Raw genomic sequence first — 123,667 nt, 5'->3', positions numbered from 1 at the left:
GTCATTCCATCATAGAAGGCCATCAGATTGGTCAAGCAGGATTTCCCCTTGGTGAATCCATGCTGGCTACTCCTGATCACCTTCTTTTCCTCCATRTGYCTGGAGATGACATCCAGAATGAGCTGTTCCATCACCTTTGCAGGGATGGAAGTGAGGCTGACCGGCCTATAGTTGCCTGGGTCCTCCTTCTTGCCCTTCTTCAAGACTGGAGTGACACTAGCCTGCCCAGAAGGTCTCTAATCCTTTCCTCCTCAACCAAAGGAAAGTCTTCCCTTCTCTGGACTTTCTCCCTCACATCCAGGCTCTGGGCTTCCTGGGGGCTGCCCTTAGCAGTGAAGACTGACGCAAMGRAGGCATTCAGTAATTCTGCCTTCTCYGTATCCCTTGTCACCAGGGCCCCCACCCCATTCAGTAGCGGGCCCACATTTTCCCTAGTCCTCCTCTTGCTGCTGATGTATTTGAAGAAGCCYTTCCTGTTGTCCTTGACATCCCTTGCCAGACTCAATTCCAGCTGGGCCTTAGCCTTCCTCGCCGCATCTCTACATACTCTGGCTGCATTCCTGTAATTCTCCCAGGTAGCCTGTCCCCTCTTCCACATTCTKTGTAATTTTTTTCTCCTGTCTGAATTTGGCCAAGAGCTCCTTGCTCACCCACACAAGTCTCCTGCCCCTTTTGCTGCACTTCTTACTCATAGGGACGCACCACTCTTGAGCTTGGAGGAAGTAATATTTGCATACTAGCCAGCTCTCCTGGACCCCCCTTCCTTCTAGGGCCTTAACCCATGGGATTCCTACAATTAGGTCTCTGCAGAGCCCAAAGTCCGCTCTCCTGAAGTCCAGGGTTGCAATCCTGCTTGTTGCCTTGGTTCGTTCATGCTGGATGCATGTTCAAGTGCTCAAGATCTTATGTAGTTTTGGCTCTAATTTGCAATAATTTTATACCTGTCAGGAGCTGAAATATGATCTTAATTGTTTAATGTATAGAGCATAACTAATTTATTTTGTTGTTGATATAGGCTGTGGCACTTATGGGAACGTAGCACAGTTACTTGATAGAASAGATGGGAACCGATAATACTACATATTAACACCAAATGAAGTCCTATCTCTTTCCRTAATCCTGCAAACGTGTGTTAAGGTTTGTTTGTGAGTTTTCAGCCTTTGACTACCGCTTGGTTTTACCAGTTATTCTGACTGAAAAAACTCAATCTCTATACTGTTTTTAGTATCATATACCCATTGTATACAAGAACTAGTGTTACTGCATCAACCACTTCCCCTTCTTCCCTGTCCTTTTTTTTTTTTTTTTTTTTTTTAATTTAAAGAAGCCATTTTTTAACTAAAGCACGTGATAGTCAGAAAACAGCAGTGGGAGAATTCAGTCTTTGGCCAGAAGTAGACAAAACAAGGAAAGGCTTTGGAAAGAACAGTGACAAGTATTGTGATGCAAGCCTTAGGCTACCASACTTTATTTTTTATTTATTTTTTATTTTTGACAGAGGGAACTTTTCATATTAGTCACTAACAAAACCCAAACATCCAAGACTGGAAAATAATATTTTGAGTTTGAACCAAGTTAGGAAAGATCTAAGCTTCTTCAGGGTAACTTAGCGCTAAAGATRGAAATGTCAGACCTATTTTATAGCAACAATGCCAGATGCCTTGATAGATCCATTATAAATTCTACTTATATTATTCTAAGCAAAGATTGCTATCCAGTTACTGTTCTTCGGCTACATTATTTCTTTCCTTATCTCACTGATTCTTTTTGTAGCATACAGTAAGGAATTTATTAGTAATGTATCAGATTTCCTGGTAAGAGATGGTCCAACAAAAGCTGTTATTACATTTTTCTTCTTTTTTCTGTATAACCTTTCTCTTTTATGACTCTGACAGTCCCTAATGTATGGGTGCCTTCCCTGAAGCAGTGCTAACTTCAGTTATCTAAAATAGCATATATTACAGAAAATTAGATTGGAACAGCTTGGTATTTCATTGCGGTGTAACTGACTAGGGCAAGCCTTTTTTGTGGTGCATTTTATTTGTTTTTCATTTCCTTTAGAGTCATTTGAAAAAGTTAATTTTTTTTCCCTCATATATCTTTAGCTTTGGTAAAAAAAGGTAATAGTGTATTGAGAGAACAATAGAGGGAAAGCACAAAAGGAAAAAAAAGGAATGAGAAAACAGAAAGATAATAAAAATCTTATCAATGTATAAATAACCTGAGACTGTTTTTGAAAACAATTTAGAATCCACTCATGGAAAATGCATAGTGCTTGTGAGTGTTCCCAGCTGTCCTCCAACTAAGCAGGAGCTTGTGGATGATCTTCAGCCCGATGCTGAGCTGAGAACTTGCCTTACTGTCCCCAGCCTCTTCCCACCACGACTGCTTGGTGGAGATTGTTTCCCCCAGACCGTCTGGGCTAACCTCTTGTGCAATCTCTAAGTAATTCAACACTGCCAAAATGACCCATCTTATTTTAAGGTTTAATTATAATATGCCTTTTATAAGCAATATCATTTTGAGTTGGATTAAACCAAAAATACAAGTTTTGCAGGAATTCCACAGGCAGCCATTATCCAACAAAACATTTATTTCCCCACAAGGTTGTTCACACACTTCAAATAATACAGACACTTTAGCACAGCATCTCGTAGAGGCTATGCATCCTTCTTTTTAGTGGAGACAGCTAGGCATGTGCCGCTCCTCATTATAGCTGTGGAACTGCTACCTGTACTTTTTTACACTTTAATTTTGTGTTTTCTGTAAAAATGTTGCTAGTCTCTGTGGCTTGAGATATCAGCTGCAACCAGGCTGGAAGGCTGATGGTAAAACTTCTCTTTATTGCATAATTTGTTGGAAGCAACATCTCCAACACAGAAGAGGTTATGAAACACAAAGTAATGTAACTTACAGCAACTTATAGCTGCCAAGAGAGACATTTCCAGTTTGCATTAAAAGAAGAAGGATCTGATGAATCTGTGCACTGGGCAGTCACTTTGTGATATCAGCTGGACATTCAATCAGGGCTCCATAGAGAAACCTCAATACTTCATTTTCCTAGGACCAAGTCAGGACATTTATGTGGCCTTAAATGACATTTATTCAACTGAGAATTCTTAAACTGCTTTCCTGGGACTGTTGTTAGGAAGTYTGCCTTTGCCTCTTCCCCAGTTCATCTTACAGAGCTGTTTCTTTAAAGCAAGAATCAAGTTTGTGTTCTCATAGTGATTCCAACATATCATACAAAGATTAACTTCAGCTACCAGTATCAGACACAAGCTTTACCCAAGCTCTGCAGTGTTTGGATCCAGAGTTTTCACTGGGGCCCATCAGAAGTGAATTTCTGTAATCCTGATTCACTCTGAGAACGATTTACTCATAGCTGTTGTATTGCTGGCTCCAGACGCACTACTCATCCCATGGAGTTCTGCTCCCTGTGAGTAATGATGCACTGTCATTATTTCATTTCCTCTGATATTTAGAAAAGAAAATTTAATTGTCTTATTTTAATCTAAAGCTCTAGTGTAGCAGCAAAACAGAAACACTAATTAAAATCATGACTCAAAAACGAAAGCACAAATATTTACAAATGCTAATCTTTGTTTCTTTCCTAGCTCTCTGGACCCCAAACACAAGGAAGTACTCTCAGTTGCTAGCTGGCCGTCTTTAGATAGAAGCAGGAAAATCAGAATAGCAAATGATTTAAATTCAGCAGTGTTCACAGCTATAGATTCTGCTTGTTCTTATAGCACACAGATGTGTCACAAAAGGAAACAACCTTAAAATACTGCCTTATCAAACTTGTGTTAATCACAGTATCATATCAGTCCAAATGCATTAAGAAAATTTCAGAACAGATCTTGAGTAAAGACATTTTTAGTGGTTTCTATGTGCAAGCAAATTTTGCCAGTCATTCTGCAGCGATTAAAAAGAAAAGTGGGAAAAGAGGCCAGAAATGCACTGATTCTGGAAGCATCCTCATTTTTTTAGGGTATGCAGATGGATCTCTACCACACCAGCAGGCAGAGAGGTGAAGAGAAGAAGAGCAGGCGTTGTGATACTGTTGTTCAGAACCCTAAGCTGTGATACGGTCCTGCCAGTAAGCACTCAGTTGCTGCTGTTTTACAGTGGTTGCTACTGAACATTTTTGTCAGGCTAGTCCAGAGGCCAGGCAGCCCCTGCAGCTTTGTCAGCRTGAGAAAATATTCTGCCAACACATCCTTGTGTTGAAGTTTGTGATATCTTGACCATGGCAGCAAACCCAGCTACCCCAGGCCTTCAGGATCCACCCTGGTCTTGGGGACATGGTTCATCGCTGTACTGATTCAGCTGTTGAGTGTGTGCTGTAAATAGGTCATTATTCTGCTTTGAAGGAATTGTCCAAAAAGAGTAGTGACAGTGATAAAACTGAGAGGTGTCCCTGCAATATATGGGTTGGGAATGACTATCTAAGGATTGTTATGAGCATGCTGTTATCATCGACGGCAGCTTCTCTTGGAGCTTGGGTACATGAAATGTTAGGATACTTTTTCAGCTACAGTGCTCATTTCTGCACTGTCTGTATGTAATTTACAGGTGTGTTCAGCTCTTGAGGAGCTCTGAGACAAAGAGTGCTGGTGCCAGTCACTGCCAAGATCCTGATTTCCTTTCCTGGGAAATGAACATGACGGGGAGCCCATCTGAAGTATCTGCACTGTGCATGCAGCACAGGGAACTAACACGAAGAATTAAAGGTTAGAGGTTTGTTTGCAATTGCAGGACTACAACCTCACTGGGATTACAGAGATGCAGTGGGAGGGCTCACATGACTGGAATGTTGCCATGGATGTATGCAAGCTTTTAAGACAGGCAGGCAGGGAAGTAGAAGAGAGGGAATTGCCCCTGGTGTGAGAAAGCAGCAAGAATGCGTGTAGCTGCCTTGGGACAGATGAGCCAGTTGAGAGCTTATGCGTAAGGATCAGAGAGCAGAGCGACATAGACAACGCTGTGACAACGTTCACTACCTATCACCTGACCAAGAAAAAAATGAGCCTTTCTGCAGATAACTAGAAGAAGCCTCACTTTTGCAGGCCCTAGTCCTGACGGATGACTTTAACCACCATAATATCTGCTGAAAGGGCAACATAGCAGGGCAAAAGCAATCCTGGAGGCTTTTGGAGTTCATAGATGGTAACTTTCTGGCACAGGTGACCAAGGAGCTGATGAAGGGAGGTGCTGTGCTGGACCTTGTACAAGGAAGAACTGGTTGGGGATGTGAAGGTCAGAAGCAGCCTTGGCTACAGTGACTGTGAAATGGTGGAGTTCAGGATCCTGAGATGAGGGAACAAGGCAAAAAGCAGGATCACAAACCCGGATTTCAGGAGAGCAGACTTTGGCCTGTTCATAGACCTGCTTGGAAGAATTACATGGGAGACAATGGGGGAAAGAAGAGAGGCCTAGGAGAGCTGATTGATTTTAAAGGATTGCTAAACTCAAGAATGGTCCATTCTAACAAAGAGAAAATCAAACAAAGAGGACAGGAAGCCTGTATGGTGGCCAACGGCATTGAGAAGACTGAGGAACGCAATGCATTCTTTGCCCTAGTCTTTACTGGTAAGACTGGCCTTCAGCAATTCCAGGCCTTTGAGACCAGTGGGAAAATCTGGAGCAAGGAAGACTTGTTCTTGCTGTTGGAAAATCAGGATAAGGAACATTTAAACAAACTGGACATATACAAGTTTGCAGGACTGGAGGGGATGAACCCATGAGTGCTGTGGGAACTGGCTGATGCCACTGCAAGGCCACTTTCAATTCTCTTTGAAATGTCGTAGTGGGAAAGATTCATGAGAACTGGAAGAAAGTCAATATTACCTCTGTCTTCAAGAAGGGCAAAGAAGAAGGATCTGGGGAACTACAGGCTGGTCAGCCTCACCTCGATCCTTGGGAAGGAGACAGAGCAAATCCTCCTGGAAACCATTTCCAAACATATGAAGGCTGAGAAGGGGACTGGGAGTAGTTATCATGGATTTAAGAAGGGTAACTCATGMTTGATCAACCTGAATGCCTTCCCCAGTGAGCTGACTGGCACAGTGGATAAGGAGAGGGCAGTGGATGTTGGTTATCCTGACTGTAGTAAGGCTTTGGACACTGTCTTCCAAAACATCCTCATAGACAACTAATGAGGCATGGGCTATATAAATGGACAGTCAGGTGAACTAAAAATTAGCTGAACTCTTGGGCCRAAAGAGCTGTGGTCAATGGCACAAAGTTCAGCAGTAGGCCATTCACTAGTTGTGTACACTAGTGGTCAATAATGCAGTCAATACCATTCACCACTTTCAATAATGACCTAGAAAGTTGATAGTTTATACAAAGCTGTGAAGAGTGGCTGAAACAAAAGAGGGTTTTGCTGCTGCACAAAAGGACCTCAACACGGTGGAGTAATGAGCCAAGAGGAATCTCATGAAGTTCAACAAAAGAATGCAAAGTTATGCACCTGGGCAGGAATAACCCATGAACCAGTATAGGCTAGGTGTCGATAGGGTGGAAAGCAGCTATGCAGAGAAGGACCTGGAGCTTCTTGTGGACAACAGTTAGGTCATGAGCTAGCAATGTGTCTTTGTGCAGAGACCACTGTTATTCTGGGCTACATTAAGCGGAGTGTGGACAACATGTTGAGGGAGGTGATCCTTCCCCTCTTCTCAGCATCTGCAGTGCTATGTCCAGTGCTGGGCTTCCTAGTGCAAGGCAGGCATCGATATATTGTAGCAAATCCAACAAAGGGCCACAAAAATTAATAAGGCACCACTCACCATCTCCCATGTGAAGAGAGGCTGAGAGAGCTGAGACTATTTAACCYGGAGAAGAGAAGGCTCAGGGGGATCTTATCAGTGTGTATAAATATCTAGCAGGCATAAGTGAAGGAGAGACAGTCAGGCTCTTCTCAGTGGTGCCTAGTGACAAGAGAAAGGGAAAAGGCACATATTGAAATACAAGAAATTCTACCTAAACATTAGAAGAAACTTTTCTACTGTGAGCATGGTCAAATACTGGAATATTTTTCCCGTGAAGGTTGTGGAGTCTCTGTCCTTAGAGATATTCAAAACTTGACTGGACACAGTCCTGAGCAACTTATTCATGTTTGCCCTACTTTGAGGTGGCAAAGTTGGACTAAATGATCTCAATAGGTCCCTTCAAACTTCAGTGACTCTGTGATTCTGTAAAACCACTGTTATAGGCCTTTGAAGAGGCAGAGATGCTGGGCTAGGTGGACACTTGGTCAGACTTAATGTGCACTTGCTGGGGTCACTTTACTGAATTTTCCCCCATATAATACTATGAAAGATATACTCTGCTTAAAGGATCATTTCATTCATTCTTCCTATAATGAACAGAAACTTCCTCCAGTTTTAGATGGTACTTCCTGCACTATATCTAATTATACCCTTACATCATGCATAATTCAGTGGCTGTGCCATTTTCATTGTGCTGCCTGCCTGCTTCCTGAGCTAAATTAGTAGCTGCTATTGAAACAGCAAAGATATGACTACTCTGTGGACAGGAAACTTGGTCTTATGGTGAGCCACTGTGTCCTGCTACTTCAGTGCTATCAGTACCTGCTGCAAAATCAGCTGTCAAAAAATACATATAGGGCCATTCAACGAAGGATAATGTTCATGTCTGCACTTCTGTAATTACTGATTGGACTGGACTCTACAGTCAACAAATAGACTGAGGACAGAACTGAGCCTGATCCACAGACATGGATCTTTGAAATCAGAAGCTAAAAGAGAGTTAATCTCCAATACAGAATTCCTTAGCCATCGTAGGTAGTATCTCTGCAATGGCCCACACCACCGATAACATTTCTAAGGAAAGCAATGAGTATGTTTTATTCAAAAAAATARATTTGAATGTTTAAACATAAACATTAAAATCATACACAGAATCACACAGAACGGTTGACGTTGGAAGGGACTTCTGGAGATCGTCTAGTCCAACCTCCCTGCTCAGCAGGGTCACCTACAGCATGTTAGAAAAGGTTGCATCCAGGTGGGCCTTGAGGCAGGCCTTCTCCTCCAGAGAAGGAGACTCCACAACCTCTCTGGGCAACCTGGTCCAGTGCTCCGTCACTCTCGCAGCGAAGAAATTCCCCCTCACGGTCAGGCGGAACTTCCTGTGCTTCAGTTTCTGCCCATTGCCTCTTGTCCTGTCACACGGGACAACTGAAAAGAGTTTGTCCCCGTTCCCTTGACACCCTCCCTTCAGGTACTTGTACACATTGATCAGATCCCCCCTCAGTCTTCTCTTCCCCAGGCTGAACAGGCCCAGCTCTCACAGCCGTTCCTCATAGGGCACATGCTCCAGCCCTCTGATCATCTTTGTAGCCCTGCGCTGGGCTCCCTCCAGTAGCTCCATATCTCTCTTGTAGTGGGGAGCCCAGAACTGGACACAGTATTCAAGATGTGACCTCACCGGGGCTGAGTAGAGGGGCAGGATCACCTTGACCTGCTGCCAACACTCTTCCTAATGCACCCCAGGAGACCACTGGCTTTCTTGGCCACAAGGGCACATTGCTGGCTCATGGTCAACTTGTCATCCACCAGCACTCCCAGGTCCTTCTCTGCAGAGCTGCTCTCCAGCAGGTCAGCCCCTGCTTGTMCTGGTGCCTAGGGTTATTTTTCCTTAGGGGCAGGACTCTGCACTCACCCTTGTTGAACCTCAGGAGATTCCTCTCCGCCCAGCTCTCCAGCCTGGCCAGGTCTCTCTGAATGGCAGCACAGCCCTCTGGTGTGTCAGCCACTCCTCCCAGCTTGGTATCATCAGCAAACTTGCTGAGGAGGCACTTTGTCCCTTCATCCAGGTTGCTGATGAATAATTGTAAGSTAGTTGTGAAAGTGGATGTAAGAGACAATGTATGGAGGATGTAACTGGAAAGGTATTAGAAGACTGTGTATAAACCCCTCTTACTATTACTGTTGGTGTTGTTCCTTAGAAACAAATAAGTCTGACTTCTTATCGAATAAAGAAACCAGACATTTTCGGTATGTTGGAGATGTGGGCCAGATTTTGTTCTCTTATCCTTCTTGGGACATCTGCAAATAAATTAAAAAAAAGCCAAACAAACAAAGAAACAAAAAACACTCTCTCTCCCCCAAATTTGACAATCATTAAGTGACTGGTGAGCTCATGATGACCACTGCTCATCATGCAATGTTTTCTTGTCAGACATAAACTAGGACTGAAACACTTTCTCACTTGTAAGCTTTACAGTACCTGTCTCTCTTCAGGAAAGTCTCAAAGGCCTGCTACAATGCAAATAATAAATATTCATAACAGGATGAAGACTGTTTCATACAGGCTGCAAAAAGTGCTTGCTGAAATAGGAGTGTCATGAGAATTAGTAAATATCTGTAGATGATTTTGAAAGTGTAAGTGTCATGTCAATGCCTGGTGCCATTCTGTCTCTCATTAAGGAATACTTACATACRAATCTAAAACCATGTATAAGAGGCATATTTTAGAGACCACCCTATTCTACAGCCTACATAGTTTGAGCTTCTTTGTTGGACATTTAATGTGAGTAGCATTCTAAGGGCCAGATTCTGACACATTTTCTACCAAAATATTCACACAGATCTCAGCAAGAACATTTGTAGAGTAAAAAGAAGTAGAGTTTGAAAGTTTTTTGAGCACCAAATTACCACCAGGTTAAATGAGAAGCACCAAAATAGCTTAGATGTTCCAGACCTAAGGCATTATTCAACATAAATTTAAGTCATTGAAATCTGGGCCCAGAATTCATTTGCGTATATCTATTACTGTCAGGAAAAAGGTGGAAAGTGGCACTTGCAAATTATAAACTATTTTGGTCTTAGGCTTAAGTTACTTCCACATTAATCTTTGTCAAGACCAGAATAATTTCAGAATTGTGGTGTGCCTGACTCACTGAGGGAGGGCAGGGGGAAAAATGACTCATATGAAGTTTTTTAGCAGTGCCAKTCTCTGCTCTTCACCAAAACCAAGAGACACAGCGATGTGAAGATCACGTGCTTTACAGGAGAGCCCGTAAGTAACACTTTAGGGTTAATATCAAGTAACTGTTAATAGCAGTCATGGACTGATTTAGCTATTCTAAGTCACATTATTACACTGGCAAAAAGAAATTGCTTTAAGAACTAATTCCTTTATAACCATAGTAAATTATGATAGTTCTGCTGCAGTTGAGTTAATTTTTGTCACATTACTAACTGGAGTACTAAACTAACTTACTAAAGTTCATGCAGCTATTTAGTCCTAGGCTGTTCCAAACCTATGTGTATTGATATTACATGCAGGAGAAAGGACTAGGTAACCTTACTTCCCTAATCCAGGAATTTTCTATGCTTTATAGAATTGCTTTTGTCAACAAACAAACTATCTTTTGGGTTTCCCAAGTTGTTCCTCCATTCCTGCCAGTGCTTTAAGTGAAGCACATGTGTGTGTGTCTGCAGCATCAGAGCCTCCAAATGTAATACTGCTGATAGCACGAGTTCCATTTTCTTTCTATAACTGCACAAACTCTACAGCTGCCCCTGATGCATTTATTGTGTCCTTTTCTGAGAGCTGAGATCAGTCAAATATTATCTGTGCTTACAGCGGAGAAACATAAAGTCCATCTTGTTTAACTTTGGATAGCTCTATCTGAGTAATCCAGACTCTTTATTGTCAACATAGAGAAAAAAAACTTCCATACGATATAATCTATCTCAGTCTAAGGTGGACTTCTAAAATAGGTCAGGAGTATAGCCCTGAGCAGCCGCCTTTTTCTCAYTGACACAAAGACAGGTAACTCAGGTGTAGGCATTGATCTGTAGACATCTGAAATTAGATGACGTGACACGAACTCATAGAATCCTGAAGACTCAATAGTATCTTCTACTGTTTAGAATTTTCCTAAGCCTTGTATTTAAAAAAGAAAAAGGGATCTTGATCTGTTGAAGTTTTTGTTTGGGATTTTTTTGGAGCAGGGTTGTATGAATTGATATTTTATTTGCATTGCTGCATTTTTTTGGTATTTCAAGTTCCTATCGGCACACRTTTGATTATATATTGCAGTCCTCCCTTGTACTTACTGTATTTATACCATTCTTCCCCAGTTAAAAACAAAATCTGTGAACACAAGAAATGACAAGGGTCTCAGGGAAGCCCTGAGGATCATTACATTAATGTTGCTGGATTTTATGTTGCTTTTCAGTTTCTGTGCTGAATGCCGTGCAATGACCAAGGGAAATAATGTGGAACTTCTCTCCCTTATTTTTATCTCTTACTAAAACATAGTTCAGTATTGTATTTTTCTGATGATATCCAAAAAAGGGAAGTAATTCTCTTACACTTCAATGTAACCGATCCAGACTGGGAAAGAAGGCTGTTGAAATTGCCAAAAAAGGAAGTATTTGTTTTTATATTTTTATTGTGTGCTTTCTTTTCTGCAATTCTTGTACAAAATCCAAATAGGATTTATGAGGCAAAAGTCACTGTGTAGCTGAAGCTTTAGAATCAATGGGATATAAGTTTCGTGTGAAACCTATTGCTGCTCTAGGTTTGTAATGACACTTGGGCTTTGTATGAAGATCCTGTGCACTGTGTAGGACGTAGGCCTGCCGAATTAGTCATGATCCTYGTGAGCTCTGCTCAAATAACAGGACTACACAAAGGCTATACCTGGCTTTACACGAGAGTGTACGAATTTGGTGCTACTAATCAGTTCTTAATGGGAATTGCAGGCCCTGGTGTTTGCCTACGTTAGGTCTGTGTCAGAAAAGAAGCCTTAATGATGTGACTCTGTCCTGGCTTGCCAAATCAGCTGTGTCCTTACTGTCTGCTTGCACTTAAAATTTATATCAGCTATCCTTAATATTTAATGGAAGCTAATTATTTTGTAAATTCTCTTAGTTTTTGCCTGACACATTTTTATGAGATCGCTGCTTCTTCCCTTTAGTTGAGAAGAGGCAAAGAATTYGGATGGGTGGCTCCCATATGCTACAAACATAGGTCTGGTCTAAGCAACGAGGTATCTGGGAAGAGACAATTCCAGAAGAAGAGGGCCATAATGCTTGGGAGATAACTTGGAGGAGTGTCCATAACAAACAGGGGAAGAAATCATACACGATGTGAATGTGTATGGTATAAAAATTGCAGAACTCTAGCAGAGGGCTTGTGGCTGAGCTGGAAAGACATTTTTCACTTGTCCTATACTTACTGAAAAWCTGCAGCCAGCATCTGAAATAGCACAAGCAGGATCTAAAATCTCTTTAAATATTTCATTTTTTATCTTTAACTGCAACTAGAACAATATCTTTTGCTTACATTGTATTAATCTTAGACTTYTAAGCACATCATAAGCCTTAAGAGATATGGACCAAACTCCTTGCTTGAGAAGCCCCTTCTGAGAATTTGTCCTCATAATTAATCCTGCCAGCAGGCAGYGTGGTAGACAAATATCGCTCTTCGAGATATGAGCAAGTACTTCCTAGAGAGGGAAACAAAGGCACAGACAGGTTCTCTTGATGTCCTACAGAAAAGACAGGTTCAAAGGTAGAGTTAGAGYTTGAGAGGTCCAGCTCCCCTCTGTGGCTTGGATCATTAAAAAATATAGTTGAAAGAAATTGGCACTTAAGGGCAAAAAAGTGTTCTCTAAGAATAATTCTTTCCATATGCTACACACATAAYGGTAGCAGTCCCCACACTGGTGCATGTTATGGGACAGAGGAGGAAAACATTGTGCATCAGATCACAGTTGGAAGAAAGGTTTGTTCCTGCCACCCTCCTGTTAGAATTCGTATCTGCTCCTAACAGCCTCAGGAGAGCTTTTGTGTTTTGTATTTTCAGGAGGCATCATTCCAGAAAGCTCTCAARGTTTACTATTTCTTTAAGGACTGAACTAGTCTCTTTAGCTGAGCCAAAGATTTATTTCTAGCTCTGAGCCAGGGTGTTGTTTTTCCCTCCAAGCTTTCGCAGCTGTTTAGGAGCTCGCTGATACTGGAATTTTTGGCCTCCTCATTTTTTTTAGGCTACARTTTTCGTCCTTTGGGTGATTCTCCTACACTGATTATCTGTGTCTGTTAATGGCGTCTCATGCGGAAAAATGGGAGCATGAAAAAACCCACAGAGACGTACGCCCAGGTTGGGCCTCCTGCAGTGGCTGCGCTCCAGGGAAGGGCTCAGCAGGGAACGGCAAATGCTGCCCTTGCCGGCGGAGACCGCACAGTCTCACCTGAGCACCTCTAGGGGAGGCTCCAAAAGTCAGTGGCTCCTCTCCTGCCTTAAAACTCTGTGTTCACACAGATTAGGGACAAACCTGCTCTGTGTTTGCTGAGTAGTGCAGCAATTCCTCATGCAAGCCCACAGCAACTGTATGTCTCTCCAGAAAAGGAGACTTTCTGATTATTTTCTGCTTCTACCTATGTTTTACAAGTCTCAATCTTCTGTCCCAGAAGTCGGGTTTTTGTTAATTCAGTAGCTTCATTCCTGACTCTCTCCAGTTCTTAAATTCAGTCAGTCTTGCATGCAAACCATCCCAAACTCTCAGGCACGTTCTGCAACCTGTATACTCTATGCTTGCAAACACTAGCAGGAATGCACTATATGTGTGCATACAAAGGCCATGTAGAAACTACGCTTGAGCACAAAAACCAATGATGCAAAGAAAAACTCTGTGATTTTTTCACACAGACTTTTTTGCATAATGTTGTGTAAATGCTAGATTTTTTTACATTTGATTTTTCTGACTTTTAAGTGAAAAACTCTTAATCCATTGACAGCATAGGATAATTTTCTTTAAATCTGTAGTGAAGATGTGACAGCATATGCTGTTAAGGATCCGATCTATGAAGTTCAGACTTTGCTGGCAGTGTTTGTTAGTAGTTCTTAGGTCAGGCTCTGACTGACTCAAGGCTGATGAATGTCTCCTCTCTAATAATGTTTCCTTAAAATGGCTAATTAATTTCTGCTTAGATAAGAACAGGGGAAAGGAGACAATTCATATAAGCAGAGGATAGCTCTGCTAACCGTAAAGCTTGAGTCCAAAGTCTTGTATGCTGCCTCTCCCAGTTTTGCTTGTACCACTTACCCAAACACATCATGACTTCTAGCAACAGCTCCCTGAATGTTTTGCTGATGTTAATCGTCACTCCTGTGAAAGAACTGCTAGTTGCTGCTACACTGAATTTACTCAGTGAACTGGAGGTTTCCTAAGCCTTGCCAAGTGGTGTGACAGTGCAAGGGGTTCAGCCCAACCTGAGAGTTATTGCCCACCTTTAATCCCTGCTGAAGTTATTAAGCACCAAAACCACTCCAGCAGTTGAAAGGGTCAGGCACAAGTGAGGCCAAGAAAAATAGCTCCCAGAGCACAACGAGGCCAAGAAGGGCCCAACTGGAATCAGACGGGTGCTCTGATCACGTTCTGCTCCTGTTATATGCAAAAGTGGTAATGACAAACCTCATAAATAACAGTAAAGAGAGGAAGGGAAAACATTAAAGTGAATGCTAACGGTGTTCATAAAGTCAAATGCCATTAAAATACAGTATGTACAYGAAATAGTAGTTTTATTCCTGGCTACCTGCTGTGTTCAAGCTAAACAAAGGACAAAATAATACGTTCAGGATGTATTTGTGAAGACAACTGTTCCCTATTATAAGATAAAATTGAAACAGTTTATTTTATTTAATTAGGTTCTTATTTGTTCTAGTATGTTTAAAGTGTAATATACATACAAATTAGTTGTGTATCTTTGGACCAATTGCACAACAAATACTATGTTGTAAAAGAAGAAGGAAAGACATGAACAGAGGGTGTGTACTGTTTGCCATCAAACAGGAACTGCTTTAATCTCATAAAAGCACTCTGTAATTTACAGTACAGGCATGCTGCTCGGCAGGAAAGATGGTAACAGTGTAATTAGGGTTAACKGGATATACGGGTCAGTCTGTAGCTGTGCCGTCCCAGGAGAGACCCAAAGAGAGCACGGTGCCTCTGAGGCACACGTCCTTGCCGCTGCACTGACCTCGCGCCGGCAGAAAGAGGGGCAGCGCGCTCCCCGCTGCCGGGCAGCGTGCATGCGCTGCTCCCCCTGCTCCTCCCGCCCCGGCCGCCGCTCTTCCCAGCAAAGCTACCATCCCACGGGAAGCACCAAGTGGTGTGGTGGGCTTGCTGACCTCACCTTCTCTTCCCATACATATATGTGTGTGTGTGTGCATGCACATATATATATATATATATGTATTTTTTTTATGTACACTTACATCTGTATACCAAATGAGAAACCAAAGCGTACAGAAAGTAAAACGATGCAAATATTTTGAAAGAAAAAAAAGAAAGACAAAATACATTTCAGAATAGTCTCTTCGGTGTTCGTATATGTAACATTTGAGACTAAGCGGCCAGGCAAACCTATGGCATTTTTTCCCTGTGCTTTCTAAATTGGAGGGATTTCCAGTTTTCTTTTCTCTCAGCTCCATGGTCTACCTGAGCCTCACCTGGGGCAGTTCAGTCAGAGTCAGACTCTGATGGTTTTTGCAGTGTGAAGAAGAGTTGATCAGTCAAGTAAAATCATATTATTGTCAATAATGTGACCCTACAACTAATAGAATTTTCTTTCTCCTTTCTTTTTAGTTTGAGTCAACAGCAATCAGAAGAAAATGCGAATATTTGTCTCAATAGCCCRGAAAGGCTGGCAAATTTTTATATCCGAAAGGAAGCCTGGCTGGAAGTATCTGATGCAGCTTTTTGCAGTTTGTTCTACAGTTGGCTTCCTCTCAAGCGTACTCTTCTTTCTTGGCATAAATTTCTCCCTTGCACATCAGCCTTTGGATCCCTTACTGATTTCTGGGTTCATCTGGATCACGTTTTCTGTTGCACTCTGCTATTTCAAGCACCTGCGCTGTTTTAGCATTCTGTTCATTCTTTCCTGTGGACTGCGAGAAGGCAGAAATGCTCTTATTACTGCTGGTACAGGTGTTGTGGTAGCTGGCAACATCCAAAGCATTTTTCACAACCTGAAGGTTCTGGCAGACAGTATAACCTGTCATTTAGAGGTTGAGCAGTTTGCCTTGATAAAACATTACGTTGAGGCAATAAAATGGATTTACCAGAAGGCCAAATTTTCCAATGAACTAACTAAAGACATAGTGTCATTAAGTCATGAATTCACACCATCTTATTCGATTTCAGATGATGCATTGAAACAAGAGCTAAATAACACAAAACAAGAAATTCAGGCAGTTGCTAACCAGATATCTTTTATGCTGACTATACTGCCCTATATAGGACAGAGAGTATTGCCTATAATGGGGATTTTTCTAGTTTCTTTAGGCACAGGCCTCTTTATCAAAAAATTTGTGGGATCTCACAGTGCAAAGTTTAAAAATATTTATATCACAAAACAGTTTGTTGCATTTGATGAACATCAAAAACAACAACAAAAACCCTGCATTCTGCCACTTAACAGACATGAAAGAAAAGATTATGTGACAATCCCATCTTTCCGCCTCACGTGGAAAGATGGAAAAAGCATGCAGCGTTTTCTGCTCCCTGTAATTGTTCATCTTTGCATCTGGCTTCTGTTTGCAGCAATAGATTACTTGCTTTATTGGTTAATTATTTCTGTGAATAAGCATCTCCAAGAATTGCCAGATCTAGAGATTGGACTCAGCCTCTTTCAGCAAGTAAGTACTTCTCAGAACTTTATATTTATTAGTTTAGTGTAGAAGAATTTCCTTTCCTCTTGAACAGCTGCAGGAGCATCTGCTCTTGCAGCCAAGGAGCTGTCCATTCTTTCAAGGCAATATACATTTGTGACAAAAAAGGTCATTATATTTATCAGATATATATGTTGGATGGARCCAGACAATTCTCTGATCTTTCCAAAAGGTGTCATTATATTTCTCAAGAGTAATAATCATGAGAGGTAGGACTTTCATCCCCTCATTTATATATGCGGAGAAGATCAGAAGCTTAAACATGAAATCTCATGGTGATACTGTCTGTGAAGCACCATTTTTATGGCTATGACTGAAACTGMTGTAAGAGATGGCTATCTTTCTTCAGTTCAATAATGTGAAGAGCTCATTATTAAAAAAAATGGCTGTATACACACAAAATAATAGTATATTGCCAAAATCTGAAGGTTCTTCTAGTAGGAACAGCATTGATAYAGAATCACCAAATAATTTAGGTTGGAAAGGACCTCTGGATGTCATCTAGATCAACCTCCTGCACAGAATAGGGCTAACTTCAAAGGTACATGAGGTTGCTCATGGTCTGGTCTGATCAATTTTGAATACCACCAAGGYTGGAGATTCCACAGCATTGCTGGGAATGCACTGCTGTTCCAGTGTTTAGTCGCCCTCATGGTGACAAACTGCTTGTATATTGGGATGAGAACTTCAGTTCCATCTTGAGTGAAAAAGACTCCTTGTTTTAATTTTTCTCAGGTATTTATAATAAAGTCCTGCCTGCAATTTGGAAAAGCCCAAAGTAGGACTCTCCAGCATGGCTGTAAAATAAATTGCAGTCTCTATAGAGAATTCACACAAAAAGGTTCCCTTTCACGAATTACGATCTTTACCAAATTACGATCTGAGTCTTCAAGAACTGCTTGGCACCAGGTTACTTGTAGCTTATTTATGACTTTGTCTGTAGTTCTTGAATTTGTGCCATTGCTGAAGAAAAATGTCTTAGAGAATATATTGTCATCACAAAATATTTCARAAAGGACTAGTACAAAGGCATGAAGATGGATACCCTGGCTTTTTTCAGGAAAGGTAATATTACACTCAGGAAGCAACTTGTCTTTCTCAGTTAGAGATCTGATTCTCAGTTCATCTTTATGAGGACTTGATTTTTTTCATAATGTGCAAGATTTCTTGCTTTCTTTGTTAATATGGGCCATTTGTAACTATACTGTAGTTTGTTTTACCTATAAGAGCATTATTGCCAGAATAGAAATAAGATTTCCCACTTTCAGCATCTTGTACTAAGTAGACTGTTGTATAAAAGATGGGGGCCAACATCACCGACAGCAAGGTTGTTCTGACTCCTGCGCAAGCATAGGGTGTTTTGTATTGTTCTCCATATGTTAAGTAACCTTGGAGCACACCCCCTTGGCTGCATTTTCCCCTAAACAACCCTGCTGCTAAGATGTGTACTTTGTGGACTTCAAACACACTTATTCAGGAGCTATACACTGAGTTCACTTATTCAGTCAAGATTGCTGAATTTCTGGACAGGAACAGTTGCACAATATTAGACATTTAACATTTCCTGGTGAAAATGTAGGCCACTCTGGTCATAGTCTGACAGTCACTCAGCACCTTACTCAGGCCTTGAAGACATCTGGATCTAATAAGGTGATTTAGAAGGCCAAAAGYAGGCCATGAGGCTATCTGTATGTTCATAGGAGAGAGCAAGGCATGTGAAGGTCTTTGGGGAGTCATTCAGAAAGCTAAAACAGGGCTCTCCTTTCTCTTTCTTGTCTTTACTGAAAATTTCAGTACCTCTACAAGAACACTGTCCCTGAGCTACTGGGACATTGTTGAAGCAATTGTCTCCTCGAGCAGGCAGCTTTCAGGCCTGTACAGCGCACAAGCATCCCCTCTAGATATGAAAAGAAGAGMCCTCTCTCAAGCATAGCAAAGAATGTGGGTGGAAGTACAATTCTTGCATAAATACCTTGAGTAGCTAAGAGCGCTGGCTCTGAGTTTCACTCCCTGGAATGGTTACTGCTCCCTGTAGATGAGTTATTCTTCACTCCTCATCTTCCAGCTAGGCCATGATGAAGCCAGGAGTGCAAAGTAGAGAATCTGGAAGGAGGAGTGTAAAGACAATACARCCTAATAGGACATCCCCTTGGAAATGAGGCCTCCCAGCTTCTAGCCCCTAGTCCAAGGACAATTTCTGAATTATCATTTAGGAGAAAATGTGTAAGCAGCTGCTGGAGCAGGTGGCAAGGGGGGCAGACATTACATCTCGATGCACATTTGATGCCTACTTCATTACTGTGTGATGCTACACAGGCACAGGAAAGCTGTCCACTTTGATAGCTTGCAGGAACAGGCTTATGACATTTGCCCAAAGCATATTATCCTTTAATACTTTCAAAATAAAAGCATTTAAAAGGGATGCTTGACTCTTAGTACAATGTGATACAAATACTTTCTTCTGTCAGTGCTTCCTTACGCAATATTTTCTATTACTTCCTCTTAAAGCTGATCACACTGCAGATTCATTCCCTTTTCTCACCACCCTCCAAAGCTCACCTCACCAAAAGTGACTTCAGAGACTAAGATTCTTAAGGTGAGCGATGCAATAAGTGCTTTGCTCAAAATTACAAGTAAGCAGAATAGGACATACAATCTTTGACAGAGAGATTTCCATTCTGACTTTTGCATACGACATATTGCCCCTCTGAGCTGATCTCCTCAGCCAGACCACACTTCCAGTGACACACTATTAAACTGTTGCAGGTTCTGTTTAGACAGTGCTGTGGCAGTCTGGTGGTCCTAGTGTGTCATGAAAGTTCATCTGTTTGGGATTGAGCCATGAGGAGGAAAGAAGCCTTAGGGCACAGCATGCTTGAGACATGAGAGCACCACAGGCAAGTACAGCCTCACACCGAAATGAAAAGTCAGACCATCAGTCAAATTCCATCATTCTTCAGATGATGATATTTTTTGTATCATATATCAAAATATCAAACATTTCCACAGGATAAAAATTGAATTTTTAACTAGTTCTTTCTTAACAAATAGTGGAGAAATTCAGGATCTGTATGGCACACATAAGCCAAAAGTTCCCAGTTCTTGTTAAGAGGTAAGAGTTTTGTTAAGTCCTCTCTTGCTGAAGAACTCATTTTCACCTAGAGAATACAGGCTGCCAAGTGTAGATTATTACCCAAACTTTCTTTTAAAAAGCTGTTGGATCTGCTGTACCTGTGTGAATTAGTAGCAAGTCAGAATCATCTTGGAGAGGTCAGATTCCTTTGCAAAAGCAGAGACGCTGCCATCACCTGTTCAGTCAATTTAATGCGAGATATGTTGCAGTGGCAGATTGCCACACATGCTTTACCCCTCATGTTAGCTCTTACTTTAGAGTGTACTCTAGAGTTCCTGCCTTTCCCCATAGAATCATAGAATTGGTAAGGTTGGAAGGGACCTCTGGAGATCATCTAGTCCAATCCTCAAATGAGTGGTCCATACAGAAATCAAAACCACAACTTGGCATTATTAGCACCACACTCTTCCAAGCTCAAGAACAGTCCATCCCAACAAACAGAGAATCAAACAAGGGCAACAGAAACCCAAGAACTCTACTCAGCCCTGGTGAGACACATCTGCASTGCTGGGTTCAGTACTAGGCTTCTCAGCACAAGAGAGAGAGGGACATACTGGWGCAATTCCAGCAAAGGGCTATAAAGATGATTAAGAGATGTGGGCCTCTGTCATATGAGGAGAGGCTGAGAGAGCTGGGACTCTTCAGTCTGGAGAAGACGGGACTTGGGAGATCTTATCGATGTAAATATGTAAATATTTCATGGAATGAAGTGAGAGAGATGGAGCCAGGCTCTTCTCATTAATGCCCAGTCACAGGAGAAGAGGGAAAGGGCACAGGTTGAAATACAAGAAATTCCCCCTAAACTTCTCTACTGTGAACCTAGTCAAGCACTGGAGCAGGTTGCCCAGAGAAAACACTGGAACGGTTTTTCCAGAGGGGTTGTGGAGACTGTCCTTGGAGAAATTTAAAACTTGACTGGACCTGATCCTGAGCAACCTGCTTAACCTACTCCCTGCTGATTGAGCTGAGGGGATTGGACTAGATGATCTTTAGAAGTCCCTTCCAACCTTAGCCATTCTCTATGTGATTCTRTCTGACTTTTTACATGTATTCCTGCCCTTCTTACCTTGAGGACAGCCCCTCATCATGATCTGCCTTGGTTGTGACCCAAGTCAGTTCAAGAAAAGAGCTTAGTCACATCATCCACTAACCTGAGCTTGAGCCTGCCTGTCTGATTCACGGCCTCTACATTTTGGATTTGTTCTGTTTATGTGCAGTGCTCAATTCTCTGGAGAGCTGATAGACTCTCTCTAAAAACAGAAAACTTAGCAAGGTCCCCAATGAAAGCTAATCATACAAAAATATAAAATTTAATCTTAACAATTTTGTCATAACAAACCTCTGTGTTGCTGATCTCAGAAAAAGAGACTGAAAGTAGAACAGACCCAGCAACCTCTTGAGGTGTTTATTCTTGGCATGAACAGTTAAGATCTGCATGCCTTTTCTTACCTGTGTTTCATACTGAGTTTCTAATGAAAGTTTTCCTTGTTTCTACATCAGTTCAGTATGTGGTAACAATGGACTGAGGTAGATTGGAACAGGATAATGTTAAGAAAAGGGTTAATGGGAAATGTTAAGAAGAGAGAGAACAGGTTGAAGAGGAATGGCATATTTTGGAAACTTGACTTATCTAATGAGCAATTAACAGAAGTGCCTGATCTCTGTAAGGTGGTTGAAGAGCCAGAGGGAAGAGCCACATATTTCCCGGACAGGATGGGATGAGAATAAAAGAAAAGAGAGCTGGRTGATTCAGTGTTCCTACAAGCTGAGCAGAAAGTTTCTTGCTAGTCGGAAATACTGACCCTAACAGCATACCTAATTTGGATCCTGTCGTTCAGCGTCTCAGTCCACAAACAGTGCAAGCCATCAGCTCTTCTGAGAGGAGGCACCTATTAGAGGAGGAGAGGTAGCTTTGTTTTGCCCAATAACCTTGTGGTCATAGCACCGGCCTAGGTGGAGACGTGGAAGCTCTGCTSAGTACCCCTTGAACCACAAATGAAGAGACTGACACGTTCTGCTCTGCGGTTTTATTCTGAAGGGAGGACCCTCTAACAGAAGACCTGGGCAGATTCAGGGGAGTGGGAACACATGATGCCACCACAGCCAGATTCRCTAAATGGTTGTATGTCAGAGTCACTAAGCAGCTAATTTTCTAGCAGTTCAAGCTGTAGGACAGTCTCCCTATAGAAATGGTGAAAATGCAATCTGACACATCTTAAAGACAGTTAATAAATAAATAGTTGTAAGCAGCCTTTTGAAGACAGGATGGACAGATGATTTATAGTCCATTGTAAAACTGAATATCCAATGGGGAAAATACTTAAAAAGGGGCCAATCAGTACTATAATCAACTCTCTCTTTCCCCCTTTCTTGTGCAGAGAAATGAGAACAACTTTATCATTGGTAACAGAGAACTTACTGTAAAGAATGATCTTTTCAAGATCTCTTTGTTCAAGCATGACTGCATCCCAAAGCCAGAACTATATCTGTCCATGACGTGGATCCAGCTTGGAATTATCATCTTTTTCTTAATAATTTTGGGATTATTCTCTGGTGTTCTCACCCAACTTAAAATACTCGTATCAGCGTCATTTTATCCTGACACTGAGATGAAACGGATATATTATCTGCATGCAAAATTACTCAAGAAAAGAGCAAAGAAGCAACAGAAAACTGTGAAGAAGAATGCATTTGCTAGAACGGTAAGCCATCAGCAGCATGGAAAAACAAATCTCCTTGTCTCAGGGTAGTAGCCAGATTCACATTCAGAAAATATTTAAACATTTTTTAACTTTAAACTCAGTTATGTGTTAATAGGTTTCCCGAATAGGGAATACTTAAATGCTTTCCTGAAGTGGGCCTGGAGACAAGTTGCCTTTCAAGGTTAGATCATATTACCATATTGCTCTGTTCCTCAACACACATGCATCTAACAGAACGTGGGTACAGCCAAATGACCCAAATGACTACGTGCTGGCAAGAAATTATTCCTGAAACCTACAGCTCTCCAGAAATGTGGTTTTCATGGATGTRTGAAAAGCACATCCAGCACAAAAAGTAATCTTGCAATCTAGACACCAAATGTTAGGCATTTCTGAGCAGAGCTATTCAATTGATATTTAGAAAAATGGAAGATAATATATTTTTATTTTAAAAGAATAGACAGAAGGCAGCTGCAAAGAGCATTAGGGAGCAGAACTTTTTGCCAACATTTGCTGTAAATGTTTGTATATGAGTATATTCATGTATGTATGTATACATATGTATATATATGTGTGTGTGTGTGTGCGTGTAATGTTTGCATAAATATATATAAGTATAGATATTAAGGGAAATATAAACATAAACATATATTTATGGTAARTCCAGATAACTACAGAAATACAAAAATACATACAAAAGTTTTTATAAGAAATCACTTTCAATATTGACTGTATGAGATGTTAGYGTCTAGGTGGTCTGTAACTCAGTAATACTATGATCTTAGCATCGTCTTTCTGTCTTTTCAGGTTAACTTTTGGTTTCCAATACTCAAGGCAAGAGCGGCAGTGAGGAAGAAAGAAAAGAATGTGCTAAAAGACAACAGTATAGAAGAGGCCAAGTGAATCTTTGGATAAGGTTGAGATTCTCTGGCTCCACAAGAYCCTATGTATTGCATCCATCTTTCTAGAATGTATTTTCCTATGGTATTTCAATTTTAAAATGCAAAAGTGGGGTCAAAGGTCTGCAGTGTTTTGGAAAAGCTGGTATTTATCAGGAAGCAACAGGAGATATGCTCTTCTCCACAGAGAGCTCCTWGTTGCACTAATATTCATTAATGTTTTAACTTGGAATCTGCATTGTTTTGCACTTTAAATGGTCGTGGAAGGTCTGTTCTTTTGGGTGGAAGGAATCAAACAGCTTGGAGCCTTTTCGACTACTGCACCTACCTCCTTCAGTTGAGCTAGCAGAGGACATGATAGTAGTAATAGTTTTATCACCTTTGTGCTTGTCAGGAATTAATTTAGAAGACACAGCAGAGGTTGTCCATTGGCTTCTRGGTAGGCCAAAAACCTGATGTCGTGGGCCTAGGTGTTTCTAGACATTTCTATTAGGCTTGATGCTCAACTGGCCCAAACCCTTCATTTTTTTTTTTTTTTTCCCATCGTTGGCTTCTTACACCTTCCTGCTCCTGCCTCTGTAGCTGTCTATTCCCTATGGTAAGAGGGAGCCTTCTCTCCAGACCTCTATTCCCTCTCATTCTTCTAGCCCAGCCAAACTCTCCCTCCCTCTCACTTTAGCTCCCTCACTTATTTTGTCTGATTCATCTCTCAGAAGTTTCTAATCCTAGTCTCCCATCCCGGCACCCTCACTCAGTTTTGATCTCCCACTTCCACGTGTCTGTAGACCATATCATTAGTGCACCTTGTCCCATAACTTCRATGGTCACGAGAGAGGTAAAGTAGCAAGTAAAGAAGAGGGAGTGCTCATGAGAACTAGAATACCATGGAATAAAATGCTGTGGGTGCCAAGGACCTGATTTTGAAGTGTAAGGGCATACAAGCAGGTATGAACAGTRCTTCAAATCTTGTAATCTGAGGGAKCTTGCAGACATGGCAAAAATTGGCTGAATTATGGTATTAATGCTACTAGTAATAGAATGAACAGATTTAAGCCAATGCTGAGTGCTTCATCTATCCAACTAACATCAGGGATGYGACCTTCATATGACATTGTAAACAAATGCTAAAAGCACAGAGATATAAGAATGGTTTGACTGAAGTGGCACTAGAGGTTTAATGTATAGCTAAAAATGAAGCCCACAACATCCAGTGTACTCTTCCTTTTCAGCCACAGCCAGCTTCCTTCTCTGGCATGCATAAAAATAACAACTCTTCTCTGTTCCTTTATAATATGTGCATGGTCTCAGGTCAGCTATTTACAGAAGCCTCTGTTATCTGAATGAATAAAGACTTATTTAAAACTTTCTAGTAGCGAGTGTCAGAAGTTATTTTCCACCTGAAACACTTACACAAGCTGCAACCGTTGCAGGGAGATATGACCTTCCTCTGATTAGTGTTTCCACACAGAAGTGTCTTAATTAATGTGGGATATCAATGCTATGCTGCCCAGTTCCTTCTCTTTTCCTAATCCCCTCTCCAAAGCACACATGGTGAGTTAGTATAAATACGCAGCACAAAGACATATAGATAATTAAATCTCATCAGAATTAGTAATCTTCAGCTATTCAAGAAAAAATACTGATGTTCAACACTGCTGAACTTCTTCCTAGGGCATGCCTAGAGGTYGCACTTCAAATTTATCGCCCCTTTAAAGACATTATAGCTAAGAGCCATCAAGATACTAGATCTCTTTTTGCTTTAAACAAGCAGAGCTCTAAGCAGCAAGCCTTTTGCCTTCATTTGGGCCGCAGCTCTGCCCTCTCCCTCCACAAAGCCATGCTCCTCCATGCACATGGGTGCTACAGGCAGTTGGGGTGTTGCTTCCTCCTCTCTAGGAACTGAGGTGCTAGATTAGCACCATATATTATTAAGGGTTGTGCTGAAGGAAATCACTCTCCGAGTGGCCCAGTCCTGACTTCTTTTGTTAATGTGGGGTTGCTCTGGATGGCAGCAGAATATTTTCATCCCAGGTACCGCTGTCAAGGAATGGACCAGTAACAAAAAGCATCATGGKGAAAAGGGGGAAAAATTAAGTGTGTCAGGAGAGTGAAGGGTGTTCTGAATTTGCTTGCACAAAACAGATTAACTGTCTACGTATATTGACAAAAGCAGATGTTCCTTTGCCCTCCTTATCACTGCAGACAAAAGAGAAAAGTTAAATGTCAAGTAAGAGCTGAGTATTTTTGGTTGAGTTCTGAAAAATTCAGTGCAGGTATGAGTCAGATGTGCTTCCTTGAGTCCTGAAGGACAGTAGGGTGCTTTGAGCTTYCATCGATGAGATAGCGGTGGCAGGATTGACTAGCACCAGTACCACAAAGATGAGACTTCTGTTTCGTCCAGTCTCAGGGATGCAAAATTTGTCTTGGACTTTCCTGCCTTTCCTGTTTGATTGCTGTCTAGCCGTCCAACATACCTTTTCTCTCTTTTGCTCTGCAAGTAGTAAGAGAAAATTTTGTGGCACACTGGAATAGTTCCTCTGAAAAACTCAGAAGAGGACGGAGGGTTGGACTAGATACCTAAAGTATCTAATATCTGTGTTAGGATTTTGAATTTGTGAATGCACTGTCAGGACTATACCRTGTCTGCATACCGTGTCTGCACTCCATATTTATTTGAGAAACTTAAGCATAGTGGGTCTGACAGATTACAAAAAAAGATCCTATTAGTAGTCTATGGTAGGGTGGCAAAGACCTGGGGTTGAAGAACAGTGTCATCTTGGAACGCTCTGTAGCAAATAGCATATTGGGYAGCTTGCTTACTCATACGGGCAAGATCCATGGCAATGATAAAAGACTTTTCCAGGTCCCTTCTGATTTCAACTATTCTGTGATTCTGCGGCTGTGCAGAAAGCATTGCAGAAAATGTGCTAGAAATGCAGGGCAGGAGCTTGGGTTATTTTGTGCTGTGCTTGTGCCAGCACAAGGATGCCATCCTGCAAATGTTGTTGCTGTTACACTCATGTTGGACACACACACTTGAGTGGACTAATGGACAATTTGCTTATATGACTATACCTACGCATAGCCRTGTGTTGAAAATGAGCTGAATGGTAGGTAAAGGAGATGACTCTGGTGATCCCTACTTCCCTAAACCTACGTCATCTGGGGAAAACGGCATATTTGGCACATTCTTTTGAATTCTGAAATAAAGTCAGACTCACTGGAATTCATCTGAGTTACAGTTCTTACCCTGATTTACAGTTTTAGGTCTTTGCTTCAGTTTCCCTTGGGTAGAGAAGAAAGGAGAAGAAACGCCCACGAACGGAAATACCCATTAAGACCCGGAAGTTCTCTTTATAGTTGCACAGATGAAAAAAAGGATGGCCTGTCTTTCTCCTGGCATYGCGCAGAGACGTAACTCTCAGTCTCCACAGACCTTGCTAGGTTTCTGTTTCTTCTGTTTGGGGTTTTCTTTATCCTCAGCTCTCTGCTGTGTCTGTTGCCAAGCGATTTTTCATTTGTCCTGTCTGTTTACTATAACCTTCAACTCTGTGGTTACATCATTGTTGTTTTCTTCTTACTAATTAAAAAAAAAAATCTATCTGCAAGTTCCAATAAAAAAAGCGTTTTCCATAATTTCTGTTCCTCTTCTTGCCTACCTTCTCCTCACATTTCCTATATTTTAWTTTGGCTCTTTCCCCTGCTCTTCCTCATTTAGTGTCTTTACGCTTTTGATATAGTTTCTTCTGCTCTTATAGAACATTTTTCCACATAGATAAAAGCATATATATTTTTTTCTTTCTGCTARCCTAAATTAACTACCAGCACATTTGAAATTAAGGGTTTTATTTATTCATATGGCTTAATTGGAATGTTCAGCACCTCCTCCCTTTACTGGACTTCGTCTGTAACAGCTTCTCTAGGGCTTGCCAGAAACAATTCATATATCACCAGCACTCAGAACAAGAGTCTGAGGAGAAGTTTGGAYGTGGCCATTTATCCTTTCCTTCCCTGAACTCACAGCAGAGCTCAACTTCCTTTTTATCGTCCTTCAATAGTGTAGAGGTTGTTTTATTGACTGTGAAAAATCCCCTGATTGGATTATATCTGGTTTGCAAAATTAATGAAAGGTTGACCTGATTGCCTTGTGAAGATAATTCAGAGAGACATGCTAGCACTCCTGACCTTCCTGATGTACRATGCAAACGGGGCCGTTTACCATCAACAGCTGTTCACAGAACTCTCCTAATTACTAGCTCATGCACCAAACTTGGGCTTGCTTCATGCTAAGCTAAAGGCTTTCCTTTTCCTCCTGTGCTAGCTTTGCTATGGCATTTTGCACGGGCAGTATGCTAAATCAGAAGTTGCCAGGTTTACAACTGYTTTTACTCTAATCCCTGCTCTGTCAAAAAAAAAGAAAAAAAGAAAAGAGAATGGACAAGTTCCTCTGGTTCTGTTTTGTGCTGCAAAAGTGGAAAATAAGGATCAATTAATCTCTATTTGATGCTGATGAAATAAAGTCCATCAATAAGGCTGTTATTGTGAACTTCATGAGCACAGGCCCCAAAATACATGAACATGCTTCATGGGTGTTGCTGTGCCTAACAGCACCTTCCTTCTCATGCTATTCTTGATACATACCAGTCCTGCCCTCCAGTGGCCCAGAAAAGCTACATACATGAGTACTGCTGTCTAAAGAGATCCCCTTGCCGTCTGGCTGGTAGAGAAAACCACTGCAGATAGAGGTGGTTGCACCACAGCAGAAAGCTCTTCACAAGCAGTGAAYGATAGTCAAGAGAGAGTAAACACGTGCTGGCCATGCCAGAATTTCTCTGGCAAATATGGGAATGAAAGCTATGTTATACAACTAGAAAATAAAATACCAGGATCAGATGTCCATAGCTCTTTCTCTGCTCCTGCCCCTCACCAGAGGGTACTGGTCACTATAGACCCCAGATTTCTGAATGGCTAGGGAGAGTGATACAAATACGGCTAGCAGAGACAGTTCCTTATCATTATAATGCATTTGAATCTTCACTTTCCCACACAAGAACAGAGAGGAAACCAGTARTATTCCAATGAGAAATGCTAAGCAGGGAAAGGTTGCTCTGTGTTTTAKCCCTGACAAAATAGATTATCTGCTCCTCTATATCTGCTCCTCTATGCTGAGACCTGTTGTTTCAGAGAAAAGGKTTTAATGCAGCAAGGCTACCTCCCAAAGTAATCAGCTATATACTTTGGCTGACTGACCAAAGCACTGAAAATCAAAAAAAAAAAAAAAAGATTTTTCACAGTAAGGGCTGCAGCAGCCTGAGGAATGTGGCTGAATGAGGCAGGCTACAAATATCTGTGGAAAMGTAGTTTTTGTCTTACTTCCCTGTGAAAAGCCCAAGGAAATTGTGTGGCTGCAGAAGTCATCTCTAGGCCAGCTTTGCTACCCACTGTGCTGCAGYTGTTTTAGGACAACAGTTATAGCACAGCCCAGCAACAAGTCTTTAATAAGCAAGCAATACCTAAGATCAGGTTGCAGGATGAATTTAGAAGACTAGCCAGGGACTAGAAACTGAGGCGGGAGTAAAAGGTGGTCCAGTGCTCCTTCTAGTGCTCCAGGGCAGACATATATGCATTTTATAATCCCATTTCATTCCAGATTAACTATACGCCTATTAGAAAAGCTCTCCTACTATACTTGGCTCAGCTGTCACTTACTACTGGTGTTTTGGAATAGGGATCTGGACAGTTCCAAAACTATGCCTCTATAAAGATCCCATCATTAAAGTGTGCCCTACTTATCCAGGGAAAGAGCAAAGACCGCGTGGATTTGGAGCATGACAGCCTCAACTGTCAGGCTCCAATAGGATCCAGTGCCTGAACAGCAGAGCTGAAATATTTCCATGACACATAGTTTCCCAAGGGCTATCAGTTGGCACCTTGCAGCTGATAAAGGTGGGATTTGTGTTCTACATGCCACAAGAAAATAAATACTTATCAACATCRTAAATCTGATAGCTTTCAATACTTTATTGCACTAAAGGTTGCAAAAATACAACAGACACTTTGGTGTAAATCCCAGTGCATAATATGCAGATGAATTTTTCCATGAAATCTGCAAACTAGTTATGAGTTATTGCAATTAAAAGTATAAATCTGTTATGAACAAAAAGCAAAGTTTTCCTTCTATGAATAGTATAAGCCATGATAAAGACCAGAAAATACCAATAGAGAAATGAGGAGCTCTTTGCCAATGGTATATGGAGGAGCTTCCTAATTTCTACTCTTAAWAAAATTGTGTAGGATGATTAAAAAGATGACATATTTTTTTCACAGATAATATACTTCCATGGTTTAGGGGGCTCAGTTTACATAACYGGTGTTTATGTAACTCATAATCAGTTATTGCAGTTATTACACTGTGGAAACATCTATTTTTAGAAAAATCACAAACTTTACTCCTTTGGGCTTTAATGATCTGCAGTATTTCGTGTCACTTTGATCACAGTAGGGGTTCCAATAAAATTCCTGAATCCAAAGAATATTTGAAAGTCCTGGACACATCCTCAGTATCCAAAGCACTGAGAACCTTTACTTCTGGCTCCTCACTTCTGTGAGGCCTTGAGCTAGTCATTTTGGCCAACACTGGATGTTGAACATCAGGCAACTATCTCTATATTTAGTCASTTGTTTGATTTCAGAGCTTTGAACATCCATAGGTCTGAACTGTTCAATTACTGTAATTACATTTGTCTCACAGGTATATCATGTGATTGCAATGTTCTAATAATTGTTAAATACTGAAGCCCTCAGATGAAAGACCACATGAATGTGCAAATTACTATTACAAATAAAAATATATCTTTTCTCCTCCTTGCTTTCTCCCCTTTTCCTGAATTTTTGCTCTTCTGCCAATGTAGCAAAAGGTTAATTGAAAAGAGTCAGTCCTTGGGTGACATGCACTCTTGACACGATAAAATATAAGAAAAACAGGCACCGTTCATACTGGAAAGTTCCAGTTCTCAGAGGTAAAGATGAACTGGGTGGAAGGTGGCTGCCAAGCAGACATCTACACCAGAGTTAGTTGCGCTCTGCTCTCTTCGTAGTCAACAGAGACAACCTGGCACTGCAAGAACACCCCTCATCTCATCCCAAAGTAGAATGACCCTGGTCAGGTACATCTAACCCGTTTTAGATCTTGATGATGAAATGAACAGTGTCCCAGAAGCACCTGTTTCTCTATGTTGATTATAGAGAGATACTAGACAACAAACTCAGAGGTAGACCTCTGTGGTGAAGAAGTCTACATTGAATAGCGAATCCCATTCTCTTGTAGCAGTCGTCACAATAGTGCTCAGTGCCCGGTTCTGCTATTCTGCCACCCAAAATCTGGCCTGAGAAACAGGAATCCTGAATACTGCCATAASTGTTCTCTGTCACCTTATGAAGAAAAGTCTCCTTTGCTATTTAGAAACAGAAGAACTACTGATCAGCTAGGAGATTCTTTCTTATACAAGCTCATAACTCATTGTATGCCTATATGCATATAGCAGGAGCTACAAATCTACCTTCCACTGTCTAATTAAAAATGACAGTAATTGACATATTCTTTCTGTGTCTATCTTATCATGCAGTGGGCATGTGTGTTTTCCTGTGCCTGTTTGGCCCCTTGGTTTCATAGAAGGTTGGATTATACTGCTTCTACTTATAGGATCAATAAACTCCCTGTACAGGTGTGGTGGGTTTTTTGGGGGGTATTTTGTCATTTTTCTTTCAAATATTGCCTAGTGACAGTTGCTTAAAAAGAAAGGCTATTGCATGTGAAAATGAAATTTTAAACAATGTTCTAGATTTCTACAGCAAAACTTGTCTAGGCATGGTAACATCATCACACTTCAAAGAATATACTTGCCCCTCAAAGAGGAAACAGGATAAATTTGGCAAATGAGAAGTTTCTCATAAAAAATCCTATCCTACCAAAGCAGAGTATTATTTACATGGGGAAAAAAMCCCCACATTTTCATTCAAAAAAGTTTTTTGAATTTGCAGTATTATTCTCTGACCCTAGGAACTCATAAGCTGTGGATGAATGTCCCTACATAAAGACAGAACACAATGCAGAACAATATTGTAGGTGAATTCATCAGTATGGTTGTCATAGTTTAGTCTAGGGTAAAAAAAATAGTCACTTGACCAGACTGATAAACACCTGGCTATGCAAATAGAATGGTTTAAATGTATGAACTCCTTTAAAGCCAGGGACAGAGAGATGTAGCAGCAACTTTTCAATCAGTAATASTTCCCATGAATCAGGATCTTGCTACACCTGGTATCTCCATCCAGGAAGGGAAAAAAAAACAAAAAACAAAAATCAAATTCAGCTATCTGTTGTCAGAATTCTCTGAATCCCTGAATGTAACAGAGATCTTCCTAACCATGAAATAATAGAGTATATTAGGGCTTATCTAATGTCATCTAACAGAGGAAGAATACAGAATACATTTAACCCTTGCTGAAAACTCATTACTTTTACTTTATAGATTAGCTGATATCTTCTAAAGAAAAATGTGAAGAAATACAACCTCCAAGCTTCTACTTCCAAGAACATACAGACCTGCTACTACATTATAATTCTAATTATTATTTCACTATTACTCCATTTGCTTAAAATAATTTTACAATTCTAATAAAAAATTCATTTTAAGCAGAAATGTCTATGACAACTTTCAGCAGGAGGCCCCATATAATGTTTATTGGTTACTGTTGTTTCACGTTGGCTCTTGAAAAGTTGATTGTGGATTGACAGCATGCATGGCTTCAGGAGGGAGAGCAGATCACTTCATTGGCTTTTATCTACACAGAAGAGAAAGACAGTATGATATAATCTTTCAGAAGAAAATCTTTACCTTCCAATTGGTAACCCAGAGAGGCAATAATGAGGGAAGAGTGCTAAGAGCTAGAAAAAATGATTATTGCTCCCTCACTCTATTGCAGCTTTAGCCTTTAGTTGTTTCTATTACAAAAACTTTCTCCCTTATGACAGAGCAAAACAGCATGCTGCACTCTGAAAGCTCCCTCACAGTGAACCTTATCCAGACCATCAACAGCAGTTACAAAGAACAACACAACGAATTSTAGAAAAGCTAACTTCACTTGCTCGCCTTTGGAGTTTTGTTCTTTTCCTTCTACTAATTAGTACAAAGAATAGCCCCATTTTATGTGAGGTGAAAACTGGAGCTTCACATCTGTCTATTGGGAAACCATTTCTACACGTGCACCCTGAAACTTAGCCTGGATTTTGTCATGCTTACTGATGCCTGCTGACYAGTCTGGCCCATATAATCAATCCCTTTGATGTAGTAGACAAATACTTTGGTTGCAGTTGGCATACAGCAGCAGCATGTCTCAGTTATGCTTGCATATGTCTTACCTACTTCTTTTATTTTTTTTTCTGAAGCATTTCTCTCTCCTGTTTGTTAAAGAGTTAAAAAGTGAAGTGCTGCTCTTCTCCCCAGTCATCTTACCCCGCCCCTATGTTGCACTGCACTGATGCTTGCTGAGTTCTTCTGAGAGACAATCCAACTCATTAACCCAACAGAAAACTAACCCAGAGAAAGGGAAGTTGATTACTTTCAGCCGAGTCAGCAAAACTCTGGAAACACTCAAGAAGAGAAAAGAGGAGCTGCTAGTGTTTCATTTCCCTTTTAACAGCACAGAGTCTTACAGAACCTCAGCCATCTATCAGACCACAACTGGAATCAACTGTAGCACCTTGACTGCATGAAGACAACAGTTTTCCTTGCAATACAGATCTATGTGCGTAACTCAAACAGCACAACTTGTGGAGAGTTATTGCTCATAAGACAGGGACATAGTGAATTTAATTATTTTTACATCAAGTAGTTTGGTTTGGTAATTTTACAGGAAAATCAAACCCACTTACATTTCGTTTGTACTCCTGGTCCTGGAAAAGAGGTGTACTAACTGAGTTCAGCTTTTCCACGGGTCCTCATATTCATGTCTTAYTCTAGCAGTTAAACTTCATTTGCTTCTCTCAGTAGAACTTTTTAAATGGGGTTTCATCAGAAAAAGGCCCTCCATACCTGGGCTGCTGCACATTTTCATTAAATTTAAAGATACTGAGACAACTCACTATCAGAGAGGGCTCATTTCAGATAAGCCTGTCACACACTATAAGGCCTGTTGCACTTTTGTTTTCTTGTAGTTTCAGAAAAGCATTAAATGAAGCAGCTTTCACTAATCAAAAGAGACAGTTACCTGCAAGAGCCAAACCTTGGGAACGAGCCTATTACTGTGGTGTGATGGGAGTTGCTGAGACTGCGTCTGTATATGGTGCTCTCTTAACAGGAACAGGCTGGCAGACCTGCAATAAAGTATTTCAAGTTTTTCACTGACACTCCTCTTCCATTTGCACTTGCTAAATGTACATCACGAGAATAGCAGCCCTAATACATCCCAGCTCTGTATTTTAGGCTTCACAACATTTTCATCAGCTCTCTCTTGAAAATATCCCTTACACTGGGATTAAATTATTCAGTTCTCAGCTTTCATAAGGAGTTGAGTAGCTTAATCAATCAGCACTGTAACAAAGCAATTCTAAAATCAAATTTTCAGAAGCGACTGACCATGCTCTGCCTCATGTTATTGCTGCTTCTCACTTTCTTAGCCTAAACAGAGCACAGAGAGTCAAGAAAATTCTAGAGAATATGGCACAAAAATTAGGACACATTGAAACAAGAGCATAGATCAGCTAATCTGCAGTATTTGATTGCTTCTTTGTACGTTTTTAACCTTGGCTACCCCAGGATATGCCAGGGGAGAACAGATACTGAGAACATGAACCTGAGCAGCTCCCCTGAATAGCTGACTCACTATACACTTGTGCTGTAAGACTGCCCTTTGCTAAGGTGCTCACATTTTCCAGTGATGCTCTTAAAACAGGCAAAGAGAGGTGAATGAACAGCAGTGAAACAAAGCGAATCCCRCCTTATGCCCATCATCCCAGCTGCTGGCTACAGGAGGCTGAGCTAGTTAAAAAATCACATAAAAAAATCATATGTTCTGAAGTACATCAAGTACGTACTTGATGTTTTGGTTCAGGGAAAATTYTTCCTAGCTCTGATTGGGATTGCAAACTGCCACAGTCACAAAGTTATTTAGAATTCTATGACAGCCAAGTTTCTCTTATATTTTTCTTTAATTTTAGGACCCAGCTTCTTCCCACTTGGAATTTAATGCTTTAGTGGAGATGCTAGGATCTGGATGCACTAAAACTCAGCTATGCTGAGAAAGTACCTAGTCATCCTTTAATAACCACAGCGTTTTCTCTCACACATAAAGAAATGACCAAGTTTTTCCTGGTGTAACCTCACTATAAATCTGTTGTCAATACCTAGTTTCTACTACCATTACATGGCATTTATTTAACCTTAAAAGTCAAAGGGATCAACACTGCACAACAAATAAGGTGCAATAATAATAACCAGCTCTTATTTACAAAGTACCATATACCTTCAATGTGCAGTGGATTAAATAGATTCACAGGCATGTAGCACTTTGCGCATGATACATAACACACTGAAGATAGGTACAGAGGACTGATTTCTAAGAGGTACTCTGCAAAGAAAATCTATCTAAATTAGAAAAACAGAATGAGGCCAGTGTAGATGAACAGTTCTTACTTTTTGGCCTGTGAAACAACATCTGCAGCTGTCATGGAACTGTATGGCCTATGGGGCAATTGTTTCAATTCAATTAAATTTTCATGATCAGGGAACATGCTTTCTTCCTGCCAAAATCACAGGTTGGGCCACTGGTCCACTCATTCAATAGCTCTGGGAATTTCTGGCACAGTAAGGACTTTTCTCCCCTCCTCAACAAGCATTAACCTTCACTCATGTTGAGAACATAGATACAATATCTAAGAAGTGTGCAGAGGTTTAAATGAAGGCTCTATTTTCAAAATAGGAGTCAAAGTTTAGTCAGTATAGTCAGATGCTGACATAATGCAAATGAAAATAGCTCCAGTTTACCTAATTTACACTGCCTTGTACTCATGCACAAAGTGTGTTCCCTTTTGCTTGGAAAACCAAATTAAAAAGAAAATAGTTCTTACACAGATGYTGGTCTGATTCAACTTCTAGGTCTTGCAATGAATCTTACTGATTCAGGTTCCAATTTTTAAAAATACTTAAACAGGCTGGCTGCCTATGGTGAAAATCCCATGCACGATAAGCAATGCTAAGGCATCAAAAACATTTTTCATGAGCACTGCATGGTAAGCATTGAAAATTCAGTCTGCATGTGTTTTGCAAAGTGCCTCTCTAATAAAACACAGAATACAAACTTGAAGAGAGCTCTCTCCCTTGTTTCAGTAATGAACTATGCACATGTTCAGCTTTTAACGCTTTCTTGCTGAAACAGACTCGTGTTCAACATTTTGCATGGCTTAGCCCCAAACAGCTGATTCATGAAAGAGTTAGAAAATTGTTGCTGCAAGATCTCTTCCTAAGTATGATGGGATTGCCTCTGTGATTTCCCAGTAAAATCAGTAGGGAAATGTAGCAGAGATTCAGATCACCCATGAGCAAAAGAGTTTGTCTACTCTTACTGGAAGTAGTACCAGTTTGCACCAGACTTGGTCTATAAGTTACACAGACTTCCCTAAGAGTAGGAATTATGATATTTTTCTGTGAGATGAAGAACAACAAAAATTCAGCCCTTAGATTCATTTCCTCTCATCCTGGCACATTTTGGTTAGGAAAGGAWATTACCACTGAATCTCCAAACCTCTCTTCCCAAGAGCTAGCTATCCTCATATTCTACAAAACATTATAGAGATTTATTAGTTTAATTAACCTGATCCCGCTGCCTGACTCGTCTATAGACGTATGGAGGGAACGGTGGACGGGAGACATATCTGCCTTCTCCTGCTGTGACATTGAAAGTTCCGCCTTCATAAACCACTTTGCCTCTTGAAATTGTTGCAACCGGGACTCCGTGGCAAACCATTCCTTCAAATATATTGAAGTTGTTGGCCTGATGATGGGTCTTTGCAGATATTGTCCTGTGTTTACAAAACAAAACAGAATCCAAAATTTACTATCACCCCTGAATTTACTTCATTATAAAAATTTGAGAAATGGATAGTGGAAGAAAATTTAGTAGCATTATTAAAATATAACATTGTATAGTACATCATAGAACAGCTGTAAAAATAGAATAGAGCATTAACATTTCATTGAACAGTAATTGCATTTGAAAAGAATGAAAAAGGAGTCAAAAGGACAGAACTTTGCAGTCTTGAAATACAAAATCTTCCACTAGAAAAAGAYGAGTGAAAAAAATCAATTTGCAATATTTTATTTGGATTACCTGATTGTGTTCTGCCTTGTCAAGCAAATATCTGTGCACAATAAGGTGAGACAAGATCTCTGACCTTTTAGCTAGAATGACTTGAAATTTCAAGTTTTATGGCTGGAATATTTCAAAGATTGAGAAATACAAATAATACAAAAACTATTCCACTGGAGATGGTAATCAATTTGGGTAAATCATAATGTGAGCTGGACTGAACCAGTGACTGAGAGCTCAAATACCTGCATGTTGTCTGTATGACAACATCATACTCCTATATATCTTTCTTCCAAGATTATTAAGCAAATTATAATATTAGATCTCAACAGTAGTAATCCGAGCTGCAGGATTACTGTGTCCAGTAGACAGACCTCAGTCTTTATGTTCACTGGTTTTTGCAAATAAGTCTGATAGCCAGTTTCTCCAGATTATTAAAATCTGTAATTGATAACCTTTTTAAAATGAGAAAACCACAAAAAAAATCCATACCTTTTTTTGAGAATAATTGTCTTCAAAGATATTTATATATAGGTACATATCATATACACATATTTATGCACAGGTACTTCAAACGATTACTTACACACACAGAAGAAAAAAAGAATTCTTGGAAGGATACATTGTTTTCCTTCAATATTGTTCTGTTGAATGAAGAGTAATTGGTTCTACTAAGTGCTATATTTAAGTCTCAGTGGCAACTGACTTTTTCAATACTGTATATAGAAAAATATTCTCAATGGCCAGTCTGTCCACAGAAAAAACCCTCTTCATTATTTAGCAAACCTTGGACAGAAACATGCATGTTTATCACTGTCAGCATCATCTCATAGAGTCACAGTGGAAAGAGCAAGCCATAGAAGTCAGACCCTCTTGTAGTCACCAGTCTACAAACTTGTTCCACCACAGAACAAATCTATCCATCCCATCTACCCATCCAGGGTATAATAACCCTACAAAGAATTTGCAAATATATTCTTCTAGTTTATTGCATTATCCTTATGGGTCCAATTGGTACAATAGTAAGTAATAGCAACCATAACACAATTATCTTTAGCATTCTCTGGGTTACATATCATATCTATTTGCCCACTAGCACTGAGACATAAAGAGAAAAATGAAAAAAGTACTTTTAGTAAACAGAAAAATAAGCAGGATCCTTCAGCTCAGCATGACAGCTGTTTAAGTCTCCTGGAGCTGCAGCACTGGAGGTGAACATGCCTCACATACAAACATGTCCTTCATAAAAAGACACATAATTAATGAAAATTAACACATTTAAAAGACTAATCCACTTGTACAGATAAACCTTACAATATAGAATCACAGAATCAGYAAGGTTAGAAGGGACCTCTGGAGATCATCTAGTCCAACCTCCCTGCTCAGCAGGGTCACCTGTTAGGCAGGGTTGCCTCCAGGCAGGCCTTGAGTATCTCCAGAGAAGGAGACTCCACAACCTCTCTGGGCAACCTGSTCCAGTGCTCYGTCACTCTCACRGGGAAGAAATTCCCCCTCATGGTCAGGCAGAACTTCCTGTGCTTCAGTTTCTGCCTATTGCCTCTTGTCCTGTCACAYGGGACAACTGGAAAGAGTTTGTCCCATGATACCTTCGTCCCCTTGACACCCTCCCTTCAGGTACTTGTACACATTGATAAGATCTGCCCTCAGTCTTCTCTTCTCCAAGCTAAAGAGGCCAAGTTCTCGCAGCYGTTCCTCATAGGGCAGGTGCTGCAGCCCTGGCAAAATAAATTTCCTAGAGCTTGTCTAAAAAACAGTCTTGTACCAAACTCATTTATAACCCTTCTGTTGAAACAAGCCTTAGATTATGCTGTCCTTGGTGGTGCTTTGGTGCAGCTGTCTTGATGGCTCTTGCTAAAATACTTCTGTAATTAGGCTTAACCCTTCAACATTATCAATGTCAGCTAAAACTTCAGGTAACATGTGAACAACCAGTTAAAACATAACCAGATAGTATATTTGGATCTGGCACTCTCAGTTCAGCAACTTTACACAATGGACTGCTATCAACAGCAAGTCCATCAGTCATTTCGGTATGGGCACTACTGCTGGGAAGCTTAAGGAAATTCCAATGTTTGCTTTGAGTGTTTGAACRCTATTGATCACAGCTCATGGCAAGAACACCTACAGCCAATTTATAATCCAGCAAACCAAGAYTGCCACCCTTACTGAAACAGAACATAACAGTTGTCTTCAACATCTTAAGTGATATCTGACATAAGGGATTATTCAACGTGAGAAATCAGATTCTGACTCCTTGCTTCAAAGACTTGAATGGGAATCTTTTGATAAAAGTAGTAAAATTCTCTAATCCTGGTTATAAATTACAGAGGCTCTTGTTCCAAATAACCCTTCCTCAAATGGAGACTGAGGTCAGAATGATTACTTCAAGATTTCAAAAAACATTTTCCTCCACAAAGAGGATATTGCAAAGACCTATTTTGCTGCTAGTAATATCTGTGTCTTAATATACTTCAGTTCAGCTGATTTTGATACATCTTTCTTGCAATGAGATTTTAGACTATCAATATAAAAAATATTGATATTTCTCTAGTACCAAAGAGGAAGACATGTTTCTAAAGTTGTCTTTTTTCAATCCAGTGCTTCTATCCAACCAATTTATAGTCTATTAGCAATTATTTTAAAGTCTAAGTGAAATTATCAGATTTCCTCYGTATATGTGAAGATTCAGTGACAGGTAATTCTGTATTTATTTATGCACTATGTAAGGAAGTGCTTTATAGCCACTCTAGAATATTATACCTAATTGAACTACAAACTGAAATTTAAGACTGTACAGGTGGCCAGTTCAAAGCTTATGCCCTCAGTAAGCCCTGAAGTTTTGTAAAGAATTAAGGATGCTAGATTTAATTTCAGGTCAAAGACAATCCAGGATTGTCATAAACACTTGTACCCTCTATTATTCTGGCCCCAGCCAGAGCCTGAAATACTAAAGAACAAGTTACAGATATGCAGGAAGGGAAGTTGGATGAAGGGAAACTAGCTTTATATGTTAAGAATAATCCTCTACTCTTCATAATACACAAGAAATAAAGCAACACTAGCCCAGTGAAGCTGGATCTGTCAGGCTAGAGTGAACTGTAGGACCTCCACTTCCACTGCTGTAAGGATTAACACTGTAATTTTCAGCACTGGGAACACACAACAAGGACATAAGAAAACAAAGAACTTAGTTAATTACTTTCAATGAAAACTGAATGCATAACTCTTACAGTTTTCTTTAAATATTCCAGGTACAGAAATATGAAGGAATTCTGTAGTCAATATCCCTAAGGCAAGGGTAGTGGTTTAACATCTCAGGAAGGGGAAGACAAAGATTTTATAATTACTTGATTAAGTGAAAACATAATAAGAACGGCTAAAATGACCTGAGTCCATAGCTCAAGAGAAAACATTTGCTTTGTTGACAACTATAGAAAACCAACTTGAGTAAGAATGAGAATCGGAGTTGTAAGCAATTTCTCTCACTGCTTACATTTCAGTATCTTTAAGCTGGAGGTAGGAGAGAGATGACAGTTTATCAAAGTTGCAATCAGCCTTTGTAAGTAGCCCCTTCACATTACTGTCTACTGCCCTTGCACTATCCATATTGTTAACCTGCTTTTCTAAAATCTAGAGGAAAAATATATCTCTGGTTTACCTTCCTGTGCTGTCCTGAGCTCTCTCACTTATTTAGAGACAGTTAAGTTGGGTTTTGTTAATGTTAAAGAGACAGTTTTATAAAAAGAATACCAAAAGAGGAGAAAAAAAGAGAGGAAAAAGAAGAAAGAAAAAAACAAAGTCCACATGCARATATTCTAGCTATAAGACTATAAAGTGGATTACAACATCTGCATTCCATTCTATATTAAGGAATTGCTATAACTGCACATCCATAGGCAGGTACATATTGGTAAAGTTTTATTCCTATGTTTATTCCTAAAGAAATATCCTTAAAGCATTGTCTTCAAGTGGCCATATGATGTGAGGGGATTTGTGGATAAAATAACAGAGGAAAGAAGAGGCAGAAAGTTGATGTTTGGGAGCTCTGTGTCTGAGCTCTGTGTCAGAGTGAATCTGAGGGAACATCTTTATTTTATGCAATCATATCTCCTTAGATTCATCATTTTAAGATGGATGTTTTTCTGATTAAGCTAAGTAACCCATTTGTTAACAATATCATCAGTTTACTCCTATCAATCACTCCAAACTGATAAGGGCTGGAAGGGGAAACTGTTAGACTACACAATGAGCAGTGGGGGAACAGTTATCAGAAATTAAGCTTGCAGAAATGACAGAAGAAAGAAATGCAAATGAGTGCCTTCAATGACTAAAGAAGATCTGGAAGTGATAACAGGGGAAAAGATACAAGATTATATAAGGAGAAGACAAGAAAAGATTATTTTTGTGGTTATATTTCTAAGATTCAGCTTTCYAAAGAGAGCAGCTGACATTTTGTGAGACAGCAAGTAACTAGGGAAACGCGCATCATGCTCTCTCATAGAGATTTATTTTGTTACAGAACATAGAACCACAGAGTCATCGGGGTTGGAAGGGTCCTCTAGAGAGTGTCTAGTCCAACCCATGCTCAAAGCTGAGTCAACTAGAGCAGGTTGCCCCAGAATCATATCCAGTTGGGTTTTGAATATCTCCAAGGATGGGGACTCCACAACCTCTCTGTGCAACCAGTTCCTGTGCTTGACCACCCTCACAGTAAAAAAGTTCCTTCTTACGTTTAAAAGAAATTTTTTGTATTTTAATTTGTGCCCATCGTTCTTTCTTTCTTTGATTTCCCTCTATTTGAAATAACAGGCCTTTGGAAGAAAATCTATGATTCATGTGAGTGAGTGTACATGCATGCAAAGGCCTGCACTTGTGTAAAAAATATGGAGCTATTGAAAATGCCAGAACATACTTGTCCTATGCATACATATTTGTCTGTCACGTTTTTTTTTTTCATTTTGCCTCATGCTGTCCAGAGCAGTTGTCCATATACTAAGTATTCAAAATTATGCTCATTCATCAAAAGAGTAACACAATCACAGCATTACTCAGTCCAATCGGCTGCTAGAATGTTTTTTTTTTTTTTTTTTTTTACCTCTTTCACATTATGAAAAATTAGAAATAGTTGCTTGGCAAAGAGTCATTAAATGTGACTTTTCCCCACTTAAGCCCCTGATGCTAAAGACAGATGAGAGAGACACTGGACGGATTTTGGTTCTAAAAAATGCAAAAGATTTATCCAGCAACATCAAACAGACACACACAAAGGGCATTTGGGGAATATAGGCCAGTGGACTGTGGCATCTTGATTTCTTTCTGATTTGTGGCTAGTAGATTTTTCTTCTAAAACACACAAACAACTCTGGAAACAGGGACTAGAAACCATATCTTTCCTAGTCATGTCAGAGCTAGCAGGTCACTAAGTAAAAGGTCYCTCTTTCTGGAGCTGTGGCTCTCAGCACTGCGCTCAGCAGTGAACCCAGCTCCATCTGCAAGCGTGGGGCAAGGGCTAGGCATTCCAAGGCGATCTGCTCCAGGGGGCCCAAGGAGCATGAGCGCAGAGACTGTTGCCTTAATAGCCAGCTCTGCCTCAGCATTCAAAAGCACCTAAATAACTTTTAGGTTATCCTTGATAAGTGGAAAAAAATGGTAGGAAGCCTTCCCAGGTGGTGTGGTTGTTGTAATGTACTGCTTTGACCATTTAGATGGATTTAGATGGATTTAGATGTGTAAATTCCATCCAAGTCAGGTTTTTTATTCCTATGGGTATTTTCATTTTGTTCTGACCTTGCCTTTAAACCTGATCTCATGCTTGTTGGTAAGGTTCTGACAGGCTCCAGTTTGTTTCTTAAGGTCTGATATTTGCAAGGAGCTGAATATCTCTTAGGATAATGTTTAGCACTGTCTGCCCCCTAYTTTACAGGGGATGCTCAGCTCTTTCCAAGGTCTGGATTGGCTGCTGCAGGATTTAGATTCCTTGCTGAATGTTCCAGAAACAAGCGCTAGAGAATTTGTACTCTTACTTGCTTTCAAATAGCCAAAGGCACCAGCTATAAAGGACACTGACTTGCTGACAGGTGACATTCACTTTTGCTTGCCCACTGTGCCCTCTCCTCAATCTTTTCAGTTGCTTTTGTTTCACAGACTTGAGGATGTTGTATTACTTTTGTGCAGCTGGGAGAAGTCAGTGAATATTCATCAAAGCATAGATTAAAAATAAGATGGTACAGTAAGTACACATATGCTGCCTACATGCAATTTCCAAGGAGTTCTCACAAAATAATCCTGTGYGCACAGGCTGTACTTGGGTGCTGTGGGTGTTGAGGTCTGCAAGATCATGTTTGGGAACACATGACCAGTGTAAAACAACAGGTTCCTTTAGTGTTTTTGTGTTCTTTATAGAATACATAATGAGTTTAGGAAACTAAGAAATAGGTCTAATCTGCCAGAGGAAAAGTTATACTGCTGTTTCACTGGCTTTCAGTTAACTCACAACTTGTCTTTTCTAATGCAGTTTCTAATGAATGTATACATTAACATGTTTCTTCCCAATACTGCTTGTTTTCATGCAGACCTACTAGAACTAGTATTTGGAAGTCCTTAAATACAATAATAAATCTGATAATTGCTCATGAAATATTTTCTGCAGGAATCACCAGTTAGTCCTATGGGAATCGGTTAGTCAGTGAAGCTGACCCTTAAAACAGAAGCGTCAGCTAAAGTGGAGAGCGCTGGAAGTGGATCCTTGATTTGCAATTGCTCCTGGCTTGCAGAGCTGTCATGCTGAATTTGCTAGGTTTTTGCAACTAGAAAGGGAAAACGCTGGATGCCAAGATAGCACCCATCACATTGCTATTGTGCAACGATACAGGAGGGGAGAATGCAGCCAATTTTGTAGGGATTTAGGTTTTTGTATTTTAAAGAGCCTCACTATTTTTCTGAATGATTTCAGTATCTTCCCTGGAGATTTCCCCTACCAGRCTATAATAATCACAGTTCCTCACAGTGATACTTCAGCATTAGTGTAAGTCTTCAGGTTGATATCATCCATCATTTAAAAAAAAAGTCATGCTCAAAAGAGGAAGAAAGAATTTGCAGAAAAGAGGAACAAGCCTATTGTGAAATTGCAAATTGCTCACCAGATACCAAAAGCACAGGAGGCTGGGCCTTGTATAATATTTTAAATTGTTGAAGTCTGTTAGCTAGAGTCTTTCTTCTGCTGGGCTGTTTGTGCCCTCTTCAGGATTTGTAGTGAAATGAATAAAGAAGGACTATGGAGGTTTATTTACACCTACTCATGTATTCCACACAATTGTACCTGCACAGTGGCTTGTTCCCAGGAAAGCCAAAGGGATAAACAACAAAAACATTGCTCAGATCAAAAAAGAAAGTATTGGCTGGACTTAAAACAMAGTAAGAGAATACAGTTTAATGTCTGAAAAAATATTTAAAGAAAAACTGCACCTTCACAGATGGAACAGGCAAAAGGCAATGAGAACACTCAGGACAGAGAGAAGGGAAGCAGAAGCTTGGGAGGCAAAATAGTTTCAGGAGAAGATGAAGTACCTTGAGAACAATGTCAGAACTCTGCTGTCTTTCTAGCTTCATTTCTGCCCTGGCAGCGCAGAAGTGAGCTCAGAAAACAATCCTTTAGTTTTTCARTGAGAGTTCCTAGCTCCACTGTCCTGAAATAGCTCATAGCCAGTATCTCAAAATATGCTTGCTCAACATACCAGAGGGCATAATGAACATGAACCACTCAATACCCAGCAGCCAAACCTCTCTGATCTGGTGGTGGTAGGCTTCTATGTTTATTGAGGTTGACACTGCTGAAACTATTTTTTGCTGGTGCTGTCAGTTTTATTGTGGGACTTCTGAATAGCAACCTCCATGTCCTCACGCTTTGCAACTTAACCCACAGAACACTTTCCCTRTCACTCTTATATGCTTTTGCTTTGGTTACTCTTTAATATACTGAAGTGACTGAAAATTGCATTATCAAAAATTCAGAAACCAGAAGATTAGTAAGAAAGATTTATTTAAGACACATTTAGGATTAGCACCCCCTCCCCTTTGGTTCCTGAATTTCAGATTTGCTCAGTCATGTTTCCAAGCTTTTCTCTTCAGTCAGGGGAATTAGCAACTGTTTTTTTAAAAGCAAAGACTGAAAATCTAGTATCATCTAAGAGTTAGTTAACATTCAGGCTTTAGGAACACTAAACACTCTCACACCTTTGTGAGAGCTGGTTATGCAGTCATCAGCTCCAACACCCCACAAAGCTTAGCTAGGGTCAGTGACTGCTTTCTTAAATGTCTTTACCCACTGTTTAGGTGACACTGATGAAAGGATTTCAACAGGGAGTGTCAGCATATCCCTTCAGGATGGTGGTATCCTCATATTGCTTGCTAGAGTTGAGCCTGAGACCAAGCACCTGCCCTGCAGGCCTCCTGCAGTGGAAGAGCACTTCCATAGTCCATAGTCATCTCAGCAGAGAAAGACAACTCCCCAAGGTAAGCTGGCTCTCTGACAGCCTGCCTCTGGAGGATTTACAGGCAATTTAGACAAAACCAGGATGGGATCTGGAGCCAGGGGGAGACCCAAGAGGTTTAATCCTTGAGATGTTCATCAGGGTCTGAGTACGGAGCTGGCTGTTATGTGAATATATCTGAAGGCAGAAATTAGCTGTAATGTGCAGCATATGCTGCRTGAGTTGAGGCTCCCAGAGAGACACTGCATGCTTTCTGTAGTATTAAATGGATCATGGCATCAAGTCATTCAGGGAATGAGATCAGCAAACCTTTCCTGCATCTGTTGTTTGTGTGACAAGCTCTAGTCTAGCAAATTCACTGGGCACAAGATCAGAAAGCTGTTAAATAAAAGCATAAACATGTAGAGCTGGAGCTGCAGAGCTAAGGTCAGTCCTGGCTCTACCACTATGCCTGCTCTACCAGCTATCGAGGGACAAGAAGAGGTCAGCACTCCTCCTGACCACCCTGGAATGGGTACCTGTCTGAAGTAGCCTTAAGCTCAAAACACAGGCTTGCAAATGGTGTCTCTGTAGGAACATGGGCTCCTCTCCCTACTCTTTGCAGTGGGAGGAAGCTAAACATACTCTTGCGATTAACAGAGTTAATCTGAAGTCTCAAAGTGGTTATTTTTACYCTTAAGATACCAAGCTCTGGTAGTGTAATGTACAAACCTTGTTATTTTTGCACTCAGTCAGCAATCTAGGAGAATTTTTTAAAGTCCATCTAGAGATCAAAGATCTCTGCTTATGTACACTATTGTAAGAGCCAAATAACCTGTAAATAATTCACATGAAGTACTGAGAAAAAATGCCATAACCTCACCCTTGTTGCTGTACAAATGCTTTGAGTTTCTTTTTTCTACAGAGAAGCTACTTGGAAGAAATTAATTACCCAGACTTACCTTGTAGCTTTGGGATCCCAAATTACGATATCAGCATCAGAACCCACAGCAATTCTCCCCTTCTTTGGGTAAAGGTTAAAGATTTTTGCTGCATTTGTGCTGGTAACAGCTACAAATCTGTTTTCATCCATTTTTCCACTGTACTGCAGAAGAGTACAAAAGCAAAGTCATTATTTTTTTAAACAAAGAATGAAAAAAATGTTTCTGTTGTTAAAAAGGCTAGGATAAGTGATGGAGTCCTCTGCCAATATCATGTTTTTTTTTGGGGGGGGGGGAATGTCATACTGAGGAGTTTAAAATACAAAAAATAACTATTTGTCTCTGATGCACATACTACAACATACTTTCACTGAATATGACAACTTCCTCTTACTTGTTTATAGCAAAAAGAAAAAAAATACRTACTTTAAAGCCAAATGCTTCATAGAACCAGACCAAATCAACTGAAATCAATATACTTGGCTGGCTTTGGGTCTGTAATAAGTACATGATAACGTGATGTGATAAAAGATTAAGGAGATATGAATATCAAACTGACTATCATAACCTGAACATGAAACTCTAGAAGATCATAAGGGAAAGGCAAGGCACTATGTATGATACAGGAATGGTGATTTGCAAATCCCTTTAGCAATAATGCAGAGGATAGTACTGTTCAGTAAACGTTTGAGATCATGTAGTAAAAAAACAGGTTTGTGAGTCAGGCACATCAGTGAAATGGCAAACAATAACAGATAAAGTGTCTTGGGACTATCTACTACTATCTAACAAATTTAATCCAGTCTCCATGAGTGTTGTTTGGTCAGAAAGCCAGAAGGAATGTTATGCGTAGGTGAGTCTAAAACCAGAGTGCCAACATGCAAATAYGTTTATATGGTGGTCTGTGAGCAGTCATCTGAGAAGAAAAGCAGAAAGAAGGTGATCAACATTTCTGTACTAAATAATGGTGTGTGAGAAGAGACGGGAGCTTTATGGACAAACTGTCACAGCTGTATAATATTTTACAAGTAAGAAAAAGAGAGAATATTACTGACTGAAGAACCTTTTGAAGAATTACTTTGTCCGAGATGCTACACYGTTTAAAAGCAGTACTGATGTGCATATTTATGTCTCATTTTCACACTAAGCACAGGCTAAATTATATCCTGGTTTACACCCTAAGCAATCACACTAGTAATACTATGCCAAAGGTGAATTTTGGCAGAAGTCTGCTTCCTACATACAAACTGGAGCTGCATCCCAAGTAGGGATAAACAAGCAAAATGCTGAATTACATCCTTACCAAGCCAACCTGTGTGATGTAGATAATTTTACAGTGACAAAGTAGAATATAATGCATTTCCAGCAAGATTTCACTATCGTAATAATAACAAAGTATAACTAGGGTCTCCAGAACTTAACAGTATTGAATTGGTCAGAGCTCATGACACCCAGTAGGTAACAAATCATGAGTGCCCTCCCCCCCACCAGGCTACCCTTGTGAGAAAAGACTAGCCACTAACTTTCACGTTTATACTTGTTTAGAGCCTGAAGGGCATTGTCCTGAGCAGCACTGACCATTCTCATGATGGCAGTGAGAATTTAAAGTCAATGGGGCTTGAAGGTGCTCATCATATCACAAGTGAGTCAGAGAAGCATTTCATTTCTCTAGTATATTTCCTCCACTTAAAACACAAAGCAGAAGTTGACAGCCACACACTCAGGGTGGAAGCTCCTCCAACAGAGTTCAAGAGAGAACAGGGAGGAGAAAACAGTGCAGAAAAAGGCAGAACTGTAGGCAGCTCCCTCCTTTTACTTTTCTTTCATCTTGTGACAAAAATGCTGCAAGCAAATGTATTTTTCACCACTACTAAAACAATACCAATCCTTTGCTAGTAGGCAAGGGAAGATTCTGTAGTGCTATTTTCTAAGCACTGAGAATCCTCTTCTATTTCCCAGCACCATAAAGTGTGTGTTAGTGAGGAATCTTTTCTGGTCTTTGATCAAAGAAATTATACTATGATAAATACGCTTGATAAAACTGAAGAGCTGATACTTTTGAGAGATTATATTTCGTTGAAACTATCTATTACTTTCACGTTCACACATCTGATATACAATAATATACTTACAACGCCCTTTTCCCATACAACTGACATTCTGTCTTCTACACCATTCACTCCATTAGGGATTTTGGTGAAGTCATCCTTCCCCAGAGCTTTCTGGCATGTGTCAAAGGTGCAATTGTCAGTCCCTGTCACAGATAGGTCATCACTATGGAGAAACAAAATTCATTATGAAACTGAGCAGATGCTATTACCATATAGGAAAATCTATTAGCACGCTGGTCAGATCCAGCCATCCTTCCTGCAAAAAAGAGCTGATATGCGCTTCCAGATGCTCTTCAGTCCCTTCCYCCAAGAAGAATAACTTTGTAGAGACAGTCATTTCCTTGTGAAGCACTTTTCTCTTCAAACCCCCACCGCCGAAGAGACCAAATCCCCAAAATAACTCATTTACTTTGGATAYGACAAAGATGTCTCACAAATGAGGGACTGTCACACATTGCCCAGAGCAAAGGGCTGGGTTCCATCCTCACAGCAATTTTAGACTGTGTCACTCCACACACCCAATGAAATTACTCCTGATTTGCACAACTGTCAGTCAGACAGTTCAGGTATACCTTCACAGACTTTCAGGTCAAATTCTACCTTTTGGTTGCATTACCTGCCTTCAAGAGTCAGCATACTTAGTTTTTATGTAGCATCCACATTTCAAGTTAACAAGGGAGTTGAGAGCAAAACCCAGAATCTCTAGCTATGGCCACATTTTTAATAGATTTCCCACTGAAATGCAACCTCACTGGTCCTGTTTCAAATTTTGCTGCAATATTAGCAAGGCAAGCCTTACTGATGAAAATCAAATAGAGACAGAAGGACATAAGAGTTCAGAGAAACAAAATCTGAACAGATTCTGGCTTCTGTAACAAAAAATGTTTTCCATCTATGCTTTCACCTTCCATTTCTCCTTCCGGATAATGTAACATTCTGTACTTTGAAAATCTCCAGGGCATCAACCTGTTATTATATAATCCAAATAGAATTCACTGCTTTTTTTKGGGCACCAGCTGTCATTGTCTGTTCATCTGCTTACTTGGCCAATAAGTTCATGAGAAAGTCAGGAGTAGAAGGATCTGGTCTCAGTGGAGGTCCCATGACATGTCCTGCAGCATGTGCCCAGTCTTTATTCCAGTAGTTCGTACCATCAGTGCCAAGACTAGCAGCAATAGGCTCCCCATAAACCACCTTTCCTGAGAAATGCAGAGCAACATTATCATAATCAARTAACATAAAAATTCTTATTTTGTATTTTCTCTGTTCCTGATTTTTTTGGTTGCAATGATTTCAAATTTGAATGCCGTGCTTCAAATTAAACATCAACATATGGAAGACTACAATAAACTAAGCTCTAATATAGCACCTCTATTTGAGTATTTTGCTGTTGATTTTCCAATGTATTTTTTTCAGAATAACATTATTTGGGAAAGTTTTTTAATTAAATTGTTGACAGACATATTATAATGGATTTACATATTGTTTGCTAGGCATGTGATTTAGATTTCAAAGGAAACACAGTCTTCAGTTGCATTAATTATGTTCAAGATCTGTATATTGCTTGGTATCACCTATTTGATGCTCTGAAATTACTGATTACATAACAATGTAAGTTTATATATACAGCACACAGACAGTGGAAGGTGGTATTTTTAACTGTCAGGCTATAATTGCAGGCACGTTCACCAGGAAGAACAGTATTGCAGCAGACATAAATTTCAAGACTGTAAAAACATTCCAAAAGTAAAAAGCTGTAAACATCTTGAGTATTCTTTTCAAATTTTTAACCTTTAATTCTTCGCTGCACAGTACTCCAGATTTATTAGAAGAGGACCCCAATGCAGACCAGCTATTAGCCTTTAGTTAGAGCTAACAGGTTTTAACTATTTCATCCTCCTAGAAAACATGGATTTGAAAATCCTCRGACCAAGCTGGGAGATGAAACAAGATGTCTCACTCACTAAGGAGGTGGTCCAGCTGCTTTGCTGATCTGTAAGCAACAGGCTTACACCACTCTCTTGACGGTCACCAAGAAAACAGAGCAAGCTGGCACTCCATACACTCGCTYATTGGACTCTTGGTGCAGGTTGATCTTGCTGGATCTTAGTATGAGGTTTCAATATCCTCTGCCCTCTACAGACAGTGGGTATCTCCCTACAGATCCCACATTTCACTTCACAAGCCAAGGACAATTTTATTAGAACAATCTCTGAATTCCCCTAGCAAGAGCTCAGCCTGYTATTGCTCAGTGCTACCACCACTGAGAAGAATTTTTCAGTACTATTAGCACTGTTCATGGGACTAGACTTTGACCTTTTTCTGGCTTTCTGAATAGACATTCACATGTACTGTCAGAAAACAACAAAGCAAATCAGGTTTTCTCTTTGTACACTAGAGTATAGTATTTCTATGAGCTTTTTGATTATGACTGCTGTATTTGAGTAGGTAATTTCTGAGGAGCTAAATTCTTTTCAAATTTTTTTCCAATTGCAATAGTGTCATTCCTTAAATTTCTGTGGGAGGCCTCATGTACCACAGCTCATGACAGCATTTCTGCAGTTAGAATTTGACCTGAGCCACTCCCCTTGCTCCCATGAGTGGGAAGGATACAAGTCATTTCCTAGAGTGGCTTTGACTCTGAGCACTGCAGCTTCAACAGACTACATTTGGACACTTCTGCTGATTTTGCAATTTTTGCATTTGATTTGGACCATGACTCACCAGACTGAATAGTGTATGGATGATATTAAGTTTCTGCTTCATTAAGGCTCTTTTGTGCCTATAGGYGTAAAACTAGAGTAATGCAGTAATAAATCAGGTCTTCCCATTTGTTATGTTTTTCTGCATTCCAAAAAAATAGTAAGTAGAAAGTGTTCTGTTGCCTGAAAACAGCCAACTGAGATGATGGTTGGTATTGCTGGAGAYCACAGAAGACATAGATAGCTGATTTTGGCATGAAGGTAAGGGGAAGGAAAGAAGGTCACCTGCATTTCCCCTGAAATTTTCTTATTCTAGTATAAGAATTAGTATCTGTTTATTGTCCATACATCTGTGCTTTAGCCTTTAAGGTCTGAGGCAAAGTTCACTGCAGCCAAAAAAAATGTGCTTACTGACTTCAGCAAACTCTGGATCAGGCCTTCAGTCTCTAGCTATACTATGATTGTTTACCTTCTACAGCTAAATGAGGGATGAAGCAGCACTGGGCTCTGACTTAAATTTTTGACAAGAAAAATCACCATCTCACACAATTCTAGAAGCAGTGCTTCAACTCTGATGGCATACTATGACCCAGAAAATAGAGACTTTTGCCCTCAGTGATAGAATGCAAACGGAGATCAATTTTCTTCTGACACAGGCAGGCAGGAAGAGGCATCCACACACTGTGGACGCACCCACACATTCCATGCTAAGTGCTTGGGAAGGAACATGGAAATTCAGAATTGCAAATACCAAGAAACGAGCATCAAAAGACAGAAAAATAATCTTGAATAAAAATGAATAAATTATATTAGAGTGAATACTGAAAAAACTTGAGAGTCTTACTGTAATTTTTTTTCTATTCTGTATTTTTAAAAAGCTTTCATATTAGAGTAGCTTTAACCTGTTTGAATGAGTATCTTTTAGTAAAATGTTTGGATTTATGTATGTCATTCATGCAATACTTTGAGAATTTTTTTTTTTGTCTGGAAGTATGCCTACTTTTAAGTGAAGAATGGAAAACAATTTTTACAGAAACTAAACGCAGTAAATTTTAATTGCTAGAATTTATGCAGTCAGTCTCATTAAAAATTAATACGATCAGTCTCATTAAAAATCATAACTGTTGTWCCTATCTTTGCAGTATATTAGCTATTGTTGGAAATTCCTTAATCAGACTTTGATTTTTGTTTCCTGAAAAGTATACAAATGGCAACTGAGATATTATATTTTCTAGTATGTAAAGTCAAGAATTGATTATTCTGATTGCATGAGTCTTGGAGGCTATAAAATTCAATTTGAATCACAGTAAGATGTGCCAAATTTTTTCTTTATATACATTGAAGAAGCACACTTTTATCAAGTTATTTATCATATTGGCACAGCATACTATTCATATAACATATGCCTAACAATATTTTACAGTATTTACTATCAGCATAGATTTTTGTACTAGTATAGTGCATTGCAAAATATACTCTGCTATCTTAGACCTTTTATATTTACAGTTAGTGTTTCACCTTCAATCTGGGTATTTTAACTGTTATTATAGCTTCTCATAGCTGATGCTGACACTTCACCCCTGAATGTAAAAGTGTACCCTGATGGATATAATCCACATTACCAGCAGCAGTGTCATCTAGTGGAGAAAACTAAAACAGCACAGTACCAAAAAATCTGCTACTAAACAGCAAAAGATTCCTCTACAAACTTGAATCAAGAAAGAGTCATATTAGAAATCAAAGCCAATACATTTTTCCAGGTAAAATCCATCTATATTAGTACAATGATATCATGCTGGTTTTGACATCACTTTAATGCAAGCTCTCAAATTCTGCATTGATACCAGTAATCAAGGCTCTCAGTGTAAACATTATCTAAATTTGAGAGATAAAGAAATTGATATCCCTGTGATAGTCATGCCGGATCAGATAAATGCAAGCTGAGATGAGAAAAGATAACAAGGACAAATAATTCATTAAGAATCAGGAACCAGATCATAGGCCCTGTTTCCTGTTCCTTCTACCAATAGAAGTCCTGTTTCTTCTACCCATATAATATCCACTTACAGTGCTGTTGCTCCAAGTGCAGCTCTGGGTCAATTTACAGATGAGGATGTAAATCATCCTCAATCCCTATAGCCTGCAGACTTCTTTAAATCTGGCCAGCAGATGGTCCTAGGGCTAGGCTCCCTGGGCAGGCCAGAACCACTTATGAGTCCTGCAGTGCAAAATCCTCTCCTGTAGGGAATCTGGGTTTTTGTATGCTTTCATCATCACCACGATTTGTAAGTGTGCAGTAACTAGGAGTCCTGGTCATGGTACCATGTCTGTAAAAACATGGAATGGTCGCTGTGACAACCTTTCTCATCTAAATAACTGGTAAAGGCCTACAGATGGTAATTTGAATTAGGGGAATAGCAGAGCACATGTTGTCTCGGACTAGTCACATTATTTCTAATGCAGAAATGCTATCCTGGCCATTACTCTGACCTTGGAAGTACAGTATGAAGGAGAAAAGGTTGCTCTGGGGAGAAGGGAAAGTCTCAACACCAGTTGCTGTTCTTTCACATTGTTTAGCTTCCCTCAAGCCCCCAAAACACACACACGTGCTTTAGACATCCCATTCCAAAAAATATTCTAACCCATACTGTAAGGGTTACGGCACTAGGCAGAGTAGGACACTATCTTATGTTTGTTTTTCCTTTCCTCCCATGCCAGGGCACAAGCTTGAAAGAAGTTATTACCTTCTGTTCGTGCATTAGTTATCACCYTTGCTGCAGATTTACTCATTACGTGCACTACAAAAAGGGGGCAGTTGGTAACATTTGCTATGGTGATTGCTCTCTGTGTAGCTTCGGCTTCCACTTCTTCAGGACGACACAGCTCATGCCCTTCAGGGCCAGTTATTCCCATGGCCAGCATCTTCTTTGCACCCTAGACACCACAGAAATACATGTTATAGTTGGTTAAAGTGCAGCATGGTATACAGGATGTGCAGCCAGCCAGGTGGGTCCTAAACCAGYCATTGTAGCTGTACTGAGTAAGAGCAAGTCAGATATGGTGTTTTTCTCCAGAGAATTTATCTTACAATAAATCCAGGTCTCAGAATGCCTAAGTGACTTCAGAGAAGATGTTCCACTGGCTTTCAAGGATAAATTGCTGCTTTTGAAAAACCTACCTTCTCTTAATATATACARTTGAAAGATCTCAGTCAGTAACTGAGATGACAACATTACACTCTCCTTGGGAAGATGGAATGATCCTTACTAAGTCAAAGACACATCCTTAGAGCCGCTGAATGAATCTCTGAGGTTTTAAGATGTGTAAGATTTTGTCCCTGCTATGTTCCAGGAACTAGCGCTCTGCTGATCTTAGATTACTGAGCAGTAAATTCACTTCTTTTCACTGTGGTAGAGTGAAAGTGTCTTGGACTCGAACAGTTGAAAAAACTCAAAGACACCAGGAATGTAGTCTGTACTCCAAGTCTCACCATATAGCACTAAGATGGCAATACTGAGGAGTAGAATGAACTGAGGCTAGACACGCATAGAGGGACGTGGAGACTTTTGCTCCTAGTCAGTGAAATTTCCTCCATGCTTCTGGCTTCACTCCTGATAGACAAGCTGATGACATTTGAAGAGACCTAGGGTTAGGCACCATATATCTGATGTGTAAGCACTTGACCAAGTCTTCCCCATTTGACCTGACCCATGGTCAATCTCTAATTGAAGCTTTCTTTATCAGCAGTATAACAATATCATTTGCCTCCTGTCTATCTTGAGCTCAGGACTCCAGGTTACAATTTTCTGGCCTATCCTTTATGATCCTGGACATTTCTCCTCAGCTTCCTACAAGCAAAATGGAGGGAGAAAAAGCATTATCCTATCTTACAGTGATGGTACGGATGAAACCTCCTGAGGTTCAACAAGGGTGAGTGCAGAGTCCTGCACCTAGGGAAAAATAACCCTAGGCACCAGGACAAGCTGGGGGCTGACCTCCTGGAGAGCAGCTCTGCAGAGAAGGACCTGGGAGTGCTGGTGGATGACAAGTTGACCATGAGCCAGCAATGTGCCCTTGTGGCCAAGAAAGCCAATGGTCTCCTGGGGTGCACTAGGAAGAGTGTTGCCAGTAGGTCAAGGGAGGTGATCCTGCCCCTCTACTCAGCCTCAGTGAGGCCACATGTCCAGTACTGCATCCAGTTCTGGGCTCCCCTGTACTAGAGAGACTTGGAGCTACTGGAGGGAGTCCAGCGCAGGGCTACAAAGATGATCAGAGGGCTGGAGCATGTGCCCTGTGAGGAATGGCTGTGAGAGCTGGGCCTCTTCAGCCTGGGGAAGAGAAGACTGAGAGATCTTATCAATGTGTGTAAGTGTCTGAAGGGAGGGTGTCACGGGGACAGGGCTGGGCTCTTGTCGGTAGTGCCCAGTGACAGGACAAGAGACAATGGGCAAAAACTGACCCACAGGAAGTTCCACCTGAATATGAGGAGGAATTTCTTTCCTGTGAGAGTGACAGAGCAATGGAACAGGTTGACCAGATTTTCAAAACCTGCCTGGATGCAACCCTGTCCAACATGCTCTAGGCGACCCTGCTTGTGCAGGGAGGTTGGACTAGATGATCTCCAGATGTCCCTTCCAACCTTACCAATTCTGTGATTCTGTGATCTATTGAAGTGTTCAGACATTACTTTGATGGAAAAAATGTCAAACGCCTACCTGTGCAATTAATTCCCCATTCTCTGCATGGACTTGGGCGATTGCTCCAAGTTCCTTACACTGGGAAAAAGCTTCATATAATTCTTCATCATTGATCATGTATAGATCTTTATAGGCCATAAACATCTTGAAGGAGTTGACACCTTTGCTTTGGACAAGACTTTTCATTTCTTCCTTCACCTGAAAGATATCCAACAATTCTCACAAAACAGCAATATTTTATTTCATTTGTTAATGATTTTGTATAAAGAAAATGTAACGGGAACCAATAAACAGCCTTTACTCACCCATCAAACACATACTCAGCCCAAACAGTCCAAGTGAAATATTTAAAGGTTGATTAATACTATTTCTGTTGCATCAAATTGCTTCTCAAAGTTTATAAATCAGCACCACTGTAGCACAAGTATTGGAGGCACAAGCTAACTGCAGGAACAGAACACTTTTTACAAAAGAGCTTGAAGCAGAATTTTATTCCAATGAAAACCTCTTGATGCTGAAAACATCCTGTCAAATATCACCATCAGTGCATCTAATTCATAGGATAGAATATGGATATTTGTGCAAATTWGGTTTTCAGGATTTGATCCTAATAGGGTGCATCTTCTGGCAAATAACAGAGTGATAGAAAGGATCCTATCTTCTAGAGTTATCTCCTGACTCTAAATAATACTCAGTCCTTTGAAATACTTTGGCCCCAAACAAAATGCCTCTAAAACTGTATATGTGCCTCATTCCTTTCTTACATGAACTCTTTCATGGGATTCCCTGGTTCTGCAGAGTCTGAAAAGCCCAGCAAAACAAGGGCCTGTCCAAAAGGAAGAAAGATGTAGATTTTAGCCAAAGGTTTCTTGTCTCCAAATCTTTTCTCAACTTAAKATCTTCCTCATGTATATCAAATTTGTTCTGATGATCAAATGGGCTCTCACTGGTTAGACTTAACATGGTGAAATATCCTCTTGACCACCACCTAATCTTGGAGTCACATTTCTGTCTATGAAAGAGCACGAGCAATCAAGTTTTGCTTAGTTCTTGGGGAAAACTTTAAGATCTGCATTTGCTCCCTGGCTTTGAGTGGACCCATGTGAAAGCATTGCCCTAGGATGCCTTCAAGGGGAATCTACAATGGCACAGCAAGTTAATTATAACCATTCGTGGCCTAACTTTGACTTTCCCCTCTCCATAAAATGATGGTGACAGCAACTGGTTTATATCTGTGATGCTATTACAGTTACCTTGAGTTGAATTTCTTTGGAAAAGTAAATCATTATTTTTTCATTGTTTCTCTAATAGTATGACTGGATATGTCAGAAACTTGTTCAGGGAAAAACAAAACAGAGAGAAGTGGAAGAGAAGAGGAAGAGAAGAGAGAAGCAGTGTATCTTCAGTGGGAATTGTCAAACAYATAAATACCTGGCACAGGACTCTGCTCTGACACAAATATGGAAGCAGAAAACTAAAATATCTTTTTTTTTCTTCATAACTACCTTGATCAAAGGAAGACATTCTAAAGAATGTATATTTTTATCAAGAATTTAAATCTTGATGACATAATAGCAAATGAGAAGTGCATGAAATATTAAAGTGCCTTCAAATACTTTATTCAGGTCTTTTACGGCTGCAAAACACAGGACTTTTCTAATTCTTTCAGTCTTGGCTATAAACTGGGTTCAGTCTATTAAGTGCTCAGCRCACAGAATAACAAAGATGGCATTTACAGAGGGAAGGCTTTGGTTTCTATATTTCAAATGTTAAAAATTGAAGAAAGTATTCATACTTCATATTTAAAAACAGACTTTACTTAATATATTTATATACTGATGCAAGTTCTCTTASGATCCAAAGTGGTCCTTTAAAGCATAGATCAGGTTCAGATAGATGCTAAATACCCGAAAAGTTCATTTACCCAGGAGAGTTTTCATGCAATCAGTAAATATTCGTATAACCAGAATGATTCTCCATACTTCAGTTCCAAAAAGATTTTCTAGACAATCTCTCATTCAAGAAATTGCTAGCTCTAATCTTGCTTTACTTTAAAGAGATAATACTGCAGTCAGGAATAAAACTATTCCTTTGAAAATACAGTTAAGTATCACATTTTTCATTATAGTTTTATTAAAAAAATAAAATAGAATAAAACTCTGAGAATCAGCAGGAATATAAAGTGTTCAAGGAATACAAAGCATAGTTTACACAAGCACCTCTTGTCCCCTTGTCCTCCCTAGTCTTGATCACGGTGCATAGGCTTTTTCCTTTTCCCTGGCTATGACTTTGAGTTCGTGAAATAGCATCTGAGAATATGTGTTATCTATAGACTTTTTTTTAATGTACTTTTAGAAAGGTGTGGGCTATTTCAAATGTAGTATGAAAATATACTAAATGTAACTGTGCCAGCAAGCTATATTTTCCACATGAGGAAAAATTCAATGTATGCACCATATGGACTCACGAGGTCGATATAATCAGCTTTGTGCCTACCTTGTTGCTCCACCACGTAACTCCCACGTGCAGTGCATAATCACAGCAGACTTTAGGGTCTGCCCAGCTCTTCCAAGTATCAAAGGCTTCAATAAGAGAGCAGCCTTTCTGAGGGATGGCAAAGTCGATGATCATAGTTGTGCCTCCTGCTATAGCAGCCTGAAAGCAAGAAAGTTATTTTTAGCAAATTAGTGAGAAAAATATTGCATATTTTCTCTCAACCTCTCCAATCCCCTATGCTGCCATTAATCCTGATACACCRAAAAGCCAAAAGCCACTGAAAAGTTTCCTTAAGTGAATCCTGAACTTGCAAAATGATTGTAGAAATTTATTTGGGTTCCTTTGAGAAGAATGTTGGCACCTGACATCTCAAGAAAGTACTCAGGAGGATCATGGAGAAAAGAAGTTTTTGTACACTTCCAAAATCTTATCAAAGATTTGGAGAGAAGTCTGCAGCATTCACGCATCAGTTTCCTTAAGCAGATGGGAAAACAGAGGAAAAAAAGCACCAGAAAACCATAATCAACTTGAGAAATGTTCTATCAGTGTCRGAAGAAAGTGTTTAGGTGGGAACACAAGCTTGTGTATCAGGAAAACATTAAGGGACAGATACACAATACCTTTGAATAAGGGAGCTTAACTGAAAAAAAAATCAATTTGAAAGTTTGATTCAGTGTAAAAATCCCCAAAGTCTTGTCTAAAACCAAAAGGATTTTAAGTATTTTAAAAGTATTTTGTCCTTGCAGAGAATCATTTAGTACAAACTCCTCAATAACCTCCATGCACAACAGGTTTCCGGAAAGGATGAGATATTTACATCCTCCATGTAAACATCTGCAAGTAAATAACTTAGAAAGGAAATCTCATGTATGTTTTGTTGGACAGGCGGCATGGTGGTGGTGGCAGTGGGTGGGCTGGCAGTGCCATAGGGACCGCATGGGTGGCTGCGGAGCGCCCTGCACTTCACCACCGACTGCAGCGACTTCCACAGGAACCTGCTGATGAACCTGGGGCTCTTTGCCGCTGGCATCTGGGTGGCCCAAAACCTCACGGACATCGACCTCATGGCGCCCCAGTCTAGCGCCTAGCGGCCATGATCCAGGAGGGAAGTGCACCCCTGAGGCAGAAGAGCTTGCCCTCCCCATAAACAACGAGCTGAAGAGATGCATTTAGCTGTCAGAGTGTCAGTACCCTTGTGAGGTATCACCTGCTCGTCTGCTGTAGAGCTGCTACTCACACTTCAAAGTTGTTACTCTTGGAGCAATGACTAGGGGTGGAAAGACTTTTGAGTGTGAGGAGGAGAATTTATGTTCAATTCATCCTATGAGGTACAACAGGAAGAGTTTTCTCATGAATGTGAAGCCCTTGTGCATRGAATTTTCTGTTCTGCTATCTCACTGTTTAAGTAAATATTAAAGCGTGGGGAGTAACGAAAAAAAAATCCCACCTGAATGCAACCCTGTCTAACATGCTCTAGGTGACCCTGCTGAGCAGGGAGGTTGGACTAGATGATCTTCAGAGCCCCTTCCAACCTTACTGATTCTGTGATTCTATGATTCGGTTATGAGGTACCAAAAACCTTCCCTCTCCTTTATGGACAACTGACTACTACTTTTATTCCTTTGAAAAATCTTCAGTGGTCACTATCAGATCCAGTCCAGATCCTGCCTGATCCAATATATAGCAGTTCCTTTGCTGTAGTTTTTGGAATCTTCTAAATAAGTCACAGAAATTCTCAGACTGTATTATGCCAAAGAATATCCCTTTGCTTAACAGTTACAASTAATTCAGATTAAAACATACGCAGTTCAAATTCATGCTACGTTACTATTCCAAATTCTAGATCAGTTTCCTCTTTTTTTTTTTCTCTAGAAGATGCCTGCTTAACTCTGTTCTCATTAAAGCACATAGATCTTTCTTCACAAAGTTCTAGTTTTTTTTTAATTAAAAAAATATTTTGCCTGCCACCATGCAGGGGACAGGTCTTTAAGTAACAGCTTGTTTGGTTTTATACATTTCGGATACCTGTCTTCAGATAGCAATTAGGAGAAAAATAGCAAATACACTGCCACAGGAATGAACAAATCATTTGCAGAATTTTGGAGAGTGACATAAGCATGTATGAATCTGAATTAATTTAAATGAATTCAACAAAATATTTTGTCCAGGAAATATGCTCAAACTGTCAACATTTTTTCAACAACACAACCTGGCTTCTTATTTGTAAAACAGGATCTAAAATTAAAGAATATTTGTAAACTTGAAAAAAAAAAGTGACATCAGCCCCATATTTTCACTGAAAGTCTATTTTTTTTCCCCATAACATTTGTAAATAGAGGTGCTCTGTACCTTTATTTATTCAACTGGAAAAATAAATCTTAGCTAATCATTGTAGCATATTTTGCAATTAGCTGGCACACAACTTCGGCTCTCTGATCCTCTTGCTAAAATATTTGTTAGATTATGACCTTGTGTCATAATAGCTCTGAACACTTTCCACACTTTGACCTAGGTCAAGAATGTCCACAACATCTAGCTTTTAGACATCTGATCACTAGTATGGATCTAGATCTTCTTTTAGGCATCTAAGTGATGTCCTGCTTTGTGTACGCAGTAGAGATCTTGCACCTGTCCTGTACAGTACCTCCAAAGAGTGATTCAAAAAACCAGCATGCTACCTCAAACTACCATCTTTTTTTGGGAGTTAGGTATCTCACCTAATTTAAGTTTTCACGGTGTAGGCAACAACATCTGTGTTAGTCTGCAGCTTTGGTTCTCTTAAAGTCAAGGAAGGCACTTTAAAAATTAGATCCATTACACCTTCAGCAGGCATCTTAAAAGAAAGCCATAGTTTTTGCTTTCTTTTACACGTTTTTTTCTGTCAACCAGTATAAGCTTCAGAGTTCAAGTCATATTTATTTGATTTCTTTTGTGATCTCAAATTTCTAAATACATTGCTSATAATCAGTTTAGAAAAACAGTCTTCACAAAGAAGTAAAGGATTGTTGCAGAAAAGGACATTTCGATATTTATTTGTGTACTGTAAATCATATAAACCTAAGTATTCCAGAAATCTAATTCTGCATTTCATTCAATGAGGAAATCTATTTTGTGATGTTTATATACCAGCGGAACAGACACTGTGGACTTCGTTTTTTTCTATCCATTATCATAGAAAGCAGCTTGGAGATCAGAAGTGCCTTGTGGGAGCCATGTTGGTAACGAAAATATTTCTGAAAAATCTTGCCTATCTACAGATATTGGAAAAAGAAAGTTGTGAGGCTCATATAATARTAGATTGATTGTTATTTATTCTGTCATTTCTACCATGTAGCTGTGGAAGAGTCCACATTTGAGGAAAAAATATACCATGATCAAATTTAAAATCCTTTTCCAACTATCACTTCTGGAGATGGAAATTCAATATTGCAGTCTTCCTTTACATCTTATTTTGTCTGATTTAGACACTATATGTTTGACATAGCAACCATTTTGCTACAGTAGAAAAGATCTACTGCGACAGACAAAATAATTTTTTGCCAAAATTCAGTAGAATATTTAGTTTATTTTAATGAGTGTCGATATTCTTATTGSTCATTGAGAAGAAAAAAATCTAGTATTTAAGACTATGCAGTGTRAAATATTTCCATACATTATAGCACTAGCAGCAAATCTATCATGAGTTGGAGTAAATATTGTTATTGAAAGAAATATGCCTGTAATTTAAGGATAACATACAAGTCATTTGTAGTTCTCCCTACAATACTGATGACTTGATGAGACAAGCAGGAAATGAAATTGCCTGTTAGAGGAGGGTCAGTGTAAGCAGGACTGCAAACCTGACAGGGTCTTAATAGTTGAGCAATTACTACATTGTGCCATTTGTTAAAATGAACTGAATTTAGCTTCTTATTTCAATTATTTTACAGAGCCTCTCAGAGGATGATGACTAACACACAAGCCTATACGCTGGCAATGCCTTCAAGAGATGGCTGTGGGCAAAGGACTCCAGCCTCCACGCCAAGGCATCGAGAAAGCTGGCTTACAAACTTCAGGGAGCTCTGCATGAGTGTCTGCACTGTATGAAGATGATGCATTGCTAATGCTAGCAACTGATACACTGCCAATGCTGTTGATGTAATATCAACTAAAAAGTTGAAAAAAAAGAAGAAAAACAAGACTCCAAGTGCAAAACTGGGAGAAATTAGATACTTTTAGAAAGTATATTCGAACCAGACTTTTACTGAGAGAAACACTAAGGGTAAAAATGAATGACAGAGAAAAACCGTTCATTGCCCCCATGCTAACGGGAGAGAACGATCAGATTACCACAGAGGTGCTGCAATGCACTGAGGGGAGTTAAAATGTTGCTTTAGTTAACCTTTGCTCAGAGAAGCGCGGCGCTGGTCACTTGCTGGACTGTCAGCCACACTCGAGGTTGTGACTGCTGAGGGAAGCGGCTGTGCTAACACCTGCCACCCTCACCTAGCAAAGCCTGYGAGGGAGCCCAGATAACCTGCTGCAGGCGCACCTACCTTCGTTCCCGTGTAGAAGTCATCTTTGGACCTGCTGCCCATGAAAGGGAACTGCATGTGYGTATGCGTGTCGATGCCTCCAGGGATCACCAGCTTGTTGGTTGCGTCCACTACGAGGAGCCCTGAGGGTGGCTCGGGGTGCAGGTTGGGTCCCACGCGCTGCACCACTCCATCTTCCACGTACACGTCGGCCACCATGGAGYGGTCATCGTTGACGACTTTGCCGCCCTTGATCAAAAGCCTCTGCTGCGCCACCGTTTGGGATGGCATCGGCTCTTCTTCAGGCACCTGCGAGGTCAGCGCGAGGCCTCAGCTCCCTTCCCCAAAGGCACCGTGCTGCCCCACTTTGCCCCGTGTCGCCTGCCGCACCGGGTTACCTGCCAGTGGCCCCAGGCGTGCGCGGCGCGGYGGTGTTTATACAGCTGCCAGAGGAGCGGCCTCCGCTACCTCCCGCAGCTCCGCCTACCGCCCCCGGCGAGGCCCTGGCACAGCGCACGTCCTGCCGCTGCCCCCGCGATCCGCCTCAGCGAGYGCAAGCGGGACGAGGCGCTCGGGAGACGTTGGCTGCGGCCGAGCCGCATGTGGTGCCCAGACGGGCCCTGGCCGCTTGCCAGCGCTGCCCTCCGCAGCCGGGGCTTTGACGCGCCATTTTGAAAACGGGGACTGGGGAAGGGCTGGCCGAGCCGCGGCCCCTTCCTCCGCGCCCGGGCGCGGCCCCCCTCGAACTGCGCCAGCCGCCGGGAGAAACGTAACCGGGCGCTTTGTCTGGAGGGACAAACGGTGTCACCTTGACTATGGACGGCTGAGGCGAAGGCTGCTTTTCGGCCACAGGAGGCTTTTCGGCGGGAGGCTTTTCGGCGGGAGTGCGGCCGCCGTCGGAAGACCACATGAAAATCATCTTGCGGTACGTCGTGCTCTGCTCCATGGCGTCTGCTTCGCCTGAGGCGCCCGCTCTCCCTGCCGAAGGCTCCCGCTCCCCCCGCCGAAGGCTGTGGCCAGGGCGGCCGGGCGCCTCCGTCGCCTCAGAAGGGGCCATTGTGCCCACACAGACCCGGCGCCCGCCCGCCCCCGCCATTTGGTGGTCTCCAGAGGCCCCGTCAGCCTCAGCCGCCCTGTGCTAAAAGTGCTGTTGCGACCGCCGCATTTACAGATCAGCCTCCCTCGGTCTTAACACCATTAAAAGTCAAGGAGACTAGTACGAACACCAAGAGTAATCAGGAAATAAATATATCTTTTATATATAAACTCAACAAGACACTTTGAGTGTCCTCTTTTTCTTTTTTCCTGATTTCAAAGGGAAACGCCTGACTCAGTCAGAGCTCTCTTGAAACTCCTATCTCGACCCTTTCAAACAGTTGCTTCCCTTTAAAATTGCACGYGTGTCACATTAATAAATAAGCTGAATTGTCACACGTCGCAATGAATAGCATAACTGGAACTATACTCTGTGATACAGGATGCAAGAAAAGCAATTAGATACTGGTAGGTCCTGTAGCTTTTAAGTAAACATCCACCAGAGCGCTAAATACTGGCCTAATTAGCATATAATATATGCTAATTTTACATATACATATGTAGAGAAAACATCTAAATAGAGGGTATATATGTATGATACTTGTTACTCCTTTTTTTAGCTAAGCATGTTTACTTTAATTTTTAAGCATAGATTATTACTAGTACTGTTTCCATGAATTTGATCTCTGTAGTGCCCTGGTACTACAGTTTCCCGTGAAACTGTCCTTCTTTCAGCAAGCTGTGGATGTCTTCATGCAGTGTGCCCTTTTTACATCTGCTAACTTTCTCTACTCTTAATTTTCAGCTTGGATCTTTGCTTTTGGATGCTTCTTGGCACAAAAGGATATGTAAGAACATATTATATTTTGTTGGAAAGGACTAATCACTGGGAGAGTTTCCCCTTAAAAAAAGAAAGGAGCTCATTTGTAGCATGGCTCTACCCTGTCTTTGAATGCTTTTGCTACGAAATTTTCTGCTTCTTTTCTTCAGCAACACTGGCTTTTCTTACTTGGCAATGACACTGCTCAAGTCGGTCTCTGAAATTGTTGTCCTTCATCTTCATCTCCTTGACTTCTTCCAGTTCAGGGATCATGATGTCAAGAGAAAAACCTTTGTCTCTCAGGGCTGCGAGAGCGTGCAGCTACCGAAAAGAGACTTATATAAAGATACTAAATGTAACATAACAGAAAACACCCGTTTGTTCAGAGTTCCACCTTCCTTCTTTCTCTCCGAGTGGGTAGGAGAGCAGCACCAGAAGTCTGCCTTTGTAGCTGTTGGTTCCAAAAGGTCTTGTCTTGTGCCTCTCCTTTGTGCTTTGGGACAAAGCCCACTTGGCTTCATGTGACCACATGGCAACAGAAGAAAGTCAAAATTCATTTGGAAAATGCAGGGCAGAGGAGAAAAATGGAAAGCAGAACGCCACAAGGGCCAAGGGGCAGGAACAGGCAGGCAGAAAGGAGTTACCTGCATCTACCACATCATCTGGTAAAAAGTTGGTGTCAGGGAGATGTGATGAGAATTCAGGCAGGACCTCTGGATGAATAATTACAATGAGATTGATGAGCTAGGAACRTTTGTGTTTCTGCAGCTTCAGATGAAAAGTAGGGGAAAGCAAGACCTAGGAGTAAAGTCAAACTATGCTCTTCTAAGAATCACAGAATCGTAGAATCAGTAAGGTTGGAAGGGACCTCTGAGATCATCYAGTCCAGCCTCCCTGCTCAGCAGGGTCACCTACAGCATGGTAGACAGGGTTACATCCAGGCAGGCCTTGAATATCTCCAGAGAAGGGGACTCCACAGCCTCTCTGGGCAACCTGGTCCAGTGCTCCATCACTCTCACAGGGAAGAAATTCCCCCTCATGGTCAGGCAGAACTTCCTGTGCTTCAGTTTCTGCCCATTGCCTCTTGTCCTGTCACACAGGACAACTGAAAAGAGTTTGCCCCTGTCCCCCTGACACCCTCCCTTCAGGTACTTGTACACATTGCTAAGATCCCCCCTCAGTCTTCTCTTCCCCAGGCTGAAGAGGCCCAGCTCTCACAGCCGTTCCTCATAGGGCACATGCTCCAGCCCTCTGATCATCTTTGTAGCCCTACGCTGGACTCCCTCCAGTAGCTCCATGTCTCTCTTGTACTGGGGAGCCCAGAGCTGGACACAGTACTCGAGATGAGGCCTCACTAAGGCTGAGTAGAGGGGCAGGATCACCTCCCTTGACCTGCTGGCAACACTCTTCCTAATGCACCCCAGGAGACCATTGGCTTTCTTGGCCACAAGGGCACATTGCTGSCTCRTGGTCAACTTGTCATCCACCAGCACTCCCAGGTCCTTCTCTGCAGAGCTGCTCTCCAGGAGGTCAGCCCCCAGCTTGTCCTGGTGCCTAGGGTTATTTTTCCCTAGGTGCAGGACTCTGCACTCACCCTTGTTGAACCTCAGGAGATTCCTCTCTGCCCAGCTCTCCAGCCTGGCCAGGTCTCTCTGAATGGCAGCACAGCCCTCAGGTGTGTCAGCCACTCCTCCCAGCTTGGTATCATCAGCAAACTTGCTGAGGAGGCACTCTGTCCCCTCATCCAGGTCACTGATGAAAAAGTTGAACAGGATGGGACCCAGGACTGAGCCCTGGGGGAAGCCACTAGCTACAGGCCTCCAACTAGACTCCAYRCCACTGATGACGACCCTCTGAGCTCTGCCTTTCAGGCAGTTCTCAGTCCACCTCACTGTCTGCTCATCTAACCYGCACTTCCTGAGCTGATCTAGAAGGATGTTACAGGAGAGTGTCAAAAGCCTTGCTGAAGTCAAGGTACACAATGTCCACTGCTCTCCCCTCATCTGCCCAGCCAGTCATTCCATCATTGAAGGCCATCAGATTGGTTAAGCAGGATTTCTCCTTGGTGAATCCATGCTGGCTACTCCTGATCACCTTCTTTTCCTCCACATGCCTGGAGATGAGACAGGAGCTGTGAACATGAGAGTGAGGACAAAAAGGAGGTTCTTAGATTGGGTAACAATGGGGATACTCTTCAAATCCCTGTTGCCACTGAGACAGCGAACCATTTCTCCTACCGTGCAAATGAGTACCTGAATAACTGGGCTGCAGGTGACCTGAGATTCATGTGCTTCAGATACAAATTTCAGTTGTATAAATAAAGTAATATTTGTCAAGTAAGGAGAAGGGGTGGCAAAGGAGTAGAGACTGATTCTGTTGCCCGCTCATCAGCGCAGTCATGTGGGATGCAGCAGTCAAGTTCACGTACTTGAATACAAATGAATGTACCAATGAATATTTAATGACTTAAAAAGTGGAATAGCATCAACAAATTATTAAATTTTCTTTGGCATAAAAGACTTAAAACTGAATCTCCCAACTTGGCGCCCACACTACCGATCAGTAGTCACATTCTCACTGTTTCCTCCTATGGACAATGAACGTATTTTTTACTGAGTCTGTGCAACAGACATAGACAATCACATAGAATTGGTAAGGTTGGAAGGGACCTCTGGAGATCATCTAGTCCAACCCTCAAATGAGTGGCCCATACGGGGATTGAACCCATGACCTTGCTGTTATTGGCACCACACTAACCAAGTCAGCTAAACCTAACCCCCATCCAAATATGCTTTTGGGCTAGTGGTAGTGGTAAAGGATTTTTTTTTCCAGGTCAAACAGTTTCTACTCAAATCCTCCTCCCAAACTGTGCAGAGGGAGATATGAACCCCAGCCCACATATCACAGTAGACTGTGTTAAGCATGAGAGTTTTCAGTTCCACTTTTTGTATGTTGCACAAGAGCTGACATGACTTAAGACACCTAAATGCATGAAGGGTAGCATAGCTCAAAATCCTAATTATCTCCATTTCTGTAAGGCATAGGGCTTGAGATTCAGCTCTCCTCCTTAGATTTCCTCATGGCTAAGGCTAGTCTTTGCAGATCCTGCTCTCAAGTATCTTGAGTCTTCCTACCTGTAACTTCACAGCTAACTCAAGAGTTGCAGATCCCACAAATTGGCAAATTGATTTGAGAATCAGGCCCTATTAAATTGTGCATAAGAAACCTGAATCTATCCCACAGATGTTTTTGAAAACATTAAATAGATTTTTGATAGATTATGACATTCTAAGCAGTTCTTTTATTTAGTCCATTTGGAGAAACAAAATAATCTCACAGCAGCTGCATTTATGTAAATTTAGTAAATATTTGATATTTCAGAGTGCAGCTGTCCCTAGACAGAATGGCCTGGATTATCATCTGAGGGACAGAAACAATTCCTCAGTACGTGGTGAGAAGACAACTGACCCTCATATTCTTAGTTATCATTGAGCCCTGCTGCAAGGACTTTGGCTCTTAGTTGGCTTTGTAAGCCTCTTCCCCTCACAAAACATTTTAGTCTTCCTATTCTACTCTTTGCACAATTTAAAATAAGTTAAATATTTATTTATTCAAGTCTTCGCTCTGTAAACAGTTGCTGATTCTGCACTGTGCCTATTTCTGAAAAGCCCTCCTACTATCACACGGTCTTTTCCTTAACGCAAAGTATCTTGCATTAAATTTCAACTAAAAGTTGGTGAAGCAGACATAAATGTATTTCGACATAGAGTAGATGCAAACAGTTGCCTGCACCAGCAGTGCAGACATTTTGCGAAGGAAATGAAAGAGACTGAAGTTGAGCAGTAGGATGGAAGAAGAGCTAATGAAGATGTTATTAATTTTCCATTTTGACAGCATTCCTCTATGGAAGAAAGAATGGATTGTGAATCCAAGTCTCAACACAAGAAAATTAACAGAAAGGCTACCACTGACTTTCAGTGATTCTGGATAAAACACATTGTTTTGGAGGATCACTGTAAAGATCTGTCAGTTTGACATGACCTGTTGAAGGGAAAAATTATTTTTTCTCATATAGAAAAAATCAGCAGGACTTTGTATACCCTATATGCATTTCTCTGCAATAGAACCCATAATACCTGTACCCCATGGATTTCCTTTCCCATTCCAACTTTCTGTTATAAGAGTTAAATAATCATTCAATGAAATCGGATACTCTTGCATGTAATTGCATCTAGAAAGTTTTTGTAACTGTGTCAATTGCTGTAAGTTACTTTATCTTACTAAGAAATAGTTGAGAGAAAATAATTAAGTAATTGAGGAAACTTCAAATTCTTCTTATCCAAACTGAACTGAGAACAACAAAGGGTTTCCAACATGTTCCCCCTTTGCTTTCGTCATGCCCTTGAGCATTGTGTTGTCCTTTGCATTTGAACTTTTGCATTTTAATAACAGAAATACACTGGAAACTAAAGCACTACAGTATCTTAAGTGCTCCTGATTAGACCCATGAAAAAATTTTCACACAAAGCTTTTTGGAAACTTTTTATTACATCATATTTTTGAGTTTAAAAAGTCCAAGCCATAGCAGATTAAATACTCATTAATCATATATACTATAAATGGTAAAGTAAGTGCCCCTCAAATTCTTCACAGCTAGTTTCCTGAACAATCTGTTGCTGACTACTTTTATGAGATGGATTTGCAGACGCTATAGAGGTGATGAAGGTTTAAAATTTAACCTTCAAAGACTTCTTCAATGCTAAATCCTTTCCCAAACTAGGAAATACATCCTATTGTTTCCTATAATAATGAAAGAAGATAACGAAAGCTGTTGAATCTAGTCTCTCCAGGTATGCAGAGTTCCACATCTCCCATACAACCATTTCGGGGGTTAGGTTTAACTTGGTTGGTTAGAGCATGGTGCTAACAATGCCAAAGTCGTGGGTTCGATCCCCRTATGGGCCACTTGTTTGGGGTTGGACTAGATGAGTTGATCACCAGAGGTCCCTTCCAACCTTACCAGTTCTATGATAAGCACTGGGCTCGGATATTCAAGCTCCTAGTACCACTCTTTCCCCAAACATATTGGAACTCTGAAGCATCCAAACAAGACTTCCATTTAGCATGTCAGAGCTCATTTAATTTACTTTGGTAAGGGAAAGCATTTAATAGTTTTTAAACAAATCCCAAAAGAGGCCAGTTTTAGCTCTTGATCTGCTTACCTCTTCACACTTTCAGTGACTTGACAAATTTCTCTCTCATCCTTTCAGGCCATATAAAATTTTGGACAATTAAATTGTAGATGACATGCTGCAGGAATTTGGTTACCAGCTGTAGCTTTTCAGAAAACTGAGGAAAAAGAGAGGCATAGCCAAAAAAGAAAGAAAGAAAGAAAAAAGCCTACTCAAAACCAACCAATCCCCACCCCCACAGCACTCACCACAACTACAGAAAGATTAAAGCTACTGACTTCAGACAAGATTTACAGAGGATGTGCAGCACTTGAACAGCAGCAGGAGAACAGAACAGAACTGGACAGAAAACGCTTTTCACAAAGGAAGCAAAAACTGGTCAGAACAGGAAAACCTGTGATATTTATGTTTAAATTTTTACCGCAGATAAAGACTCACTAAAAAAGTATGTGTCCCAAATTTGAATTGTGATTTATCAGACTGAACCCAAACTTTGCCAGAATTTTTTGCTTTGGCGTTTGGATAATATAAACAACACAATGGTGTATATATAACTAATTTCAGTGTTCTCTTCTGAAAACTATTTTGAAAGAAGAGAATATCAGAAATACTTGTTGAACTTGTACTGCAGATGGACGCTGTTTTGGAACCAAATAAGGTTTGGTAGCATCAGAGGCTCAATCAACCCATTTAAAATTTCAATGCAACTTGAATGGTAAAMCAAAACTCTTATGCTTAGAAACCTTTACAAGACAAAAATAACCTACATTCTTCAAAGCTTTCAGATGAAAGTGGTTTATTACAGAAAACAAAATATTCTGCAGCACATCATTCAGACTTTTAAGCTTCCCCAGCACTRTAGCAAAGCTAAATTAAGAATCATTTCAAAAAAATAATGTTTCAAGCAGCTTCAGAATTAAAAGAAATGAAGCAACACGACTGAAGTCTCAGTAACGTATCAGTATTGTATTAATCAAAAGAAATTTTGATTGCTCCCTTTAAAAATGACTAAAGAAATCACTGCAACAAGTTAGCCTCATACAAATATGAATTTTATTTACAGTTTTCCAAATTCTCAATCAAATCTAACTTCTCAGTTTCATGTGTAACAATTCTCCTTTAAAACAAATTAAACATTGTATTCCTGTTTACATCTGCAATATGGAGTCCACAGGTACATGCTATTTAGGGCATCTAATGGAATAAGTTTAAATCATTTGTATGTATGTATATAACCTAAGATATTCTGTGAAGATGCCTTCTTCAAAATGTATCTGCCTCAGTGACAAAACATTTCATAATAATAAGTTAGGAAGGTTTAAAAACCCAGTATTTTATATCAAGACATATTCCAAAATATTTCAGGGTGTGTTACCATGTTCATATCGCAGATTTACCTGCTCTACAAACAATGCCACTGAAATCAGATTAAAGATTAACCACAGAATTAAGATATTATTCAATGTGAATAAAAATGGCCATTAATGATTTTTACTCTGGTATGTGTTATTATGGGCCAAACTGTACCTGATCTGGTACCAGTGTGATGTGATCTGTTCTTAACGCTGAAACTGCATGGGCCATCATAATAAAATCTTTTACAACTGTATTGCACATAAGTTACTCAAAAGCACAAATCTAAATAACCGTGTCCTGACCTCACAATTTACCTATTCTCGTGAATAAGATCAGTCAGATGGTAAAATTGTTTAATTTTTTCATTCCAGTGTCTGTGAATGAAGAGAAGGAAAATTTGCTTCTTCTGCATGTGATTTGTACTTCAGAGATGAGGATTTTTTTTTAAAAAATAAAATAAAAAGCCAGACAGACCTTGGATTTATCTTTAAAAGTACCTCAAAAACATAACAAAATTCAATTTAATTTTGATACATATTAAAACATTTTAGTCAGTTCTGCCCGACAGCATAACACGACAGAAATGCACAAGACTTTAAACATGCTTTAAAATGACATTCAACAAAGTATTTAAAATTTAATAAATAGCATACAATCACACACAAATACATTTCATACTGGATCTTTAAGCCTACTAAAAACAGACTGGCAAAGAATAAATAAAACAGTAGTTGACATTTTTGTTTTTAAAAGGTGTAGATTCTTGCTGACATGATAGTAGCCACATAGTAACCTGCTTATGTCAAAATTGAAAATTATGAGCTTTTTTTCAGTGATTTGCTTTCCTTCAACATATTAAGATTACCAAAGGGGGAAAAAAAAAAACAAACAAAAAAACCCACAACACTGAAAGGGATTTTTTTTAAACCAGTCTGCAACCAAGTAAATCAGTTTTAAATATAACAAATAAATAGGGAATTAGTAAAGCAAATTCAATTGCAACAAAAATGCAACACCCCAAGTAAAGAGCCATGGAAATATATAGCCATTGCAATATTAGACAATAATAGTACTTAAAGTGATAGTGCTTGTGCACTAAGCTCATTAGAGGCCTTAATATGATTTTAGTGCAAATCTCTTGAGTCCAAACAAGCTTTATACCCTAGAGTATTAGGGAAAGATCTTTTACCAGTTGGAACTTACTCTGTAGTGTATTTGTACATATTGGATATTTACAGAACTAACATAACAGTATCTTCGGCCCTTTTTTACTTCAAATTGAAAAGACTAATGACTGGGGATTTTACATACTATTTGGCTGTACCATATTAGATTGCAGTTTAATAAAGTCAGTGCTATAAAAGCATTTGCCATCGGTTTATCTAATTATACCTAGGTTTCACACATCATTGTATCTTGTACTTCTGAAAGAAAAAGAATGTTCCTGGAGAAAATTTCTCCTCCCTTTAAATAATTTCTCCTCCCTTGAAATAAGTTCACATTATGATGAAATTCAAGAATATTTAGACAAAATGTTACATAAACTCAAAAAAAATACATATTTTACATTAACAATTCTTATCAGCATTTAGTATATTAAGTTACAAGTATGTTGGCAATAATACAACAGAGTAAATTCCTAAAGGAAAATAATTCTGTACAAATTCACCTGTTACTATGGGGTTAAACAGGCAGCCAAATAAATCTTAAGCAGTCATGTTTCCGTTTTGAACTACAGTACCAGGATAAACTAATTTTGAAACTAACTGGGATAAACTTCAGTTTAAAGAATAATCAGATTATACTGGATACACACACTGTGTATTCAGAGCCATTAAAACGTTCACTCTAGTAGTTCCATAAGGTCATCCAGTATAAGAAATGTTTAATCAACCACACAGGCTAAAATAGTTTTAACATAACATTTTCCTGGATTTTTTTAAACACTAAAAACTAGTTTTAACTGTGAAGTACAAAACAATGACAGATATTGCTCCAACTTGTACACAATCTTTCCTAAACAATCCGTACCTAACAGAGTAATAATGCCTCATCGTCACTAGTTTCATTTTTCATTGTTGCTTCTAAGCAAGTGTCGGGTATCTGGGCAGTGTGTACGATGCCACAGCGCTCACAGGGGCCATCTCGACTGCATGATCTTACACCATGATGTGTTGCACTGTAAGGCTGTCTAAGCCCTGGTCCTTGATCTGAGCTGAGATCAAGTAGAGGTCTTGAACAGTCATTCACATCAAAGTCTGATGCTACATCAGAGACTGGAATTAACATTTCAACATCATCATCCTCTTCTCTTCCACTTACCCCGTTATCAAGCTGTCTCAAAGGACTTTGGTTCTGATTCACTGAGCTTGATCTCCCTAAAGTAAAGCGTACCCATCGTAAGCCTTGAGTCATACGACTTAGCGCGCTAGTGAGCTGGTGACGTGCTGGACTTGTGCTTGGGGGCTCTACACTTGTCATTTCTCTTCCATTATCTGTATTGCTGCTACTGACGCTCTGAGTGGAAGAACTCCCACATGCTCCTACTGGGGCTTCTACTGCTGTTGCAGGTGGGACTTTTTGAGGCAAAGTGGCAGCAACACCACCAACTGCTCCTGCTGTGTCTCTTCTTTCATTTTCTGTGTCTGTATCATCAGATTCAACTGAAAATAGGCTTCTGTGAGAATTACTTCTTTCAGCTTCCCTATTAGTACTTTGGCCAGCAACATCATCTCCATCTGCGGAGACCAATGCCAATGATCCAGAATGACGTGACCTTGCAAAGTTAAAAATGCGATTCCAAATGTTACTTGATCTGCCAGCAATAGGAAGTCTGATTGAGGTAAATCCAAGCTGAGATCGCACTGCTAGTCTCAGGTTTTCCAGAACTGAAGCCTAAATGAGAAGATAAATAACAATCAAGTACTGACAATATGCTCGCACCTTTTTTTACAACAGGAGAATGATAACCACCGTGCAAAAATTCCCCACATACAACCACAAAGATTAAATTTAGATTCTTAAATATCTAAAAAGTTGAATCTGTAGTATTAAGGATCTGGCATATGTAGCAAAAGGCCATTTTAAACATCAAGCAGGCATGAAAGAAGCCTAAATTCTGACAGAAAAAAACATTATGAATAGGGAAAACACAGTGAAAGATTTTGAGAAGAAAAAGGGAAATAAAAAAAAGCAAAGGAGATCATTCTGCCTCTCTTTAAGAGGCCTTTGACTTGGGCAGGAATGTAAAATAGATGTAATATAATGTAGGCATGGTATACTAACCACAGAAAAGTAGAGCAACAGACCAAGTACAGCAGCTCTAGTGTAGCAGCTACAGTAAGATCAGATACATAAAATTCTACTCAAAAGAAGTAGTAGTCACTGTGCATTTTAGAATATAGTAATACGTCACAAAAGGTTTAGGATTTGAAGAAAGAATATTTTCCTTAAGAAGATCCTTAAGATTTAAACAGAGCTGATCTTTTCTAATCCACCACCTTACGGCTGCCTAGAACACAGCCAAATTAAATATCTTCTCTCTACCAGAAAGACTAGAATGTTTGATTCCTTTCCATTCTGGCATAACCAGTTAGTGCCAGTTTCAAATACATTAATGATTCTGTTTAATCAAAATTATCTTGTGTGTTCTAAACCATGTTTCCCAAATTTGATATAAATTTTCTAGTCAGTCAGCTAAAGTATAATGCATATCTCAATTTTTCTGCTCAAAATCTCCTATGATGCTGTGACCTTATAAATTAGAAATCATATTAATTCTTTTGACTTGGGGCTTCCTTATTCAAAATTAGGGAAAATAGCACCTCAGCTAAGTAGCCCATTTCCCAGAAGCATTATGGTAACAGAGCTCTGCTGGATGTCCAGCAATCCTAAGAATATGAACATTTACTGATGTGTTTAACTACAGGAAAAAATCTGTATTCATATCCTTTAAGTGAAGATTATGGCCAAAAATATTTTTCAGAATACAGCCTTTATTGAGGCAAACACTTGACATATATGCATACATTTCACTTTGTTTACAAACACCAAACTTCAACTTTGTGATGCTRTCTTCTTCAGTTCTCTTCCAGTCTTTCATATGCCACAAGCATGCACAGCACAAGAATGTCCAACCACAACACCTCACATACAACAGTTATCCCTTCTCTTCCAACAGTTCCAAAGAACGGTATTTAAACTCAAGCACATACATACATACRTCCAGTAGCCTTACACTTGGAAACTACTGGAGAGGCTGCTACTCATCCTTGAAAATCCAGCTCCAGAGATGCATCAGTTTTAGGCAAAAAGCGGTACACAAATCAGGATGAGCAAAGTTTCTCTTGGTTGAGACTACTAGTCTCTAGGAAACTGTGACTAGGTATGTTCAGTCCTACAAAAATCTGCAATCTTAAGATGCAAATATTGCTCAAAGTCAAAGAAAGCTGAACATATCCTGACTTAATACTGACATCCCCCACTATGTAATCATATTAGAAATTTAATTTAAGCTTTATAATTTAAGAATTCAATTTACATTTGCTTAAATTTTTGTTCTTAATGAAAGTTCTCTCTTCTGAAAAATAATTTACAAAATGTGACTTCATTGATTTAAATAAGATTGAAAATTTTACCATGCAGACATTACTACTCTGTGACTTTTTCCTTATTTTTGAAGGTGACAGCCTACTCCTTACTACTCCTTATTTTTACACTAGTAATTCCCAGTAAAGCTATGCGTGTTTTCAAGTGTCCTCTGAAATTCTGGTCTTCATATTGGATATTCATTAATGTTCTTTCACTGATGAAAATTATTGTACATGCATTTGTATTTCTATGGAGCATGAAATCATAGTTACATAGAAAGACTTCCAAGCAGCCATATTTTGCAATGACAAACTGCTACTTTGAGCACATCTTTTAATTTCTATTACATTTTAGGTTCTAAATATAATTTAAAACATCTCCAAAGCCACACTGGTTAATTCAAGTCTAAACAAAATAAAATTTCAATATATTAAGAACAAACAARCAAAACCCCACAGCTCTCTTTATATAAGCAGTCTTTTTAAAAGCTCCAGTAAGAATTTTTGACTTCAGCCACTACATGTCTAGGTTTTACAGAACTGTCCTCTCTACGTGGAAATTTCATTTTATTAAAAATTAAGATCTTCTGGCCACCTGTGTGGGGTCTCATGATGAAAAACTGGCCTAAGCAAACTAAGTTCATTTGGAAATCCTGATCATATAGCTCCTAATCATGTTCATGTGCATCAGACCTGGAAAATCCCACATAGGTAGAGACGCACCATAAACAGTGACCATTGATTGGCTCTGAGTTACCTGTGCAAGACATCTTACATATGCGGACGGCACATGGCAATTGCTGTACTTTCTTGACCTACYCCTACTTCAAGGGAGGCATGGGCACAGCTGCAATCTGTGCCCCTGCTGTACAGCTGTGACAAGTTCAAACAGCAGACGCTTGAACAGGAACCCATAGATGATAACAAAGCCTGATCATCAGTTTTCACTGATGAAAACATTACAGTGCAAGGACACTACATCCTATTAACCAGAGAACCAGCACAAGAGGAGTCAAAAACAGCAAGCTGTTCTGAAAACCATCCATTTCTAATATAAAGACTTAATTTAATCAATATCTATACACTTGTTGACTTGTAACTCTTTCTGAAAACTTGAAAAGAAATTGAACATATTCAGTCAGGTATCATGTTATCCATCTTGACATGTATCAGTGTCACAAATTGGTGAAGCTTAATTTTGAAAAAGAGKACAGGAAGACAAATCTGTAAAATCACAGAAATGCCTTTAAATAGAAACATACTGTTCTTTTTTTTTTTTTATAACCATGCTGACCCATGCAATGAAAGTCATGGTTACAATCAAATTGTCCTTAAATATAAAACCCACTTCCAGACAGAGAGTAGAGCTATTGGTTCCCCTCTCCAAGATAAGGGTAGAAGATATATTTTTCTACAAAAGTTGAATTTACCCATTGCTGACAGCCTATTATCTGCATCTACTTGCCACAATCAAAGCTGGATGTTTGGCTTGGCTTACTATATTGTATTTGGAAAGTAACATCTAGTTTTGTGTAAATTATCTCACATTTACAATACACTTGCCATAGATCAATTTTAAGTTGACATCAGAAACTTTGCTTCTGTTTTCATAGACACATTCAAACATTCAAGACAAAAGCCTCTCTACTTAGTCAAAATATTCAATGTGAATACAGTAAGCATTTATTGTTACAGTATCAGGGTATACTTTACATTAACTACACTCAAACTATTTTCCTTAAAAAAACTGCAAGCTTATTAAGCTTCTCTGAAATACTCCATGTCTAAGTAGAATAACACTTAATCAAACTCAAATGAGTTCAGGATTGGTAGTCAGTGGAAGCTTGAACAAAGATCTTACTCTGAGGCTGGTTAGGTTTTGCCTTGTACAAAAGGATATATAGTAGCTGCTAATTATTAACTTTTGCTTCATCAGTACACGAATGCAGAATCTGCTACATGCAGATTCTTAAGGCATCTAGTTAACAAAAAGCAAACTAAAGAACAAACTAAAACGAAGGACAGGCTATAACCATAAAWGGAGAAAAGGACAGAGAATGAATTAGCAATGCAGCGTAAAAGACTCTCACAGTGGGACAGGGGAACAAGCAGAAGATTGCATTCTCAATTCAAAGGCTACAGCAGGCACATAAAACAGCATATGGTCACCAGTAAGAAGAATGCTAGAGATATAATGAGGACATGATAATTGATGTTGCTTGAGCTCTTTGTGGTCATCACCACAAATAATGAGTATTTTAAGATATGATAGAATAAGCACAACAAAATCAATTTTGTTGAAAATAAAAGTCAATTTCCCTTCTTATAGCCTTACTATGAGGTTTATTTATTTWTTWTTTTTTWAAAAAACATTCTCYGCAATATTAAGTAAGCTTTGCTACATTAGCTGCAACATAAMAACACAACTTCAAGCGAGCTCTAGTACTGCACCATGGCTAGATTCCTGGACTGTGTTCTTCTATTCCACAAATGACTGGTTTAATTGAAAGTTGATTTGTTTATTTRCTTATTTTTAAATGAAAAAGTAACTTTGATAGAAGTTTATTCATCAATCAAATAAAAATTGTGCTAATGATCCCTGTGGGAAATAAAAAGGATGGTATCATATCACTCACTATAACCATTATTACCATATATTATAGCCTTGTCTCTGTCACTATCTTTTCTATGCGCAATGGGCATGATCATACCCAAACACATATACACAAYGGCAGAACTATTACTTGTGTTAGAATTTAAACTCTTCTTTCTCAGATTTCCAAGTGCTTTTCTGCAATCTTAATAGCTTATAAAGCAACCTCAACATAGAACATAAAAACAGATCTGCCAATCTATTTTTCATGCAAGAGGGACTCGATAGTGTGCAATATTGGCATCCATTACTAAGAAAATAAAAAGCCTCAAAGTAAACTGTGATGCTACCGAATCATAATGATTCTGAAGTATCATCGCCACAGATGGAAGGTAAAATATTTTTATTTCTGCTTTCTTAAATTTTAATGTTTGCCTACTATTTTGAAATCTTACCTGGTTTGGTGAACAAACAGGAAAGTCTTCAACTGGTGGAATTAAACCCTGGGCAATTAACTGTCCATAAGATGGGGGAGCTTCTCTTCTTAACAGTTCAGCCTCAACTCTTGACAAATGAGTTTCAAATGATCTTTTGAAGAGATAAGAAATTTTCTAAGTCTATATTATATATTCATATTTTAGAGTAAAACTACATCAGGTTTATGATCTGAAATAGTAAATTTCAGTAGATGAAGTCTTATTAAAAATAAGATCAAAAAAAAAACATATATATATATACACACACACACACACACACACTAACTTGTTGTAGTCATTCCTACAGGTCTGTCCAGAGCATAAAAGAACAGAAAAAAATCAACAATAAAAAGCATGGACTAAATATACAAGGCCCCATAAAAGATAGTTATTTTATATCTATAAAGTAATTTTGTCATTATGTGATATAGTCCACAATAGAAGAAACATACTATTAAATGTAGACACGAGCCATTAATTTAATGGCAGAAATGCAGCTTCCCCACATGATCTTTTGGGCAACCACATCTCAACTGCTGACAGAAAAGTGATTAGAGTTATTCTAACCCCTTTTAACTACCCTCTTTTAACTGTCAAAGAGAAAGAAGTAGCAACACCTTTAGAAAACACATGTAACAATAATTGTATGTCAGGAAGAATACAAGAGTGCTCTAATAATAAAATAAATGAAGTATTTTAAGTGCTTGAGGCTAGCAGTTCTACTTACCTTCGCTCAAACATCCTGAGTGAGTACAATTTACAAGTACATCCCAGTGCAATGACAAGCAGCAATCCACAAATAAGACTCCCAATGACAGCTGCAGTTATTACTCTAGTGGGCACAATGACTGGGCAATTCTCTTCATCGCTGCCATCACCACAGTCATCTTGAGAATCACAAACCCAGCTTTCAAACACACAGCGGTTATTTTTACAGTGAAAATTTCCTGGCTGGCAGAAGAAACAATTTTTTTCATCTGAACCATTAGGGCAATGATTCTGGTAGTTGCAGCGATCTGAACGAGGGTAGCAAACACCATTTCGAGAACACGGAAACTCATCTCTTTGGCACATAGTGCAATTGGCTTCATCCCTTCCATTTGGACAGTGCCAGTAGCCATCACAGCGTTGCTGCTCTGTGTAGCAACCCCAATTTCCACCACAAGGAATTTCCCAGGGCAAACAAAAGCCATCTACTTGATAGGTGGCATTGAATCCTCTTGCAGCATTCACTTTGTCAGCACAGAAATGCACTCTTATCTGTCCTGAGGATGAAACAACTGTAAGGGGAGCATGAGAGTCAAATGCTGTTAGCACACGCAAAAGCCTCCGTGGATTCTCCTCTAATCCATCATATATTTTGACATAATCTCCATAACCAGTACCATCAAGTTTAAAATCAGTAAATCGCAAAATTACTTTGCGATGATCACCAGTGTCTATTAACCAGGTGCAGTTGCTTCCAGGTGGATAAAAGTCAGGATAGTTAGGAGAACTGAAAGTACCGTAAAAGTATTTTAACCACTGCCCACACGTTGGCACATTACAGTCTATTTCGTCTCCCAGGTCAAGACAATCAATGTTACCATCACATTTTAAAGATTCTGGAAGGCAAGTGTAAAGCTTGGTGAAGCGAGAAAGACACTGGAACTGGTTGTAAGCACAAGGTTGAAAGGAAGAAGCTGTTAGAGGATTAGCCTTGGCACAGATTTCTTCATCTGAGTTGTCTCCACATTCATCCATATTATTACATTTCCAAGTTTCTGGAATACAYTTCCCGTTAGCACAGTGAAACTGATCACAATCACAATTAGGTTCATCCGATTTCCCTGAAAAAAAAAGGAAATTATAAAAATATTCTCTTTAGAATGTAGTACTTTGCAATTTGTAGCACTTTGCAGCACTAGGTGGTTCAGAATGGCAAAACATGTAACTGTTTGAAGTCTCTGTAAATCACCACAAGTTTCAATGATAAACAGTTTCTTCCATCTAAATACTACCAACACATCTGCATAAACCTCATTGTTTGCTGCTTTAATCAAATAACTATAGTCAAGAAAATGATGCTTATCTGCAGCAGCTGAAAAATCTGGCTTTTAAGATACTGAARTTAAGTAAGAAAAATATTACTTCTCTTCTTCACTGAAACTACAACTTCTTCCTCAGTACCAGTTACCTGATCAAGCTCTTTCATATAAAAGCCATGAGCCCACTGGCCTGTTTTCTTAGGTTTGTACTTTGTACCAAGGGATCTACAGCAAGAGTGAAAAGCTGACAGTTMAGATCATCCTTTATTTCACCTTAAGTGCGAAACCACTCTCCTCCCTCTTCCCATCATTTGGTCCTTCAGCAGTTAAGAGAGCAGAGTGCAGCAAAAAAAGAGAAATTCATATATGCCRAAACACAAAAATTGTATTTTAAAAGTTAAGGATGCAAGTAGTGGTCCAGACAACATAGTTTTTTTTTAAATTCTGAAAAATGTCAGAAAACACCCTCATTTAGAAAAATATGTCTACTGCTGCTACTACACTTGCAGTCTTAAAAATACTTYTCTTCAGTGATTCACTTATTAAAGCTCCAAGCATGTTAAACACTGAAGCATACCTCGGAAACAATCTGTTTCAGCTTCGAATCAAATATAGCTGTATCATTTTAAGTCACCGCAGTTCCTAAAAATCGTGCATTAAACCAGAAATTTGGTCAAAAATGTAAAAATAAAACAAACTGATGTGGTTWGTGCTCCAAAAATGCATTTTAAAAAGATCTATAATGCAGATAGTMTCCTGCAGCAGAAATTCAGAAAATTAGACAAAGGTATACTAAATCTAAAGTAACACTGTATTTTTGAGTTYACAAAAAAAATACTAGAGGCAGCACAGTGAACATACTGAAACACTGACTCTCAGAGAAGCAGYTTCTATTTGCTTTAGCACAGAATAATTTAGATTGAAAGGGATCCCTGSAGATCACCTAGTCAAACCCCCTGCTCAAAGCAAGGCTAACTTTGATGTTCAACTGGGCTGTTCAGAGTCTTGTCCAATCAAGTTTASAGTATCTTCAAAGCTGGAAATTTCTACCACATCTCTGGACAACCTGTTCCAATGTTTATTGGATCAAAGTGATAMAACTCCTTATATCTAGTTTGAATTTCCATTCTTCCAACTAATCCGCTGTGGTTGGTCAGGTTATACCACTTCTACTCCCCTCGTCAAGTATCTCTTTTTTATTGCTTTCCAAGATACTGAAAATAAACAAGCAAAAGAAAAAAAACAAAAAAACTTTACCTTGAAATAATCAATTAAAAAAAAGTGCAACAATCGTCTCATCACCTAGAAAACTGCATGAGTACTAAGGATTTTTTTAAAAAAAGAATACAAGAAAAATAAAACCCATCACCTAGAAAACTGCATGAGTACTAAGGATTTTTTTAAAAAAAGAATACAAGAAAAATAAAACCAAAAGTGGCAAACATTATGAGCACCCCTGAAAAGTGTTTAAGTCAAATTCACTGACAGACACTGAAAATATAGCAAAAATAAAAGTATGCATTGTCAATGATTAAGTTTTAAAGAATGCTTATGTCATTAAAAAAGGCAAAATAGATCTGGTATAAGTGACATCTTGTTCTGTTATATACATACACATCATGTATAATACTAATATGCCAAATACTTAGTATGAACTCAAATYTGAAACTTGCACAACTGAATTACCTTGTCCTGATCAAGCAAAATGACTCTGGGCCACAGACAGAGGGCAACAAAGTGGAAATAGGCATAAACTAGCGAGTGAACTAGCTAAAGTACAGATTATACTCCAGTTCTGAGCTTTTACCTTGCAGTAGGCATAGATACTAAATAAATAGCAAGAGTTTTCTTTCCAAAAACATAAAAATTAGAAAGCACATAAAACCAGAAAGAGGTTAAGATGAAAGAGATAACACGGAGCCGTGAATACAAGAGAAGCAAATACTAAAGAAAATATTGCAGTGATGAGAGAGGATATAATTTCAACCTAAGCTTTTGTTTCCATAGACTTTTAACTTTCCCAGAAAAGAGCTGCCTACTTGACTCTSAGTTAGCATTTTTAACCCATGATCCTAAAGTCATTATATCAATAAAGTTTACATTTGAACTGGATATTAAGTGTTGTAAAATAATGAGAGAACAAATCACTGTCAAATGAACTTTGACTGTCAAATGAATAGGTTATAAATTATTAGTTCATGCTTTGGCTAAGCGTATATATAGTCACCAACTTAAGAAATAATAAAAGTAGCTATGTACAAATAAAATTATTCTTGAACACTGAGTCTACAAAGAACTTCAGGATAACACATGATAATCAGCAGAACCCAAGTGCAGCTGTAGCCAAAGGACTAACACAAACCTTTCATGGATTTACAGGGAACAATTTCTCTACTTTTACTATCTCTGTTTTCCACTTTACATCAGCCACAATTAGCACACTATCCTAYGTTGGTACCTATAATTAAAGGCCTCTCTAAATTAAAGGAGGTGAAAGAGAAAAAAAGAACTTTCTAGTCTATTCTTGATGTCAAATGACATCAAGAGATCACTTGAATCATCTCTTCCAATGATCTAAGGAAAGKGACTAAATAACAAAACAAAACAGAAATATGATAACAGAAAACTCTTCATTCTAAAATATGAAGGCTAAACAAGGTCCAAAGACCAAAAGAAATTCTTTGTAATTTCTACTTTAAAATAGCAAAGAACAAAATTCRTAACACTAATTTGTCACAAACAAATCAAATTCCTAACTGGATATATATATGTATATGTGTATATATATATATATTTTTTTTTTTTTTAAGAAATGTGGATATTTTTCTGGAAGACGTTAACTACTTTAAACAAGAGTGAATTCTTTGAATTGATACGACCTATTGTCTATACTGATTTCTTAAACAAGACGATCCCTGAGGGTCCTTCCAGATCTGTTGTTTATAAGTAGTTCCCATCATTCCAGCATAAGTAGACCTAACAGACATCTGTGCAGCTGAAGTATTACTACAAAWTTTTTGTCCCATTTCTAAGATTTTTAACATATGCTTCTTGACACAGGAAGAAGTCACTATCCCTGCTTTGGCTTTTGATTTCTTTTATTTCTTCTGCATTTCTTGATCTGCCATCTTACCAAACAGAAAATTATATGTCAAGTCACTGCTGTCACTGCCATTATCACCACTGCCTTCACTTACAGGTAATAAGAAGCATCATTYTTAAATGAAAAATCAGAGAGTTGTCATGGGTGAAAAAATTACAGTAGCTTATATACAGTACTGAGAACTGTAAAAAAAAAACAAGGATATAAACCTGCAGCTTTCACATACCAGCCTATCCATTCCAAATAGGCAATGACAGACTTACAAYTTTTAATGTATACTTATTAAGAAATTAAATGTAATACATATATTGCAAACTCATCTTAAMGAAATTACAATTACTGATCCATAGTATACAAAATAAAACATTGTGATAGTTGAATATATTGCAAAAATGTTGTTAGTATTTCAGGAGTTCCCTTTTCACATCGGAAAGTACACACTACTAGAAGATTATTAAAGMAGATTTTTTTTTAGCTTTTCTCCTATATATAGGGCCCTCTACAACATTAGAGGATTAATCTGATCATGGAAATACTACACTACCACCTCAAACACGAAGTATTTCTGAAGTGTCATATTAAGCACAGGAATCAAGCTTAAGCCAAAATTTTAGTATGGTTATTTTAAAAAATATGTGTTTAAATATTTAAGAGCAGCCTTAAAAACATTGGCTTAAATAGTCTATTAAGTTGTAAACAAAGTATTACTGCATAATGCTAACATGGAAAAATCAAATAACAAGAGGGAAAAWATACTTATTGTTGAAAATGTTATAGCTTCTTCCAAAAGAGGTTTTATAAAGAAGTTGTTTTAATATTTGAGAAAACAGGAAAGGATTTCCAGAAATATTCCATTAAGCCTGTGATTCACCTCCTCTTCCCTCCCCATTCTACATCCTTMTCCAAAATTTTCTTCTTCCTGTAAGTCGCACAGGAATGCTGCCTTTTCTCTAAGCCTACAGGGACAGAGATGAGCAGAGCAGAAGCAGATGCTAACGATGACTTATTAGACAGAAGTTTCTTTTTTTATGTCACCTCTTTTGGTTTAACAGTAAGCAAAATCCTGGTGGAGCACTGCCTTGAAAGCTGAGCCAGCATCAAAGGTAAGACTGCATTACTTCTCACAAGATAYGCTAAACTTCAAGTTGCTGAAGTGCAGAGGGAGCTTTTAGGTAGGCTTAAAAACAGCACGTAGACAGGGAAGATCCTACTGGCAGCTAAAGGGTGTGGATAAAACTATTGGGTAGGACAAGAAGGTGCAGAATACAGCACAGGAGCAAACACGGCAGAGAGAGATCAGGGCAAGTTTTTTCAAGCTCGGTTTAATAATTTTTAACAATGGTGGCAGTGTGGATAGGAGGAAAATGCATGCAATACACAGAAAAAAAGAGTTAAAAGTTGGAGTGCAAAAATTTGGAGCATATCAGAGAATGTACAGTAGACGTACACTGAGAAGAAGCAAGAGCAGTAAGACTATTACAAAAAAACAGTGAAGAATCTAATCCAATATTTCTGATTATCAGGACTTAAAACACCACGATCACATCATTACATTCAATTCTAATACCTCTTAAGGGCAGAAAACAGCTTGGAACTACTCTTTACGCATGACTGGCTTCCTCCTCTTTCTGGAGAGCTACTAGAGTAGCTCCTGAAGCCAGCAGACCAAGAATTGGCCACAAAGCAGCCTCAAACTTCTACTATTATATTTGAACCATCCAAACAGAATTTTTGTACAAGGAAAATGAGCTAGAATGGTTTATTATCTTAATACATTTTTTTTAAAAGAGTGTAAACCTTTTTGAGATGGTTTGCAAAACAGGTCCTGCAATGTACATTTTCTCTGATATAAACCTGGAGTTGAATACATGACATACATGTACTGTGCCCTGCTACAAAGTAAGTAGTTCCTAAAATGTAAAAGGAAAAAAAAAAAAAAAACAGAYTATAAGCTTGTATCAGTTATTACTGTCAACATACCAGCAAAGTAGGCTAATCTGAAGCCTTTTCTAGAGATGCTGTCATCTGAGTGAAATCTGATCCAAACATGATCCTGTGAAGAGATGTATGGTGAAGGAATAGAGGAACCACATGCTCTGTAGCCTTCAATATTCTTGTAGCTTCCAATTGTCAACCAATCTGAGCTACATCTCCGTGATCCCTGAACGTCAAAATCTTGAAAGCTGAAAAATAGAGGTCAAAATTGCTATTAAACTGGACACTACACAACCAAACTAATAAATTCCTACAGTTAGAAATGGAAATTAGTTGAAAGCACTCCTTTGGCATGAAACAAGAAGAATGGCTTCTCCATCCAGGGGTTCACCTATTACTCACCTTGTGGGGAAGGTATTTGTCATTATGAGGACACTAAGAATCCATTGTGTCACCCGAAATATTGGACCCGATACTTAAGCGGCTCAGTTTTGCTATCCAAAAAAATGTTCATCTTAAAGCAAGTCTTAAAGCAATTCTGGTCATGAAATTACTCATTTATTAATTTTGAATACTACTGAGTGGTCTCACTTAAACCAAATTTCATCAGAATTTTAGCTAATGCTACTTTCAACCAATGATCGACTTGACATTCTAAGTACATGTAAAATGTTCAAAAATATGATTTCAGATACAATTTGCTCCCACTTGCACTATTCATTGCCTGATAGGTGTGTCATGCAAGATATGACCCAAGCTTTCGCTACAACTGTAAGATGTGCTGCCATGGTAGAGCAGTATGAACTGTCTGGGCAAAAACAGGTCAGCACAGACAGAGTGCTAAGCCAGAAACGAAATATGAAATATATGCTAGATAAATGAGCAGATGAAAAATGTGAGAGGAAAAGAAATGTATTAAAAAATAGGCTTAAAAAATTTTTAGTTAYTAAAAATTTTTAGAAAGCTTTCTAGTAGATGAGCAACTGCAATTTTACTGTGCATTTATGCAGTTTAATATAGATATTTAGTAGAAAGACTTTCAGTACTTTAAATGAGTAACTGATGTCAAAGCAAACACTTAACAAGTATTCTTCCTTCTTCTTAGGTCAGCAGGTTTGTACTGGAAACATAAGTAAATTTGCAGCTAAAGCAACATCTTTCCTTTAGTCTTAGATGCAGCAAAAGTCTTTACCTTAGCAAGAAAATGATAATCTTCACCTTTAAAATGTRTAATTTAATACTGACACTGTCACAATATAAACCACAGATTGTATATATGCACTCTGTTTATAACAAAAAAAAAAAAGCTACTTAGAGTCACTTTCTCATTAGCTTCTAAAATATGATTCTAAATTTATATAACTTCCTGTATTTGGTCCCAGTTTTCCTATTCTTTAGAAACAGTTCTTGCTTCCAAACTACCTCATGAAAATGGGTACCATTTTAATCATCCAGTCGTTCTTACTGCTTTCAGTAGAAGTTATGGATTGTCAGAATTCTTAAAAATCTCCTTTTTTCCTTATACATAAGAGCATAGAATAGGAGGTTCAGGAAACAAATGTTACATGGCTGTGTAAGACCAAATCGGATAAAAGGAAAAGCAAAGGAAGAACAAAAACCAGACTAAACAGATCTACATTTACAGTTAGGCAGAAGAAATTAAGTGTGTACACAATTGGCAGTCAAAAAAAAGTCTAATCAGTACTTCTGCARTCCATGCGGTTGACACAGGATCAATGTTACCTTATAGTTATGATCTCCCCTGGCTTTGCATGGATGTACCAGCTACAGTTGATTCGCGCAGGATATTCAGAGGGCCACCCCGGACTTGTGATTGTCCCACTTGATGATCTGATTTGTTCTGGAATATCTCCACAAGCTTGAAAAACAAAAACACACAACTGATTAGAATTTTTAAAATCAYGTAAGACAAAGTCAAATCTGAACTTATCAGGGAAAATATCACAGAGTTAGCTATGGTGATGTTTACGAACGTTGCCAGTGCAAACATTTATACTAATATCAATTAGTACTACAGATTAAAACATTAACGTATGCAGACTTTGGCATCTTTATTAATAAAGTGAAATATTTCATATTTCCTATTTTTACTTTTAGTCTTCACAAATATTCAATTTAACTATGCATTAAAACCTYATACTCACAAATGCATTAAAAAGGTGAAAATAAATTAAAGCAAAATAATCATATAGCTGAAATTCGCTTTCTTATGAAGACCCAGCACCTGGCCATCATTTAAATGCTCCCTTCCAGCCCTTGGCACGGAAATGATTTTCATTTACATGATACCAAATGCTTGGAAGAAAAAGGGCATTTACTGCTACACATTTAATTTATAAATACTAGAAGTTAGGTCTACAAGAGGGGCTTGGGCAACTGCATTTCTGATAATGGACTAAAAAGCTTTTATTTATAGGACTAATTCTACTCAATTGTAGCAACTAAGCCATTTGCATTCTTTCTTTATTATAGGTGTAGCTTTCTGCAATGGCATTTAYTCAGTTGCTTGTTCCTTTCACTGAAGTGTTTATAGTCCTGCTGATTTTATTACAAGTTTATTAATTTTGAGCTTCCTTTTCCTTAACAGCCTCACATTCAACAGTTGTGAATATACTACGTTCACAACCTTCACATAAATAGGACGGCCAGAATACTCTCAACTACAGAGCTTGGAGTTATGACCCATGAAGTTTCAAAGGTCTGAAAACACATTAAAAAAAAATTCCCCTCCTTGCTTTCATCATGACTACTCCAAAATCTGTGAGCTTTAGAAGTTTACTGGTAGTACAATCAGTAATGCACAGAAGTAGTTCAAATACAACRCCTATTTTAGATCTGGAGGCATTTTCATCATTTTCTGATCATCAGAAGATTTAAAAAATATATATATATAAAAAAAGTATATATTGATTAAAATGACAAATCAGAACTGATATGGTGAACAAACATGAGCAACTGATACTAAGAATGAACTGCATTTGCAACAGGAATAATTTGTAAACRGATTATTGATTTCTGTTTTTCTCCACAATCACATCTCTTTTTCAGGTCATTTTTTCAAGAGTATAGGGACTTGAAATTATTGACTAGCTCTAATAAAAGGTAATATATAGTTAATTAGATTATTATTACTGAAATATTTTAATATAGCACAAAAAATACGCTTCTGAAAATAGGTTAAAAAGGAKTAAGAGAAAAATGCTGGCAGGTTTTCCTGCATTCTCTTTATCAGACAACAAATCTCAGCAAATTTATATTTTTCAATTGCAGTTTAAGAAAATATTCCTTTTAAGAAGCTTTGGAAATGTTTCATAATGKAACTTAAATCATATATAGTTATGTATTAATATGCTTGGCTATAGAATTTAGGAACTTCTCAAACACTTCAGGAAGAAAAAAATAAATCTCAAAATACATAAAGATATTCTTTTATTGGAATATTGAATTAACTATTTGCTGAAAGTGTTTTAATTTGCAGCAAACCCTGCAGGTGGTGCTCTAACACCATGACATTTTGGAACTTTGGACTTGTGTGAATGGTCTGGATACACTGCATTTGTTTAGACATGAAACAGAAGGACTGACAAGAAAARGTAGTTATTCACAAATTAATGTTTAAGTTAGATAGCATTTTTTAAACAGGTATGAAAAAAAATTACACATAGAAAAAAAGAAAAGTACGTGTAAACCATTTTATACCCAACTTGCAAAACTTGGTAAGCAATTCTATGCTTAATTTGGTTACTACTGAAATAGTGCTCAGCTTAAAATAAGTTGCCTCCAGATAAATTTTATACCATTACAACATTCCTCTGAGTCTGCATACTTAAAAATTGACATACTAGACTTTATCATAGAGAGCCACTACAAAAACGTTTAAATTTGCCTGCTCTGACAACAATTTGACACAAAAACAACAACAACAACAACAAAAAAAGGCAAAAAAAAAAACTCCACACACCTCACATTGGAACATCAAAATAACCTACTGAGAATTTATGTTCATTCAGTTTTACAAAGTTCACCTTAAAGAAGCTGAAGTGTGCTGTAATGTTCACACGACACCTATCTGCCAAATAAGGACCTCCAAACAGAGCTAGCAAGAGCTGCAAAATTAGCTTTGCCACTTCGGTACCRGCACCGTGCTCGCTGACAACCAGCGCTCGCTCACGCGACCAGTCCCCRCAGAAGTGGTACAAGCCACAGTGCTTACTTGTTATGCAAGCTTCAATGAAAGAAATTCCACGTGGAAATCCTGGGTARCAGGCTAATATTTTCAGGTACCTTGTCAACTTCCAGATTTGCTCAGATTCGTGTTTTAACCTGTATTTGATATACCCGTTATCACCTTATCTTTTCTTTATTCCTCTTACTTAACATGGCTTTTCCTCTGTTTCCACTGAAACTAACAGCAAACAGCTGATGGCAAATAGGACTGTTTCCAGCACTGTCCAACATTACAAGCGAGAGCATAGAGTAAGGAGAGCACAAGGAAGCAAGGCTGGTGGTCACAAGCACCTAAAACAGCGAGTGAACATTACACTATAGAAAAGAGAAAACTGAGAGCTAAAGAAAGTCTGCATGTGACAGTGAGGGTGCAAGAAGTAACAGGGAACGGACGTGAAAAGGGAATGACAACTTCCTTAACCAAAGAGTAGCTACGTAAGTTAAGCACACCTGCATACTTGGTACTTTCACACACTTAAATCTACTACTTAACCACAGAGACTACAGAAGTTTCCCATTAGCATAAAGAATTTGTAAAAGCTAAGATTATTGATTGTGTAGAAGCTGTCATTTTGCAGAGAGAATTATTTTTCAAAAAGATTTTTAAAAATTAAAATTTTAAGGGCATCTACTACATAAATAGCCAACTTCTTAATCGTTCCTAAATTTCTACTCAATTAGCACATTTCTTCTAAAACCTTTTGACAAAAATATTTTAATATACATTTATTTAAATAAGTATAAAGTATTAATGTAAGTATAACATAAGTATAAATAAGTATAGGTCAGTTATGTCTGTGTAAATTTAAAATTACAGGAAAACAAATCAGCTTTGAAATCATTACAAAAAATATTATGAAATGCACAGGCAAACAGCAGAATGAAAAGTAGCAGAGTCAGAAAAAAGGAGATGAGATTGTAACTGAGCCAGGAGCACTAAACACAAATTGAGAGCTGCATTGCATAGAAGTGAAGTTACATAGTGATGCAAGTCCAAGCTATTTTCAAGTCTCATGCTGGTGGCTACAAACTTTTCGGAACGGACTAAATCCCTCCTGTACAATACATTTACAGATAGGCGGTGTCTCTATTGGCAACGATGTCTCTACTCTCAATTCCATCTGCACCACTACATTCTTTGGGGCAGCTCTGCTCATGTATCTCCTATCTGTTTTAAGCTCTTTCCTCCGTAAACCTTTATTAATTTTATTTGTAATTCTGTTTGTCACTTTGTCCTCATATCTCTGCTCAGTAGATTGCAATGTAATTAGGACTGAAGACGTTTCACAGACTAAAGTGCAACACAGTGGTCAAAAACCTTGCTGAGAGGATAAGCTGTGTGCATGGCTTTCTGGTATATATGGATTTTCTAACGGACTTTTTAAACACATGCGGTAGAAAAATCTTTCTTCTTTCTGAAATTTGTTCACCTTCTCACATTTCAGAGCATGACCATAAACTACCTACAGGATGCTGACTGGTAAACAGGAAATAAGAGGGCTGATGAAAATATTATGGTACAACATTCAATTTGCAAGTTATAACAATAAAATGATTTCAAGAAACCTATGAAAGAATTGTCTAGTAAGATCTAGAGGAGTAAAGTACCTGTAATAACAGTGAACAACATGTCAAGGAAAACAGTCACTTCAGAAAAGCATGGAAAGGGAGATTAGGGATTTATCTTCACAGTAATGCCAGGAGATTAGTTGAAAAGATAAAAGAATTAGCTTTCGATGTGAACCACAAGATGATAAGGTATGCATTAAATTGGACGTGGTAAGGACATGAATGCAGTTGGATAAATGATCTGAAGGTGTTTAAAACAGCTCAGAGTAAAAAGAGAATAATGTTGTGATAAAGTCTAAACCACGAATAGGGAGGATAATTATTGCATTTGTAACTCTCAGGACCTACCTCAAGTCTGATTTGGAGCTCTACGGGGGAAGAAGGCAAAGGAATCTTTGCCTCTCGGTCAAGCTGAACAGCTTTTATTTAAAATGCCCTTTGCTCCACAATACACAGACACAACGGATAAAAAGGAGTCAAAGCAACATCTACTGCTGTGAACAAAATGTTTCCCCCGTGGTTTTTTTTTTCTTTTTTTTTNNTAAAAAAGGTGGTGGAAGAAAATGATTTTGCAGTTGTGACAGTTATGGTGCTCCACACCCCAAAGACAGATTTGAAAAACTAGACACAGTACCCACCTTTCGCCTCAAAATATTTCTCAATTTTTCAAGGTTTGAAGTCATAAACATTAGTTCATTAGTGATAGCTTATACATAAGAGACAACATTCCTTTACTGCTGTTGTAGAAAATGTGTGCTCGTATATTAGTGGTATACCTGCACATCGGCACATATAATATAGAGCAGAAGTATAACTATCAGAGACCACAGAGGTCTGTATTATTAAAATATAATTTACTTAGATCACTCATGTATCTTTACAGTGGCAGCAGGACAGGAAATCTACATCAAATAATTTCATTTTAAATCTTTTCTCAGTAGCAAAAGTCTAAGAACATCTCTTGCTTGGTTCAACATCAAGTCAAAGTCGGATCTAGAAAGATTAAAAGTGAGATGTCTTTAGTTCTATTTGAAATAAAAATCTCTTGACATAAAATTCTCCTGATAAATGGAAGTTGCTCAGGTATGTTTAATGAAAATATGACCTGCAAATTAAAAAAAAAAAAAAAAAAAAAAAAAAAAAAAAAAAAAAAAAAAAAAAAAAAAAAAAAAGAAAAAAAAAAAGTTTGGGAAATCACAGATTATTTCAAAGAAACTCGCATATCATATACAATCCATCCTCATCTTTTATACTTGGACTGTGCACCTATACTGCAAGATGTCTACACATGCAAATGTGAGAACGCCAGTGTGTCTGCCCTCATACTTTCTTGGGGTTTTCACTAACAAAGCCTCCTCCCCACCCCCAAAATTCTACACCGAAGAACTTTCACTTTACATWAAGAAAGAAACTTGAACAGTGTGGTATTTATTCTTCCTCCAGCTGGAAAGCAGATCTTTCCTCTCAGGAGCTAAAGGTCTCTTTACCAGCTGCTATCTCGCATAGAAAGCGCATTGTGTTCTCCTCCTCCTGGCACTGCCTGCAGGAGCACGCTGGCCAAAGGACTAAAAGCAGAGTCACAAATTCCAYTCACCCCTCGCCCAGCAAGGGCTTTTCTGCCTGTATTGCGACCTCTCACATGGACTGYTGCAGTAAACAAAAGGGGTCATTAAAACATATCCTGAAAACTGCATAGAGAGTTTTTAGATTGTCTTCGTTGCTGGATACAACCCAATTTCAGCAACAATTGTTTCAAGAGCGGCAAGTACTCGTGCTGTAAATACATACTCATAAATAAATACATTATTTACATTGTGCCATAAATGCACTGTACATGACATTTGGTGCATTACTGCTGTTGAAAAGCAACATTTTTGATGATGCTGCAGAAGAATGGGTAGCAAACAGCTACTACAATTACACTTTGACATGTCTTTGTGTGGCAAAAAATGGAAGGGAAAGAGAAGGTAGTATGGTGTGACAGAGATCATTCACTGACAGTATGTGCATCTAAAAATTTAACTGTGCATACAAATAGCAACTTAATATTTGAAGCTACATTCCAAGACTACCTACAGCATGATGTGCAAACTGCAGTCAAAAGGAGAAGTCTGTTTATTGATTCTTATTTTAGGAGAAGAGTTTCAAAATCACTTTGGTTTCCAGGGATTAGGAGTTTTCCTATGAAAAGCATCAGGCTTGTGTTCTTCTACTCATCGAGAGTTCTCACTTCCCTAACTCCAAACATTCTGCATATATCTGTGTTATGTATCTGTCTTATAGAAGTGCAAAACACCACCTGCAGCTTAGCTGATGCTGTTTAAGATTTGAAGAACAAAGACTACGCACTGGTATCACCCTATGCCTTAATGGATATGCATCCACTGGTACAGAATATTCCCAAACATAGCTGTTGCCTAGATGAGGCCCAAGACTTAAAACAGCAGAGCTGTAGTGAAGCACTGGGTTTGGTTTACCAGAAGAGAAGAGAACGGAGCAACCTTTGAACAATGGCTGTCGCTATTGTACCCTGTATTCTCCGAGCATCTCATCAGTTTCTCAGTTTTATGAGTTCTAAATTTCTTTTTTTTTTTTTTCTTTTTATTAAAGGAACTGTGCAGTCAAGTGTATAGTAGTTTCAGTTATGGCTTCAATCTAATCAGGTGAAATGCATAACTGCTGGATTTTTATTATTTGATAGTAACAGTGTCCAAAATTACATTTCAATAAATTTCATTTCATAAAAACTTCCCTGCAGAAAGAAAATACCAATTCAACTTAAACCAACTTTTCTCTTAGTTCAATGTTTGTATGGAAAAATAATTAAGCAGTCCACTTAGAAAGCCATAATCTGTTCATGAGCATGCAGGTATCAATTTTATCTTATGAGAATTTTTCCATGTTCCAGTTGCTTCATTCCTTATTACATGCTGCAAAAGGCAGTAATAATTTTTATAGCCAAATATCTCTTCATAAGATACCAGGTGGCTTTCAATATTTACTATTTAAGTCATGCATGAAATTTAAACATTACGAAAAATGACTTACCCGTTGACACTCCTGAAATATGCACATTTTCAGAATGTTCTGCAAGAGCACCATTTCCTAAAATTAAACATAATGAATAAGCTAATTTCCAAGATAAAATTTGTAAAAATTCTTCAGATACCCTTTTAGAGAACAAAAAGAAGAAAACTGAACTTTTTCTTTAATTAACATTAAAAATTAAAGGCCTGGGGCTCATTTTAGCATAAAACTTTGAGGAAGACTAAAAAGTTATTATATAATGAAAATAAAAAACAAGCATCACTAATGTATTAGGAACAACTAAACATTCTAGAAAGTTAAAAAGGGAGTAGCAGTTAGGTCAAGTAGGGATAGTAGCTAGAGATTTGAGGAACTTCACACAATTTAGAGTTTTTTTGTAGCATTTTGCTTCGACTGTTATTTTCTTCTCCAAGTAAGGTTTATTTTAACATATCTTCCTCATCTCCTCCTAGATGAAGATAACCAAGTAGATGCTACACAAATGAAGACAACTATGGAAATTAACACTCATAACACATGCTGCCTACACCCTTCACTTGAAAAGATGTTTCAGAGGTAACTGTAAGCTACCATCAAGAGAATCTCCCCAATTTTCATTAAAAATAAGTATACTTGAAAAAACAAGGAGAAAAAAAATGCACTAAACACAAGTTAGAGACAAAGAAGTCACTTCTCCATTTTCCCCACCCAGCTTTCACTTTCCTCTCCTTTATTCTGCATCTTCTAATCTTTTCAAAACCTTTCAATAAACCTTCTAAGAATTTTGAGAGGAGAACGTTAATTTTGGAAGTGAGCTGCATTGACCATCATTGGGGAATTTAAAATATGAAATACGTTAATAATAGAGTTTTAAAACCACAACTCTTAATCCCTCAAATTAAAATCTGCTATGTCACAGATGTTTTTAAACCTGTAAAACTAGTTTTACCAGCAATGCAATATATGTGAAGTGCAACATCTTGGAATAGTAAGAACCTTAACAGACAAAGAACACTCAAATGCCTGTTATTATCTGTTTTAGGTTAACTCTAAGCTTCTTTATATTTGATATATCTAAACATGCATCTCTATATTCCTCAGCTACAGTGGTTATAAATGCTTCAAAAATTGCTCCTAAGGTTGGCAACAAATACGCAATGACAATTACTCACTTCCCAAAAGATCCACACAACATAACTAGAAGTCTAACAGAAAAATACAAAGTTTACCCCCTCTCAAAATCCCTGGACTTTTAAAGGGGTTTTATATTCCCCAGTGTTTTTAAAGTATTAATTTTACTGCAGATATTTACATATAAAATTCACATGTTTACATACAAGTTGCTTTGTCTCAATAAAGAGATAAACCCTCGAACACCACAGTTACCCTCAAATTCAAAAATAAGTACTTTAAAACAAAAGCTACTGTTTACAAAAAGTATTGTATTAGGGAGCAACTATTTCCAATATAAARTCTCCCTAAAAACAAACAAAAAACCCCTACAAACTGAAAATTTCTCCATTTTGCACATGAATCGACTTTTTAAGAAGYGTTCATCACTTGATTTTGTTTCTTCAGTAATATTTAGTTGTAAATTTACAAAAAAAAAAAAATCTTTGTCGTAAAACAATTTTACTTGCAACTGATGATGCCACAGAAGACTTTCAGATTTTGTCTTGTTTTCTCTTATTACAATTAACCTTAAGGAAAATGTTAACACATTTCAAGACCTTTTAAGTTAAGAACCTCTTATTGAGATTTCATCTTTCAAATTACAATAGGGATAATTCACCAATTTTATAATTTCAGAAAGAAGTTACTAGCATGTTTAATTACAGCTGTAGTTGTTACTGAACACTGAAAAAGAACAGCATAAAAAAGGAAGTCACAAATGTTTAGAAATACGGAAAACCTCATAGTAAATTTGGCTGAAGGGAGTCAAAAGCATCTGGGAGAAGATTAATGTATAGTGGGTAAAGGAAGGGGAAGAGAAGCTCCCTCTTCGTCCCCTCTCCCCCTCTTAAATTTGAATTACATACAAGCTGGTCATGTATAAAGACCGGGTGGAAGAAAATAGGATGAAAGAAAAAAAGACAAAAAACAAACAAACAACTCCAATAAGAGAAGTTCTGATAAAAATACAGTAACAAAAACATTAAGATATTGACATAATGCTGAATGATAGAAAGAAGCGCAATATACTTACAAAAGACCACGGACAAAAATAAGTTAGAAAGCTGCAACAATCAGAAGCATATTAGAATGGGTACTCACATCCAAATCCTATGCACTGACTTTCAAGTAACCGGATTACGAAATAACTTAAGTCACTGTCCAAAATGGAAGACTTGCTATTTTTTTCCTAAATGTGCTTTGTGACCTAACACCTTTTGATACAAAGTGATTTATTTATTTTCAAGTCAACTTCAATAACCCATCAGAAGAGGCATTAATGTGTGATGAAGTTTCAACTCAGATCCAGGTTACTATAATATCGAAATAGGTTTTATTTTCTCCTTCCCAATAATAATTTGTTACATGGAAGATGAACCTGACAGACCTCTCGGACTATTATTTCCTTTCTTTTTTATTGAAAACTGTCACTGAAATAAGAGTGCGCTCAGATGTCATTTAAGTGTTATTAACTGCTGACTCCTTCCCAAAATTTTTAGGCAATGTCCCTTATATGACCTCAACAATTATGTCACATAGTTCCATATAAACTGAGTCCACCAGACTGTCAAGATATCAGATCACAGAACGGTAACTTCCATTAAGACACAGTGATGTAATCACCTTTGAAATTCTTTTTTATCTATTTAACACAGCGTACGAGTAAATATTTTTTTCCTTAGTGTACCAATAAGCTTTCATATTTCTTAGATATCTCTTATATAAAATATCATTAATTCCTATATCAACCTGAAGTTTTAAGTTGAAACAGGCACCATCTAACAAAATTAGATAATGTTTGTTAACCAGCTCTTGTAACTGCTGTGGACAATGTCTTTCTTTCAGTGCTCTGCCAGTTTAAAGAAGCTCACGCATTAATCAATTCCGCCCGCACCAAACCAAGTTTGTCAGAGAACTAACCTATTACACTACTTGCTGTTTTTGTGACTCCTTAAAAATCATTTCTCTAATCAAGATTGTACAATCACCTTTTATAAATACATTTGACAAATGGACAAGAGCTTTTCAAAAAAGAAAAAAAAGGCAAGGCTCAAAATAAAAAAAATAAAAAATCAATATAGAGACTTTAGTAAAACAGGACTTGAGATATATTAARTTATAGGTAAATTTTAGGTTAAACAGAACCATGGAAACATGGAACCTTTTTCCAGATTTTCTAGTTAAGTGCAAACAAGCCTGTTGCTTTCCTTGCTGACAAGCTGCATAAAGATTCACTGGTTGCCACCCAGTCACCAAATGAGTTAGGCTGTTCCGCATTACAAATACTCTCCAAACAGCCTCCAGTTCATGAGGTATCATTCCATCTTAAATAATTCTAAAATTTCTTAAAATGTTCAAAGCACAGCTTAACTATCTGCTTGGTCTCTGAGTTTGACAGACTCATGCATGTAATTTTTGACCTTAGTCACTCTTTCTCTACTGCAGTCAAACCCTCTGAGATGCTACCTGGTCTTGCTAGCAGGCAGAAATAGACAACGAGTAGTTCCATGAACACTTGAATTAATTCCTTTAGATTTGTGTTTCACAGTTGACTGACTTGAGTAGCGGGCAAGAAGATACTAGCTTTACCAGCAGCTCCGCAGCAGTTGGAAAAGTGCTTCTCCCATGCAGGCTTATATGAAACCATGTTAGAAACAAAAGAAAAAAAACAAACAAAACCCCTAAATATGAGCTCCTACTGCTCCCATGCAGAGTCCAGAGCAGGGGGAAAAATACAGAGAAAAAAAAAATCAGTGTTATAAGACGTTTATCAGTCCAAATACCTTCTGAATGTCATCACGGACTGAAAAACAAAGACAGGCGGGGGAGTGGGGGGAACATGACACAGGGTAAGGGAAGTGTTAAAGCAGTAAACACATCCCATCCAAATTGCACAGGAAAAAGAGGAAGAAAGCGTGAAAAAAAACACTGCTCTAGCACTGGAAAAGCATGGTATCTTTGGGAAAAAATAACTGTAAGATTCTACATATTTGAAACCCAGACAGTAAATGAGATAATCAGGCTAACATGAAAGCTAACCTAAAGTAGTAGCCYTCATTTTAGAAGTTTAGCCCCCTACAAGCTTCCAACTGTATGCCTGGGATCTCTCTCTCTCAAAACAGAAATAGCATCAGATTCAAATGACTAACCATGTATGAATTCAGAGTACAAAACTAGGCCTGCAGTGCTGAAATAAGCTTCTCCTTTGAGTTTCACTGAAATTCATGCACTTTTGAGAAGGTTAGCCTGACAGACTCTACCTCCCCACCCTGTCCCCCAAATTAAGGGGCCTTCTTAATCAACAGGTCCAGCTTAAATAAGAGGAGTTTCTGTACTGGGTATTTTAGAAGTGTGCACAAAAACCTACTACAAATTTCTCCATCGCTATTTCAAAATGTAATTTTAAAACTTCAATTTGGAAGGAAAATATGTATCTTGGGACTGAATTAAACACAAGTTGTGTTTTAAGGAGAAATTAACTTGACTGTTGAAATAAAAAATGAAAAACAAAAATCCACAGTGAAAACCAACACATTAAAATGGTCATTATTTTTTGCTGTTAAAGCAAGTAATTATTGCCTGCAAAAGAAAAAAAAAATGCAGACATTTGCATGCAAGCTGAATTATCCTATGTCAATTTAAGTCTCTGCCATTAGCTTTAACAGCCAAATTATAAACGCTTAAAAATAGAGTTGTATAAATTGAACTGCCACAACAGAATGGCTACAAAGAGATAGCTTTTTCTAAACTATTTTAAGCTAAAACATAATATGGTGTATAATGTTACACAAGCAGATTGAACAGGATATTTCTCTTGAACCACAATTATCAAGATAGCTTTTCCTATATACCATATTTCCAAATATTCTTTATCATGCTTTAATTTAGACAACTTACTCTGATCATTTAAACTTCCTTTCTTCATTTTACTTTTAAAATTCCTGTCCATCCTGTAATCCATAAAGAGTAAACTTGACTTGTTTACACCATGATGCTTGTCAGTTGACATTACCTTGCATTAATTTTCATCAAATTTTAATTCTAACTGACAAAGTGTGAATTATGTCACCAAAATAAGAATTTTTCAATACACTTCCAAACAAGTTGATGCTACTTTACATATTTCAGTAAAAAGCCCTTCAGCAATGGTCCCATACTGTCCTCATCTTAAAACAGCAATATCCCTGCTGCTCAACAGTCACGGTAAACATCCACAAAGCTTCTGTAATAGTCCAGCATGTTTCTTGCAAATAACTTTTTTGCTAGCACATTTTGTGAATATCCCATCAAGTGGCCATCCCATCTCCTCATTCCCTCCAAATACCTAACCAGGTTCACATGAATAAGCTCTGCCTGAAAACTGTGTGTAGCTGGCTGAACAGTAATACTAGTCTCTTAAATCTCAAAGGCTAACTACCTCTCCATCTATACAAACAAAAGCACACCTATGAAATTTCAAGATGTTAAAGCTCAGAGCAGAGCACAAGTGAGACCAACAAAATGAGGACTACTTCCTCCTCCAGATAAAAGTATTTATTCAGCATGTAACGGAAAATACTACATTGTATTACTTATACATAGTATAGTCAATGAACCACAGGGGGAGGGGGGGGAGCATTAGCTGCAGATTTAATGCTACAGAAATTGCAGAGAGTTACATATCTATAGATATATGGTTATGTTTCTGCCAAAGTCCTGTAATGTAAAAGTTTGCAGTGAATTGAAATCATGCAATTCAGAAAAAAACCACTTCAAATAAATTCACAAATGGGGAAGGGATTCTATTCTCCACAATGTACAAGTATCTGAGAACCTTTTTGGTTTCTCATGTAATTTTTCTTCCTATTTGAGAAACGCACTCCTACCACAGCTTCACTGTATTGCAGAAATGGAGAATTTTGCTTCCTCAGAAGACAGGAACAGAGGTACGTGTGAAATGAACACAGAGACAAGGAACTGAAAGTTGAACAAACAGAAAGACAAGGGGAGAAGGAAGATTAAAAAAACAAAACAAAACAAAACAAACCCGAGACAACAGTCAAGCGTTCGAAACTTTCCCTCCCAGAACAATTAGTGAAATAAATAGTATTACAGTCACAGGGGATCCTTCAAACTGAGGTGGGGCAGAGCTCAGAGGATACAGTCCACTGAAGCCAGGCAACATTCATTACATGCCTGTATTTAGTAACAAAGTGAAGCAGCGTCTTTCCCAGATTCCTACAGAAGGCAGTCACAGCCTTTGCAGGCCACACAGTTTTAACATTTCCCAACTCTGCCTGCAACTTCGGCATTCTTTTGCTTAGAAATGCACATGAAATCAAGTTAATATGTTTGTACTACGATATATATTTGAATTGACTACTCAAGATAAGATTAGTGATCTGCAGTCGTTTCCTGTTCAAGGACTGTTATCTCTGCCATTGCTTTTTGTGTAGTGCATTGCCTCTTTGGTGAGAAGTTTTTGTTATACATCCAACTGCAGCTTACTTCCTAGGGAAAAAAAAAGGGACAAACATGCTTTTGTGTTTATACATTTCATATGAAAAGGTAGTCTGAAAAGGCAATTAGAAAAGGCACCATTAGAAGTGACAAGACTGACTTTTAGACATCACCCCATCAATGATCTCCAGTATCACTGGAGAATCTTTACCAGTAGCATTAACAAAATTTACTTTAAAAAAAAGTCAACAGTTTTGTGCTAATCTGTAATGTACAGTTTCTTGCATTATCCTTTTCTCAGGATAAAATACTGGACTCTTAGTAATTTCAGCTGGTCATTTGTAAAATACCATTAAGATGGAAGTTGTGCAATAAGATGTTAATTAAACTTCTAGGTAAGAGAAGGATTAGATAACCATTTGTTTTAATATAAAATTACACATGCAATATGATAGAAATGTTGAGATAAAAGTCTTACTGCTGTGTAGACATCAGCCAGAATTTCCTATTAAAACCAGGCAGAACATCAGTATGACAAGATTTATTCCCAATCCCTGTAATGGAAGAACATCTGCTACAAATGAGATACTGTAAATATATCTAAAACTTCAAACAGTGAAAGAAAACGTTCACGGGAAATGAGTGTTGTGGACTCCAATATAATAATAGCATAATTAATTTCTTTAATTAAGTAAAGAATAAAAATGACTAACATGAAACTATACTGAAATAGCAGCTTATTTAAATGTTTATGATACAAAAGCAGGAAACAAACATAAAATTTCACTGTAAAAATAGCAGATATAGCATGTCATTTGTTTACAATACTCAATGTTGTTATCTTTTAATGCACTGTTTTTATTTTACGTCAATTCTGATGCAGTTTTATTTAAAAAACTAAGACAAAAACTATGGAATCAATTCTGTAATGCAATTATTTTATGCAGGTTCAGGATTTTTTTTTATTTTCTCTCTCTTTTTTTTTTTTAAACAACCAGTATCAGCCACTTTGTGCTTTGAAAATTATTGGTTAGGTATAACAGAATGTGTATGGTGCTACTGAAAGTCCACATTGTATACTTAAAATCTGATGTACAACACTGCACTGAAATATCATTTCCCTTTCAACATTCTTATATTGTCTTTTCCTCCTCAAGAAAGCACTCAAATGAGATGTAGCTGCATATCTTCAAAAAAACCAGATCTTCAATAATCATTCATCTCCCCTCATACACAGTCAGGGAGTTTTTAAATCTACGTTCTTGGCAAATAGCCTAATCCCAAAGTTAATCAATACTTGAATGAACTATGTGTGCATCTTCATTCCTATAGCCTTGACAACACTGACCTAGAAATCTACATAGAAAAACATTTTTTTCCTTTAAATGCTTTAATATTGTAATATTCCGTCACCAAAATCTGTATTCTCTCTTCAAATATTATTAAAAAGGATACTCTACAATGAAAGTTTACTATGTACATGAATGTTTTGAAGAATATATAATGAAAATATAACAGGTCCATTAACTTCTCCGCAAAACATGAAATATTTCCTATTCCTGATCATTTTACAGTGCTAACTTGGGATTTGTCTACATTAGTATCTTATGTCAGACCAGGAGTCTGCTTCTGTATCTCCTAATCTGCCCCACTTAATGTGCTTTGGTTCACATTACACTGTGGCCTTGGAACGTGTAAACTGGATTCCCTTTGGATGACACTAATTTGGGAGGTACACCCCTACTGTTAATGGGTATCCAGTCCTTGGGCCAAATTAGAGCCAGTCCAAAGAAAACCTTAAGAAATGCATAGTGTCAACATTAAATCCCCAGCACAACTTATTTTGTTCCACAAATCCACTCCTAGCTAGGCTACACGACTTGCCAACACAGACACTGTACTAACTGTCCAACACCAACAGTGGGTTCGCTGCTCACAGCAGCTTCAGGCCCATCCATTTGGAGAACTTCAAGCATAATCTTCAGATTCTCTTCATTTAGTATGAACCATGCAAGCTCTTCTTGGATTCATTAAACACAGAGTACATTATTCATTAATATTACACTGACTGTGAATGCTGTCACAGCACAGAAAAGTAAACAAAGCATTTACAAAATTTCATATAACACCATAATGAGATGTTAGCATAATGCAAAACTTGAGGGTAAGAGAGAAGGAGAGAAAAACACCCTAAGAGCTGTAATCCTTCACTGCCATTGCTCTGCTATGCCAGGTGTTGCCAGTCAGATGATGCTGGAGTATCAAAATACAGCCCGTAGTTGCCCTAGCAGGCAGGGCAGACAGGGCTGCACTGAGTGGATGTCTGGAGGTTGCTGCGGCGCACAAAGCAGGCTCCCACACGCCCACGCYGAAGGTGCGGCTCAGCCACTTCCCGCTCTTCTGTCTCCCTTCTCTAAGGAGCAACAGCTCTTAGCTGCTGCCAGTTAAAACATGCAAAGCAACCCGCTTTGGTTGCGCTTCAGTTGGCACAAACCTATCCTCTGGGTTCACCAGCAAGAGACAGGATAGCAAGAGACAGGATAGCAAGAGACAGGCCAGGAAGCGCTTTAAGGAGACCTTGGCCCACCTATTTTGCAAGATAGGCTGAATCTCACATGTCTCAAAAMGAAAGGCTGTAAGTAGTAACCATGGCAACTCTGATTCACTGCTCCAGGTGGAGCAATTCCATTTGGCCACACCTGTAAATTCCAAGAGGCAGTTCTTAGTTGTGTGCATTTTCACTGAAATACAAAAATTTAAATTAGTAACAAAAATATCTTTACAGAAGAGAAGCATTGTGTGAAAGCTTCAACAAGAAACAGGTAAAACTTCCCAGGTGTAGCCAGAAAATGTGGGGGCAGAAGAAAACTTGATTTTCTTTGCTTGTTTGTTTTCACTCAATTCCACAAACTATTTATAGACAGCTCTAATATATTTGGCAGCACGCAGTGGAAATTGGACATCTAACAGAGTCGCTGGCTCAGCATCAACAAAATTCCTGATTTTAAGCACATAAGTAGTTCTATTCATGTCAAATCTTATATTTATGCTCAGTCAGGTATGAAGTTACTTGACTGAGGTGGCTGCCTGCAAGCTGCAAGTATTCTAAGGTAGAAAAACTAATTTAAAACACAGTTAAGTGTGATGTTTTGAAATAACCAAATCATAAGTACAGAAAATGCAATATATTACTAAAATACAATTAAATAGTTCAAACAGTGGGTAGACTCTTAAACTACAGTTAAATCTGTTGTAAATTAGAAAGCTGATACTAAAGAAAATCAGAAAAAAAATGCATAGCTCAGAAGCTAGTAAAAAGAAGAGGCTATACTGTCCATCCATACTTAACTGAAATATTTCCTTTATAAAGGCTGAGGCAMCTCTTCTTAACCTACTATACCTTATCATGCATGTGAATCAAGTAGTTTGCTCTCCCATTTGAAAACATTCCAATGTTGCATTACTTACAAACCTAGAAAAGGCCAGGGGCTCTCAGCCATTTTAAATGGCTATGTTTGAGATAAAACTCAATAAAAGTAAACAAACTCCATTAAAAAACCCTCCATTATTTTAAAAAGGACTGTTCAGAGCCTTTGTACATGTTCAACAACAGCATTCTCTTCATATGAAATCCATTTGAAAAATCAGAAGTATTTCACATTTGAGAAACTGAAGTGGTAGACTAGGGGAAAATTTTGATGTGTGGGCTGCAGAGTCCTTATACAGTAGCRGAAAAAATGTTTCAGATTTGATTCAAACTGCCCACATGCTTCATACTTTTATGTACTACGGTTTCTTTATATGGCTCTAGCAGTAAAATATGTGTTTTCACTTCTGCAACATGCAGATTTAGATTGATTTCCTTTTTTAATTTCTAATAACAACAGGAACAAATGCCAGTAGGCAACCATCTACATATGGCTGATATAAAATATCTAAAAAAACCCATCTACAGACAAGCAGATGTTTTCAGGCCTCTATCAGAAATAAGAAAGTAACATCAGGGTTCACGTCATATTCTGAAGGTACAATACTGCTGGATATCCTTTTTTCTTCATATAATTTGATTCGCTTCTGTCCTAAAAAGCGTTAACAGAAGAAACTAAATCATTATTCATAAAGTAATGAAYATAACAGCCACCATAAATCTATTATAAGCTTGCAGAAATGAAAATATTTTCTGCTATTAACCCAGGAGAAAGCCATGAATCCCTACCAAGAACCCTCAAAATGCCTGAGCTTCTAGTTCCAGATGACAGCATGAGTCAGATTTACAACTGATTTTTTCCAAAAAAGACTTAAGCGTAGGAGTACTCAGTATTGCAGGGGAGTGAGGGGGAAGGGTTGGAACGGGTGCASGGGAAGGGGAGGGAGAAGGAAGGGAAATTCATACAAATTTTTAAAGAGAAAGTAAACACTGCCCCAAGTACCAGGCTCTATGATTATTTACAGGGCCTGTACTCATGGGATCAGTGGTTCAAAGCAGAATATGCCACAAGAGAAATACCAGTCACATTAGTTAAAAAAAAAAAAAAAAAAAAAAAAAAAACACTGCCTAAGATATGTCCAAAGAATAGTAGTTTCAACATACTGAGAAATGTAACTTTGAGGCTCAGCGGCTTCACAGAATAACATCAATTACAAAAAGCCTAAAGTCCTTACCCTAAAGATGGGTTAAGATGCTCTATTTTAGGCAGAAACTAAGGAGGAAATTTTCTATTTCTGACAGAGGCAATAAGCAGAGAGGCAGGGGATTCAGGAACCGCGCAGTGGATTCCGGATTAGCTGGGTTCTGTCCGGATCACAGGCCTGAGCAAAGCAGGCAACCGGGGTTCGAGTATGCACCCACACAGCTCCTGCTCTGCTTTCAAGAAGCCAGCAACAGGAAGGTAGAATTCAACTGCAAAGTATCCTAGCTGCATGCACTGTAATGATACATAACTGGATTGAATGCAAGCCTTTTACTGTAAAGGTGGGTGAAGCAATACTATTTTTGTACAGACTATTTGCATACACTTTGCGCATATAAACCAATCAAATATACAGTAAAGTCATAAAAGTATCACATGTTTAGTCCATTAGGAAAAGTATCTCCTTTTGAAAGAAAATTGTTTTCTTCCTCCCCTGTCATTACTTATTACTAAAAATAAACATTTGATTTTTACAAGCTTTTACATTCTTTCATATGTTTGGTTTTCCTTCTGATAGGATTAAGTACTAATGTAAGGTTCCCAAGAAAGCTTGTTTTCTTTAAATTACAAAAAAAAGTTCACAGAAACTACAGACCTTATAAATACTTGTATAGACTTGTTTATGCAAAGTTTGGTAACTGGAGTTTTTAGACCCCTGGCATCTACTCAGACTGAAACTGTACTTGCATAAAAAGCCATGCAGTCTGCCTAGGTATCTTTCAGTATTAATCAGGATCTCTGCCCTTTATTAAGGCTTCACTGAGTGCATAGAACCAGCTCCGCACAGAAGTAGTCAACAGGCCACCATGCCTATGAATTTTAACAGCACAGTTAACAACAACTGAGGGARGAAGAACACCACACTTTTTTGCCCGCACCTTCAAGCAATTGTCAAACAAAGCTTGTTAYGAATCTTATGCAAACATCAACGGACAAAATCCATGGCACTGCTATGAATAATCTGATCTGCTCTAGCTACAGCAGACAGAAAGAGGGATGTCAGTTATGAGATGACCACAACATGCAGATGTTTTCATTCCAACTATTAAAAAAAAATCCACCAAGCTGCTTAGTTATTTGTCAGCTTCAAAATCTCAAACACGGCAACAGAAAAGGCTATTAGTTAGCTACATTAAATTTCTAGACTTGCCTAAACTAACTATACTGTTGATTACACATCATAAGAAAAAAATAAGAGATTAACTTGTTATGACTTGCCAGCCATAACATACTGTATTCCTCAAAATGCATCGTGAATTGCCTCTATTCAAAAGACAGAGGGACTGCCTGTATGATAAGAAATTTGATTTTACTTAGATTACTAACTACTTTAAATAAGAATCGGATCTTAAAGTAGCCAAGGCATACTCCTGGTACAGACCTGTGTGCACACACACTAAGATGAGTATACTCAGCACTCACAAGAATTCCATATGTAGCAGTATTGCTACTTTTAACACTCATTTGTTGAAAGCATGCTAGTTTTCTACAAGCAAACAAAAGGTAAGGGAAATATCCAGTAAATATTACTGGACTATAATTTTTTTTTCCTCCAGTGGACAGACCTGTGTACACTTCTAGAGAAATCTGTTACAGCTACTGCACAGGTCATTGATTCTAACCTGTGAAGCCTCAGGAAGCCCCACAAGCATTTTAAGAAGTCTACATCTATAATTAAAAAGCAATAGAAAAAAACAGGTACAAAGCTCTAAGACTCAAACAGTATTTCTTCCCCTCTCTTTGGRGATCAGATCTTCTCTTTTTTTCTTCTATGTTATTCACTATTAGTCCTGTAATTCTTGTCCTAAAAGAACAATGTGGGTGCTGCAAATTGCACATTAGCACAAGTATACCTGTAATAGAGTTTAACCCGTTCGATTTCAGACACTATGCAGTATCTTAAAAATAAATTTGTGAAAAGTTAATTTAGACTCTCTTTTACTTGGCTTACAGTATTTACTAAACACAGTAGCTTACTACTGTTTTTCATAACAGCACAAGTAAGTATTCATCACGATTATAGCTTTATTATGTCAGGAACTGTACAAACAAGAAACACAATTCTTGCTCCACAGAGCTCACTGTTTTGTGAAAACTACTTATGTTACCTTGCACAAGGTGAAGGAAGAGACAATGAAAAAGCACGATACATAAAGCAATGAGAAATCCCAGCCCATAAAGTGCTTTACAGGAACCACAGCAAGAGAATTAGAAGAAAATGAGTACGATAGCTTCATGCATCCAGTGGAAAGCATCTAGAGCATCTACCCAGGTAGCAGGAAGCATGGAAGAAAGACCAGACAAACCTGAATTATGTCAATAAGTGACAAGTGATCAATACTAAGGAACTGGTTGAGCCCAACAGTATAGCAAGTGAAACTAAACTTTGACCTACAGCTATCTAGTGATAACATTCCTCATTTTCCCACACCCTTCCTCTCTCCCCTAAAACACACAGGTCAAAGTTCAAACTTCTGAACCCTACAGATAAGGTTTGTCCCTTGGAAACTTTGGGACCATTTGTGAGGGTCTGAATTCTATTAATCATGCTATTAATTGTAGCTATAAAGACAGCAGGAGAGATTATTTCAAAACAACTGTAAAACAGAAATTGCAATATAAAAACAGGCAGTTAACACTGCCACCTCTACGTGTGATGAAAAGAGGCACTCGTATCAGAGCCAGAATGTTTCTTTCACACTGCACAGTACTGCAGGATACTGCTGTCTACATGCCATGGAGATTACCTGTAATTAGAAAAAATAAACACAATTTTCCACTTTCAGGACCTAAATACAGGAATGCTGATGGCACTATATCCCCAAACTGTAAAATGAAGCAAAAAGAAATTCTTTCTGTAGAGCTGACTAAGCATTTGACATTACAGCCAGCATAGGCAGTTGCAATTTGGCAGGGTACAGCAAACTTTCAAGACAATCACTGTGTATGTAACATTAATCAAAAGGTCAGAACACAGTTTGTTTCTAAATACTTTATTGTTTTAGTTCCCTGCTGTCAAACTACATCCTCAGAGAGGTAAGTTATCATCAGGAAACTTTAAATGTGTTAAATAAGACACAGAAACACAGTTAATTTACTATATGTCTTTTTTTTTTTTTTTTTAACAAAAAGGCAATCGTTTCTCACAGAAATTACATGATCACAATGACTTGAGGAGCTACAGTGTGCAATAAAGATTGTTTGTATGATCCTACCCCACTCTCTGTACTTACTCTCAACAGAGCCAATAAGGAAAAGTCTCATAGTCTTGGTAACAAAATCCCAAGTTTTATTACATTACAGTAACTGTAAGTATGCAGGAAAAGTCCCTTGTCCTCCATCTTTCTCTCATCTTTTTCATAATATAGAATTTGAACTGTATCTTGCTTTCCCTCCAGTCATTTAAACATGCACAGCTGCTCCCAGCTGTTTAGCAGCCTCTGTCAACCACATATATCTGCCTAGGGCAGCAGAACTGATTTGAATTCTGAGTAATTTGCAGGAAATTGGTCATGTCTATCAAATTTATCAGATAGGCTTTATTTGTTTATCTCTGGGTCAGACAATCAAAATTTGATGTCCGACTGCACTCTAAAACTGCATGTTTTGAAAATTCAAAATTCACAGCAATGCAAAAGAGCAAATGGATTTCAAAAAAGTTACAGATGACCTTGAAATAGATACGCATGTTTAAAGAGATGTGAATTGGCCCATTCACTTCTACATAATGTTACCATCCTAATGAAAAAATCTGTAGAGATAAATGACAAAGATCATAAGCTGCTGCTTCTCAACTCAGTGGATCTGATGAAAGTGGCTATACTTGAAACTCTACCACTCCTCTCAATTTCAACACTGTGATGCTGCTTCATTTCAATACACTTGTTCTCAGCTAATGACCCTGAAAGGGTAAGGCCAGTCCCACTGGCAGAATGAGGAAAAGGCGTTCACACACACACGGTGCACTCCAACCCCTCCAGATTCTGGGAACTTAGTACAGAAAACACAGAAGGCTTCACACTGCAGCACAGTCTGAAATCTTACCAAACCATCAAACCATGGGGAGGGGAAAGGCAGGAGGCAGGCCTGAGTARTATATGTAACACCCAAGCGCGCACACACACACACACGCGTGCGCGCGCTAGGACATAGTTCCTATGACAAAAGCACAAACAGGAAGAGAGGCTTGCATATAATCAGAGGAATGAATGCCTTAGACAAGAGAATGTGATCTAACAGGTATATCCAAAATCCTCGTCACCATTTACCTTGACATCCATATTTATAATTACGTTCCATTATGCTAAGCCTAAACCCAGTATACTTTATTTTTATCTTTGCCTCGACCCAAGTTCTTCTCATTTATCCCTTTCTTGATCAAAAAACCATTCTCAGACATTTACCTGAGTCATTAACTTCCTGTCTGATAACAGTTCTAACAACCTATGAATTTTTTGCTGTACTCCAATTACAGTATCCTAAAAAATGTCTTATAAAAGATACAGGATACTATAGCAAGTTGTCTTTCTGCTCTTCGCCTGAGTAAATTCTTGCCAAGAATCATTCAGATGAACACAAAATGATGGAAGGGCAGGGTACATGATTACTCTCCACTCCTTAGTCCATCCAGGTCACAACCTGACACTTCAAAAGCCATTGCAGTTACTCAGTTTGCACCTCTGCACTGTTTCAGTAACATTTGCTATCCAAATATCAACTTTGAGCAAGTTTCCTGTGGATCAGAAAGCATAAGAATAGTTGTACASATCTGTACATTCCCTAAAGTCTCCAAATACTTTAAACTATTTCTGTGACCTTTGACAGAAGTGCAATAGTCCCAAAAATCAAGTTAATAAGAATTTAATGAAAATGAACATGTTTCTACTCATTTTCCAGAAAGAGGGCTTCACTATAAAATTAGTTTTTACTAAATGTAAGAAAATCTACATAGAATATAAGAACCCGTGAGAAAGTATCTTACTTTTCTGCTTCCAGTAAGAGAAAGCTTGTCTGAAGGAGCTCTCTAAATGACAGCAGCAGATCATCACTAGATCATCTGAAGCAGTCTGCATCCCTTCACTTAAGAAAGAATAGCTTAACTATACAATGGACTGATCCTTATGAGCACAAAAGGACAGGCACTTTGGGGATGACAGAAATCAGTCGGTAGTTACATTTGTGAAAACAGAAAGGGATAGAAGGTGGAGTTTTGAACACGGTAAGTAGAGGAACAGACACTCTACTCTCAAAACAGCTTTTTTCAGCTCCACAAAGAAAACTCCAGCAATTGCACTCTTCCCAAATGGTACCATTAGCATTTAAACACTCCAGTTGCACTCTTCATCCTTTATCCTCCCTCCTCCAACTGAGTAGTGCACAGTCAATCTCCAGGATACACCACCTCAGCACAGTACATTACTGCAGGACATTCACATTACTGAACTTCAGCTATTTAAGCAAATGGACTCATCTGCCTATATTGAGAGAACGGGAGGGAAGGAGACTACTTTACATATCTGCATTCTTCTTCAAAGTAAGTCAGACACCAGTACCCTGTCAAACTTTAAATAAGCCTACTTCTCCCTCCTGATTCTGCCTTAAATTAAGCCTTAGTAATACTCCTCACTTCATGCTCATATACAAAATCAGTAGCAGACTCTATATTCATGAACATCTACAATACAGCTATTTATTTTCTGTGCTTCAGCTTCTACCCTGTAAACAGAAATATTTTATAGGAATACTATCTATGTGAAGAGTTATTAATCTATCTTAATACTTACACCTCAGACAATAAAGAGCTCTCAGACAACTTATTTTAAAAGAAAAATATTCCTCCAAGGTTTGTTTCCAAGCATGTCCTATCAGTAACACAGTAAATTTAGATGTGAATTAAGTTTATAGTATCCTCTCAGTATAAGCCTAGTTTTAAGAAGGAAGCTCAGTACCAGCAACTCACTGCTTGATACACAAGAGCTCTTTTACAARGAGATGGCACATATGAAGCAACAGCCAACTTGTGAAAGAAACTCCAACAGCAGCTATTTGTTGCAACACTCAAAGCCAACCATTGTATGAAAGAAACTGATTTTTGAAGAATAGGAGGAARAATACTTTGGAAAACAGCTGTGAAGAGATACTAGTATTTTATGTTAAAACCATTTACTGAATTTGACAGGCAGTTGTATTCTTTTGGCTGTAGCTTCTTTACAATTTGCATAAAACACATTGTTACAGTTGTGCATTGATGAAAGTAGATTACATTCCTTACAATTCCTCACTGGCAACTCTGCCTAATGAATAACAATAAGCCACAGTTTAAGGGCATTGCTTTTGCTGTGTATTTGCTATTCAAAAAAGGAAGAGAATATCACTAAAAAGTAGTACAGTTCTGAGAAAGAAGTATAAAGAAGTCTGGAATATTTCATGGTATCTAAGCTTCCCATTAAATTCCTCATCTTGCATTGACAGTATATACATATTACTTCCTAAAATTAGCAAATACTTTCAAGTTGATATAGATTGCAAAACTGAAAAGCGACGAAAAGAGATGTATTTGTAATGAAGTACACACTATGAAGACAGAATACTTGCAGATTCTTACGCTGTTTACACTTAATAAATAACACCACTGATTGCTATCCACTTGACAGCTATTTACTTGATTTTTCTTTCTACATCTACAGACATACCTTGAGGCTCAACACTGCCATTATAAGAAAACAGGATTCAGTTATTTCGAGTGTTAGGGCACCAAGACAACCTGATTTCTCTCGAGGTCTATATATTCACCTTTGAAATACTTTACCTGGATCAATCCCCAAAGGGTAACTGTTAAGTGTTGCTGCAACTGAAAGTGATAGTAGAGATCTTATTTCCCTTGGCCTTTTTCCTCTCAAGGCAAAACAAACTCTATAGCTTTCTAGCATCTACAACAGATAYGGATGGCCTACAATAACCCTGAATGCTCTGCAAAATACAAAATGAAAATGCTAGAGTGTGGGTAAAATTTTCAAGTGCAAACTTTTAATAACCATACCTCTAAAAATTCATAGAGTCAAGTTAATTAGTTATAATCATGAAACTGCAGGTGACAATTATACTACATTTTTTAAAGCAGTTCATTTTCACTGACCTTGATCTTACTGATATCAGTAGTAAAATTTAAACTGATCACAACAAAGCACAGGCTAAGCATGGATGAAAATTCCATATGCACACACCCTACCGAGTATGTCTGTACATATGCAAATCAATGGAAGTTTTATCTTGACCTTGTCAACTTGCAGTAGCACAGAAGCATGTACAAAGTAAATGACTACCTTAACTAACAAAGGACTAAGCAATGACCCATTGCCACCTTAAACACAGAGCAAATTAAACTTGATTGAAAAAACAAAGTTGTGTATTGATAGCAGAATCTCTTTGCCTGCTCTTCACAAATACACACAAAATCTAGTGTCTTTTTTTGCTCTTCACAAAATCTARTGTCTTGAGATGTTTTACTCTACAGAATGCAGTACTTTGTAAAGTGTTTTTTGAAATAGATGACCATGCCACAAGAAAGTCTGCTTCAATCTTTGTGGTTTCAAAAGGGATCTAAGGAAGACGTAAAAATGGTTCAAACAGGATTTCCATATTAAGGAATGTAACTAGAAAAGAAATAATGGGTAAATTAGGCTTTAACATACTAATTCTTGTTGTAATATTAAGTGTAAAAAAAAAAAAGAAGAAACCCCTACATTTACTGACAGACATTCCATTCTATTAAAAGCCTACTTGTTAACAAAAAAATCAGCACTTGCTCCTACACCCTTTTTAAAAAATGGCACTGAATTTTAAATTGGCATAAAAAAAATATGACATAGCACAGTAACAATCACAAGATCAATTTCAGATATAAGGCCTACATGTTCTAATTCCTACATAGCTGCTGTTATTTAAAAAATATTGTTCAACTATCATTTATAAACTGTGTCCAACATCTTAAAACTTCAAAACTAGTCCAGACCTTCTGCCCCTCAGTCGCCCCCCCACCTCAGGAGAAAAAAAACACCCTCTGTGGGGGCCAATTTACTTTAATAATGCACATGCACCTGAGAAACTGTGGATGTTTCAAACTTTTCAAATCTTTGTTTTCAAATTTCAAATTTAGATGCTCCAAATGCTTCGTTGTTTCACATATGTACAATGTGGCCACCAAGTCAAATTAAAACTTTAAATTCATCTTTATTTTTGTTATTAATCACTTTCAAAATCATTTTATGCATGATTTCTTCACGTCCGAAYGTCTAAATGGCTATGCAGAGTTCAAGATCCACTTCCTCTGCCCAGTCAGAAACTCAGGAGAGTTCCAGAAAGCCAGCAAAAGGGCTTCAAAGCTGACTTTTTCAGTTGGAGCCTGCCTATATATTCCTGACCCCCATGCTTTTAGTTAACATTTTAAGGTGGAGATATAGGTGAATTTTTCATAATAAAGACACTAAAAAGTCATTATGAAGCGCTACCAGAACTTTTGGTTAATTGGTAGTGCTGAGAGGATCTCAACTCCTTTCAAGCTTAATGTTTCACTCTTCTGACTTCAAAGCAAATCATCCCTAGGGGATTTCACTACATGGTACAGTTTGCAGCCCTGTTGTTCCTTCTAATCTGTACACCTCGATTAAAGGATCTCCTCTTCCAGTAAAACTCCTCAAGGACCTCAAAGGCACCACATACAAGCACTGGCTGTCCAACTGATCCAGGAGCAAACTGGCTCTCTAAGGAAGGAAAATACAGTTCTGCTCCTTCTTCCAGATTAATTCATCTACAGCATAAAGACGAAAGCGCAGTACTGCCACAGATTTACACTCTGGAATAAGAAAAAGAGAAAGCTAATATTGTTGACCTAACTGGACTTYAGTAACACCATCACTTGGCTTTGGCATATTGGGTTGTCATTTACATTAGAATTCTGATACTATAGAAATTTTATTACAGTTCCTATAGATGACAAACAAAATAGGTAACTTCAAGGCAAGGATTGAAGATGACTAGACAACATCTATGTAGGAGCCGACAGTCACTGAAAACAGCTTCRACTGGATCAGCAGCAATGTGGAGGTCAGAAATAACCAGGTTCTAGGAACACACAGCTCCTGGATACATCCAGCAGTAAAGCAGCTGGAGAAGGCACAGTTCCCAAAGTACCCCAAAAAACAGGAGTACACAATGGCATACAAAATGGAYGTTTCAAGACGCTGATAAAAGCTATATGCTGAGCTACCAAAATGCTCAAAGATCTCAGTCAGCTCTTTCRCCTATCTTCTAAAAGTATGGGTATGAAGCAAGAAGCAGAAGTTTCCATAACACTTCCCTGTCCGGTAGTTCATGAAGACCTGAAGGCTAGGCCTCAGGCTTCTCCTGCACTCAAAACTCCCTCTCACTTGCTGATTATACTTAAGAGTAACATCTTAAACTGATTAGATACTCAGTCACTATAACATCTCTGAAACTAAAGGAGGCTGGTTCCCTTGGCCCCTTCTATTTTCACAGCCTCCTCAACAGCAGCTGTTCCCAAGGCACCTTGCACTTCCTCTTCCACACTCGCAATGGTTCCACCACTCTGTAAAGGAGCCATGAATTCACCTTCTCAAGACTCTTTCGACTCTTTCTCGCCCTTGCTATAACAGTTTTCCGGTCTTCATGAACTATCTCTAACCACAGATGTTAGCTAACCCTTAGCAATGGAACTGGTTGTTTTTTCAGCACTTTTAGATCAAAATATAGGAACCATGAAAAGCTGCTCTGGTGAGGATTTTTTTTTTTTTTTTNTTTTTTTTTTTTTTTAAGAAGAATCTAACTAAGCTACTTAAATTGACACTACTTCCAGCTACATATTGTTGTGATCAAGACACATATGAATCATGGTTTTATCACTCATTTTCCTGACCTGCCAAATCTCTCCTATAGAATGTTTAAACCAATGTTTACACCRTGGAGAAGAAAAATGTTGTCTCTAGATGTCTAAAAAACCTGCCAGTTGGKGAAAAAATGAAATACGTAATCTCCAAGTCCAGTTAGAAATATTTCCATATGGTTTAGACAAGCACTGCAAGTTAAATCCCTGTGTGCCGTCTGCAAGCACTTCTTTAGAAGAGAGCAAGCAGAAAAATATAATTGCTTACTAGCATGGATAGTGGACTGGAGTAAATACAAGAATATTATGAATAATACAACATGTTTGTTAGGACTCAAGAATCATTCTCTCTTTGAAGATTTTTTAAAGCTGTATTTACAGGAAAATGTGGTTAAAATCTACATTTAAAACTCTAATGAGAGCAACACATTTATATATAATGATTTATTTACTGCATGTGACCTACTCATTATCTGTCTCAGTAACTACAATYTGGAAATGTCAATTTTTATTTTCATTTACCTGAGATACTCAAAATACARTCTCACAGAAATAAAACACCCTGTAAGGGTACTACTTTATTCTTGGATTCCAATAGACTTTGTATGAGACTTCGTATGTAGGGGAAAAAAAAAAAAGAGCCAAAAGTCTTATGGAAACTCATATACACTTAAAATCTAGAAGTGAGAGTACACGAACATGTTTTTCCTCTACTAGATGCGCCAACAATACATAAATTTTCTGTTACAAATTGCTGACTCRAAAACCAAAAAGCAAGTTCCTTAAATGAGTAAGGCCATTAAGCTTTTAAGAGACATTACTGAGCAGAAAGAACTTACTACTAGTAAGACAGTATAGGGGATAAACAAAWTTCCCTGAATTGTTTTCTTCAAGAAAACTGTTCCTGTAATTTGTACTTTCAGAGGGATCTACAATGTCTCACACTAGGTTCAAAGCTAGAGTAATAAAACAAAGTTACAGAATCCTCTAGCAGGGTAATTTTTTCCTAAATTTTAAATACAAGTGACTTCATTACAGTCTTCTACCAYTTGTCAAAGTGCATTTGCACTGCTTGCTATACTACTCTGCTCTTTCCTAGCAGACTTAAAAATCCTGCTCTCAGCTGTTACCCAAAGTCAGTCACAGCAGCTTGCATGTAGTAGAGGAAACATTTGAGTTAAGGGAAGGCCAGTCATGAATTTCAAATACACAATCAGATGGGTAAGCACAGGCAATTCACATCCTAATACACAGTTCACAGGTTCAGCATACCCTGTAACACAACACAGAGATGTTTGGTTTACTTTCACTACTTTGATGWAAGTTTACAGTTTACTGAAACAGTAAGCAATTTTCTTTCACTTCAAATAAATTTCAGCAACCTACTAAAGGTATCTGGGAAAGCACCAGCAGGTCACAAGACACTTCAGTGAAAACAAAGAGGGAGAAAAATCTTAWGACAATTCTAAATCACGTGTTTTCATTTGATTTTTTTTCTTCAAAATATGCTCCATTTACAAGCTTTCCTTATTTTTTTTTTTAGTTTTATTCTTCCTCGCTAGTTTACTCCTAATCCAGTAAAAAGAAAAAAAATCTTTTTCTTGACTAGTTCCAGAAAGTTGCTGCTCATGAAACTGATGAAGAAGTTACCAGGTATTCTCCTATAGCCTAAAATTACAAGTGTCAAATACAATAGAAGGAAAAATTCTAGTGAATAGCTACCACGTATGCTTGTCTTGTTAGAAAGGCTGTATTTAAAAAAAATAATTCCATTATCAATAACCTAACAATGTAGCAAAAGTTACATAGCATAACAAAATTCTAAACATCTGTTCTGAGAAGCAAGTCTAAAATGGAAATTCAGAAGTGAACTGCTTTTCAAAGTATTTGTATTGATCTGTCATTTATGCTCATTTTAGTAATTAAAACTTATATATTCACAAGAATCAATACTATGAATTTCAATACAACTGTAAACTTTCATATAAAAAGCTTTACTAGAAAGTAACATATGCTGCAAAGAATTCAGGTGGAAAAAACACCAAAAAATGCCATCTGATAACTGTGGTGCTCTGAGTACTGTATCATATAACCTACTATTTCAAATACTTAAAGCTTCTGTTTCTACTGTGGGAATAAACACAGGACAGAGGCTTCTAGTACTCTTAACTCAGATCTGCAATCAACTTCCAAAAGTGCTTTGGTACTGTATCTACAACCTACTTTCAAAACATTTAAGAACATTGATACTCTATGTTTTCTTACAGTCATGTCAGCTAAGTAGGCTGACTATATCTACCAACTGACACATCAATAATCATCAGTATTGTAAAATACTATACGTACAAATTCTAAATTGAATAAGAGTACTATTGTGTGAACTGAGAGACAGCTAAAAAAAAGGCAAAAACAAAAAAAAATAAAGGTTGTTGACAAATTGCACTCTTTCAACTAATGCCCAGCTAAATATCTCAGCTGATCAGGTATTTATCATCATCAACAACTATCTCAGCCAGAATAAATATAACAAACTGGAAAATGCAGAAAGATCTAGAAAATAAAAAATATACTATTTACACTGTAGAAATTACTCAAGAATTTAAAATATTTTGTAAGGGCATTAGTGAATTATACTTCATAAGTATGAAAAAAATTTCTTTCCGCAGCTCGGGAAACTGAGGCACATGATTAAAAAAGTGATCTGTTTAAGGCTACCTATGTCTCTAAAATACCAAAGATAAATTCTTAAACCAAAGATTAAGAATTAAAGATCTGCTAGAGATCCACAAAACTAATCGTAATCTTAAGTTTTAGCTAGGACAAATATAAAATAATATATTTAGAGATTAGTTGTAAACAATACAGATAGCCATCTATAACTGATACTGAAATAGAATCAAGTAAAGTAAAGGAGTCAAATGGAATTTCACCTGTAGGGCCCTCYGGGCACTACACCAGCAGAGCTCTTTCTTTCCTAGTTGGGGGGGGGGGGGTCATGCTAATTATGTTTTGCTCTGATGACAGGAAGGGAGTCAGGTGGCTTCTGTCCTGATTCCAGTTAAAGAACCTCTTTGCTTTTCCTCTGGCTGAAGGTGTTCTTATKTAGGGCATTCCTACAATCACATCAGTTAGAATAGATTAATTTTTCAAATGCCTTCTGCTACGAAGTTGTCCAGAATCTGGATTTTTTTCTTCTTCTCCCTTCAAATATTCTCCAAGTGACATCACAGATACTTTGACTACAGACCTAACTTCAGCTCCGAACAGCTGGCTGAATACATATTTGCATGAAGAGCAGACAGATAACCTACCTTTTGGATAATATAAATTGATACGTCTTTAAAATTAGGATATTTTTCCTTCAASGACTACAAAACCATTCTAATATACTAAATGTAACACTGTTGCCAATAATGTGATTTATGGCTTGGCAAAACATATTTGTCCAGTATATCATAAAAATGATAAAATRTGACACTCAAGAATTTAAGGTACAATACTTAATTAAGCCAAACCATTCCTCCAGAACAGTCTGTTCTGGCTTTACAGTGCAACTTCTTTAGGAAATTAAACAAACTGGCTGGCAGGCTTTATTTGCTTACATGTTCAAGCTATTATTTCAAATAGTGAATGAGCCATCATTCTTCCTCATACCATCATTATCAAACTGATATTAAAAGAAAATGAGTGAACTTTTACAATAATTTTACGTGCCTAAATTTTAAACTAAATAATCACTTATGTATGTATGTAACCTCTCATAACATGCATACCAAAGAAACCTGGAGTGCTAGGACTCCAGAACTAGATGTTATAAAGCTTGTAAGCACAGTAAGTCTTTCTCTGATTGGCCAGAATAATGTCAAGGGAGTTGCAGTCTCGTCAGGAACAGACAATATTGTTTCAACTTCAATACCAGAGAATAATCATCTTCTGACCTCTTGCAATGATTCTCAGTCATTGGCTTTTGTGATTACTTCTTGAAGCACCAAATCCATCCTGGAGATGAGGAGAATTAAGACTGATCTGTATCTGACTCCAACTTTTACCTTCAAACTGCTTCAGCCACACAGTCCTGCTACCCAGAATCTCTCTCTTTTACACTCATTACACCTGATGATGCTAGAAGCATCACATAAACACACAAGGAAGTTTACCTGCTGTACATCAGCACTGATTACTACCAACTGTAGAGAACACTATAAGAGTTCACTATAATCTTCTGTTTGAAGGAACACAAATTCAAATCAATATAGTGGGGTGACAAGTATAGATAAGGAGATAAAAATCCTCCAGAAATGTKACGAATCTTAGTATCCACACTTTCAGACCACATCCCAAATGAAGTATGCCCTACATTTTGCAATATGCCTCTTCAGAGAGATTTTTTTCAAAACTCAAATCTCCACTCTGAAATGCCAATCCCTCCCTAACTGGTTCTGCAAACGCTGCATCACACAGTACCAGTACGATACAAATTATCGTCCTGCCAAGGGTTAAACAAAAGCAAAACAAAATGATGACATTAGAAGTCTGGCTTAAAATCTAAACTGATTTTTCAAACAAGAAAACAAGTAAGATGCATTTGATTTCCAGCTGATCATTTATCAAACTTTGCTTTGAAAAAAACTCTTCTCTCAAGAACAAGATCAATTTCTCAAATGGGATTTTTGCCCTAAAAGGAAACTATCTTCATGACACACACAGTTTTGTTTTGAACATAGAGAACTGATTGTGGCCTGTCAGATATACAAAAATGCCTTCGTATTTGTCCCAGTAAAAGCCATACCAGAATTATATAGAGAGATGTATAATCACATATTTCTCTGATATAAAATTCTAAACTCAACATGAGGCTAGACATTATCAAGAACGAGTATTATTGCCCAGTACTCTACCATGCTAAAATTCTTGTTAGCCTATGCTTTTCCAGTATTTCACACATCAGTATTCTTCCTTCTCAAATTTTTATGATTATAGTCATTATCAGAAGGAAGGATTGAAAAATTCATTAACCACAGGAAAACAGAGAAACACATTTTCTCTAGAGAGCACAAGACTYACATATCAATCTTGGCAAATTTGGTATTTTAATTAGTGGAAAACTCTAGATACTACAGCTGTGCAACTTTGTAATGGAAACCAATCAAAGCAATGCACTGCTGCTTTCTCAAAGTTTACGTGGAGTACCACCTACTGCATTCAAAGCTTTAACAKGCAGTAACACAATGAGATCTAAAACGTTCTGCTCAGAATCAATACCCCAGACCAGAGCACTATGTYAACAGTGTCTTGCAGTGAAATTAATGTTGATATTAAATTATTTTACTTTGCAAGTGCTTAAAGCAGTTGTAAAGGAAAGAAATATTCCTTAATGGAGAACCCTTCCCACTCCCACTTCCCTCTCCCAAAAGAGATAAATAAGAGAAACAAAAACACTAGCTAGAGATAAGGCTATACTTATACAGAGAATRCTTGCTTTCCTTTTGGGTGCTCTTGATTGGGGAGAAAAAAGTTCCTTTCCTTCAAGCAAGACTGGACAGAACTTCAGACACTTACAACCAGAAATTGTTAGGGAAAACTAATCCCTCAAGAAGGGTGAGACAGTACACTGATAGAAATCTGAAGCGTCTTCATCTTCCTGGCAATAGAGGCGATGGATGGCAATGTGTTTCTCAGCAAGGCAATCACAAAAGAAAGTTATGGAGACCTCATTCTCGGTTATGTTTTGGAAAGGCTTGATTAAAGGCCTATGCAAAATGTCATTCAGCAAGCATTTCTTTCTTTTTTTTTTTTTAATCTAATTAAAGACTGCGCTCATTGTTTACTATTTTATAGTGGAAAATACTGTCAGTGCTGCAGAAGTTACAGCATCACTGTCTCAAGTTATCTACTGCAGTTAGGCTGAATCAGGTATATCGCAGCAATTATCACTTGGTTTATTTGAATTCTGTGGTGACAGACTGTTAGAAATGAATACACAGGATTCTTTAAAAACTTTTGCAAATACATCAATTTCTCAAGTACATTAAGCATACATATGTAAGTATAGCTCAGTATGCCCAACATTGAAATTTTCCTATCACTTCCTGTTCTACCATAAACCAACTCTTCTCAAGTTGACACTTCACTTTAGCTTTTGACGTATCAAATTCTAACAGCCTAAACACTTTTAAAAACTTTTTTTCTTGGCTTTGTAYGTGTGCGTTTACAAGAGTGGTCAGTACCTAGCACTGTTAGCGTGACTAGGGACTAAATGTTGAAAATGAAACGTTTAACAGCTTCTCCACAGCACAGCTTTTTTCAGTACCAGCATAACTGTTGGCCATAGTTCTATCAGAAAAACTCTACCTAACTTCTATGCATGTAAGCATATTTTATCAATAAAATGCGAAATACTTCTACAAATTTATGTGGTACACCCACACTTCGAATTTGCACTGATACTGGCAGCACAAGTATGTGCCAGACAAAGCCCTCTGCACAAAACAACCCTAAGTATCTTGAAGTCGAGGCCTCAGGCTTGTTTTACTAAGCAGATTCCAATTCAGTATGCTCACTCGCATGTTTACAAGGAAGGCATCCGCTTGAGAAATCGCTAGATCAGGGCTGCTGTTTGTAACAACTTCCTAGGAGCAAGGCATGTGCCYCGACGGGCAGCACTAGCCTCAAGCTCGGGAAACAAACACAACTCCCGAAGAAAACACGAGGCAACTTCCACTCTGGGTTTGGGTCTGTGGAAGTCACTTGCATACCATAAGAACCAATATAAGAAAATGTGCTAGAGCAACCATGTATTTTTCGTTAGCATCGGTTTTGCTCGAAGAACAAAACATCTTGGTTTAAACGAAACCGCATTTTAGCCCGAACTGGGGGGAGGGGGGAAAAAGAAAGAGAGAGAAAGAAAAAGGGCAAAAGCAACGGTTCCGGGGCCGCGCCGAGGCCTGTGCCGAGCGCCCAAACTCACCGCGCAGCGCTGCCGTTACCGCTTCCGAGCCGCGGCGGCCGCCGGCACCAGGCCGCGCCGCGCCGCCGCCCCGGCCGGACGCGCAGCATCGCCCCGGCGCTTCCCTCGCCCGCAGCCACCGGCTGCTCGTGACTCAGAGGATCTGGGGGCGCTTGGGGCTCTCCGCTCGGGCGCAGCCAACTCCGCGGGTCCCGGCTGCGCTCCTCTGCCAACACACGGGCCAGGGCAGCCGGGCCAAATCCGGGCCGCAGTTTTAGGGACTTCTCGGAGGAGATTTCCACCCCCCCACAGCCTGCGGGGGCAGGGGGCGGGGGCAGAGCAAGTCGCGGAGCCGCCGAGCCCCGGGCGGAAGGGAAAGGGGAAGTGCGAGCGGAGGCCCCGGGGCCGGGCGGGGGCGCCGGCCGCGGCACCCGCCGGGCCCGGGCCCGGGCGGCAGAAAGGCCGCTTTGTTCCCCTCCCCCGCCGGCGGGGGTCGGGGGCGGCCGGCTGCGCCGCTCCCGCGCGGGCACCTACCGCAGCAGGAGACGACGAGGAGCAGGAGCTGCGCTGACCTCCAAGCCGGGGAGCCTTCTGCGCTCCCCCAAGGGGCCATAACACCAGCCCGCAGGGAGGGGGAGGCGACCAGGAGCCGGACCTGCCGCCGCCGAGCCGCCGACACGGAGCCGCCGCCGCCGGAGGGGCCGGCTGGCCGCGCCGCGCCGCGCCTCGGCCCTCGCCCGCCGGAGCTGCCGCCTCGGGGAGCGCTAGCGGCCCGCACGCGC

General features: G+C 38.7%; 3 protein-coding genes across 5 annotated transcripts; 1 reads left to right on the top strand and 2 right to left on the bottom strand.

Annotated features, from left to right (window-relative positions):
* The first annotated feature begins 10,013 nt into the window (after window positions 1-10,013).
* DCSTAMP (dendrocyte expressed seven transmembrane protein) lies at window positions 10,014-23,457 on the top strand. Its single transcript, XM_085316245.1, has 4 exons — window positions 10,014-10,050; window positions 15,635-16,686; window positions 22,231-22,554; window positions 23,362-23,457. The coding sequence occupies exons 2-4, from the start codon at window positions 15,661-15,663 to the stop codon at window positions 23,455-23,457; spliced, it is 1,446 nt and encodes a 481-aa protein (XP_085172371.1). The 5' UTR covers window positions 10,014-10,050; window positions 15,635-15,660.
* Window positions 23,458-33,753: 10,296 nt separating this feature from the next.
* Window positions 33,754-63,714, bottom strand: DPYS (dihydropyrimidinase). Of its 2 annotated transcripts, none has more exons than XM_085316240.1 (10): window positions 63,649-63,714; window positions 62,790-63,062; window positions 58,255-58,413; window positions 55,777-55,956; window positions 53,806-53,995; window positions 49,402-49,558; window positions 48,381-48,522; window positions 46,270-46,412; window positions 36,324-36,531; window positions 33,754-33,828 (listed from the first exon to the last, which is right to left on the bottom strand). In XM_085316240.1, the coding sequence occupies exons 1-10, from the start codon at window positions 63,712-63,714 to the stop codon at window positions 33,754-33,756; spliced, it is 1,593 nt and encodes a 530-aa protein (XP_085172366.1). The 2 variants fall into 2 exon arrangements, with proteins under 2 accessions (XP_085172366.1, XP_085172368.1); XM_085316242.1 differs by having other exon boundaries at window positions 63,619-63,687.
* A 7,136-nt stretch (window positions 63,715-70,850) lies between these two features.
* LRP12 (LDL receptor related protein 12) lies at window positions 70,851-123,661 on the bottom strand. Of its 2 annotated transcripts, XM_085316308.1 has the most exons (7): window positions 123,420-123,661; window positions 94,760-94,816; window positions 87,638-87,773; window positions 85,940-86,142; window positions 79,557-80,658; window positions 78,809-78,941; window positions 70,851-74,066 (listed from the first exon to the last, which is right to left on the bottom strand). In XM_085316308.1, exons 1-7 carry the CDS (start codon window positions 123,496-123,498, stop codon window positions 73,203-73,205), a joined length of 2,574 nt encoding a protein of 857 aa, XP_085172434.1. In that variant the 5' UTR covers window positions 123,499-123,661; the 3' UTR covers window positions 70,851-73,202. The 2 variants fall into 2 exon arrangements, with proteins under 2 accessions (XP_085172434.1, XP_085172435.1); XM_085316309.1 differs by lacking the exon at window positions 94,760-94,816.
* Between the last annotated feature and the right edge of the window lie 6 nt (window positions 123,662-123,667).

The sequence above is a fragment of the Rhea americana genome, unplaced genomic scaffold (genome assembly GCF_003343005.1).
Source record: "Rhea americana isolate MKP2758 unplaced genomic scaffold, rheAme1 scaffold_46, whole genome shotgun sequence".
NCBI lineage: Eukaryota > Metazoa > Chordata > Aves > Rheiformes > Rheidae > Rhea > Rhea americana.
Note: the sequence above shows the minus strand (reverse complement) of the source record. Positions and strands in the feature narration are given on the sequence as shown.